Below are 144,179 nucleotides of genomic sequence, written 5' to 3'. Positions count from 1 at the left end.
AGTATCCCACAAACACAACACAAACACACAAACATAAAGTTGGACTCCTGACGTTTAAGTGTGCCTGCCTGACTGACAGAAACACAACACACAGGCTGAGTGTAGTGAATTCAAGGCTGAAAGCCTGGACCAACCTGACAAGGAGGGTGACTAATCCAAGAGCCTTTGACGCCCTTGTGAAACCTTAAAGGCCCCAGGTTCACCAGGGGAGGCACTGCGTCATCACCTGATAGTGAAGCCCTTTATTGTGGAGGGGCCCTGTGTAGAAATCTAGTTTTAAAGGCTAAATTATTTCCGTTGATATTACACTGAAATGATCCATATTAATGAATAACGTTTCATGTTTTAAATCGTATTACCACAAACTAACTTTTGGTAAAGACAACTGAGTCACCCGTTGCTCAGGTAGGCCTCAGATTTCACAGAGTGGAGGGTGGAGAGAAGACACACACATAGAAATGACTGATGTAAGACTTGATGTAAATGTACTTTGACAGAAGATCATGTTTCTCCTTGTGAAACCAGTCAGTTGAGTTCAGTGCAAGTGATACACACTTCAGTACAAATAACACTCCTGACTAACAGACAAGCACAGCATGGTCCATTAAATCTGTCTTAAGTGTTTGTTTCATTAAACAGGTGATTTAAAGTGATGTGTAGAGACAAGACAAGAGAAGTGATCGTCTTGTTGATATCATACATGACCCCTGACCTCTAATATCTCTGTTCCACTTCAATGAGTCACACAATGGACTGTAAATAAATTAACTTGTCAGTCCATGAGATCAGTGGTGGATGCTGTGTATGGAGTCTGGAATGTGCCACAAAAATAATCCTAAACCTTTTCATTGTTGAATTATAATCAATTAATACATTTCTAAAAGCTGTTATCAATTGATGATATCAATCTGCAGTTATCATTTCATGATCCCTGTAGTTACAAGACATGTGTAAGCAACACAGAGAGCAGCAGGAGCTCTGATTGGCCAGCTGTAAATTGAGACAGATTAATGTGATATGTAATATGAGTGGAATAACAATTAAATGTAAAGATATATTTTCAAAGTTGAAGTTGAATTATTAATTCATAATTTATAAACAGAATACAGAAGTAGAATAATTACCAAATTGATTTTTTTTTCTTATATTTTTTATTATTTTAATTATTTTGAGTTTTTAAATGAATGAATTAAATTCAATGTCATTAATCTATTTGTATTTGGTTTATTAATTGATCACAGTTAAACACTGAAAAAGTCTATAATTATTCTGGTGGCACACCCCAGACTCCATACAGGTCTACACTACACTAAACACACTGTGCCCTCTACAGTATGTTACATTTAGTACATAATATTTACCACACTCTTGTAATTATGGAGTTAATTATTTGTTGAGTTTTTTGTTTCTGCAGGTATCGGAGCATCATACTGTCTGCAGATTGAGTGTGACCTCTGACTGGGCTCTGCTTTTCAGCTGAACAGAATCTGAAGTTGATGAGCCTTGATGTGTGTAATTAACCACCAACAATAGCACACCCATTCCCCCTTCAGAGTTTCTCAACACTGGAAGGATGCACAGTTGGAATGTGACAGTTTCAACATTGTCAGGCAGTCAGCGTGCAAAAGCTGGATCCCTCTGTTAGTGAATGTGCAGTGCAGATGTCATGTTATTGATATGTAGCACTACGTGCAGTGCATCCCCTGGGGCTGTAAAACCAGGAAGCAACGAATGAACCTACATCCTGAACAATTGTCCTTAGTCTGCTTCAGTTAGACCGACTTCTTTCTGCAGCCACTCAAAACAGGTCAGCCTAAATGTCACTGACCTGTTTAACCACTGAACAGAACAGAGTGTGTATTGTAAGTGAGAAAAAGATCATTTCCTTTGGCAATATTCTAAAACCCAAGTGCTATGACTGTTTCTTACATATTTGAATTCACACCAAGTAACATTCATCCTACCATAGCTTCCACTGGAGGACACAGTTTCCATTGGTGCAACTGAGTTAAATACTCCCTCTACCTAGTCATCTATCAAGTCTTGAGTTAATCAAGTGGTATAGTATCAGTTTGAGTGGATTATCTTAATTTCACCAAATAGTATTCAACTTGCTAAAATGAGATCACATTGAACACAGCTGGCTGTCTAAAAAACTCATAAACAATCAATCAACCACTGACTGAACTAGCCAATCAGTCATCACTGATAAGAAAAGCTGAGTCATTGTCTCAGTTTGTGAAGGTGACTTCAAATCAGCTTTGATGAATTCCATACATAACGACACAAAAATATTATGATAACAAAAACATGAGAGGAAAATGCCTTGTGTAATAATTAAGTTAAGTTAAGTTAATATTATCATCAAATTCCTCATTTTAAAAAAAATGAATGATACAATATCATTAAAAGATAAGGTTGGCAATATTCTATATATTTCTTATAGTCATCAAATCTCATGTGTAGAGTAAAACCAACAATGAACTGATCTACTAACATGTATTGTGTGTGTATCCAAAGCCTGATATATCTCATTTCTCTATTTCTCACACGTCAGCGAGCCACACTGCTGCACTGGACGACATTTCCTTTGCCACAAAGAGTTCAATCACAATAGTTTGTTTAAAAACGACTCCAAAGACTATTGTTCTTGTTTTTTGGAAAGTCCTAAACCAACAACACTAACTTTCTGTGTGACATACTTATCCCCAAAACCACTGGTTCCTATTGAATTATAAGTCTTTTAAAAAAAAACAGATCACAAATACAGTGTATAGTTTCATTTCCTTTCTTAGAAGGCTAATTTCATAAAACAGCTGGTCACAGCTGTGTTTTTTTGTAGCAAACCTCACTCAAACAGAAGGAAATTGTGTATTGTGTATTTTTACTTTATGCTTTAATCATTTCTACTGATTCAAAGGTTGTGTATTGACCAGCTGATTTTAGCCCACAATGTCCTACATTAGTTTGTGTTTATTTGGAGCTTGTGTCATGTATAAAAATCATGTCACCTGAGTTCAGGAGGGATTTTGGAGATTTATATAAAAGCGATGTCAGTTTAAAATCCTGATCACTGAAGTGACTGAGTGTAGTGCAGTGCTGGTAAACAGAGACGGGCTAAGACAGGTTAACACAGAAATAGAGTGTCCAACACAGTTCCCTGAGAGTTCATCACTAAGGCTTGAAATACCAACAGGACAAAATGAAATGACCATTACACTACCCCACCCACCCACCCACACACACACACACACACACACACACACACACACAACACAACACAACACAAGACTCCAAAATCCAAATGATTCTTCAGTTGAATTTTGTTAAAGATGAAATGTGGTAACAGCTGCATTCACAATTTATGAAAAAAACAAGACTTTCAGAAGTAATGAAATGTTAGTATGTAAACATGTATAAAATATTTCTGAAGAGGTGATTTACAAGTTGATAGAGATGTAACAGCTTGATGATTTCTTGATTTATATTTCCCTGAAACTGATAAAAACATTCAGTGAGGAGAGATCCAGTCAATCAACCTTCTATTTACAGACATTTTCCTTTAAAGGTGAACAGTGTGAATTTTCTCAAACTCAAGTTTGACATTTATGAGAGGCAGGCCTTTCCTTATTGTCGACAGAAAATTGCTGGAATTAAATTCATCTCACAGTAAAAATGTCCTTTTCATTTCTTTAACTTCTTCCTGAATGGTTAAAGACAGAGGGCAGCCTGCTGTTGGTGTTGGAAAACAAAATATTCAACACTGCCCTCAAGTGGTGGAATATCAACACTACAGTACATTACTTTACGGTGGTCCAGGCTCCAAGCAACCAAATATAGATGTATTTAAAACTACAAAACAAAACAGAAAAATAACACATTGTCAAGTAAATACATTCAGAGCATCTGTGTTTGGTATTGCTTGTGGGAATTAGGAAGGTTTAAGGATCTAAGGAGGTCAAATTATACTGAATAGGCTTTGCCGATTTTAAAATACACTTCAACATAGTTTATAGTTTAGTTTATTTATTTGCACGATTAAAAAAACACAAAAACACATAAAAGGAGTAAAAAGGATTTATAAAAATCCAAAGGAGCTTATGGCATATCATCAAAAAAGGGAATATAAAGCTAATAATATTTAATATTGTAGTTAATCAAAGAAAAAAAAAGTTTTTCTTTATATGCGTGCTTCTTTATTTATTTTGTCTGTGTAATGACAAAAACACACTTTGTATTCTCTACACCATTTTAGACTCATATTAAACTCATATTGTATAACCTTGAACATGTAACCATTTAGTTTATGCTCATCTTTGGTTTTGTTGACTGGATCCAAATAGGGAGTAGTTTTGTCTTGGACATGCAAATGTCATTTTTGAAGTGTTTGACAGCTTTGATGAGATCCAGCATTGGACCACACACACATCCTGATACTGTTTCCCACACTCCTTGCCTATAAAAGTATGTACACTTTGTAACTGACATCAGACTGCAATTACACTCTGTTGTGACTGTATGCTGATCCCTTGCAAGGTTTTTCATTAAAGACAGAAAGACAACTTGGTATTTGTCGGCTTTTTGTTTTCAGATTTCCACATCTGTATACACACAGACAAACATACAGGAGAAAATAGAAAAAAGATGCCAATTTTGAATTAAATAAAATAACCAATAATGACATGTGCCAACAATAAAATAAATACATATGTATCGCTAATGACACACATACTATACAACTGATAGACAATATACTAGGAGAACGAAAGGATTCCACAACATTAAATATAGTAGTTTGGCTCATCAAATAAGCCATACGCCTAAATTTAAAGTTGGTCAGAGAGGAAGATTGTGCTGCAATATGTTGGCACTTATTGTTGCCATCAGGGACTTTGGAACGACCTGCCTGAGGAGATGAGGCTCGCAGAATCAGTAACTTCTTTTAAATCACTTCTTAAAACCCATTTCTACAGACCTGCTTTAATGTAATGTTGTCTTTCGATCATCTTTCTATTGTCTTTTAATCTTTTCATCATCTCTTTATTGTTTTTCTTTGTCTTTCTTTGTCAGACCTGTTATTGTTTTCTGTGTCGTGTCTTTGCTTTGTATTGTACTGCTTTTGCTTTGTCTGTCAAAGCACTTTGTAAACTCTGTTTTTAAAGGTGCTACATGAATAAAGATATTATTATTATTATTATTCCACCGCTGAGCTCCCCACAGCCTGTATCTGATAGAGAATTGACAGAGAGCTGTTGAGTTGAGCTCATAGGACTTGGTTTTACAATCCCATATTATAATCTGCAATCATTCCTTGAGTGGGGTTAGGGGTAAACTCCTCACTGGGGTCATCAGGTGGGCACCCTCATTTTTAGGTGTTTCATTGATGGGCCCATAACACTTCCAGAGGGCTCAACAGTGACACCTGGCGTCCCAGGTGCACCCCCCTCTGCTTTTACCCCACATGCCTGCTGATGGTCATCTTGCTGTCCAGTTCTTGTCTTATAATTATTATATATGTAATATTAGTGAATATTATCATCAAATTCCTAAATATTTATTGGATTTTTAAATTAATGATACAATATCATTAAAAGATAAGGTTGGTGATATTCTATATGTTTCTTATTGTCAACAAATCTCATGTGCAGAGCAAAAGAAATAATCATTCTCATCCTACTAACAAGTATTATATGTGTATCAAAGCCTGATATATCTTATTCCTCTGTGCCGTAGAACTCCGTTGTCCAAAACTATTAAGAACACGTCAGTGACTGGTGATTTGAACTCCCTCTGTTCAAACTCTCCTATCTTTGTTGCAGCAAAACCCTTTGACATTTTAGCATATCATAGCAGGAAAAGCACAAGTGTAGTTAATAATCTGAATCATGGCTACATTCCATTTAGGTGTGCAGGCTTTATGGCCCTCATATTGTAATGCTGGTTCACTGGCTTGACTTAATGGGACACCTAAATGGAACAGGATCATCATTAATATTATTAGTTACACTTGTACTTTTCATGCTTTGACAAGTCACATGTCTGCTGTGGAAAAGGTCTATCAGAGGACTATAGGGCTTCCATTACTTAAAGGTAGAATATGTAATTATTCCACATTAAAATGTCTAAAAACAACTAGACCTATGTTATATATTTTGCTGAGTTGTGTACTTATATTATCCCAAATGTTTCCAACAATTTTCAAACCCAGAGAAATCTGTAATTTAACCAAAGTAACAGACCGTTTCATTTGGTCGCATGTCAATGGCGTCATACCTCCTCTACCAAAGAGTAAACACGCACAAGATGCGTCAGCACTGTGTTTGTCCACTACAATGGCGTCTACCAAAGAGTAACTTACAAACATACAAGATAATACATCGGCGTTGTGGTTGTTTCACATAAACTGTTATAAATGTACTTTTATTCAGTTTTAGGCCACATTTTGATGATAAATTTAGGTCACTTTTAATTATATGTTTTAGCCGGAAGAAGGATTTTAGTCACTGGACGTCTGAATCTTAAGTTATCAGAGAAATAAACTGGGCAAACGTTAGCAGCAGCTCGGCTAACAGCCCCTCCAGGAAGTCCGGTGGTCGCCGAACATCGTCGGAGAAATATTGATTTTTTGGGGGGTGAAACAGCTTTGATTAGTATTTTTAACGATTTTAATCTGCATGTATGTTTGTTTTTGGAGAGGATGAGACCTCTGCGGATAATATGATTCCCGGGAGAAACCGGCCGAACGTCTGGATCTTACATTGTAAGAGAAATAAACTGAACATGTGTTAGCAACAGCTCGGCTAACAGCCCGTACCGGACGTCCGGTGGTCACCGTACATCGTTGGAGAAACACTGATTTTTTTAGGTGAAACTGCTTTATTCAGTGTTTTTACCTGTAATCGCCGGGTCCGTTTATTCTGGAGAGGAGAAGACGTCTGCGGGTAATTCGACTCCCGGTAAAAACATCTCGAATGATTAACACTTGAGTAATCTTATCCCGGTGAAGCTGGTTATTTAACAATGAAGACAACAACTCCCATGATCCCTTGGTACTTCACACCGTCATCACACTCCGTCTTTTTTTATTGTTTTGATTGAGACCCCTAGCGGCTGAAATTACATATTATGCGTTTAACAGTTCATTTGATGAGGATGTAAACTTCTACAAATTGATGCTGAGCGTCAGAATTTAACCACACTGAAATACAGAGACAACAATATGTATCACACAAAATGAACTCATATTTCCTTGCTTAACTGTATGTTCTCACCACATTTTGCATTGTTAATACAGTGAGGATTCCAAAGTGAGCACAGGCCACTCAAACAGTAAAGCGTTTGCATTAACCTTTGGATTTAATGTGTCTTGTGCTATCATTTACGGTTAAACTCACATTAAAGTACAATATGTTACTCAGTAAGGGAAAGAGTGCTTGTGTAAAGAATACAGTGCATTACCACAAGTGAATTTTAGAAAGTTGCTCACCAGGGTACCACTAGGTGGAGACAAATACCCATCCTGGTTTCTGCCAGTTTTGCTGTAGGTATGAACTTCACTCACATTATGTCATGTATTTGACCTTACAGGTAGACACACACATGCAAACATACACATACAGGGACATCTGTCTACTAGCAGTCAAGCAGCTTCTTCATTGGACCTGAATGAAATCTGCTGTAAATATTGTTGATATTAACACTGAATGAAATCATGTGGTTATATATAAGAGGTTACTCTGCTGTCCTGAGCTTTTTGTTTTCTTTAAATCAGCGTTCATGTATATTTTGTAGCAGGCAGCAGAACAAGCTGTAAACACAACTTGGACATGTTATCACCTTGCATTTACACATCCAGCAGACACAGTGAAAAACTGGTATTCATTTTGAGTCGTGTTACTAGCCACCTGATAAGTCCAATATTCACTAAATGCTCACTAGCCAGACACTAACTTTATCTGCCAGCTGAGGGTTGAAGGTTGAAGGTTGATGAGAGCAGTGAGAGTCAACCAAAACAATAAAGTTGCGAGTCGTAAAATGAAAACAATGAGCTGAAAAAAAGGCTAGTCATAAAACTATTGATTGGTGCAGCTTTACTCTCATTGTATCAGAGCTGATGAACTAACATGTTGACTATAAGACATGTATAAGCCCTGATATGTGGTGAGTGTGTATCTGTCAACTTCTTTTAATGTTTTTCTGCCCTCTAGTGTTCAAAAGTCATTTATCGCATCTTTAAGTCATTTAGGCCTATTAGGTCCAACTGGAGATTTTGTTAGAGATTATGTTAAACAAAGAAAAGCAAGAAAAAGAAAAAATAAGTTAAAGAAATAAAGGCACAAAGATGTTGTGAATCAACAGAGGAAAGATCAAACAGGTTCTTCATTTGTTCAACCACCCCAAATTACAACGTGCCCACAACTGTCGGCTAACTAAGCATATTGCAGGTAAAAAGTGTCCAGGGCACTATGTGGCAGTGGAAAAGATTCTCTGCAGGAATGTGGAGATAGGCCTGGGAGTTTTCATTCTTCTCCTGTAACTATTTACTTTGCAGTCCACTGCCTGTGACATCAGAACCCAGACTATATAAATGAATGGAGGTAGACAGCTTTAATAAATACATCTACACTCTCCTCTAGAGGAGGAGAAAAAGAAGAAGAGAAGGAGACTAGAAGAAAAAAAGAGCAAAGAGGACAGAGGTGATGAAGATGGACAGAAGAGACGTCCAGCTGGTTTGCTCCGTGCTGCTGTGTATCATCACCCAGGTGAGACAAAATGAATCTGTAAAATTATTTATGTTAATATTAAGAATAGTTATTCTGTCAGTTGCATCAGTAAGATATTATCATTGAATCTTTAAAGTGATGTGATGAACTGTGGTGAACGTGATATGTGCCTGCTTTTTGTACTTATCTTGATGATGGCTGGGTTGGGTCATATATGATATTAAGATTATTGGAGGCAGCAATACAAAGACTTTAATCATCACACCATGAGGGAAATCACAAGTAATAATCTATTAGAGAGGATAGGATTTCTAGCCTAGTTGTCCTAAACTATGCATATTCTTATAGATACCAAGGCATCTATGTTGATGAATCATACACATCATCAATCGTGAATATGTGAATCAGTGCTAAACAGTGCTGTTAGAGATTTTCTAGTTGTGCACAAATAGGCACCAAAGTTAGCTTTACTGGGAACCATGTGAGGTTATAGCTTATGGAACCAGCTTCTTAATATGGAAGACAGCTGCCTGCTGCTGCTGAACAGGTTTTTTATTTGGGAGAAATAAATCAAGCAGCCCTGGTCAAAAGAAGCGAGCACTTTGTTTTACAAGTATTGGTTTTGTGAGTTTTGGGTTGTTGGGTTTACAATTAAAAGATTAATATTCGTCAGGCAAGAGAAGTTGTGTTTTCTGTTAACTGAGACTGTACATTTAGGATAATAAAAACATTAAAATGATACAGAGAATCATGTTGTGTGTAATTGATATTAGAAGCATAGATCTTTATGTGCCCAGTTGAGATCTCAGTGTGGAAACTGGACAGTTTGTCAGTCTGGAAGAAGAAAAAGCAGATTTCTACAACGTGCCATTTTAATAATATAGAAAATGTGTTTCATTTTGTTTTCCATTGTCTTTTTTACTGGGGAACTGTATTTTGTTTATTTTATTATTTTTAGAGGGAGTAAAACTTTGAGATAAGAAAAAAACCTTTATCAGGATAAAGTGTAGACTTACAGCATGTCTTTTCTCTTTTCTTTGCGATTTGGCACCCAATGACTTTGAAATGTTGCAAGTATATATAATGTTATAGTTGATGTTTTTCTTTTGCATTTTTGATTTGTAACTTCATGCTTGACATACAGCATAACATCGTCTTGTAATCTCACACGCGTTAGGCACTGTTGTTGCTGTACAGGTAAATCCAGTCAGACAGAATAATCCCCTAAAGTACATTCCACAAAGCATATTTGTGAACATGTCAGAGATGTGAATCATCTTTTCTCTGTAATGAGTGATGAATAAAAGCTCACTTCCCATACAAAGAACAATAGAAGTTCATCAGATCATATCCAAACCTTTGTGGTTGGAAATTTGAAATACTGGAAGTGTGATGAGGGGCAGCCCCTTGAAAACATTATGAGACCTGCCTCTCACTTATGTTATAATGTGATACTAGTAGCAGACTTTTTTAAATTTTTCTCTGTTTTTGCGTGTGTTTGCTTGTTTTGTCGTGTTGCTTGTTTGACTACAGCTCTCAAATGCTGCAGCACAGTTTATGAAAGGGAAAAACTTGAAAGTATACAGTATAGTAGACTTTGCTCTATTACTATTAACACAGTATTAGTCAAAACACTAATACATGTGAGTGAATATGACACCATTTCTGCCTTATATTTGGTCATTTTTTAGTTATTTTATGATTTTACAAACTCTCAAATTCTCTTTCTTTTTTGGAATCATGTGACAACAACCGACACTACTGTCAAATGTATAAAAAATTGTGATTGTGATCGTGAAAAAGTGGTGTACCACATCTTCACTGCATGTGTGAAACAGCTTTACCTGTAGTCAAGACAACAGGGCCTCTTCCTGTGGGTCCCATTTGTGTTGAAGAGTGCAAAGAGCAGATAGCAGGCAGTTTCAACAGTACAAAAATATCTTACCGTAATACTTGAGGTAGAGATAAGAAAAACAAAAACAAGTTGACTTACACTGACATCTGCCATCCGGTGTAAAAAAAAGCCCTGGAACATGCAGAGCATTGGAGATGTATAGTATTTCAGTTGTTTCTTGTGTTTGCTGCATTTAAAGAGCCAGTTCACCCTAATCACAATGAAACAATACTGTCACAAGTAGTTTGGCCAAGCAGACAGTCTCAGTGTTACATGCTGAGGTTTTAAGAATATCAAACTCTTAAAGCTTCCCCTGTACAATGGATGTGAGTTGAAAAGTGTGTGTGCTGCTCAAAGCATTTAAAAAAAAGTCAACAGCATCATGTTTTCCAGAAACAATTACATGGTTAGTCAATGTAATTCACAGACCTTGTTGTGAACAGTTTTCTTCAGTAGAGAGTAGTTCCAGTGAAGATTGTTCACACTGAGGAGTGTGGATTATTTTTACATAATATCTCCTAGTGCCAAATCCACTCTAATTTACAACCTCGTTATAATACCAGAGGAGCTAGATAACTAGCTAATCAAACAGAAAACACAACTATGTAACAGTATAAACAGCTGCAGTTATTTTGTAACTTTTACTTTAGGTGTGGTGTCAACTGTGCGCTGGACCATGTCAGTGTGCACACACCGTGCCACGCTGCCCTGCCGGGGTTCCTCTGACATTAGACAGCTGTGGGTGCTGCCGTGTGTGTGCCAGACAAGAGGGCGATGCCTGCACCGACCGGCTGCCCTGTGACACCCAACGAGGGCTGCAGTGTGACTACAGCGCCAGCTACCCTGGAGGGCCGGGACAGTGTGTCGGTGCGAACAGAATACAATTCTGTTTTTCAAATCCAAAACAGATTAGTTTGGATTAGAGCTGCAAATACTTGGGGAGTATTTTATATCTTTAGTTTTTCAGAAATTGGGGCAAATGAAAAATTTCAGGAAAATGTCAATGCAAGGCATTTATTTAAACACTGAAATCATGTGAATACTGATACAGTTGCCACTGTTAATTTTGCACCTGCTATACTACCTTTTGTGAAGTTTTTAGGCACATCTCTAAACTCTTTATCCAAGTATGGAGCTTGTTCTGTTTCATCACGTGATCTAAGTATGGAAGTTTCATAGAATAAATGCTGTGGCCCAAATTCTTTCATACCACTGCCGACTAAACACTGTCTATCTTTGGCTTGTAAAGATACAGTTAACAGTTTGCAGAAATAACTGCAAACTGGCAGCAGCTAACATTGAGGTTTGTGGTAGATCTGTTTGGCAAACATCCCATTTTGAGGCTCATTGCACAGAATGATGGTTACGTTGTGTGAAAGAGGATGAGTTTGTCAAGGTGTTGATGCATACACTGGATATGAAGTGTGGAGGTTACAGGGGTGACAAGGGTGAAAGTAAAGTTGAATAGCTAAATGCTATTATAATCCTAAATCTCCATGGCAACTACGCAAAACTCATCCATTGATGAAGACCACAAAAAGAGCTTGAAAGTGAACGTTGAGTCGTTGAGTCAAATTTTATACAATTCCAGCAAGGAGATGTATCAAATCCCATAACCATCTTTGTTGGGACTATGAAATTAAATCTCAACGTGGTAAACTGATTAAGATTTTTTTTTTGTTGCTGTGCTGCAGATGGAAAAAAGATTCAAATATATTCTGTCTGAAATCCTTTTACATCAATCTTCTAGATTTTTGTAGGGAGTAATTTTTCAGAAAAACATATTCTTAGCGCTGTGACTGAAATGTAATGATGAAATATGAAAGCCACAACCCATTGCTCCTACTACTATTAATACTACAACCACTGCTCATCACGACTACTGTATATTATTATGCTGCAAATACTATGACGGCTGCCTCAGCTACTACCATCATGCTACTGTGCTACCAGTCCACCACTGATACAAGTAGTGATGCTGCCTACTAATATGCAACTACTACAGCTACCACTGCTATCACAATTTTATTGCTACTGCCACTACCACTGTTACTAATATTGATATTGTCATTCACCATGATGAGAATAAGAGGCATGTCTTCTCTACGTAATACCTTCAGGCACACACACATAATCAGTCCCACTGTATCCTGTTCACCATTTCAGAAGTGAACATTACTGAGCAGCAGTTTTTTTGCTAAAATCCTAGTGCTGGCTGGTAAAGACATCTCTGATTTCAGTGTTTTGATAAAACAGAACAATGACTACATTCACAACTTTACCGTTGATTGTTATACATTGGAATTTCTTGCTGATGCTTCTCATTTTTCCGGGAAGTTATTTGTTCCCACATGTTTCATATGACTCACCTCGTAATTGGCAGAGCAGTGTTATAGTGAGCCTATGATTTTTACCCTCTTTAACACTCCCTCCTCTCCCCCTTTTCCTCTCTATGCTACAATCAGATCGGAACGAGCTGGGCTGTGAGCTGAATGGCAGGCGTCTAGAGGAGGGGCAGGTATTTCAACCTTCCTGTGCCCAACTGTGCTACTGCCTGGGAGGAGGGGTGACCTGCGTGCCTCTGTGCAGTGATGACCTGCAGAGGCCTGCTGATAAGTGCCCCAACCCTCAGCTGGTCCGACTGCCAGGGCGCTGCTGCAAAGAGTGGGTGTGTGACGGCCTGGACAACAGTATTTCCTCAAATCCATCAGCAGGTAATGGGGTTGATGAACTGAAAGACCAAACAAAGATGGCTGGAAACACATTTCAACACATTAGTCTGTGGTTGAAGTATCTGAGTAATAACTGCAACAAGTCAGGTCAAAAGAAAGAGTAGAAGGATCAAATATTGCTACTTTGAAGGAAGCAGAGGCACTTTTGTCTACACTACGCATTTGGATGATGTTAAGCTACTCCCGGTATGGCATTAAAAGCTGCTGTTAACCCTCCTGTTGTCTTCCCATCGACCATGCAACTTTTGTCCTCCCGGGTCAATTTTGACTCCAGAGGACAAAAGTCCACAGATGCTATAAATTTTAATAAAACACCTAAAATTCAATGAACGTAGTGATTACTTTTACATGCAAAGTGTGTGGTATGGAATCATCCATGTGATTTTGAGGCAATTAGATGAAAGAAATCCATATTTGTAAAAACATTTGGAAATGGGTCAAATTTGACCCCAGGACAACAGGAGGGTTAAAGTCAGGTCAGCAGTCAACAACCAGAATGGTCTAAGTCGCTTTTGGCTTGTGAGGAGTAAACAGATTTCAAAGCAGAAGGGGTGTCAGGGGGATAAGACATCTGCGTTAAACATCTGTGAGTTCTATTCTTAGCAAATTGACCTCTCCCAGGCAGCCGTTTACAACATCTCAGACTGCATATGTGCTACTTGTTCTGCCTCATCAGCTCTCATCAAAGCCACCCACTTCAAACAACTCTCAGCCTTATGCATGCAGAAAATATTTTCCTCTCTGGTATTCCTTTCCAGCAGAGCAGGCACGTCAGGACTACGGGGGTGGGCTCTCTGTCCCGTCGCTTGGCCCCATCCCAAACTGCATCGAGTGGAGCACAGACTGGAGCCCCTGCTCCCACAGCTGTGGCCCAGGTGTCTCCTCCCGCAGCTCAAACAGGAACTGGGCTTGTCGGATGCAGACTGAGACCAGGCTGTGCCAGGTCAGGCCATGCCAGAATCTGCTGCCGGGGCTCCGAAGACTGCAGCCGGTCAGTGCACAGATGAGTCTGTCAATCAATATGCATTTATCAGTTCCAGTCACAGTCTCATTGATCCAACATATAAAAATATGAATACCACTTTTTGTACAAAATTATCGTACATATACGATAATTATCATACATTGCTGAATGCATACTTTTCTCTTGTGTTGTCCATGCCAGCATTTGGTTTTATTACGTGCAGCTAAAGCTACGCCACCTTCAGATCTTATACATATGATACAAAAGTTCAAAAACATGTTTTTCAATATTATTTAACTCTCTCCTGCTCAGGACAAGAGGGTAATATACCATAACTTTGAAAGGTGCTAAAGGAAGTAAACTATCTTGCAAACCTGAGGTCCCCAAGCATGAGGTCCGCAGTTAAACCTGCATGTTGATTGGCTTAAGAGTGAGGAAGGGTGAGACTTGGTACAGCGTCACAAAAAGTGACATAATGAAATATAGAGTTCTTACCAAAACATAATATTTATTTTTGCAAATGTAGTGCCATAATTCATGATAAGAATGGATCCATTTCAGATGATAAAAAATATACCAACCCACAAATGGTGACTACGGAGGCAACAAAAGTAAATACTTCATAACAATACATAATAATTTGCCTGTCAATGTATATTTCAGGGGTCTGGGATGTGCGAGAGCAGCTACAGTTCACCTCTGTCCATTCAGCTTGAACACCAGGGCTGCTGGAGCACCAGGGCCTACCGTCCCAAGTTTTGTGCCTCAACCTGTCCGGAGGGACGCTGCTGCAGCCCCTCCCACACCAGGACGATGTGGATGGTTTTCCGCTGCCCCCAGGGCAAGATCACCCAGCAGAAGGTGATGATGATCGAGTCCTGCTCCTGCAGCATCTCCAACTGCCACCAGTACCCAGCCACAGCAGCCCGGAGCCCCCTGCCCTGGCTGTGAGGTGTGACCCCACTTGTGAGATAGATGGGCAGGTCCCATCTGTGAGGAAAACGGAGGATGAAAATTACCACATGTACACACACAAGAATGTGTCAGTGTAGAAAGTTGAGCCAGTGTTTCAAAATTATGGAAATACTATAATCAGGATGTGAAACTTGACTTTCGACCAAAGCTCTTGAGATTTGAGATTGTGTATTGTGTATAAATTTGCACTCATATTTGAAAATATGTACTAAGAGTTGTGCAGTAATCTGTATCCAGATTTTAAAACAACAACTTATTCACATTTCATATTAATATTTCAATGTTCCTACAAATTCTAATGTCACCATATCCAACCATAGGAATCCTGTCCACCTTTTGACAAACTCAGATTTATATGGAGATTTTAAAGGGGGCGTATCATGCACATTTCCAGCTCTCTTTTTATTCCAGGGCTTTACTTAAATGTCTTTGTGTGATTTACAGTTTAAAAAAATCCTATATATCTTATACTGTCCCCCTTACACAGCTCCTCAGTTCAGCCTCTGTCTGAAATGCGCCGTTTTAGCTCCTGTCACTGTCAGGCCCCCCGCTTCTTTCTGGCAGTTCCAGAGGCTATGTAAACAAACAATAGTAGTAGAATTTCACTCCTGTCTCTCATTCATTCTCAAATTGGAACCCTCTCAAATACATTTGTATAAGTTCGAGCCCAAATGCTGGACAATGTGGACAACACATGAAACAACCTTAGCAACAACCTTAGCAACAAAGGTTATGGAACGGATGGCTGTTTGTGGGCATGCGCAAAACAATCTGATGTCATCACAAGGAGGAAGCAGGGGTAACATTGCAAATGAGGCATTCAGAGCAGGCTGAAGCCCTGGGTTTTGACTTGCACAAAACAGTTTTACATACGTTTACCCCCAATTTTGGAACTTGGATTTGGATTATGTTTAACATAGACATCCAACATCATAACACTATAAAAATAACATAAAATCACATAAAGCATGATATATCCTCTTTAAAATATGGCTGGTGTCCACCCCTGGACTGGGGGGACACCAATAGTGCCAGTCATAGAAAAATATGGCCTCAGTGACTATGACAATACCCATAGGTTCCTGAATAAACGTTCTGGAGTCTGGAAGTAAATATGTTTGCCTGTCAATCCAGGCAAAAATACATATTTACCTCTCTTTAAAGCTGCGCTAATAAATATTTTCTTACTAACAATGGATCAAATATTTGTGTAGTGTGGAACGGGTCGCTTGTAGTGACAATCACAGAGAATCGTCACTAAATCTGAAGTTCCCAGAAGCTCTACAGAGAGTTTTAGTGTCTTCCAGCTCATTGCTTTGCTTTCATGGTCGCAAATTTACACTTTTGGTTCTGTCTCACCACTCCCATCAACCTTGTTTCCAGCAGCAGCGAGCAGCTGTTTTCAGTCAAAAGGCTTTGATAAATCCACTGTACACCACCTGCCCAGCACAAAACAACAGACAGAAGTCAGCAACTAGCTGATGAACATAGTGGAGCATTTAGCAGCTAGAGAGACAGATATTTTTATCAGGAGTTGGTGGAGACCAAAAGAGAGGTACTGTAAAAGGACAGTGAATAGTGGACTTACATTCATCCACCTGAAGCATGACTCCAAATTAATGCTAATATTGCTGTGTCTGCTGAATGCGTAAATAATTGTTTACTATCATGTTAGCCTCATCAACCTGTATAAGATGATAACTCAATGGTGTTAAATTAAAGTCTAACTGATATTAAATTGCATGTTTTGTTCTGCTACAGCATGCATGTTCTTTGTAAATTAGAGTGGAGAAATGTATATTTTATCATTTTTGGTTTTGTGACAGCAACGCTCAGTCTGTGCAATAAACAGATAGAATGCTGGTGTTTTCCTGTCTACATATACTGAAAAATAGTTTTCACATAGCAAATCAAAACATTTCATTTTACTTGCATAAAGCAGTAAAGTGTCAAAAAGAGCCCCCACCTACCTTATGTCTCCTTATCTACAAGTATAGTAACAAAAAGAGGGACTTTTTGGCACTAAAAAGACCGTAATGTTGAAAGATATCTACCTGATTTGACTCATTTGGATGCTGAGGCCTCATATTAGTTTCAGATAACCTTTTTAAAACATTTTTGCACAGAAGGAGGACTGTGGATTTTGTCCTCCATCACTTACATTGTAAGTACATTATGAAGGGATCTTCTAATGGTCAGTATGAACAGGAGGAATGATTACAGCAAGAAAAACCTGTTCATTTGGCCTCCTGACTGTTGTTTTAAGACAGACTTGAAAAAATGTGAACCTGTCCTTTAACTTAACTGTAGCTTTCAGCTGTGGTGGTTGCTGCTGGGTGTCACTGTGCTCCCGTGCAAATGCTTGGATAGTGGAGAGCATCCATGCGAAACCACAACCACTACTTTCCAAGAGAAAAGTCTCAACTGGTAGCGTATAGACTCACAGCGCCACATCCCAGATTCCAGTGCGAGTTGGAGTTTGCCAAAGACTAGACAAAATCTTTTAAACATCTGAACACTGCTTTGAGAGACATTGAAACTGAGTCATATGGAACTTATCACACAATTTATACAAAAAATATGACTTTTTCTATTATACAAATTCAAAAATCTTGAATTTGTGCACTTTTTCAAATATCTGTGTGAATTAGCCTTCTCAGTATTCCTTTACAAATGTTAGCATGCATGGTAACATGCATTTTTTTTTACTCATCATCAGATGCAAACATTTAAATGTTGTAGGACCCAATGCTCTTAAGGTCAAATTTACAAACTATAGGGTAAAACATTTTCTTATCATCATATTTGTAATCATTAAGTAATGATTTGCAAATGAGTATTGCAACATGACCTTAATTGAGTGGACGTAAGTAAGTAAGTCAGTAAGTAATGATGGTCTTATGTGTGAAGAAATGATTAGGCTAATTCATGATGAACACTTTGTGTGTCTTACTTACAGTCAGTTTACTGGATCCTTTTGTTAAACTTCCCCTCCAGACATGTTTTAAATACTCTGCTATGAATAATCATTTGTGTCTAATATGGTTTTCATATGAACAAAAGTGACTTTGTTAAGATGTTCAAAATGACATCCCTCATGAAAAAATCCACAATCTATGTATATGCAAATGTTTTTCATTTCAAAGGTTTAACTGCTGAACATGAAATGTTTCCTACTTCACTATAAAGTTCATCCACAGTGTATGTGCTGGCTTCAAGTTTCCGTCATCACGCATGTGTACGTTGCGTACTGGACCACGATTGGCTCCAAACTAGTTGTGATGTCACAAATCACTATGAGCCTTAAACTCAGATATAAGTTGAGCACAGAGAAACTTTTCGGGGGATTTGAATGTGAAAAAAAAGAGAACAACATCCAAGTCAAGCAAGCAAAACACATTTTTTTAGTGATAAGGGACTTTTTACATATCTGTTCATTCTCCCCTGATCTGTCTACTACACACTGAGCTCCTCTCTCCTCTCCCCCATCTGTATGAATACTTTAACCATTAATGCATGTTACTAACTTGACTTCTTCCCCGGAGTTCTTTGTGCTTTCTCATCCGCAGGAGACCATGCTGACTTGTTGACGTCCCTCCTCTGCCCTTCACCAGCTATTCCTGCTGTGGTTGCTGTTTGTTGCTGCTAGTCATGTATGTTGTTGTTGTTGTTGTTGTTGTTGTTGTTGTTGTTGTTGTTGTTGTTGTTGATGCTGCTGCTGCTGCTGCTGCTGCTGCTGCTGCTGCTGTTCTGCTTCTCTGTGCCCCACTCTCTTCTCTCTCTCTCTCAACCCAACGTGTCAGGGCAGATGGCCGTCCACCAAGAGCCGGGTTCTGCTTGAGGTTTCTTCCCTTTAAAGGGGAGTTTTTCCTTACCGCTGTCGCCAAATACTTGCTCATGGGGGAATAGTTGGGTTTCTCTCTCTGTAAATTGAAGAGTACAGTCTAGACCTGCTCTATCTGAAAAGTGCCCTGAGATGACTTCTGTTGTGATTTGGCGCTATATAAATAAAATTGAATTGAATTGAATTGAACCAAACACTCGCCAGATGTTTTTGGCTTGGTGCACAGTTCTCTTACTACTTCTTTCAACAACACCTAATATGGCAAAATGATAATATGAATAATATGCATGGCATTTGGTTATCAGCATTTTGTTTAAATGTAACACAATCCACCCTGTTGAAAGAAGTTATTACATAACTCAATGTGACAGGGAGTGTGTGACTGTTTCAACATGCACGGCCAAATCCCGTCCTTTTATTGTCTTCATTTAAATAGCTTGCTACACCAACTTTCAGTTTTAAAGTAGTTTGTACAGCGGTTTGCTGTGCGCGCAACGTGTCTCGTCAGGTAGGAAAGGCGTAGCCTAAAGTATTTCACAGGAATAAATCCGTTGATTTGTAAATGTCTGGTGGCGGTTGATTTATTATTCATGCTTTCGATGTTCAAGCTTGTCTGCATAGCTCTTCACATGAACCCCATCAACCTCAAAGGCTGGGAAGTGGGCGGGCATTTTCTTGGTTTCAAATTCACTTCAGCATTACTTTCACGACGCACAAGTGTTTCCCAGAGGAGATGTTTGGTCTGAGCGAGCGGGCCACTGGCTGCTGTTTTATTTTCCAGGAAAAAAATCAATCTGAACGAAAAAATAGTTTTAAACACAAGGGAACCCTAAGAGATGTCTGGAAATATCACACACGGAGCCAACGACACCGACTGCGGCACCATCAACCTGAATTTTACGCACGCCTTTCTGCCGCCTGTGTTCATCACTGTGTTTGTGGTCGGGATGATATCCAACATCTGTGGGCTTAGAAGCGTGTGCACCAGCTGGAAAAACATCGGGAGCATCAACATCTTCATGCTCAACCTCGGGGTGGCGGACTTACTGTACCTGTTCACCTTGCCGTTCCTCGTGTACTATTACTCGAGCAACAGCCACTGGCAGTTCGGCCAGCCTTTCTGCAAGGTGACCCGCTTCTGCTTCAACCTCAACCTTTACGGCAGCATCGGCTTCCTCACCTGCATCAGCATCTACAGGTACCTAGGCATCGTGCACCCCATGAGAGTAATGGGAAAAATCACCAGCCGCCACTCCCTGGCCATAAGCGTCCTGGTCTGGCTTTTGGTCATTATTCAGATCATCCCTGACATGTTCTTTGAAAAGAATGATCTAAATTTACCATACTCGTGTTTTGACACAACCTCCAACGACCGGATCAGAGATTACTTGCCTTACAGCATTGGCTGGAGCGTCACAGGGTTTGCCATACCATTGGTTATCATTCTGCTCTGTTATGGACATGTTATTTTTGTTCTTGCCACAAAAGCCAACATTAACCCAGTGCTGAAGCAGCGGTGTTTGAAACTGGTCGTGATTCTGGTGATACTGTTCTCCATCTGTTTCATCCCCTACCATGTGTTTAGAAATCTTAATTTGAAAACCAGGATTTCGAAACAAGATGGGATTTGCCACGCTGGCTTCCGCAATATCTATATTGCGCATCAGGTTGGCAGATGCCTCGCGTGTCTGAACAGCGCAATAAACCCGCTGATTTATATCGTTGGAAATGACGATTTCCTCATGAAGCTTCATGATCTCAGTAAGCGTACCCGCAAGTCTCTGGCCGGCTTGACAGGCACAGTACTTTATCGCAAACCAATTGAAGTGCATTCACCGACAGACACTTGCGTCAACTCCGATCTGATTAAATACTAATGTAAGGAGTACAACCTGTTCACCCGAAATACACTTCCGTGAGACCGGGTCCCTGCATATCATGCACTACCAGAACTTCCACATTTCCGGAAATAAAGTACTGTAATGACCGGTGACCGCTAAGTGTGTCCGGTGGTGTCATAATTTATCAGATCACCCAGATGTCAGCGCAGAGAGCTCTGATCGCATGTACTGTACTGCTGAGGATTTTCTCTGAATCTCTGCTGAACATTCATACAAAAGTCAACAAAGACTGACATGACTGAAGATATATCATTTCATCTGCTGCACTGATTCATGGCTTCAGGTAATTTGTACCAAGCTGCTGTTAATATTTTGCACTTTCTGTGTATTGTTGTAGTTGTGTGCTTCAAAGCTGATGCTTTAGCAATGCCAGGCCCTTGTTGTTATGATTTGTGATATACTGCACTACCTTTGCACTGTTACAGGCGAAGTATTTGACATACTTGGTGAATGGTTTGTATTTTCCATGAAGTATGTCGGCCTAGGTCACAATAAATCTTCCAATTATTTGGAACAGTGGCATTTATCTTAACTTATCTGTTAGGCCATATACGTGTTGTTGCCATTCCACAACCCTTATATTTCAAGTGTGTTTAGAGAAAATACATATGGATTAATAAGTGGATACTGGAATATGTAGTCTGAAGTGGTGGTGGTGGAAGAATTCAAAACTACACTGATAAAATACTTCAAGTAAAAGACCTTGATCAAAACTTTTACTGTAATAAAAGAAGTATTGATGGCAAAATGTACTTACGTATAACAAATGAATGTGCTCATTATGCAGAATACTTTCTTTCAGTGTGTACGCTCTTTCAGTGTATATACACTACGTATTGTGTATTTTGATTTCAAACACTGTATCATAAGCCTTACTGTCCCATGCAGGCCACAGCTACTTGCATTTATGTGACTCAAAGTATGTTATTAGTTTCAAATATGGATGCATTGCACTCTTTTTTTTTTTTAAATGAAGGCATATTTTATGTGAATAATTGCACTCAAGCTTTTTGAATATATATATATATAAACATATATATGTACATGTGTCTCTGGAAAATGTCTCTTACAAAATGCATTTATTAGAATTCTGAATGTGACTGTCACTGCCAGCAACTATGGGTTTACAACCAATAGTTATAACCAATAAATAACAAAAAAAAGTACAACAACAATCACTTAAAGTAGCCTTTTTACTGGAGTCAAACCATAACACTTACCTTTCTGAATTCAAGGGGGTCAAAGGTCAAAATCTAGACTATTAATAGTTTACAAAGGCATCATAAGACAGGCGAGTGTTCAGTTAATTCTTTACAGTCTCTTCCACCATTAAGGAGACTGAGACACCACCACACTTTGATGCTCACATGTCAGTTGGACCACTTTAACAACACATAAGGAAGGGTTACAACCAAGCATGTTCACACATTTTGCTCATATGGACCAGAACTATTGACTGCCAAAAAACCTATCTTAAACAGTGAGGATCATACATTTTGTGTATAAAGTCTTAATCTGCAAAGTAACTACAACTCATTTACATGTAATGGAGGAAAAAGCACAACATTTTTCTCTGAAATGTAGTGAAGTAGAAGTGTAAAGTAGCGTGAAATGAAAATACTCAAGTAAAGTACAAGTACCTCATAGTTGTACACGAGTGCAGTGCTGGAGTGAATATGTTAGACCTACTGTCCACCACTGGTGTAAAAACAATGAATATGGAGAACTACACTCATAAACAAACACATAAATCCAAGCAGAGCATTACAGATGTAATCTGTGATCCGTCTGATGTAGAAAAAATGGTAAAAACATCCCACACTGCTGTTTCTACTGTATGACTGTCCCTTGTGGTATTAAAACAATGTAACCAGTAGGTATGACAACATCTATCCCACTGCAAAACAAAACCATTTGTCATTTATGAAATACTGATCACTATCATATATGTGATGACTAATTTCTAAAGGAAAGTACCGTAACTGAGCATTGGGAAAATCTCTTATGAATAAATGATCTGAAGTTCAGTTGCACTTGTGGTCCAGTGATTTGCAGTTTTGCTTTCAATATATGCTCTGATACTTTCGTGTTTACGTCACAGATAACTGCAAGAATTCCAGGAAGCTGAAGCTTTCCTTTTGTACCCGTCTTCATGAACAATCTCTGTACTTCTGGTTTCATTTTGGCACTGATTCCATGTTCAAAGATGCGATGATATTCTGCCGTTTTAGTGAGAAGTTCAGATACGTGTCATACGCATGGCCTCCGGAAGGGTGTGCTTACCACAAACACGCTGACAGAGATCTACAGTTAAACCATCTCATTTCTCTGTAACTGTAACAGGCCGATACCTTCAGAATGGTATTTTAGAACAACCATCAAAACTTTACAACTTGCAAGGAAAATCATCTGTTATAACCAAATGAAAAATAATCCAGACCATGATATGGAGGCAGTCCTGTGCCCCACTGTGAATGAAAGTTGAAATGAGGACTGTTTTGATATGCTGTGTCATTACCGCAAATGACCCGAGCTATCGTCCACTGTAATGATTCTTTGGAACTGTGACAATGAAGACAAGCATCCTGTCCTCCCAACTTCAAAATAAGCAGCACAATGAAGCAGGAAGTTCATGGATTTTGCTAGAATCTTAGGGAGCATTCAACTAAATAACTAATTAAATCTTTGACCCGCTCTGTCCCGGCAGCAAATCTGTGATTTCCAGGTTTGTTAGGAGTAATGTGTCATGTCACTTGCAACACGGCTTCCTCTGGCCTGCAAATAAGACAAGGATCATGTTATAAACAGGAACATACAACACAATAAGGACACACTTTCTGAGTCCAACATTCCTGTGGCCCATTGATATAAACAAAAGCTAGAAGTTGTTGTAGTTGGACCGACGGCAAAGGGGTAATGAATCATGAACTATATCTTGATTCTGCACAGAGAAATGACATGTATAGTCCTGTTCCCACCGGAGCAAACTATTGTGTAAACAGTACTAGTCTGTAGTGAGTGATGTAATGATGTCAGGCAAAATGTCAGCAATTTTGTTGTTGTAGAAGTCTAGTAAGTAATTGGTTGAAAAAAGTTCTCACTCCCTCATACTGCATCATTAAAACTTAATATTCCAGTCTTATACAACAGGAGCCAGTTGCAGCACCTAAGTTCAAACGTAGCCCAGTTATAACCTAAGTGTTTACAGAGTGCAGATTTACGCATCACTAAATTAAAACCACACAAACTAATCCTCCAGATTAAACTCCAAATAGGTGGTTTGACCATGTGACTCCAGGACGAACAACATAGGAGTGCGCCCCTATCGGCAGTAATCAGCAGGACAACATCATTTGTCTGTGCTTTCCAAAACCGTTACACATCACTAGTAAAAAAATAATGATGTTTTATGACGTGACAATGTTGTGGTTAAGGTCTGGTTAAGTTTAAGCACAAATACCACTTGGTTAGGTTTAGGGAAAGATGATGGTTTGGGTTAAAATGGTCACTTTGTTAAGGTTAGAGAAACATGTGGTGTGAGTTAAAAGTTACTGCTTCCTTAATTTAGGCCACCTAAGTCGTCATGGCAACAATAATAACCACCCCGTAATCATAAGAGAGATCACTCCATCTGTGTCCTTTGGTGTCTCAGCAGGATTTCAACACAAACAAAGGTTGTCTGTGCAGATAAATATTAACATCTCACTGATTTTCTTCCCCACTCTTTCTCTGATTCTCTAAACACAGTTTGGCAAGAAACAAAAACTAAAAGTTTGATGAATGAGTACAAGCACTTAGGAAGGAAATACCAGCACTGGGTTGCACCAGCTATGTGTAAGTTCTCTCCTAAGTTAAGGTGTAAAGTCGACACAAGTTTTTTAGTTTGTAACTAAATCAGCTACAAATATTGGGTGCACCATGATTATTTGGGGAATAACCTAACTTGTTTGGACATCATAGCTAAGGCAAGTGGCCAATCCGTGATCAAAGATAGAGTTCCATCGTCATGGTTACCATGGATTAGCTTGGCATGAGCCACTTGGCATCGTAGCCCATGGTAGTAAGCCATATCAATATTGAAATATCACATCAATAAATTAGGTCTCTACTGGATTACTGTGTTGCAAAATGACATGCAATTAAAGAAAAAATGATGCTGTGTGGCAGAAAAACTGCTGTTTCATCATTAGTGAGTATAATTCTGTGACATCACACTTACCCTAGGGGCATGTATGTAAATATTTAGTTCTTACTCAGAGTTATGTTGTAACTTATCCACACAACACACCACAACTTAGTAATAATTTATGTTATAACTAGGCTAAGTTTGAACCACACACAGCTGGTGCAACAGGCTGCAGGACCAGCAGCAGCCAGGAACCATGCAGTTATCCCAGTCTGTCAAGGAAAACAGAAGATCGGACACATGTGTACTTTGAACTCCATTCACTGCACACTTCAAATTATCAGAACATTGTTGCCACAACAACATTTAACGGCTGAATTGCCCCTAATCAGAAAAGAGTGATGTATCCATCCTACCTGAGTCATTTTAAGTTAACCAAGCTGCGTTAGTGATTGCTAGAAACAGTTTAGTTTCACAATGGTCAAAATAATATATCAATTTAAGAGTTATTTCAGTGAATTCACAACTTGTAAAGTACAGCTGCATCAATCTCATCCACATTTGTTGCCATTTTCAATTTATGCAACTAGGTAGCTAGCTAGCAACATATCAAGATGATGTGCCCATCTAGGGTTAGAGTTAGGGTTAGGATGGATATTATGAGTCATTTTGTTGATTTGAATTGTTTAGTTTAGTCCAGTTCAAAGACTCATATAGTCACTAACGCCCCCTCCACTCAAAAATATGTTTTTCATCTTGTTCCAATAGTTGGATGTTTGAGCTTCACTGTGAAAAATGATGTGTGAGCAGAGTTTGACACTAGAAGATCATTTTAACATTCATCAGCTGAAAGTGGAAAGTTTCTCTGTGCTCATTGAAATTCCGATTTTAAAGAGCAGGTTGGCAACCCCAGCGAACTAATGTGTGGCGAAATGATATAGAACGGGATTTTCAAAAAAATATATATATATAGAAATAAATGTAGAAATAAAAGGCTTAATTATCAAATAAATGTGCAGGTTAATTTGAAAATAAATAAATATGCATAGAAATATTAAAATAAATAAATAATATTTATTTATTTGAAAAATGACTTATTTTTGTATTCACTTATTTTCATAATTAGTTATTTCCTAACTTATTCTTTTCTGTTTATATTTATTTCCCTATTTATTTATTCCTGTATTTATTTATTCCTGTATTTGTTTATTCCTGTATTTGTTTATTCCTGTATTTCTTCACCCATATGATAATGAAGGGTGTGTGTCTTGACTATTCAGGCATTAGCCATCAAACCCACACATCACAGTACAGTACAGTCATGTGTGACTTCAATAAAAATAAAGCTTGTCCGTTGCATTCAATTTTTTTTTTTTACATTGTTGTCCTTAACACATACAGAACTTACTAAATTTATGAAAATCACGTCTGATTATGGCATGAAAAAATTATGCAGTTGACTGTCACATGAAAAGTCTTCAAACATAAGTGTAAGAAATAGGCCCGTAACTACATAAGAATAGACAATGCAACAGACAGAATATGAGGACTGTGATGTCCACCCACACACAATCACACACAATCAGCGCAAAAAAAAAAAAAAAAGCGGGAATAATAATTATGGCTATGCAAGCCAATATCAATAAAATATTTATTGTAAGGATATTAAATGACTACCATCACATGCAACTGAGCTTATTAACATTAACTTATTAAAAGTATAATAAAGAGACATCCAAATAAACTATCCGTAACTAAAGTAATGAGGAAATCTAAGTTAAGGTTAATTAATTTGCTTCAAATTGTTTATTAGATATGTATTAAATAAACATTACGCTGATTCACAGTAGCTAGCATTGCAAATTACCACAATTATATATTTAAGAAATGATGAAGCATTTTAATCTTGTGTGGTATAATCTCAATAACATAAATCATTATTTCAAGTTTTGTTGTATAGTCTCAGGTTAATTTACCTCAACTAGCGTAAGCTGCAACGGTACCAAGCAGGAGCAGGAAGACCACAAGGTTAGTCACATAACCTAGCTTGTTAGCCTCGCTTGTTAGCCTTAGCTAGTTTGGCAGGTTCAAGCTAGGTGGGCGTGTTTCATGAACCAGGCTTCATTCGGCCTGCCTCATCTCCACCTCCTTGCCCATTTTGGATTAGTCAGGAGTTAGCATAGATGTATTATAAGACTTCTTATAATACATCCATGGGAATTAGACAGAGTCAGGCATTGCCAAGATGGCAACAACCAGAGCTACCCAACTTCAAAACCACTCTTCAAGTACAATCGATCTGTGAACTCTCATATGGATTGACCAATGGTTTATAAATGACACCATCAAGGTACACCCTCTCATCAACTTATGGGTGAAGAAATACAGGAATAAATAAATACAGAAGGAAAGAAACAGGAAAATAAATAAATAGGAAAATAAATAAAAACAAATAAATGTAAACAGAAAAGAATAAATTAGGAAATAATTAATTATGAAAATAAATAAATAAAAAAATAAGTAATTTGTCAAATAAAGAAAGAAATTTTATTTATTTATTGTTATTTTTCTGTGCACATTTATTTATTTTCAAATTAACCTGCACGTTTATTTGATAATTGAGCCTTTTATTTCTACATTTCTTTCTTTATTATTTCATTTATTTATTTAATGAGTCATTTATTTATTTATTTATTATCTTTGATTTTGGCAATTTCAGTCCCCCACAGTTGGGACACACAAAACATTTCTGAGGAAATAAACCATTCAGACCTGTCTATTCAGTTTGTTTTGGAATGTGAAGGGTTAAATGAAAGACGCCCCTTTTGTCAGCCTATCAGAATTTTGTGCCTCCACAGTCACTGGAAGGAAAATGCTGCTTTCAGTTCTGTGATTGGTGGTCAAGCAGAGGGCTAAGTAATTCAAATGACAGTAAAATTGACCAATCATAACCATATCTTCTTTCTAAATGGGCGGCTTTGTTATTGCTACTTCATGAGAAGTTCAGCCCGCTGTGCACTGTGAATGGGTCTGCACCGTGTAGGCAGAATCTGCACGCCATTTTACAGTTATTCTATATGGAAAGCCAAAGGTATCTCAGGATTTAAAAGCGCCACCAGGCATTTAATAAACTCCACCAGGCGTCACACATGTTTTAAATGCATGGTGGCTATCAGAAGGGTGTTTAACAAACACCTGGTGGCATATTAAATGCCAGGGAAATTGAGACGAAATATGATACCTTTGGCTCTCCATAATTGTAGCCTGCAGATACGCCAGATTCACTGCCAAATATCAGCAGCTAGAGCAGCGTTTATGTAACCATGACCACATAGCCCATACAAACACAAACAAGTCAAAGGAGATTGATAAAACAGAGAACTGATTAGTATCATTCAGGCTTGCATAACATATTGTGAACATTACTGTCCATGATGGCAATTATTTGTCAGCTAGGAAAGCTATCATGGGTTTTGCCCCGTAGGTCGACATTGTTGTTTATTTTCTCAGCTGACAATTATGTGGTTACTGCTGCTGTTTGACAGATTACACAGATTACAGGCAGAATACACTCCATTTAAACTCATAGTTTAAACAGTTTTCCCGGCCTTTGCTCTTATGTGTTGAGGGGTGCACTGGCGCACTGAAATGGAGCAGACCCAATCACAAACTAGTGGGAAAAAAACAGATAAACAAGCCAGGAGTAACCATGGCTAGTGAGGATTATCCATACCTTTTCAAGATGAACTTTTAATGAAAAATTGGAGTTAATCTGCAAAGGAAGAGCTTCACCAGAGCTAATTTGGTGCAGAAAACCAAGGCTTTTTTCAGCTTCAGGATTTTGTTTTCAAGTAACTTTCGTTAATGCGATCATCAAAGGGTAAGGTAATAAGGAAACAAATCTAAGGGAGAGCAGTCAAGATAGGTCCAGTTTAACAACAAGAAATCTGGATCTCAGCACTAGTTTTGACACAGCTGAGGTTGAAAATATTCATATGAGCATGACTCATATGAGTATGACAAACTACAAACGCATATTTTTTTATCTTGCATAGTGTCCAAAGGATCAGAAACAAGTTAGGTCAGTTTTATGTTGCAGTTTCCAATTAAACTCCTCATTACATTTATGGTGCTACCACACAGCAGAGAGAGATATACACATATCTCTCTATATATAAAGAGATAAAGAGAGAGATATGTTTTTAATCTAAGTTTTTAATAGAGCAACAGAGGACATTACAAAGGGTTTCAGTAGCCTCATTTAAGTGACAATTAACAAAAGTTATCAAAGTATTTAGATGTATTAAAATGTTTTATGCAGTTAAGAACAGCTTCATAATTATCAATTAGATGCTGCATTACTGGCCTGCAGCTAATACTAATAAAAACCTATATAAATCAAAACTATTAGTGCTAATATTCTCCAACTGCATTAAGTAAACTAAAGCACATTATGTAATACAGATATAAACAACGTTTATTCCCACCACTAAAAATCAAAACACTAAGTTAGAAGTTACTCTCACCATCAAGTGTTTTAACACATAGAGTAGCAGCATGTAACCACTAACCTATAAAACACTGGTATGAAATATACTATTTTTATATATATATCTATTTATGACTAGAATCGGGTAAAACATACATACAAACATACTGAATGTAAGTTTTTAAATGATGTATCTCAAACATATGTGGTCAAAAGAAAAATACCAATTTACCCTTTAAAACAACTAGAAAGCACAGAGTGGATACAACAAAGCTGCACAATGCTTAATGAGTTATTTCAAAATGTTTCAATCTGCGTCTGACTCTACATCAAAAAACACACACACAGATAGACAATCATGGGACAGTTTTTTTTTTTTAATTTAATAGCCATGAGTAAATAGTCAAAATGTTCAAAACTACCCCATCACTCAATCATTGGCCCATGATCTATTTTTTTCCCCAAATTTCATATAAATCTTTTACCGGATTTCAAATATTAATAGATAAACATAAAATAGTTGAGTCAGTCTGAAACTAAAATGTAACCTCATGGTAAATATGAGTATGAACTGTAGAATTCATCTGACTTGTAACAATGTCAAACTGCAAACGCATAGCCACGACATCCGTGCATGTCATGTCAGACACACATCATTGTTCCAAGTAGAGTATTTTTATATTCTAAAAATACTCTGAATACATGTCTGGAGGGGATCTTTAAACTAAGCAATAGCATCACCATTCAAATGCACTCCAGACAAAAAAAAAAACAAAAAAGACGACACATCTTTATCCCACATATAAAACAAACAGTTCATCCTCAATATCTTATCTGATCAACTTAAATCAAGTACGTAAAATGTAAATGCACATAAACATACATCATACAAATGACTTTGACTACAATTTATCTCTAGCAGGTGCACTCATCTTTTATCCTTCACCAACTGAAACCTCAACAATGCCATCAGGGCCTTTAGATTCTGGTCACTTTATCATCATGTCCCAGGTGTCATTATGATCCACCTAGTCTACATCCTAAAACAAAACAACACAAAACAAAACTCAAACTAGGTTTAAATTTAACGTCCACATTTTTTTATGTACTCATTGCTTGGAATACCTCTCCCCATGTGATTTCAAACTGAGTTCATTTCTTCTTTTCAATCACTATTGTCTTTTCCATTTTTGAATAATAAGACATTTCTTTTTCCAGAATATTAGTGTAGGAGGATATGTGTATGTCCAGTGTTTGAGTATATGTTTCTTGAATACAACTGATGAAAACAGAATGATCCAACTCTGTGAAAACCTAACTGTAATAACTATAATACATTTTTTTGTCTTGTTTTGCTTTGCTGTTAGAATTGTAGGTTTCTGTTTTGTTGATGAGGGAGGTGTAGATTGTATATATTTGGGAATTCTAAATAAAATCTTTAAAAAAAAAAAACATAAAAACTGAATGCACTTCAGAACCTACTGTACAACAGTAAGTGAATGCATCACTGTTCATTCCACTGTGATGTTTCGCCCTGATTCTGTCCTCAGTTCAGTACATTGCTACAATGCATTTTCTCACCTGGTTGCATCTGACACTGTAATATTACCTGCTATAATTACTTTTCCCTGCTGTTTCCATACCACATAACAATGGTAAAAATAAACCATTTCCAAGGTGTGTTTACTAATGCCTAAATAATTTAACTTTCCAAGCAGATACAATGTCTGCTTGGCTTTCTTATTTATTTATTTATTTGTTTGTTTGCCCTTTAATGTTTTTTTAATAAAAGGCTTAATAATATGATATGCACACAAAGATATTCACATACACTACCGGTCAAAAGTTTTAGAACACCCCCATCTTTCCAGTTTCTATTGAAATTTAAGCAGTTCAAGTCTAGTGAATTACCTTAAATGGTACAAAGGTAAGTGATAGAGGTTGAAAAAAAATGATGTAAAAAAAGCTTTTTTTCAGGGATCAAGTGGGTTAACAACTCACAGATTCTCTGCAGCAATGGCAGTAATTTAAGCCTTGAAAGTTGATGCAAACAATTCCTACAGCTGTCCCAGCTTTAGCTGATTACTTCCAAACCCTCTGTCTGTGTAAAAGCATGGAGGAGGAAGCGTGATGGTTTGGGGCTCTTTGGCTGGATCCAGACTTTGTGACTTGTACAGAGTGACTGGCACAAGGGACCAAAAGGGCCACCACAGCATTCTGTAGTGCTGTGCAGTCCCCTCTGGTCTACACCTAGCTGGTCAGAGGTTTATCCTACAGCAAGATAATGACTCAAAACATACACCCAGACTGTCAAAACTACCTTAGAAGAAAAGAACAAGATAGTAAGCTTCAAGTCATGGAACCAGCACAGTCATCAGGCTGGTTTGGGGTGAACTGGACAGAAGGGTGGAAAGCAAAGCAACCTGACAGTGCAACACATGACACTGCAATAGTGTTGAGAAGAACTTTCCAAATAATATATGATTTCCATTGTAGAAAAAAATGCAACAAGTGTGTTTGCCTGTTATATCTGCAAAAAGTGGCTATTTTGATGAGTCAAAAACTTTTAAATTTTGTAAAAAAAATATTCTATGATATCTTTTTTAATCTCCAGCTGTTTATGTATTACCTGAGTCCAGACCTTGAATCCTTCCCCTCCACCAAGATTTTTCAATTTTCAATATTTTATGTTTCTAGCTTCTAGCTGTGAGATTTTTTTTTTCTTTTCATTGTATAATTTTAAATTGAATATTTTGGGTTTTGTTGTGTTCGTAGGACAAACAAGGCATCTGATGACACCGTATCATCAAACTATTATTCAAAAAAAAAAAATCGTCATCTTTATCGAAAACAGTCATTAGTTGCCCACCTAAAGTTTATTCACTCTTCATCCTTATTTGGGCAGCCCGATTAGTTTCATCCTGCTCAGAAAGTAAACAATGTACCCGCCGTTCACTGTCGTCTTTGTGCACGCGGCACTGAGAGAGAGAGCGTGTATGTTTGTGCTCAACACTGGCGTAACGGACAAACTGCACCTGCTGCACTGCAGTGTTTGATTTTCAAACTCAGGACACAGATATGGTTTTGTCTTCATCACAGGGTAACTTTGTTCCGTTATTTTATTACTGTTTGCACAAGTTATTGTTTGTCTTGCTGTTTGAATTATAGAAGTGCATTGTTAGCTTAACGTTAATTTTATTGAGTTGTGCAAACATTGGCCATAAGTTAGCTTACAAGAAGGCCAATTCATGCTTTAGTGGTTCAGAAATAAAAGTTTCATAATGTTAAGTTACATGATAGTCGCGGTCACTTGATAGCTGATGCTGAGTAACATTAGTTTGATAAAGTTCTATGTTAAAAGTGTAACTGTTAGCTTGCTAGCTAATATGCCCATGCCTTTCAAGAGCCACTAGGCTAGTGTACTTTTTTTCGAATTCATCATTGTAGGAATTCCTGATCTGGATAAAGAGCTTAGTATTGAGTAGTTTAATATGGTATGTCTGTTTGTCTGAAAATGTTTGAAAAATCCAGTTTTACTATCTCTCATTGCTTTTTTTTTCCATGCAACTCTACAGTCAATGTCACAGGATCACTACCATTAATCACAATCTACCATTCTTCTTCTTCGCTGAACTTGACAAATATACACCTCAACTGCTCTACAAAAAGAGGAAGACTGGAAGTTTTGGTAAGGGGAAGTTTTGACGGCATATGAGGAACAGATAAAAATATTTTTAATGCATTACGTCATTGTTGAATGTGAACAATGGACCCTAACATCCCTGAATGGATACCTTGTCTTTGTTTGTGCAACAAGACAAGAACATCAGCGCAGCTAGAACAGCAGTCTTAGCCGCCCTACCGCTGTAGGATTTATCAGAGGTCTCCAAAACTTGCAAGGCATGTTTGTGTTCTCCTTTTCCCATATCCATAGCTCAATACCTCACTGATGAATATAAAAATTGCCTTCTACATTCTACTGTGTACCCTGTTGACTGCCTTTAGAGCACTTCTGTACGTTACTTAAGTTTTGCTGTGTAGTTGGTGTCACATTATCTGGCCTTGAAAATGTTGTATTCTCCCTTGCTTAACTGAATGTTGACTGTTAAATGTTGTTATATTGTTTTATTAATTGCAAGACTGGTGTGGAGAAGGTGCTTGTCTTTATTCATTAAGGCTGAGATGGGACAAAGGAAGGAATTAAATAGTTTGAGGTTTATATTGTGATGTAGCCCTCTAGTTGTATTGAGGGTAGTGTTAGTTCTTTTTCTTTAAGGCTGGTCGCTATTGTTCATCAAAACTATGTAATTTACAGTCAGGCAGAGATACACTCCTTCTATTTACTTTGCATTGTTGTATCAAATGTTACCAAGTTATAAAACTACATTACAAATGAAGAGATACTCATTGAATAAATTACATTAAATTATATGTAAGAGCAAGTTACACCAAAATTAATGAAGAATTCTACCAAACAAAGAACAACTACAGTGATACTCAAGGACAACCACATCAGTACTTCTTGAGAGCACAACAAGAACAATATCAATATGTCTTATAATATCTAGTTGTTCATCATCATTAAGTCTGATCATATGTTTTTATCCTCCTGTTACATGCTATCTTTTGATATCTAAAGGATATTAAAGACTAGTGCCTGTGGTGGGGAAAAAATAATTCCATTGCAACATAGATATTCATTAACTAAGAAATGAAGAAATCTCTGTTAATATGTAACAATATTTTCTCAGGTACTCAAAATGCCATGTAAAAATGTTTTACAAAAGACAATAATTTTCAAAAAAATCAGGTAATTCATTGTAGGCTGTAAAAATCCATTACAGTACAATTTATTGTTCAGTCACCGACTTGCATGTTTTCAAGTCTATCTTACTGCATTTACTCACATATCCATATGTCCTAAGAAAGAGTTGTTGGTGTCTGTAATCATTCTTCATGGCAGTCACTTGTAGTTTTGTCATCAGTGTTTTGTCCAGACAATAAACCTATACGTGACTAGAAGGACAAGAAATTTTGTATTAAAAAGACAAACTTTGGAAGATATCCAGTTGATTAGTGTAACTCAGACTGCTGAAGCCTCAGATTTACTTTGGCTGAACTTTAGAAGTCAATTTCACACAGAACGAGGACTGGATTTAGTTCTAGTTGTGTTATAAAGGGAACTCTTCACAGCCAGTATGAACAGAATGATCATACATAGGGATGCACAATATTGGATTTTTTGCCAATATCCGATATGCCGATATTTCCAACTCATTGTGGCCAATTGCCGATGCCAATACCGATATATGCACATATTTTTTTCCAGCTGGCTGAGGAGACTATTATGCATGCAAGCATAGCTTGTACTAAGTATGATCAAGAAAGACAATATATGGAGGAAGAATTTTGGAAGACTAGAATTAGAATCAGAATTAAAACTTTAATGAATTTGCCAAGTGGGAGGAGCAGTAGAGTTTTCTTTGAGTTTATTAGGCAGACAGGATTAATGTGTAGGATTTAATCTTTCGTCCACACTCCGGAGCAGAAGGTGGCGATAATGCACCCAATACACTGGTTGCCGACTGCTGTTATAAACCAAAAAGAAGAGGATGAAGTTTTTTTATTTTTCAAACAGAGTGGTACATCCTGTCAGCCGAGGGATTTCTTATCTGTGCAGCCGAATACCACCGCACCTCGATGGACTGTTTCACCCTGACGGTCCCAGTGCTTCCTCCGCAGGCTCCACTTCACTCAGCTGCCCGACAGGCCTGCTGCTTCTCCCCACTTTAACCTGAATAACAAATCGGGGGTTGGTGGTCCAGTTTGATCCACATGGAGAGCCGGGGCTAACGTTAGCTGGGAGGCTAGCGGAGCGTTAGCGACCGGAGGAGCCAGCTAGGCTTCGCTAGCCTCCCGACTAACGTTAACCCCGGCTCTCTATGTGGAGCACCGAGCCCCAGTTTGTTATTCGGGTTAAAGTGGGAAGAAGCAGCGGGTCTGATGGGCAGCTTGAGTGAAGTGGAGCCTGCAGAGGAAGCACCGGGACCATCAGGGTGACACAGTCCATCAAGGGAAGCGCAGTCAGACGGCGGAGGAGATGGCAACATATCAGCCTCTCATGATCGGCAGAATTCGCCAATGCCGATATTTCATTTTATTGGCCGATACCAATGACTTGCCAATAATATCGTGCATCCCTTATTATACACACCAAAAATATTTACATGGACATATGGCCAGTGAGTCTTGTATTAGGGTTGGTTAAGATTTTTTCAAGGCTATCCTTTAAGCTTACACATTGCTTTGATTTGCATGTGAAAATCTGGAGGCAATGGCATTATGATGTTTTCTTTTTCATCACTAGCCTTTTTATAAACTTGATCATTTGAACAATAACAGTCACATACACTGAACATGTATTCCCTTTTCAGGATGAGTTGGTCTACTTAACTTTTAAGTTTCAACTTTAAAAGGGTGTTTTTTCTGAAAACTTTGTTAATAGGTTCAAGAAAAACAAAAGTAAGTGGAGAGGAGTAAACTACCTTTCGAGAGCTGTGAACACTGAAATGTTATGTGTTTAGTCATGAGTGTTCGGCATTCAGCTAAAGAAATTGTTTAAGTTGTGTCAGACATGTGTGTTTATATTGTGCTATTCCAACTAAAAAGGTTTAAGGCAATCGGTTTCCTCAAGTGAACTGAGTAGCTACAAAGTTGTCACAACTAGAATATAATAATTTGCTTTAGTGAAAGAAAACTGAGTAAAGGAAACTTAAGTGATAACATTTGTGTAAAGAAGATCTTACTTTATTCAGTTAAATTCTACTAAAAGTAGACTTCTACTAAAGTCTAAAATACTTCTTAGTTTTAATTCAATCAACTCAATGAAATTGGTACTATTAACTTTATTTACCAAAATTACCTTCACAATAAATACTTTAGTTACTTGTATGCAAATGATATCATTTTTCATGCTTAAATTGTTTGAGTTCATAAACTTAAATGGTTCAAGGCCATTGATTTCCTCAAACAGTTTGAGTTGAACCAAGTCATCAGGTTTTACAGTACTGACATTTCAACAGGAGATTGGTGATTGTCAAAGGCTTCAGTTCATTGAGAGTGTCTTGTTTGTTGCTGAATTAAATAAACTCTTAAGTTTTGCCTACATTTATGTGAAGCACACTAAAACTAAACTAAATACAGTCTCTTTCAGTTTCCACCTCACACACAAGGCCAACAAGTACCAACAAGTACCATATCATCATGAGCTAATCTGCATCATCGGGACTATGTTAGCCATGGTTGGTGTAAGATTTGAGATTGAGTGACGTTGTAAGCAAACAACCCAGCAACTTTATAACAAACAAATATATATAAACCAACATTATTCTAACCTTGGTTACAATAATAATAAGAGAAAAGAATCTTACCCTAAAGTTCCATTTAGTAGCTGTTCTGGAGCTTACCATCATATCACATGATCTTCATCAGCAGATAGAGTTTGTAGTGTCATGGAGTTGTAGATGTTTCAATTTCCTGAGAATTTGAAGGACTTTGTCTATTATCATGCATTTTAATGTAGCTGATCATCCCTGCAACCTGTATTTGTTTATTTTGTCAGACAAACTTTGTGCTGTAGATTAAATGGTTGTTTGTTCATAGATGTGTTGGCACTATAAACTTAAGAGGGTAAAAGGTGCTGCTGGCCTCAGGTATGTACTGTATGGTTGAGTATAGTACTGCTAAATATACTTGTGCTACTTTTTTTCTTTTTGGTTGTATATTCATTGTACTTTGAAAGGAACAGCAGTACAGAGTCCAAGACAAATTTCCTAACAGGGACACTAAAGTATATTCTATTCTATCTTCAAATCGTGATTTCATAATCATCTCAGTGCAACAGTACAGTTACTGTTCTCCTGCTTAACAGATAGTATTTATGAGCTGCAATCAAATCATTATTTTATCTATGTTTAATTGTATCCCTGTTCCTTGTTCAGAGAAACTGAAAAATATGAAAATATAAAATATATTTAATTTATTTCTATTTATATTTCATATATTCATAACTAAATCATGAGTTTAGCTCTATCAAAACACAGTACAGGTGATCACAGAGAGCAGGAGCAGATGGAACAGGTTCTGTTGTTTGCTGACCAAAATAAGACAAAGAACAAGAGATGTAGCAGTTACTTTTTGGACGTGACAGTGTGGATTGAGGTCAGAGGATCTTTTCATGATTTCCTTGGTTAGCCGTGTTTGACTTGAGTAAAGGATGCCTGAATGCATCAGGTCATATCTGAAACGAATTAGACAATTTATCTGATCTAATCCAATCAGTAGTGCTTCTGTCTGTCCTGATTAAGCTGGTAATTTAGAGGAAGGAAGTTAAACGTCTCCCAAGTAACAAAAATATTAGATGGAAATGAAACACAAGATGATGATCAAGAACAAAATCCTCAAAGGAATCAAAATTTCAATCAAAAAAGTTTCTCTTGTGGTAGCCTAGATTGAAATCCCAGTATCCAGTGGATGTTGGACCTTACTAATGTATTTGTATAGATGATTTCTGCCTATAGGTTCCATAAAAGGTGACTGTGCAGTGTACAAACAATTCTTCATTTCTCAACTTCATTGTCCTCCAGTAAATGTTTTTTTTTCCTAAAAGCACCTTTATTGAGAATAAAACAGGTCAAATATATTCCCCATAGTAAATATACACAGGCTGGGAATTCTCTTCATATTCAAAAAGCTCTCATTTGAAAACACTCACGGTCTTCAGGATGATAGTGTCAGTCCACAGTCCATAGACCAAGTTGACAGTATCAACTCTTTTGACAGAGAACTGATAGTACCTGTCAGGGGTCAGGTTGTTGAAGTGTATACTGTATGACTGACATGTAGATTTAATAAACTGGTCCTGGTCAGCAGTTGGGTGAAGGTTCTTCATGTGGATCTCAAACTCTTGGCAGGGCTCCTTAGACTGCTGACTGGCGACTCCCCAACACAGGTGTGCAGCGTTGGATGTCACACGCGACTCACACCGGTCAAACATCACCGGCATCTTGATGGCCAGAGACGCGCTGAGCTGCGGCATCGGGTACTGACCTGTGTTCAGGATGAGCTGGTTCTGCAGGTCCAGCGGGCCGAGATTTCGAGTCAGCCTGCTCTCAAAGTCGTTCAGGTACTGGTGGGTTCGCTGGAGCTTCTCCTGCGTGGAAGCTGCCATGTCACTGTCCACCAAACCCTGGTCGTACTTAATGATGAAGACCTCAAGTTCCCGACAGCCACTGATTATCTCCTCGTAGAGCATTCCCAGCAGAGTGAGTAGGAGCTTCACCTGGGTGTTAGCCAGGGTCATGGCACGCCTCAGCTTCCGCTGGTCAATAAGAGACAACACTGTACTGTCAGACAAATTTAAAGTCTGCTGCTGCTGGTCTGCAGTTGGGAGCGAATCATCGTGCTGGATTTCCAAGTAGTAAGAGCTTCTTTGCATGAGTTGCAGCTTTTCCTGTATCACCTTGGAAACACATCACATGAACTTATGAATCTACAGGTGCTGTCCTCATAAATACATGCCTTAGACACAGAGGTGGAAAGTAACAAAGTACATTTACCTAAATAATGTACCTATGTACAATTCTTAGGTACTTTTGCCACATGATACTTCCATTCCACTACATTTCAGAGGGAAATACCGTACTTCCTACTCCACTGCATTTATTTTACAGCTTTAGTTACTTGTTACTTTTGAGATTAAGACCTCTTACAAAAAAGCAGTGTCTGGTTGTGTCTCCTTGTCATATTTCAGATGTCTATGAGTTGTTACTTCTCAGATGGTTCCATTTAAATAACTGTTTGAGGCCCAGAGAATCCTATTTTGTGTATCAAACTGTTGCTTTTTTCTTCTTATACCTGAATAAACAACCCCTAAGTTGAGAAACTAGCTAACTGTATATAAAGTAGTTCAAACTAGCTCGACCTCCAGCATCATCAACTGTAACATGCTGCTTACACACTGATGATTATCACTGTGATAACTTCAGTAGAGCTGAAACAATTAGTTGATTAATCAACTAATAGTTAAGCATCTATTTTGATAATCAATTAACTGTTTAAAGCAAAAATGCCAGACATTAGCTAGGTTCAGTTTCTTAAATGTGAGAAATTGCTACTTTTCTTTGTCTTGTGTGATAGTAAACTGAAATAACAGGGTTTTGGACTACTGATTGGACAAAATAAACAATTTGAAGATATTATCTTAGACTCTGATCATCTGATATAATTGGTTATGAAAATAATCATTAGTTGCAGCCCTTTATGTCAGAGTTGTAAAAGCTTGTGTCATAGTATTATAAACCACAGTGCAGTGTTTTGGCATCTAATAAGCCCTCAAACTTTATCTTAGTTTATTGATCAAACTAGTCTATCTGTGGCAGCGTGTCCACAGTGGTTCCCAACCTTTAGCCCCTTGCGTTTTTGAATGCAGTGCCATTTTCAGTCAACATTTTAGTGATGGCCTTGAATGTACACATTCTGTATTCTAATCACTTGGACAAATGAGCAGAAATGGCACTGCAGAACAATGACAGACTGCCTCATATTTTAAAAAACGTAGCTTCCATGCCTGTCATCTTCTCTTTGTTCATTCAGATGTAATTACAATGTTATACAAGCCTAATAACATATGATAACAAATAAATGGTATTGCATTATTACATAGCTTTACACAGCTTTACATTATGGTTTACTGACCATGATGGAGTTCTCACTAAGTCTGGTGCAGAACAGATGTGCGATCTGGTTGTGGAGGTCGAGCAGGGTGTCTTTTTGACTGCTGGCCTCCTGGGCACCACACTCATTTGAGCTTGTACAGGCCAACTTGACTTCGTCCATGGTAACTGTAACATACATTCACAGCTGTAAGCATGATCATGTGCAGTATGTGGCTTATAGGTCACATGCAGACTATTTTGTGTCTATGTTGGCTTTGCATTACATCTGCAAATGTATTCTGTGGACATTTTCGAAGCTTATTGTGAATGACAAACAACTAATTGACTAGGGATTTATAATCAGGCCTCCATATACCAATACTCTCATAAGCATAAATAACTAATGGATAATTGGTACAAAACTCTAAAGAACCAAGGTTGTTTGCTCATAGCAGCATAACATTTGCTCATATTTTGGCGTCTTTATGAGTAAGACAAAACAAAATGCTGCGGGTGTTTATGTCTAAAAAGTTAGTTTATGTTTTCAAGTATGAGCAAGCAAGCAACATGGATCACTGGCTTTTCAAATTCCAAAAGTATTTCAGAAAAGTCTGCGACATGCCACGTACCACATGAAGTGAAACTGACTGAAAATTAGCACACTAACTTTGCACTATTGCACGGTGTGACATGAAATATTATAAATGTTATATATTTCTATTTCACATTATACAGTAAATTAACAATAAAGGCAATGCATGATTAATTTTCTAGTATTGCACAATGCATATCAAAATCCCACTTCTTGAATGTTGACCAGCTGTGACAAATACCAACCAATAAAATCATCACAGATTGTCAGTGTGTCTAGAGTCCAGCTGCTATCCTGACCACAACCACTCCAAAGTCCAAACACATTCCTGAACCCAATCACCCAATCAGATCAGTAATCTGTCAGCACACCTGCCCTTGCAACTACCGCACTTTGAAGAGATCCATCCTTGCATTTTGTCTCTCCACGTTTTCTTACAGGAGGAAATACAACAAGCTCAACCAGACTGAACTGTCTGCAACTGTAGGTTACTGACAGTCAAATCTTGCTCTGCTGTGAAAATTTGATAAACATCTTACACATCCTAAGTTCTTTATTTGTCTTCTGTGGGAGTTTCAAAGGTACTTGTCTATTTAAAATCTCTTAAAACATTAAAAGCCAAAAGCTGCTTGCTCTGTATGAGCCTGCATAGGACTATTATGTATTACATGTATGTTTTAGTTGTTTCATACCATTTAATTCATTTTGGGAAAAGTTTGCATTGTGAAATTAATCATAGAAAGGTCATTGTAAATACACCAGAATTAGTTACACACTCTTGAGAGAGTCTGTAAATAACTGTATCTTACTGGAAACTTATTTTATTCACTCTAAAGAAGCACTTGTAGGCTACAAGTGTGCTATGCTAACAAACACATAATCCATCAAACATGGCTTGGCAAATGTTTTATGAAGAACATAAAACATTTGCATAAAACATCAGCAAAGCAAATTTTAGCTAGCTTGCTAACATTTAAATGATTCTTAGTCAATGTAAATGGCATTAATAGAATTATGATCAATAAAATACTCAATTGACCTAGTTAGCAAGCTAGCTAGCATTTAAATGTTAGCAAGTTAGCTAGCTTGCTAACATTTAAATGGTTCTTAGTCATTAATCAGGGCAATGTAGATGGTATTAATAGAATTATGATCAATAAAATACTCACTTGACCTTATAAACATTGTGCTGTATGTTATGAGTCAAAGGATATTGTTACATGAATTCCTGAAGTGAACACCTCAGGGTAAGTTTGATAGCTAGCTAACACTGGATGTTACCCATAAAATTGCCTATTAAACAAACACAAATCAGAAATAAGCAGGAACAAGCAGAATACTCAGCATTTAACTTATACACCTATAGCCTACCTATTTTCTTTTGTTTTTAAGTCCTGTTGTGTAGTTTTATGGCAACTCCTGTTTATAGTTCAATGGGTTTGTCTGCATGGTTACAGTTTAACTTCCATGGTTACAGAATGACAGAAGCAGCCTGCACTAACTTCAGGTTCCACTGTCAATATCACAGATAGTTATTTTTTGTTTGTTTGTTTGTTTTTTCCTTTTTTTATTGGTGCAAAGTGTATAAACACAGAACATAGGTAGAGACATCACACAATCTCACAAGTGAGAAAATATAGACGATAATCAACAAAACCTAACCTAACCTAAAATAAAAACAAACAAAAATATTTTTATTTATACTGTTGTTTTTTGTGAATATGAGAAGAGCCAGGGTATTAATGGTGAAGTTTCAGAATAGCTGTCCTTCACTGTAAAGTTAATCAACCACCAGAGATGTCCGTTTGGCCTTCTGTCTACTGTGCTTGAGGATGGATATAGTAGCTACTTTCCACTGTTAATTTATCTATCTGGGGAACTGGTCATTGATGCCGACTGTTGTTCCTTTCAGTTCATGTCCTTTGTTCTTAACAAGTTCTTTCTGCTGGAAATGTTTGAAATGTTTGGCTTGTTTTCCATGCAGGGTCCGAGTTAGTGCATGCAGTGGAATGTTATTTTGTTGGCGGTTTCTGACAGGAGTTTCAGAGCAGTGTGCAAGTTTTTGACCATGGTTTCTGGACAGTCAGTTGTGCTTTCAGGGATTCCAGAAAAAAATTGATTGTTGCATATTGTGATGTGAATTGGCGAAGATACCTTGATTGGACTGACAAGTGATGGACTAATGAGTGTCAGGTGTGGCTGATTGCGCAGCTGTGGGACTCTGAAAAGGGGGAAGGGGAGAGCGGGCATTCGTGTGTGTGGAGGTCGGGAGAGCGTGCTGTCCTGCGGTGTGGCTGCGTTCATTCCGGGAGCGGGAGGGTGTCGTTCGCTGCCGTTTAGGGCTGCCGGCGACGAAGACAGGTACGATAGGGGGTTAGTGAGTTCCTGTGTTAGGAGGGGAGGTCTGTTGCCTCCTTTAGTTAGTTAGGGCTGGGGCTTTAGGAGCGCAAGCCGCCGCCGCTGCTCTTCAACCTCGCTGCTGCCTCCGGCACGCCGCCGTTCCCTGCTGCGCCGTCCGACGGAGCCGTGGTTCCCCGGGGAGTTGGACGGTGCCACAAGCTCAGACCCCGGGGGGGGGTCTCGTCGACCACGCAAGTTTAGTATATATTTTAACTTGTATGTATTGTGTATTTGTTGTTGTATTTTATTGCCGTGGGGACAGGAGAGAAGCTGGGTGGGATTGAGTTGGGTTCCGGGTGGGGGGAGGTCTTGTATTGGCTCCACCCTCTTTCTTAAAGTAGACGTGCGACTCCACTGTGTGCATTGTGGTGTGCTCCCAGGTATTTCCTGAAGTTGTGGTGATGTGCTCTTATTCTTGTAGTGTCTTGCATCTTTGGATGGTGGTGTGAAATTTTATAGTGTGGCCAGCCCTGACTCCCCCTCAAGTGGCATAACTATCCTATTTAGTGAAACTCCGAAGCCCCTTCTTTTTATTGGTGTTTACTTAATAAAGATTTCTATTTTTCTTGATACTCTGATGGTCTGGTGTCGATTATTCTGAGGTCTCTGTCATTTATCCCATATAAGTTCTGGTTTCTGTCTGAACTCAGATTTATTACACTGGTGGCAGCGGTGGGATCAATCATTTAAAAATGTCAGAGCCTGAGAATAACGCACCTCAACCTGTTGAGTTAGCCATCAACCAAGATGTCCCTCCTCCTTCAAGTGCTAATGTTGCAACTCCCCGCCCAGTTTTTATGCCAGAGACTTTTACTGGTGCTGGACGAGAATGGTCAGACTGGGCCGAGCAATTTGAGATGGCCGCTGATGTAAACAATTGGGATGAATCATTAAGATTAAAATTTATGAGTCTCTTATTGTCTGGCCGAGCCCGTGAGGTTTACAGTGGGTTATCAGCAGCAGCTAAAACTAATTATACCTTGTTGAAAGATGCTATGGGGAGGTGTCTGGATCCCTGTGATAGTGATGATTGGAACAGGGCTAGCTTCTCCTCACGAAGGAGGCTTCATAATGAGATTGTCCGTGAATTTGGTATCGCTTTGCGCCGGCTGGTCGCTAGAGCCTACCCCTCTGCAGACCTCAATACTCAAGACTTATTGGCAAGGGACCATTTTATCACTCATGTGGGCAGTGGAGATTTGCATATTGGCCTTCGCAGTGCCAAACCTGTAACATTAGAGGCTGCAATAAATTTGGCTTCCGAACTTGAGCTCATTAGAGGCCTGGAAAATAGCCATTTAGCTCAAGATGCTAAGGTTCGGGGGATTTCAGAACAGAAGTCTAAAGGTGATGAGCAGATAGAAACTTTGCTTGGGGTGGTGGAAGGGTTAAGGCAGGAGGTCAAGTCTTTGCAGGCTACTGTACAGGTTTTAAAATCAAACCCTGTACGTCCTGCCCCAGTTACATCAACCCCTTTACCCCAGCCAGCTAACACATATGGCAATACTACAGCTAAACGAGAGACTATGGAGCTGGGAGGGAGATGTTGGGAGTGTGGATGTAACCGGCACATACGTCGCAACTGTCCTTATTTGCAGGGAAACTAGAGGGGGCGTGCACAGAGGGCCCAATGCCCGCCCCCTCTTCATCGGTATCTACTAGGGCCCTTGAGGAGGCTACAGGAGGCTCTGGCTATCTTGCAGCCAAGATCGGTGGGTCCAGTCGTCATGTGTTGGTTGATACTGGAGCCACACGCTCTGTTATACCTAAGCAGATTTGGCTTTCTATTACTAAGGGAGGATCTGACTTACAAAAATATGTTGGGGATGCAAGAGCAGCAAATGGTGGGGCGATGGAGGTTCTTGGGGGCTGGCAGACAGTATGTCAATTTGATTCTTTGGCCTTGGTTGCTGATTTTTTGGTGTCTGACGTACCATCTGAAGAAATTCTTCTTGGCTTTGACTTTCTGTCCAGATATGGTGCCGTGGTTGACCTTGGTGAGAAAACTTGCCGGATAATGGGGAAGACATTCCCCCTTGTAGATCTTAACCCAACATCACAGCCCCAAACTGTTGTTGTTCAGAATGATACAGTAGTACCACCACGGAGTGAGGCCATAATTTCAGGTATGGTCCAAAGTGCATGGGGGGATTATGCAGAGGGGATGTTGGAACCCACCTCAGCCCTGTCTAAACACTGTGATCTATTGGTAGCCCGTGTGGTTTGTAAGGTGGAGAAGGGGACACTGCCAGTACGGGTTATTAATGTGACTAGTGATGCTTTACCACTGAAAAAGGGCATGAAAGTGGGTACGCTCTTTACTGACATAGAGGTTGATGAGGTGGGAGGATGTACCGGGGAAGGGGGTGACGCCTTACAATCCTGGACAGTCGACAGCCTCATGAGTCAATTTGGGGTGGGGGATAAGGGTCTCTCCGTTGAACAAACCGAGGCAGTAAAACAGTTATTGCACCGGAATCTCTCTGTCTTTAGCCGGGGTGAAACCGATTTGGGCAGAACTCATTTGACAATGCATGAAATTGATACAGGTGAAGCCAAGCCTATCAAGTTGCCTCCACGAAGGGTCCCGCTCCATTTGCAGCAGGAGGTAGCAGATGGTCTGAAACAAATGCTTGACAGCGGCATCATTCGGCCATCTTGTAGTCCCTGGGCAGCCCCTGTAGTTCTGGTGCGGAAGAAAGGGGGTGGGCTCCGTTTTTGTGTTGACTACAGAAAACTTAATGATGTCACTAGTAAGGATGCATATCCTCTTCCCAGGATAGATGATGCTCTCGACAGCTTAAGCCATGCCTGCTGGTTTTCCACTCTCGATCTAGCTAGTGGTTACTGGCAGGTGGAAGTTGACCCTAAGGATCGCTATAAAACTGCTTTCATAACACGTCAGGGGTTGTTTGAATTCAATGTTTTGAGTTTTGGCCTCTGCAATGCGCCAAGTACATTTCAAAGACTAATGGATTTAATCCTTGCAGACTTGCAGTGGACAACTTGTCTAGTGTATTTGGATGACATTATTGTGTTTGGGCGCACATTTCAAGAACATCTGGCTCGTCTTGATGAGGTGCTTGTAAAACTTCAGCAGGCCAACTTGAAAATTAAACCCTCTAAATGTAATCTGTTCTCTACTCAGGTTCATTATTTAGGGCATGTCATCTCTGCTGAAGGGGTGATGGCGGACCCTGCTAAGGTAGCTGCAGTGAGGGAGTGGCCCGTTCCAAGAAACCAGACGGAGGTCCAGAGTTTTGTAGGGCTAGCCTCCTACTATAGGCGTTTTGTGAAGGGTTTTGCTGATATCGCTCGTCCTTTACATCAGCTGGCGGAGAAAGGAAAGCGTTTTCAATGGACTGAAGATTGTCAACGAGCATTTGATCAGCTAAAAGCCAGCCTTATTACTGCGCCTGTGTTGGCGTATCCAGACCCAAACAAAACATTCATCTTAGACACTGATGCCAGTGATGTGGGAATTGGCGCAGTGCTATCTCAAGAATGGGGGGGGGCATGAACGAGTTGTTGCATATGCCAGCAGGGCGCTTACTAAGCAAGAGCGTAAATATGCTACCACAAAAAAAAGAGCTTTTGAGCATGGTCATGTTTACTAAACATTTCAAACATTACCTGTTAGGTAAGGAGTTTGTGTTACGTACTGACCATAATTCCTTGCGGTGGTTACATAATTTCCAGGGGCTGGAGGGGCAGCTAGCTCGCTGGGTGGAACAACTTGCTAATTTCCAATATAAGATCATACATCGGCCAGGCAAACTTCATGCAAATGCTGATGCTCTTTCAAGGTTGCCTGCCTTCGGTGATGGGGGAGGACAGGGTCAGGAGTTGCCAGCCAGTAAAGAGACAAGCAAGGAGATCTCGAAAGTGTGTGCTGTACAGGAAATCCCTCACGGTCCCCCTAGCGAAGCGAGGGAGATAGATGAGCTAGCCCAAGCCCAAATGGATGACAGAGAGCTACGGCAGATTATAGACTGTAAAAAGCAGGCAGATGAGTGTCATATGCCAGATGACCCTGAATTACATAAGTATGCTCCTGTTTGGAGTCAACTGCATGTGCAAGGATCTAGGTTGGTGCGGATCCCCCCTGCCCATTCTGACGCTGCTTCCCAAACACAGGTGGTCCTCCCTTGTTCTTTGATACCTAAGGTTTTGGCACAGCTACACAATGACGCCACAGGGGGTCATTTGGGGGTGCATAAGTTACAAGGGAAGGTAAAGGACCGTTTTTATTGGCCAGGATGGTTTGGGGATGTTAAGAGATGGGTGAAAGAGTGTGTAGATTGTTCCTCCCGCAAGACCCAGGGTAAGCTTCCATGTGCTCCGTTGCAGCCATCAGTTACATCAAGACCTTTTGAACGGGTGGCACTGGATATCCTTGGCCCTCTTCCAGAAACCCCTTGTAAGAATAAGTATATCCTAGTGATAGGGGACTATTTTTCAAAGTGGACTGAGGCCTTTCCTCTTCCTAATCAGGAAGCTAGCACTATTGCTAAAGTGCTGACAGAGGAGTGGGTGTGTCGTTTTGGGGTTCCCCACAGTATCCATTCAGATCAAGGCAGAAATTTTGAGTCTACTTTGTTCAGGGAGGTGTGTAGGCTTTTGCATATTCACAAGTCTCGTACATCCCCTTATCATGCCCAGTCAGATGGCCTCATAGAGCGCTTTAACCGTACCCTGTTGTCCATGCTGTCGTTGTTTGTAGAGGACAACCAGTTAAACTGGGACACTCTGTTGCCTTATGTGATGTTGGCATATCGGAGTAGTGTTCATGCCAGTACTGCATTCACTCCTTATAAAGTCTTGTTTGGGCAAGAAATTGTTCTGCCTATTGACATCATGTTAAACCTAGACACCCAGGAACATTTTTCTTCTGTTAATGACTATGTGTCCAGGATGAGAGAGACACTTTCGACAGTTGTAGAGGCAGTAAGAAGACATCAGTCCAGGGCCTCAGAGAAACAGAAAAATTCTTATGATTTCAGGGCCAATTTTCAGTATTACTCTGAGGGAGAGTTAGTCTGGGTGCAGAACAAGGCTAGGAAGAGAGGGCTGTGTCCCAAGTTACAGAGGAGGTATAAAGGCCCTTTTAGGGTGGTCGAAAGAGTGACAGATGTGCTCTATAGACTAATGTCAGTGGAGGGAGGCCCTGAGTGTGTTGTGCATTTCAACCGGCTTAAGCCCTATAATTCTTCTTTGGCAGTGACCAGTGATCCAGTGTCCAGGAGGGCTGAGGGACTCGACAGACCCGACATTCAGCTGACCAGACCTAGACGACAGCGTTCAGAGGTCCGGTTTGGTGCGGGCTGGGTCCATCATCGCCGCCCAGCTGACCTGGGGACATCGGAAGGAGAGAGGTTGCCACTAAGGGATCATGCGGCTCAAGGCTCCGTGTCTTCTGGAGCGGGAGGAACACAGAGGATCCCTCTAAAAAACTGCTCTGATTCCCCCGCATCTGTGGGCCCTTCCCCTGAGGATGCACCTGCAGCCTGCTCCAGTCAAGAGGAGAGGCCAGAGTCCAACGGTCAGGGGAGTTCCGGTGGTCGCCCCCTACGTCACCGGAGGCCACCTGTTTGGTCGCAAGATTACCAGATGATAGTGCAGTGACTCGGGGACGAGTCTTTTTCATTAGGAGAGGGGAAAGTGTGATGTGAATTGGCGAAGATACCTTGATTGGACTGACAAGTGATGGACTAATAAGTGTCAGGTGTGGCTGATTGCGCAGCTGTGGGACTCTGAAAAGGGGGAAGGGGAGAGCGGGCATTCGTGTGTGTGGAGGTCGGGAGAGCGTGCTGTCCTGCGGTGTGGCTGCGTTCATTCCGGGAGCGGGAGGGTGTCGTTCGCTGCCGTTTAGGGCTGCCGGCGACGAAGACAGGTACGATAGGGGGTTAGTGAGTTCCTGTGTTAGGAGGGGAGGTCTGTTGCCTCCTTTAGTTAGTTAGGGCTGGGGCTTTAGGAGCGCAAGCCGCCGCCGCTGCTCTTCAACCTCGCTGCTGCCTCCGGCACGCCGCCGTTCCCTGCTGCGCCGTCCGACGGAGCCGTGGTTCCCCGGGGAGTTGGACGGTGCCACAAGCTCAGACCCCGGGGGGGGGTCTCGTCGACCACGCAAGTTTAGTATATATTTTAACTTGTATGTATTGTGTATTTGTTGTTGTATTTTATTGCCGTGGGGACAGGAGAGAAGCTGGGTGGGATTGAGTTGGGTTCCGGGTGGGGGGAGGTCTTGTATTGGCTCCACCCTCTTTCTTAAAGTAGACGTGCGACTCCACTGTGTGCATTGTGGTGTGCTCCCAGGTATTTCCTGAAGTTGTGGTGATGTGCTCTTATTCTTGTAGTGTCTTGCATCTTTGGATGGTGGTGTGAAATTTTATAGTGTGGCCAGCCCTGACTCCCCCTCAAGTGGCATAACTATCCTATTTAGTGAAACTCCGAAGCCCCTTCTTTTTATTGGTGTTTACTTAATAAAGATTTCTATTTTTCTTGATACTCTGATGGTCTGGTGTCGATTATTCTGAGGTCTCTGTCATTTATCCCATATAAGTTCTGGTTTCTGTCTGAACTCAGATTTATTACAATATTAATGTGCAGCATTTTTAAAGGAGTTTCCATCCTCCAAATCCAATCAAAAACCATTATAACTTTTACACTGATACCTTAAAATACAACATAGGATCAACAGAGTCTTTAAAGCACAGAGTAACATTGACAAGTTTTCTGTTTCATTCACATCACATTCCATTTTAAACAGTGTTGTGCAACAGCCATCAATTTAGAATTAATGATGAAACTCACAAAATACTTTTCATCATAGACTGTATTGGATCTACACTTTTCACCTACTTTTCAATAGTCTAATCTGTTTGAATATACCTGTGATTCATGTGTTCAAAAGGAATTCATTGTGCTTTTAAGCCCTTAAACATAAATGTTATAAAATCTATAACAGCAGACATGTGGTGTCTGGTGAGTCTGCTTGAATGTGTTCATCATGCCACTCTGCCTATGAAAATCTCTAAATAATACACCTTCTGTTCTGAGACTACATGGTTGTTTCTTAAGGTAAACAATTCTTTTATGTCTTCACCATAGCACAGAGCTATTCATCTGATAACAGTGCAATCAAATTTCAAGAGAAACCAAAAGCTGAGCTCAGGAAGAAAAAGTGAAAGATGGTGCATGTACCTCTGCACGTATTAGCCCTTTCTTAGAAATAAGAGCAATTATTACAGATGCATCTCACAGCGGATATGACAGGCTTATCAGCCACCATCAAATAAGTGTTCTGCATATTGCTTTGTGTGTGTGTGTGTGTGTGTGTACCAGGTATTTGTCATGTTATGGGGACTTACATTGGTTAACATAGTCACATGTGGGGACAATAAAAAGTCCCTATAATGTAAATCATTAATTTTAGGGTGAAGACTTGCTTTAAAGTTAAGGTAAGGTTAGGTTAAGGTTAGCTTTTCAAATTGCATTCATAGTTGTCATTATTTTTATGTCTTTTATTTTGAAGTGCCTGAGGACATGCTGGGTCAACCTTTACACTCACTTTTTGCCCATTCAACTTGGCAGCATAGTATCTATGGAGCTTTTTGTTATTGTGCAATAACAGAAAAGTGCCATGGTGAGGACATAAGCTGACAACCTATCACTATAATTGCAGTTCTATGTTGTTCTTGGCTTTACAAACTGTCTTGGGTGTATTCTGTTTTCCCTGCGGCTAGAGACTGTACATGACTGCTACAACATTGTTTTTTTCACATCTCAATTGCAAGTTGAAAAGACAGAAAACTATCCTGCAGACTATGAGTTATTTTTATTACTTCCCTGACTACCATCTCTGGCACTGCTGTCTTAGTCACAGCTGCTCCATAGCTGTTGTAATGAATCGTAAAATAATAAATGGCACTATTACCAAAGGGTGATATGCATCTATGAACCTCGCTGTCCTTCAAGCATTCACCTGTGGCCTCTGTTTATTTGTGAGTCATCGTTAATTGCTTTTAGTCTATTATTGCTGACTCTAAGTCTGCATAATATAACATGGCTTCCTGTCTGACTGTTAGACAGTGCTGTCAGTTTGTCTGATGTTTGTTTAGTAGTTCTGTGGATGATAGCATCATTCAGACACATCCTGAACTCTCCTCTTATTGAATATGAATCAGAGCCATAACACAAAAATAAAACCTGCATTTATTCCAGTAGAGTATAATTTTCCAATAAAGTTTCCATATGCAACACATTGCATAATGTGAATGAACAAGTATTCCAAAACACAGAGTAATACTAGACAGCAATTAAATGCAGGTTTATGACATCTGATAGAGTAAAATGTTTGTTGGCAAAAACTTTGATGGTGATTTGTCTCCACCTAGAGGTTGAATTGGATTTACTAGACAGCCTAGTGACTAACTGCTCCACTTTCACTTGATGTACTTTGTCTGCACAAGTGCTTTATTCAAATTGAACTAATCCAGTCTGATTTAGACATGTACAACTATGTCTGGCTTAACAGCAAACAATAACAAAGGCCACGTCCAAACCAAAGGTCTCATGCAGGGCAGGAGAGAATTGAATTACTTGAGACTTTAGACTTGAAAGCAAAAGTTTGGTCAGTTTTGTTCTGGTAAGATCCTAGAATTGTAGAAAATAGATAAGGAGGTGAGGCACTTGGTACTACTTAAAACATTTTTTGATGTGAGCCCTCCTCATCATCTCTGTATGAACAAAGGTGATTAAATCAGTGTTTGAGTATCAGGCATAGTGTGTAAACAGATAACAAGACTATTCCAAAGATCAGTGAAATAGTGTGATAGTGTGCGTACTTGTGCACTTGCATGACAACAAGCAAAACATGGACCCAAACATAAAAACATTGCTCCATAGCACCACTAGTGGTCAAAAACATCACAAGGTACCTTTAAGTTGCATTAAAATGGACTGAAGATACTAAGGCCTTTAAGTCTATTTATCAAACTACCTAAAGTGAAGTTTTGGGCATAGATAAGATTAACTCTACTCACAAATTTAGGAATAAAAGTTATTTATTAAATTTCTTTTGACCTAAAAGTACTCCAGAAGTCTCTTAAGTTAGTTAATAATAAATCCTACATCACACACAACTTCTGAGACATGCTTTGATATGATTGTACAAATAGCAATAATTCAGAAAAGAGTAGTTTAGATTCACTCTTTGCATTTGATTTGAACTTTTGATAGGATGTTAAACCTATTTTCCTTATCTTTTCTTTTTGTATTTATCAGGAGTGAAAACAACAAGAACACTGGCTTTTTTTTTTGCTATCACTTTCCATACATCTTCATTGTCTGCACTTGTCAATGTAGTAATATTTTTCCCTTATTATATGATTTCTCTGATTTATTTGTTTCCATTTCAGCCAATTTGTTATTACTTCATGTCTATTTATTGATCCCTATTTATGTATAATAAATACATTAGATTATTGTTAATTTCACATGTTAATTGATATTGAGGATACTAAGGATTTCACTGAATTTTTTTAAAGATTTAAATCACATATGTTTTCTATCCTTGTCTCTGATTGGCTGTTCCTGCTCAGGGCATATTGCATTATATGACCAGTAACTCCCCAACCTTTTACTGTAAAGTTAGTTGGTAAATGTGTCTTATTCTTCTCTTTCAGTGAAAAACTTGTTTTGCCCTAAGTTAAGTCTCTTTGAGTATTATTCTGAAGTGTAATTCTTTATCATTACTGGCCCTGGTCTCGGCTACATATAACATAGGAGGGAAAATCTTCCACTGGAGTCAATGTAATGGGTGAATGCAAACAATATTAATGAGGTTCTGGCCACTGCAACATTCATGCTGCATTCTCTCAATGAAAACAGCTTCTAATTATGACAAGACTGTTCTTTCAGTGACAGACTCTGTTAAGTTGGTTTATGATTGGTACCATTTTTTATTCTGAAGAGAAATTGTATAATTTATTTGGTGCCTTTCAAGGTGGCTGCTTAATATAATATAATACTCTCAGATTCAACGATAAGTTAGATCAAACTGTACCTCAGGTCCTGTGTTCATACATTGACATGACAGCTAACATTCAATTTAACTGTATGTTCACCGTTATGCTGTGGAATAAAGTGTAGATAGGTAGAAAGCAGCCCATCTCTGTCACTTTTCAGTTTAACAAAGTCAACTTCTGCACATCTGTCCACCAAAGACAGACCACCAGTGTTTTCACCTGGCTCTGAAAATAGCTGCTGCAGTGACTTAGCAAGAAGTGTGTAGACGTAAATGACTCATTTCGTCTAAAATACACTCAAACATCTGCTGATACAATAACAACAGCTCACTGGGCGAGACGGTAACCATGAGCTCCCTCTTTCTCACCACAGGTCACTTCAAATAAGATATCTCTCATGCTGGCTTTTTCACACACGCACCAAACCTGTGAAACCTGGCAGAATGTTTATACTTGTCTATATTTTGATTTAAAATTCTGCCTTCAGCTTGCCACAGCATGTTTATATGAATTTATGGATCAAGCATTGAAATTTTAAAATCTTTAAGAGGCTCATGGGAAAGGACATGCAGTAAGGTACTGTAGCCATCTGGCTGCCTACAGAGAGGGCCCATATTTGTAATTTCAGCCTCCTTCTCAGACAAACACATAACTTCACATTTATTATGATGAAGCTGTGTTTGTTTGGTTTCATTTTTATTTGTTTTAGGTATGTCAGAATTCAGACATTAGAGTCAAAAAAATAATAATAATAAATGATTAGACTCTTCATTAGACTCTTCTGTCTGGCCAAAGACTGATTTTCTTCTATTTCAAACTGTTACAGCAGAATGACATTCAATACTGCCATGAACAAGACAAAGTGTCCCAAACACCCCAGGTTCAATTTGTGTCAATTGGTTGTGCTTTGTACCTTTTTTTTTTATTTTATTAATTGTAAATGTAATTAAGTTTAGAACTAAAGTACAATGTCAGCTAGGACAGGTTCTATATTATTACACAAAGGCTCTGGCTTGTCAAAATCTAGTTATATAGGACGGGTTGACAATTTTTCAAGTTTTTCTTATAGCAACAGTCAGGAGACCAAATGAACATTGAAACAGGTTTTTCTTCCTGTAATCATTCCTCCTGTTCATACTGACCATTAGAAGATCCCTTCATAATGCACTTACACTGGAAGTGAAGGGGGGCAAAATCCACAGTCCTCCTTCTGTGCAAAAATGTATTTAAAAGTTTATTTGAAGCTGATATGAAGCTTCAGCATCCAAATGAGTCAAATCAAGTAGATATCTTTCAACGTTACAGTCTTTTTAGTGCCTCTTTTTGTTACTATACTTCCACTACAGCTCAACAGAGAAACACAAAGAGGGAATTTGATGCTAAAAAGACTGTAAATGTGTCAGATATCCACTTGATATGACTAACTCAGACTGCTGAGTGACTCCATCACTTACATTGAAAACACATTTGAAGGGCATCTTTTAATAGCCAGTATAAACAAGAGAGGAATGATTACAGCAAGGATAACCTCTTTCAGTGTTACATATTCTTGGGCAGCTTTTTATTAAAACATACGTTTTATGCAATTTGAAATTGAGTTTTTTGCCTGCATGTTCACAGATTTTTGATATATGTATATGTTTGGATAGAGGAGAGTGTGAGTGTTTTGGGTATATAAGAACCAAGTCGGTAGCTATCAGTATCAGTGCTGTCAAAAACTGCACTGATACTGATAGCTAATATTAATGGATTTTGTCACTCCTAACATGCTCTAAGTTTTGGTACTGCAGTCTCCATCGTGTATGGGATAATGCATATAGGAGGTGTAATGTTACCATAAAGTCAGTGAGTTAGCTGTGTGATCCACCTAAGCCCAGTTTTTTTTTGTTAACCTGTGTTCTTTTCTATTTTGTTGAATCTGCTCTTAAAAGACCTAGTGCTTTAGCTAATAGTAGTTCCTGCTTGTACTATAACTGTGGATGTGCAGACAATGGATGAAGAACTGTCTAAACATAATGTCATAACATCTGAGGTTACAAGGAGCATGAAGAGAACAGTAGATCTGAGTGCCTGAGCAAATCATAAATCTGCTATGTGTAGTCTGCTGTGTGTACAGGACTTGAAAGAGACAGTATAGATAGAATGCACAGTGTGTGCAAGCTGATGCTGCTGCTGCTGCTGCTGGTGATGAGGTCAACAACAAGTCTTTGCCCAGGTGCACACTAACAGGTTAATCATGGTCATACATCCCCATTACAAGAAAAGTTATTGTCAACTGCATGTCATAATTTCAGCTAATGTCATAGGGTCATATTGTTTAGTGTTATGTTGAATGTCTTGTGCTTCTTTACGTTTCTTTTAACATCTTGGAACCATGTTGGAAATAAGAGTTTTCATTTTAATATGTCATCCCTTGGATTTTGATTTGTGTCTGTAATCCATAAATAAATCATATATCAGTATTTTACAAATGCACTGTGTAATATACTGACTAGTCAACAATGTATGGATGTTCTCCTGCCTGTTTTATGACTTTACCATCATCAACCATGTTAGTGAGATCACTGAATATATATAATCTACATTTCTGTTCAGTCAGCCTATCATTTTCTTTGTGCATTGGCAGAAACTACAACCTGAAGACTTTACTGTCAGGCAGAGAGGAGATCTGTGTCAGATCTCAGCGAGTTGATGCTCCTTATGAAACTCCTCCATCTGCTGACAGAAAGCAAGAATGACTGCAGGGAAACAATTAGATCTCAAGTTCAATTTTTTCTGTTAGTGTGTTAGTGATTATCTCTTTGGTTAAACAATGATCCAGTTAGTGTGGTTTACCTCTAACATGACAGATAAGATGCAATTTGATCGATCCCATAATTAAACTTTATAACAACGACTACCAAAATCACCGTATGCAATTTACACAAATATACACATTCTTACTTACACTGCTTATATCTACTACTTAAAACAACATAATAACAAACAAAAATTCAATCTGTTAGTAATTCCATGAGGATAACATACCACCAAAATGGTCATGCGGTATAACACAAATTCACAGATTTACATATTTGTATTTATTTACAAAGTTAATATTAAAACAAAATAACAAATAAAACATTGGTTGTCTATCTGTAAATCATGATATGGGGATAATTACAAGAAACACCAAAGATTATGTTATGGCATTTACACAAGCATACAAATTCACACATTCATACCCACACAGTTTACATTTGATCATAATAAAACACTGAATAGCCTACCTGAATAGGCTTCTTGTCTGCAAATCATTCTATGAGGATTCTACACATTCTTACATAGTTTATGACTCTACTCAAAACAACAAAATGATCATTGAAACTCATAAGATAAGAATAATTTCCACTAATTCTAGAACTTGATTGAGAAATTAAGCAATCTTACCACATGGTAAGCTTTCATTGGTCGATGTTGGTATTGTATGGCTTTACCCTGATCATTTTATTAAATTTAAAGTCCCCCTCCACTCAAAAATATCTTTTTCTTCTTGTTACTACAGTTGGATGTTTGATCTTCATGTGCAGAGTTAGCTTGAGTTTACTGAGAGGTAGGTCCCTGGTCGGAGTTTTACTAACACCAAGAGGCCACATGAGAGTGCTGTTCTCCAGATCACTGATGAGTGGATGAACGTTCCCATCATGCTCCACTCTCCCATTCAGTTTCAGGAGCATTTTGTTTTCTTTGGTCCAAAGGTAACCAACCTACATGCACTGAGGTGTTTCTTTGATTTAGCAACTGCTGTATACATGTTTACTCAGGTCCTTGCATGACCAACGACTGTATATAAATACATATAATAATCTTTATATATAGTCAGTGTGAGTGACAGACATAAGCTGGCAAGTGAGCTATTTCTTATCTGATAAAGCCAAATTAAAAGCATGAACATCAGGAAAGTAATTCTTTAAAAAATACTTCAGTTCTGATATACTAACCCATTCTCCACATAGCTCAGTACAGTCACACTGCACTAAGCTTGATATGAAAGCATATCATTTTCCCTCTAAAATCCTACATAAAAGTCAGCATACTTAGACTTGGGCAAAGGAACATATTCACTGACAGTGACATTGTGGCAAATGCAGTATTCACCACACTGACACTGGACACTGACATAGCCCATCATCAAACAATCATAACAGAAAAACAATTCAAAATCAATTAAAAAATACATTTTAAAAAACAAAGAAAAGAATATGTAACTAATTAGACAGACAGAAGAGGAACATAAAAAGATAAGAGAACAGGAAAAATAATCTACATGGATTTTTGAATGGGATTTTCACCATTTCATGACATTTTGACATTTTAAAGACTAAAATGATTCATCATAAAAATAATTGATAATAATCAATAATGCTGGCCTAATTTATTAAGGCTAGCCTACATGCAGTGGTGGAAAGTAACTAAGTACATTTACTCAACTATTTTACTGTACAGTTTATGTACTTGTACTTTACTTCAGTATTTCCATTTATGCTACTTTATACCAACCACTCCACTACATTTCAGATGGAAACATTGTACTTTCTACTCCACTACATTTATTTGACAGTTTTAGTTTAGAAGATTTGACACAATGGATAATATAACAAGCTTTTAAAATACAACACATTGTTAAAGATGAAACCAGTGGTTTCCAACCTTTTGGGCTTTTGACGTCTTACAAAAAGCAGTGTGTAGTCGGGGTCACATTTCACATGTCTATGAGTTGTTAACAGCTCCACCAAATAGTGATTTTTCCCTCTAAACTTCTCACATGCTTCCATTTCAATAAATGTTCAAATGATAAATAAATGATGATAGAGAAAAAGTCCAAAAACTGAAAACAGATTTGTGTATCAGAACTTAGTTTTTCTTCTTTCCTCTCCGATGTATCATCTCACCGCCCCTAAGATTGATCTGGTGACCCTTTGGAGGGGCCCGACCCCTAGGTCACTGGACTAAACTAGCTGGCTGTATATAAAGTAGTTGAAACTAGCTCCACCTCCAGCAGCTAAAATCAGAAACAGGGTTAAATACTAAATAGGTTTAAACATACAAGGAATTTGGTGCTGTGGTGCATAACAATTCAAGAAGAGAAAACACAAGAACATAAATGTAAAAATTACAAATAATTGCATTAATGTAACGCATCATTGTTCATTGTGACAACAGTAACATGCCGCTTACACACTGATGCTACACTATTAATAATCTAATCATGTCATAGCCCATATAATAATATATCAGTCAGCGGGATGAAACAAGTAGCCTACTTTTACCTTGATACTTTAAGTACATTTTGCTGATGATACTTATGTGCTTAAGTAGGATTTTTCAAGCAGGACTTTTACTTGTAATTCAGTATTACATTGCTATCTTGGTACTTTTACTGAAGTAAAGGATCTGAATATTTCTTCCGCCACTGCCTACATGTACATACATATTACAGTGTATTTATTGTTAAATGTTATTAATAAGTACTCTGATTATTTAATGAGAAAGGTCAGTCTTGGCTTTATTGTCGTGGCGCATATTTGGGTCAATGCACAGTTCATAAGTAGTCAACGCCGTAATGACGTAATTCAGCATGACATGACGCGCGCACAGACGCACTGAACGGAAAAAACATAACTGTATCACACAAGCCAACCAAAGAGCATTTGTAGTATTAAGGCTTCACATTGCACATTGTGCTGTGTTAACTGTTCCTCTTCCGTCCTGCCTACAGCTGCCTGACAATTAAACACTTAAGTTTCCTGGTTTAGTGTTTGAAATCCGCCCTGGAGGGTCAGAGGACAGGGAGCGGGAGGAAGAACACGGATTTACCGACTGTCCGCTCCTGGACTCAAACTTGACAGACATGGGAGCTGTTCTGGGGGCCTTTTCCTTCGCAAGCTGGGTAAGTTTTGATATTGCGAATATGAACTGTCTTATTTACAGCCACCTTGTTTTAAATTGATGTAAGATAGGGTGACGTCATGAAGGGTAATAAGCAACAGGTAATGTCTTTACAATACAGTATACTGCTCCCCTGTATAGAGACCGAAACGCCAAACTCCATCCAAATATCTGCTGCTTGTCCTCCTGTTCTCGCTTTTGGGCCGAGATATAACATAGAGTAACTTAGTGGCTTTATTGGTAAAAGCAGCACTCATTTTGGTTAAATTTCTGCCATCTGCAGTCGTTTCATTCTGTTCTCATCCGCCTTGTGTTTTTGTGGGATGAACTGAGAACCAAATCACCTTTTATTTTAATCGCGCTTTGCTCTTTTCCCAAGCTTTTTCATTGAAACGTTCAAACGTTGTTTACTTCCGACCACCAATAACAACAACGTAACTTACGGTGATAGAAAGTCATATCAGCCGAACCTCTCGTAATGGTTAAAATATTATTGAATAAGATGCGTAGGAGATATGTCGAAGTCTCTGTTGACACCTCACAAAGACATTTCAGATAAATGCCAACAAGCACATGGGCTAATTAAAATGCGCTTATTTCCATGAAGAGAACTGACATGTTATTCGTGGTGTCTTCCGGACTGAGTCACAGTAATATATTACAGTGTTACCTATAGTTAACCTGCTCAATGTCGGTGAAGATGATAAAATACTGCTAACACGAGGGACTATAGACAGAACTAGCAAAGGGTTAATCATAACAGTTGGTCATCTGCTTACACGTGATTAATTGGATTAACTCTGCTTTGTTGCCTTGTTGTAAGAGCACAACAAGCTTAATTTTCACAAATGCTGCCAACATAGCCTAATGGATGCAGATGGTGGCAACAGCGTGTATTTATGTGACATAAGAGCAAAGAACAGCATGTAATAACAGGCAGGGACAGGATTTCAGATAAATGATCAGGATTAGGACAAATACTACAAGAACATCTTGTATAAGGATGAAAGGCTTAAGGTGCCAGGTAACACAAATGTTTAATAATTATTTTATCTATTTATCTATTAATTTTATTCTTTCACTATTTCAAAATGTCAAAAAAAAGACAAACATTTATCACAATTTGTCCAATTATCAAATAACACAGGTGTTGACTTTACAGTGATTTTGAAAGAGAGAAGCACCAAATTCTCACATTCCTCAGCAAATATTTGGGATACATACTTGATTATAGATTAAACGATTAGTAAATTATAAAAATTGTCATCAATTTGACAAATATATGAATCAACTAATCATTTCGGCAGTAAGTTTCTCTTGTCTGTCAAAGCTCCTGTGAAGTTCAAGCAGAATAAAGACCTTGCTTCTGGCAATTCTACGCTTATAAACAAATTTCCAGGGTGTATTTTGGTTCTGGTCAGGACAGAGCGTGGCTTGCTTGGTCATGTGCTAGCTGTGTGTTATCTGGCACACATTTGCATGGCCTAGTCTGTGGCTGTGGTAAGCTGACCTTGTCTGGCCGCAGGGGTATTAACTTGTTGACAATCTTCCGGGCCTCCATATCTGGACTCCTCTCAGTGGTTAGTGTAGGAGATAGACAGACATTTAAAGCAGTGTAATCAGTGGTTGATTGTAAATGAATACACAGATGTTAATGTAGGTCAATGAGCCTGTTATTCATGAAGTGAAACTTACTGAATGTAGGCCACTAATAGCCTCAGATATAGCCCTCACTTTTACTGTTCATGTGTTATGTAGTTTAAAGGCCTGTTCCACAATCAGAATCAGTAGTTGTTGCACTTAAAAGGAAAATTCAATTTCTTTCCATTTGTGTCAGTTTTGGCCAACCCCCACTATAGAAACAGGGAACACAATCACAGTGGTGTAAGCAGCTTTACAACAGGGTCCAAAGAAACAGAGGAAATACAAGCCTCAAGCAGCCTTTGAAGGACATAACAAGGACATAATATTTTTGTTATCGACCTTTTATAAGTCCAAAACCAACATTGATCCCACTAACAAGCATTGTGTGTGTATCTGCACCCTGATATATCTTATTCCTGTGTGCCGTAGAGCTCCATTGTTGTCCAAAACATATTAAAAACACATTAATGAGTCACACTGTTGCACTGGGTGACATGTTTCCTCATTACCATGAACACACACACTGTAGTTTATCTTAACTCAATCCCACACACACCACCCTGCTGCTAGAAAAAAAGAATGTATCATGCCTCATATTGCACTCTAATTTAACAATTTAGTTTTGAATATTTTATATATTATAAGATTTTATTTGAACATTGGACATCTTAAATGTTGTTTTCATTTAAGACCATGGGCAAAAGTTCCCCTGTTTAAGTGTTTTACATAATAAGTGGAAAGCAAAGTTTTATTTGCCCCCCCCCCCCCCCCCCCCCCCCCCTTTTTTTTTTTTTTTTTTTTTTTGCTGATCCAAAAAAATGATCCAATCTGTGACTCAAAACCATGTTATGATCCGTTGCACCCCTATGGACGATGGTTTTGTTTCAGCAACTAAGAAAATGGTTCATTATTTATTTATTATGAATGTAAATATTCCACACATGGATGCCGGTGTAATTAGACGATAAAGTTGTTACATTGACATTACAAATAACCGTAACTGTAATCGGTGTCTCAATGTCTGTCTCTAGACTGATTTATACAACACGTTCTCCACCATAGCTTCATAATGGGAAGAATTTAATGCAATTTATTGCCATTGTTGGGCACTATAACAAAATATGTATCTTTAATTTCCACCTTCCCTTTTTAGGGTTTTGACAAATTATTATTTTCATCATCTATTAATCATTTGGTCTAAAAAATGTTGGAAAACTATGAAAAATGTTGTCTTCACATTGTTTTTTCCAACCAACAATCTAGAACTCAAACACATTCACTTTACTGTCATAAAAGACAAAGAATAGCAGCAAATATTCACATTTGAGGAGCTGAAATCAGTGAATTTTGGCCATTTTTGCTTACAAAGTGACATAAATGTATGCTTTCACATTTAGTTTATATTGCCAAAACATATGTGTAAATGCTGTTTCTATTTCGTTATTATTATTTTTTTAACAGTGTTTCCATCATTTATTTGTTGTAACCCAGATGACTGGAATAAATGCTTATTGGACTATGCATGGAAATAAGTTATTTATGTTAGGCGCAGTTCTTTTAAAATAAAAATAAATACTATAATAGTTTAGTTTTTCACAGCGTATTTCTGTCAATTTACACTCCACTAAAGATTGAACAAGCAGTTTCAAGATTTATCACAAGTGAAAGACAAAACTGGCAGAACAATTTGTCCTCAGGTAGTACATGTCGTCCTACCCATCCACAGTCCTCTGAACATTTCATTCTCTGACCATGACTCCTACAGCTGACATGCAAGGTCAGTCTTCACTGAGATACTCCTTTCTGTGAGAGTCTCCCCCCTACTACTGGAAAAATTATCCTTGCATTCCATGGTCAAGGTCTGCAAACTGACAATACACTGTTGGTAGATAAGTTCAGGAGTTGAACGGGGGCCTTTAGTTCAGCCAAAGGCCAGTGATCAGGTCAGTGATCATCAGATGATACTGTCTTGGCAGATGACTTTCAGATGATGCTTTAACAATGTCCTTTCTCTTGTGTCCAATCTGATATACCATTATTAACAGTCTGTGAAAAGCCATTGACTTTAGCCTCCTGCTAACCAAAAATACAACATGTTTTTTTATGCCCTGATATCTCTCTCACTGTTCAACCAAGAAAGAATCTTTCTGACCTTCTCCTCCTTTCAGATGCTGAATGTCTGCTTTTGTTTGTCCCCAGGTGCCATGCCTGTGCAGCGGTGCTACATGTCTGATGTGCAGCTGCTGTCCGAACAGCAGGAACTCCACGGTGACTAGGATCATCTACGCCTCCATCTTGCTGCTGGGGACCATTGTTGCCTGCATCATGCTGTCGCCGGGTGTGGATCAGCAGCTTAAAAGGGTATGACAGGATCCTGGAAATACAGCAAATGAATAGAGAGAACGAACAGCTCTATTCACTCTGGATGAAGTAACGCTCAGGATGAAGAAGCCATATGTGTGATGAATGACACTGATACACAGATGTTAAAGTAGCTAATGTCAGCTAATATATACACAGCTTTAATACTGCTGTAGCTGCTATATTGCTTCTTATTGTTCTCACTTAACAGCCAGTGCAAATAAATGAGCCAGAGAGAGGGCAGATGTGTTAGATGTAGCTTTCAAAAATATCCATCACAACAGGATCTGAGGCAGATAATGATGTCATTACTTTAGAGTTTCAAAAATCTGATGACATATTGTACATAAACACATAACATACGTAAACATTTTTTGATAACAATCCCTTAAATTTGTTTTTTGTGGACATACTAGTGGCATGACCACTTTGGTCCAGAGGATGAATCCTAATCACTATGGTGATCCTCTGTCTTTTCGTCTAGCACCACCATGAAGTTGACATATGTGGTTCAGAGAGAAATATCCCGATACCTATGAGATGGATAGCCATGAAATTTACAATAGATATTCAAGGTCCATAGAGGATAAATTCCTACCACTGTGGTCATCCTCTGACTGAGATTGAATTTATAGTTCTTTATTGAAATATCGTTACAGCTCGTCGATTGATTGCTTTGAAATTTGGTTCACACAGTCATGGTCTCCAGAGGATGAATTGACATCATCAGGTCAAAATTTGTCCAATACAAACCAGTGCACACCTTCAAGACTCATGACATTCCCATCAGCCTCAGCTGTACTTTGCGTTTAGTGAACATGGTAAACATTATATGTACAAAGCATTAAAATGCTAGCATTTTCATGGTGAGCATGTGTACATGGTGATTTGAGCATTTAGCTTAAGTACAGCCTCACAGAGCTGCTACTCTGTCTTGTGTTTTATGTACTGAGAAGGACATTTTACAGTGTAAAAATCAACTTGTCACTGCTCTTCTGGACAAACTACACAGTGGCCACACTGTCTCTAAATGATGTCTAACACATCTATAGCATTTCTGTCCTGCAATTTCTTGTTACTTATCTGCCAACATAAATCCTGATAGTCAATTATTTGTAATAGGTCTAGCTGAAAACAGTGTGCTCCAGCAGAGTAGCTGGCTGTGAACAGGATAAGATACCTATCTTGCCATTTCATCTCTGAGTTAAATCATAAAATGCTGGAGAGGATGTTAGCTAAGAGTGTTATATATTATTAGGTCACATTAGAATCTCACGTATCATCTCATGGGTAAAAGAATCAACCTGCACAAATACAAAATTGATTTAAACCCATCAGTGGTTCTACTCTAAAGACAATTAGTTGTGATCCATATCATGAGTAATTGTCAGTTCTCCCTCTATTCAATAAATGAAAATAAATCTTTTCAATATACCTGTGCATTAGATTCTCCCAGTAGACTTCACAGCGGACCTCTTCTTAACACTTTTTACTGAATAGTAAACAGAAAATCATGGATTATGTTACTGAGTAACATATATTTAACATACGCAGTAGTTAAGAAAGTACTCAGAATTTGTTTACTAAAAACGGAAATCGGGGCTCCAACTAACAATCACTTTCATTATTGCTTAATCTCTGTATTATTTTCTTGATTTGTGGATTTATCATTTAGAAAAAAGAACATTGTGAAAAATGCCCATTACAAGTTCACCTTTTTTTGCCCAACAAACTGACCAAAGCTGAAAGATATTCATTGTACCATCATAAAGGACTAAGAAAACCAGAAAAAAAGCATTTGCATTTGCTGGGATCAGTGAATTTCTGCTACTTTTGCTTGAAGGGATTGTAAATGAGACGTTTTAGAGCAATTACTGACGTTAACCCGCTGCTTCATCTAACAGTGTCCATATCAAGTATACTTTTATGTCATTATGTTCTTATGCTCTCAACATGTTGTGTGACACAGTTGTGCAGGTGTTTGAACATGTTGTTTATGTTTCCTCGCAATGCCACAGCTATTTTCTGACAGCATTTACTTTTGGCTTTGTTCTGTTCTGTAACATTTTTACTGACACAAAAATGTGCCCACATGACCACATGCATCTTTTTTCTGTGTCAAATTAAGTTTCACTACCAGTTACTTTTGGTTAGATGTGACTTTTTATTTTAACTGAGTACAGACTTGACTTAAATTGGGTCAGTTAGAGATCTATAATGTTGAGTTCATAGATGTTTTGTAAAGTTCAAATGTGATTTCCTGTGATTTGCTGTAGATTCCAGGCTTCTGTGAAGACGGGGCAGACTCTTCTATCCCCGACTTTCAGGCTGATGTCAACTGTGAAATGTTTGTGGGCTACAAGGCAGTGTACCGTGTCTGCTTTGGCATGAGTATGTGGTTCCTGGGCTTTTCCATTCTTACGATTAACATCAAGAACAGCAGAGACCACCGTGCCGCCATCCATAATGGGTAAGTAACACCAGCAATGAATTACTTTCTTTCTTTGAAAACTATCAGCCTCCAGATTCACATTTTTGAAGTTTCAAGTAAGGAAAGTACAGAGACAAAAAGCAACCATACATCAATTGCATTTAAAGCAGCTTTTTAAGTGTTAATGAGCTGAAACAGAGGACAAAACACCCTTTAGAGCCCTGACTGACTCCTTTATTCTGACCTGACACAGTCAATCCTCACCGAAACAAAAAGAACTCTCCACTTGTGCGCTTTGACACTAGGTCAGAGGTGTTATGATAAGTTATATAATATGTTGTTTAGCAGGTGGCCTTTGTCCTGCACTTACCTTTGAAGTCTTGAGATTCTTTAGTGCGATTGCAACATTTATTTTCAGTATCAATCTACCGTACATCACTAGTCCATTGATTCTTTTATTATTTGATTACTCATTTAGTTCATGTAGTTATAAAAAATATAACAAATACCCATCACATTACCAGAGCTCAAAGTGAGGTTCTTTAGTTTCTCACTTGGTGACCAGCAGCCACAAAGGTATTTACATTACGATAATGTAAAACTATGATACAAGTAAACAGATTCTGAGTCAGCAAAAGTTTGGTGTTTTTGCTTGATAAGATTCAGATGCAGATTTTTTTATTTGCACACATATTCAACAAAAAATAGAAATAAAACATGTGACAGGAGAGGTCAAGAAGCCACAGGCTTTAACAACAGACCTCTCAATTTAAGAAAAAAAAGGGAAAAAACTAATAAATGGAACATGATTTAGCAAAATACAAAGAAAATAAATGACAATAAGAAACACATAAAATGAACAAGAGTTCACCAATCAGCAGACAGTAATCATATCAAAGGAAAAGAAATAAAATAAAATAAAGAATTAGAAATCATGATTTAAATGTGATGACAATTTAGTTTTTACATTTTTCAAAAGAATAGCAAGTTTTTGATAATGTGTGCTTTGGCATTTTATATGTGTGCAGCAGGATATTTGGCCATGCATCGATTTGTAAAAAGGAAGATGAAGATCAACCTCTCTGCTATTATGAGTGTTAATTTGAGAATTACATTTGAAGAAGTTGCTAAAAGAACAAGAGCAAGAACATACAGTATATTCTTAAATAAACCCATATATGTGATGAATATTCATGACATATACTGAAAGAATGTTTAGTTTTCTGAACAGGGGGACAGAGACCTACTTAGAGTTTGAGAAAGTCATCAATCTTAAAAAAAATCTTTTCTGCAGCAGATGAGGGTCATGGAGATTAAAGGAGCATGTATTAGGCCAAACAATATTATCTATATCAATCCAATAAGGACAAATCATGGAATAATATAAAGTTAATAAACAAGACACACTGAAGTGAAGTACAAGCTAAATAATTAGCCAGTTATCAAGACTGTAATTATTTTAGTTTCAACACCTGATATACTGATATTTCTTTTTTTTTTTTTTACAAAAAGTCTCAGACCTGTTCCTTAAATAATACAACAGTAATGAACAATTCCAGCGTGATTTAAATGTTTATTCTTCATTGTTGCTTTTTTTTGTTTGTTTGTTTTTTACATTTTCAATCCTTTTATGTTCATTATTTTAATGCCCTTGATGACGTATCTTTAATGTTGATTTCTATGTGCATACACCATGACTGAATCATTTTAGTTTAGTGAGTTTTAGTACCAGTGAACATACAGGCCTTTATAGAAACTCTCCTTCTTTATAAGTGTAGTGCAGTGTGCAGGTGCTAGAGCGCCAAAACTGATAAATGATATTATTTAATGACATTAAACATCCCATTTAATTCCAAAGACAACATGTCTACTAATTCAGCTGGACCATCAGTGTGAATCAGAAGCCATCAGACACATCTTGCAAAGCTGCACCAGAATGCAGAATGAACCATCATTTCAGCGATCTGTAGAACAGTGAGACCAGACCAGACACAAAGCAGCGCTTCATATAAAGTTTGATCAGGATCATGTTTTTCTCTCCAATAAAACCTTCAACAGCAAAGATTCTGTGCGGTTATATTAAGACCTGTCTTCTGTTAGTCAGACTCCATCCAAGTCAACAGACAAACCACAAGAAGATGTTTCCTCAACAAAAGTGAAATGAAACAGAAATGAAAAGCAGATTTTACACAGATTGCTTTACTGCTGTGTTCTTGTCTGGGATTCTGTGTTTGGTTTACATCCTTCCTCTGCTGCCCACTGCTCTAACAGTTTGTCACACTTTAAACCTTGCAGTGTGTGATTCTGTTGTTTTTACTATATGACAGTCAAATTACCTTCTGAGTGTTACACTTAGAAGAAATGTTTTGACTATGAGGGTCACTGATTAAATATGCTCTTGTTACAACACTAAAAATAGAAAATATGTTATAATTGTGTGATTGAAGCTGTTTTTTATGACATGTTTGTTTATGTGTGTTCTACTGTGTAATCAGCCAGTAACTATTTGTTTCCAGATTTTGGTTCTTTAAGTTTGCTGCCTTGGTGGCAATTACAGTCGGTGCCTTTTACATTCCAGATGGGCCTTTTACCTACAGTAAGAACTCAGATCATGATATCCAACATACACAGAGTTTTGATAATATAGAGTATGATAGTGAGATGAGTCGTTAAATGACCCGTGTGCCTCTGTTGTTGCAGCGTGGTTTATCGTGGGCTGCGGTGGAGCTTTCTTTTTCATTCTGATCCAGCTGGTGCTGCTGGTGGACTTTGCCCACTCCTGGAACGAGTCCTGGGTGGACAGAATGGAGACCGGCAACTCCAGGGGCTGGTATGCAGGTCAGTGACTCAAGCTGTGGCCCAGTTACATGCTGTATACAACTTCTAACTCTAACTTTTAAATAACAAAATGAAATGCATTTTAAAATGACGACACGCACACTAAAATAGCTTGATTTTTGAATGTAGTTTACAGTGTCATGATTAAAAAAAGAGGAACGACTGACAGCTGAAATAAGTGTAAAACAAACATTTCAAATCTGTGGAAACAGGGTGAACACTTAAGATTTGAAATATATAGATTTCTTTTATGCCTATTGATAATTTTTTGTGTATTTTTGTATCAGATATTTACCTGTTCCACCTTTTGCTTTCAGCTTTGCTGGGGGTCACAATCCTCAGCTACATGCTGTCATTTACTGCCGTGGTGCTGTTCTTCGTCTTCTACACCAAGCCTGATGGATGCTTCATTAACAAGTTCTTCATCAGCTTCAACATGTTGTTCTGCATCGTGGCCTCTGTTGTCTCTGTGCTGCCTAAAGTACAGGTACAGGACAGAGAGCAGTGCTTTAGTGCCGAACATTCAGTGAAGGATAAGCAGTCATTTGATGCAGCAATGCAGAAACATGAGATATAGGAGGTGGACGCATTATGTGGAACACCTGTAAAGTCTAGTTTTATTTAGTAGGGAACACAACACAGTATAATAGTATTATGGTACATACGCTCTCAAAAATGAGTCACCTCTCTGACACAGTGTTAAAGCATCACAGGGGTTCACAAAGGAAGGATATGGTGCATGGTGATTGTCCAAGTGTTCGTGTTATTACATCCACCCTCCCACTATATCACTCAGGCTCCATTTATTCTCTTTACTTTGACTTTTATTCCTACCATTACTGTTTTTATGTGTGCTTTACCTGTGTGTTTGACTTACAGGCATCTTATTTTCGTTTTTATGTTAATCACTTTAACCCTCCCAATGTGTTAGAAAAGGGTTTACATCTTTAGTGTTCATGGGTCAAATTTGACCCATCTTTGAATTCATTAACAAGTGCTGAAAAAAACACTAATTATCATCCAGTAAAATATTTTACCTGCTAAGTGACTTATTATTCATCAATAACCATAATTTATATATACTTACTTTGGTATTTTCTGTACCTTAGACCACATTTAAACTTCCAATATACAAATCGTTTTTAGTTTAGAATAGGCACAATTTATCTGTTTTATTGCTTATGATGAACAGAACAGTCAAATAAGACCATGAGATGATCTGATAAACAAAATAATTCCCAAAATAACTTGTTTATATTTTCTTGCACGTTAAGAATGTGCATGCTGTGCCAGGTGTGCAGTGAGATGTGAGGGAAAAAAAGCCCCAGCCCATATACTGCTATACAGCTGGGGAACAGGAGATGTGTGTCTGTGTCTGTGTGTGCGTGCGTGTGTGTGTGTCTATCTTAGGCTTCTTTTGGGGACAAATTTCAGACTAAAGACCAGTTAACTGCTGTATCCCCAAATGGGGGAAAAGCTGATTTTTGGGTAAGTGTTTAAGGTTATGGTTAGGGTTAGGGTAAGTCTCCAGGAAATGAATGTAAGTCTCTAGAAAAATGATAAAAATTTGTTTTATTGTATTCATTGTAGAGGATGAAATGAAGGCTTGTTTTAAAAATTAAATTTCACACATCTAAACTTGAAAATGGGTCAAATTTGACCCTTACACAATTGGAGGGTTAAATCCCAAAATATATTGCAATTATCATTTCAATGTTACATTGTTGGAATATCTTCTTTTGGACCAAAGATCTTCTCAAATGACCGTCTGCATTTCTGAACTTCACTCATGAGCTCACACTCACTCATTTTCAAATAGAGTGTTTGAAAAGGAAAATAAAGTAAACTAACAACATATGGACACTGTTGGTTATCTCAAGCCATCAGAGTAAAGTTGAGAAACTTCAGAGGATTTTTTTCAAAAATTAAACAATAAATTAAACATAATAACCTTCACTCAAGGTCCACTTACTGGCTTTTTCCCTACTGTCAACCACATCTTGCAATCTTCATCTGTGGAGATTGTTCAGTTGCCATGGAGTATTTCTATTTCCAAAATCTTTAATCATTGTTTTTCATGCTTCTTTTTGAGATAATACATATACATGACACCAGTTTAACATGCATGCACAAGTGTAGAGTGTTATTATAATGAATTTATAGATTTATGACTATCTTATCTGTGTGTGTGTGTCCCAGGAGTCTCAGCCACGTTCAGGTCTTCTGCAGTCCTCTATCATCACCCTGTACACCATGTTTCTGACCTGGTCTGCCATGAGCAATGAGCCTGGTGAGAATGTTTGTTGTTTGCTTGAAATGTTCCAGTAATGATAATAATGATGCAGTGATGGGCTCCAGAAATAACTGCAGCTATTACCCTCAGACAAGAAACAGGAAGATGTCTCAGTCTCTAGCATTTGTTTTTGTGCAATGTTGCTCTCATTTTAAAGAAATTGCAGCCTTTTTTATGTCATTTTACTGTGATTTATCGCTTTAGCTAGTTATGCTTTTGGTTGTTCTGTTCAAAATGCATGGTGCATGTTACGCTTTAAGCAGCATAACATGCTGTAGTTAATTGATTTCTTTGCAAAAGTATCTACACAAAGACTATAGCTATTGATTTGTAATGGTTTAAGTGTAATTTTCATGTAAGTTTCATGGATCTCATGTCCTATGCTTGCAATCATTTTTCCCAAGAACAGAACAAGAACTATGAAGGCATGTGAAAGTCAGGAACATGCCTGCACATGAGATATATTTTCTATCAGGATGAGTCTCTGTACATCCAAAATATTTTCCTGTATTTTTCAGACCGAGAATGTAACCCCAGCCTGCTGAGTATCTTCCAGCAGATCGCAGCCCCCACACCGGCCCCTTTGGAGATGGAGAACCAGACAGCTGTGGTGATCATCACGACAAAGGAACCCGTCCTGACGTCCCCGTACCTGCAGTGGTGGGACGCCCAGAGCATTGTGGGGCTTGTTATATTTGTCCTGTGCATCCTCTACTCCAGGTAGGATTACTCCCCCTGGGTAAGATAGGAAACATTGGTATTCATGTTCAAAATTTCCTGTCAACTGCAAAGTTTTCACATGAAAATAATTTCAGGGAATGGTCCTGGTTCAGTTGTGGTTTTGCAATGTGCACGCATTGATAGGTGGAAACAGAGAATTTTTAACTGATTATTGATGGGCCTCTCACAGCTAACAGCCTTGTTGTTGCTCAGTCAGTGTGTTTCTCACTGAGCGAAGAAAGACATATTTCCTGATATACTTTGTAGAAAAATATGAACACAGTCCTTTCAATTCAGATCATAAAATCAGTATGGGCTCTCTAAAGGAAAAATGTTTTTGAACTCATGGGAGTCACAGGACCTGCACTTCACAGCTCAGCTCAGCACTGTTCCTGGAGGCTCAATTACATCACATGCAAGCCCTCTTCACTGTAATAACACATAAAATATATTATGTAATGACCGTTGTTAGTATTTACTGTAAGTAAAACAGAAGTAAATTCAGTGTCCATTTAGTATCAGTTTGATTTCATTATTGATAAATCTGACAATTATTTTCTCAATTAGTCATTTGGTCCATAAAATGTCAGAAAATGGTGAAGAATGTTGATCAATTTTTCCCAAAGTCCAAGATGAAGTCCTCAAATGTCTTCTTTTGTCCACAACCCAAAGATATTCAGTTTAATGGTTTATTGTCAAAGAGGACTAAAGAAACAAGAAAATACTCACATTTGAGAAGCTGGAATCAGAGAATTTGGACATTGCTTTCTTAAAAAATTAGTCAAAATAATTAATTGATCATCAAAATAGTTGCCAGTTAATTTAATAGTTGGCAAGTAAACAATTAATCGACTAATCATCTTCACTTGTCCACTGCTCCACACTCCAAGTTCAAAAATGAACTTTGAAACTCAACTTTTAAGCCAACAACATGGACAAGAAGTCCTTAAAGTCCTCAGAAAAAAAATAAAATTTGAATATCTTCTAATCCATTGAACTGGATCATCTGCTAACAAAGATGATGTGATATGATCAAAAGTTCCAGAACAGCAACTAAATGGACCTTAAGGTGGAATTGTTTTGTCAGCCATACAAGTACAGTTCAGTTTATTAGAAGTAAAACAATTGCACCTTAGCCTACTCCTGTAGGTATGTGAAAGTGGTAGCATCCAATCAGAGCTAAGAATGAGATACGTGGATTTCAGTATGAGATGTGTAGATGCCTTTTCTGTTTGGTCAGTTTGTTTGTTTCACAGCATCCGTTTATCTGTGTTCTGCCCTCAGCATTAGTACGTCCAGCACCAGCCAGGTGAACAAGCTCACCATGGCCTCCAAAGACTCAGCCATCCTGGCTGAGGACAGCAGCAGCCCTGACCTATCAGAGGAGGTGACTGGGCCCAGGCGGGTGCAGGACAATGAGCGGGACATGGTCCAGTACAGCTACTCCTTCTTCCACTTCATGCTCTTCCTGGCCTCACTCTACATCATGATGACCCTCACCAACTGGTACAGGTCAGTACCCCCCCCCAACACAGTATGTCCTGTACATTTCCATCCAGCTGAATAAAACCCACCAGAATCTGGTGTTTGCACCGATTGGGTTGAAGAAAATATGTGTGATGCCTAAAAAGAAGGAAACAGTAAACAGCACAACACTGCAACAGAAAATGTACTATTGTATGTAATGTTGCACTGCATATCATCCACATGACATGCTGCTGCACCTAGCATCACATACAGCACTCACTGCAGACTGCTCTATTATTTTGCCAGCTTTCAATCAGAAAACTCTTTTAAATGACACCATTGATTATCACAACCCTTGTTAACATTTGTACATTCTATTGTGTATTGTATTTGTACATGTACATTTTTTTTTGGTTTTGCTTTGCAGGGCGGTCAAGGCAGATGTTATTTTACAGATGTGTAACCTCATTTAACATTTCATGTCTACAGCAAGCTTTTAAAGAATTAAGCTGGTGTTATTCTTTATTTTGCTTACTGTTACTGCTTACCATGAAAAGACCAAAACCAACAATGTGTTAGTCCATCTCTCAATATTTCTGAATTCTCAAACCTGTCTGTGACTCTCAGCCCCAAGCATATTGGTTCGTACTGAGATATTGACATAATTTCCTAAGACAGCCACTGTAGTTTTTAGCAAACAACACTCAAACAGAAGGAAACTGCATTTTTCATTTGTTATTTGTTGGTCATGCTTGATACACAACTCAAAACAACATATCGGGACAAGCAAAGCTTTGCAAATCATTTTCAGTTTTACATAAATAATTTCAGCACTTGTCCCTGAGTCCAGCCGAAAGTAAATAGAAAAGTAGCCGTCTGGATTAGCCATTGCTGCTTACAGCTCAGGGATCTATTTAAAGGACAATCAGCCAGCTGAATGACCAAAATTATGAGAATGACCCAGGCTGAAAATTACCAGAATTTCACTTTAATGATTTGTCTTGCTGATTATACACCGTCAAGTGTACAAAGAGACTGTTCGTACTGTCTGGCACCATATTTTAATGTAGATTAAATATGTTTTTTCCACCTTTAAATGTGACAAGTGAAGGATAATGACTGAAAGACCTTTTGTTTGCGTTGTCCTCCTGACAGCCCTGATGCAGACTACACCATAACCAGCAAGTGGCCGGCAGTGTGGGTGAAGATCACCTCCAGCTGGGTGTGTTTGGCCATGTACATCTGGACCCTGGTGGCCCCCATGATCCTCACCAACCGAGACTTCAGCTGATCAGCATCTCCATCTCTGACTCCACTTTGTCCTCCACAAACCTCCTTGTTTTTTGTGTAAACTCCAACCATATTGCCTACTTGTCTTACTGTCAAATTTAAAGTAGACTCACATTTTGTACATTTAGCTGGAGTTTCATTTCATTATTTCGTTGTATTTTCTTTCTATTAATGAACTGATTCAGAGGTGCCATAACAGCTGCTTCAGTTACAGGTATTAACTGTAGTGATTTCATACCAGTCAGTAGCAGTTGCTTGGGCATTCAAAGACAATCACACATTTTCTATTGAAGCACAATAACACTCTAAGATGAAAAGCATTCCATTTGATGTTTTTGTGAATAGTGAATCAACTACAAGGTCCAAAATCAAACAGTCTTGCATTTTGAGATGATGTGCTTGAAACTGGCTATTTTCTGCTGTTTCAACAACAAATATCTTTCAGATTAAACCAAACAATTCCTTCTTAATTCTTTGTATTACTTAAAAAATATGAATGTTTTAGAAATGTCAGTATTACAATCATCCCCATTGCAGCACTGAGGGCTGGTTTGTGACCTGCATACAGCAGTTAGTAGTAAGCTGATATAGTATGCTGCTATCTATGCCTTTTTATGCCTTATATGTTATAAGATATTTGAATATAGTATATATAGAATATGGTTGTAAACTGCTCATAAACATGACACATTACTGCAATATGACTTAAAGTCAATTTAAGTTTCTGCCAAATATTTATGGACCAGGTTATTCAATATAAAGGTGTCTTTGAGATGTGATAGTTTCAGGTTGTAAAATAAAATTCACAGAAGTGACATGATGACACAGATACAATCAAAATATTTGTTTAAAGCTGAACTGGGTGATGATTTTATTTTCTGTGCATCACTTTGACTCCATATAGTAGCTTTAATATTTAATATGATTTTACTTGTAAAGAATGTTGTCTTTTTTTAATCCTCAATACATTTATGTTTTGTAAGAAATGTCAGCATTATTTGAATGGCAAAATATGTTTAAGAATCAAACCAGATTTATGTGAGACACCAACACTGACCAAATGCCTTTACTGTAGTTACTATGTGGCATACTATGTGTGTGTGACTATAAGCAGACTGTGAGTTCTTGTAGTGCTTCCACGGTTTCTGTTTAAGTGTTCGGACTGATTCATAGTCTTTATGTTTGCTTTTGTCACAGCAGAGATGAATGTACAGAACAAACTGGACTCACTTTGAGCTCAGAAGTTCATACAGCTTACAAAATAAAAGTAATACATTATTTTTACCAGTGCATCACCATTCTCATTTAAATGTATTAATTGTTTATTTTTTCCTTATTGTTTCCTCATGTTGAAAAATTGTTTTGAAAAAGATTTGAAACTTACACCAGTAAGTATTAATATGTAACATGACAGTTTGTATGAGCTGATTTGGTGATCTGTATTGATAAGCACTTCCACATATGCTGATATGAAGAGACTGTGTTCTGAAAACTGGGCAGGGGATTTAGGGGTTTTGCACTTTTTTAATGTGGTCCCTGATGTGTTAAATATTCAAATTTATCAAAGTAGTCTGGCTCTTCACAGCAAATTCGGTGTTGTGAGTTAAAGCAACAGTGAAATTCTGGGAGAGAATAAAGGCGAGTTTGACACCAAAAGTCAATAATTAATCCAGTAGCACAGTCCACATGATTTGGCCCACCGTGCCTGTATGCAGACCAGCAGAACACTTATAGGTCCTGTTACATGACAAGCAACATCTGTTGGTATCTGTCCAGTAAAACTTGTGCTCTTTAGAGGTGCACATAAACTCGTTATTTAAAGTCAATAAATACCAACTCCTGCTATTTAAGTTAACCAACATCAGCTAAATATCAGATAGATAAACTCTCAGCACACCTGGTTTAGTTGGTGGGACACTGAAACTAACCTAATTCGACCTCATTACAGTCTAAGAAATAGTAGAAACATTTGATGATACATACTAAAGTCTTGCTATAAAGAAGTGTATTGAAAAATCTGTAATCAGACAAACACAGCAGTGTTCACACTGAATCTCACAGCTTCCCAATAGCCAGTGCTAGGAGTAACAGATGATTTACTCACATTGTGTGGTTTAAAAAATAGTTAAATGTTGAAATTATATATCACAAAGGACTTGAGAACTCATGAGAACACACACTGAGCAGAGATGGTTTGAAAATGTTCAATATCTGCGCAAATAAAAGGTTCAGGAACGACACCAAAATGAGACTTTTTCAAAGCGCACTTTGCACAAGATTAAGACATTTTTCTACAATTTTTTTTGATCTAAGAAAATAAAGCACAAAAACATAAAAACTGGAAACACTTTATTTTATGGGTCCAGAATTTGTTTTGTAATTTTTCTAATAAGAAAACAAAAGAATGACAACTACCTCTAGCAGATTTTATCAACAGTAACTAGCTAGTTAAGTTAATGTTAGTTCCATGAGTTAGGTAAAAACTTTTTAATATTTCCAGGTGACTTGTTTTAAAATGACAATCTTGTAAAGAGGTCTTACATAGGCACTTGATGGCTATGTAATGCCAAACGACATGGAAATTAAGAAACGAGGCTTTCTTTTTTTTATTGTTTGTTAGGCTTTATTGTTGTTGCAAAGCTGTTCTGTCATTGTTTGTTTTTGCTTTGTTGAACCATAAATTGCTCTGATTTTATTGCTGCCCACGTCTGTGTTCTGTTACTGTAATTGACATGCCTTACATCAAAATTATTGTTCACACCTCATTCACACCTGGCCAGTACAGATGAAAACTAGCCTCTTGGCTAATGCTGACATATTTACAGTAATGATTATTCATATGCACTGTCCCTGAGAAATAAACAGAATAAATAAAAGTAAAAAGTATTACCAATATAATCCGATTTGACATTTTTCTTCATTTCATTCTGACATAGCCTTATATTTGCTGCTAGCTTACATATTGAAATTATGCTTTATTGTTTGTATTTTCAAACAGTATGTTTAATGTTACAAAGGAAAAGGCTTTTAAGATGAGGATTAATGTTTTTGATAAACCTATGTCAGTAAAGAGTTTGGCTGAGTTGCTGGACTGTAAACCTCCCCAAATCTAATAAAGAGCAGACAGAACTGCTAACGTTAGCATACAGCTTGATACAGTAGCCTTTGGGTCCTCTACACAGTGGATGTGCTATCATTCACAGCGTTTTTTAATATCACCTGTAATCCCACTAAATGTAGTTTGCTAACAATATTCTTCTTGACCTTGGATGAAATCTTCAGTTACAACTGTAAGCTAATTAGCTGAGCGTGTTTTGTGTCTAGCTACACCAGACACACACACTTTTTTACACTTTTGCTTTTGGTTTTCGAAAGGCAAAGTAAAAAAACACCATCCTCCAAACACCTCAGATGCCGACTATCTCTCTCACTAAAGTGCTATGGCATTTTTGGGAATCACGTCCCGGTCAAGTGTTTTTGGGCCTGTGTGACCTTTTGTTTTTTGGGGTCCCATGTAGTTAAAATTCCCTGAAGTGGCATAGTTAAAAAAAAAAATTAAAATCCCCCCCGCCCCCGCTCTTGCCACATTAACATGCAAAAACATGAAATTTGTCTCCAAGTTTTCATAATAAATGAATAATGGATGAATGTTCACTGAGGTTTAAATGGAGTAGCTTTTAAATGAAATTCCTATTTTTTCCTATAATTAGTACCAAATGACATAGTTATTTCCAGAAAACTTCCAAGGAGGCTATTTGGACATTGGGAGGAAATTGTGGATCCATTAAGTAAGACAGTACCCAAAAAGTTTCTCTGAATAAAATACAAGTTTTACAAAATGATGATTTAAATCTGTAAATATAAGATCAAAAAGAAGGTTTTTTTTTTACAGTTTTTGATACTTGGTGCTACGGAAGCAGTTAGTTTAAAACTATTGCGGATCCATACAGAGAAAAAAGAGTCACTCATCATGTCCATCATATCAGAGCTGGACAGCAATGACTGGACCAGATATGATTTTACTGAAAGGGCCCATCATCATCAGTCCCGTTTTAACGCCACTGATCGGCATTTCAACTTTCACCAGTCAAACTGTTGTAGATTTACATCAGCAGCTGTCTGTCAGGTGCAGGTTTGGCAGTATGAAGACTCTCTCCTCAGGCTCCCTCTGAGCACTGTGGACCACCCGGCACTTGAACTTGGAGTCTCGGTTGTCCATGTTGGGAGTAAGTTTGAGAAAACTGAACATGGAGTAGAGGCCGTTGATGTTGAGGCTGGGGGGAGTGTTGAAGATGCCAGAGAGAACTGTCTCTCCATCTTTAGTCCAAGTCACTGTCACGTCTTCAGGACAGAAATCTTTGATGCACAGGTGCAGCGTACACTCTTCATTCAACAGAGGGCAAAACGGTTCACAGTCGATGAACATCACATTGGGAGGAGTTCCTGTTTCAACAAATATCAGATACATATTTATGTGGAAGGTAAAAAAATCTCTTTCAGCGTGTTTATTCTCTTCAGAGAGTGGAATGGGATGAAGCTTATGGGAAATGTGGTTTTTATTTTGATCTCACTCCGATTCTAAACACTTCCATAAAATTACATATCATCTCTGAAAATGATGTTGAAGATGTCATTATTTCTAAGAACACCCCTGCAATGTTCCTAGAAATCATAACATGTGGGCTGTAACAACATGAGTAAATGTTTTTTCATAAAACACTTTGATACAGAAGAAGAGCCCTGCAAAAGTAGTGTTTAAATCATACAAGAATGTCATGTTGGAGAGTGTTATAAATGTTTTAAAATATTAGTGTTAAAGTTCATTCTTGACTTTGGAAAGAGTAGTTTGACAAAAACAAATTAGCTCAATGTCAATTTACCAGCTTTTTCCTGAGCTTTCAACCTCATCTCAACATCCTCCTCAGAACATGGAGTTGCCCTGGAGATAGTGCAGTTGTCACCCCCTGTTATCATGTGACCAAAGTTTCATACTTGATGACAACTGAGCTATCTCAATGACAACTTGAGCATTTGCCGAAGACAACTGTGAGACGTGGTTGAAAATTCTGGGAAAAAGTAGTAAGTAAACCTTGGGATAAGATTTTCTTTTTCTTTTTTTTTTCATCAAACTAATGTTTTAAATGTTATAAGAATGTTCAAATGTTCAGTAGTTACATCAGCCACATTTTAGTTTTTAATGTCTTTTCTCTCTTTTTGATGTTATTATTATTATTATTATTATTATTATTCATTCAGTTTATTCAGTCATTTTCTTTATCCTCCCCTGGTTGAACTACTCCTCTGCAAGTATGCAAATTAATTCTAAAAATTACTTACTAAAAAACTTCAGCTAAGTTTCAGGATATTCTATGTTGTTGTGCTGTTACATCTTTTCATATTGTTTAATATGTACCCTATTATGGGGCCCCAGTGCCAAAAAATTGCTGTTGGGCCCCTATTTAGTTAGTTTGTAGTAATTTAATTTAACATAACTTTGTTAAGGAATATGCACCATGTGAGCACAATGTAAATTAAAATAATTCAGGTATCAAAACTACATTTTGTCACAGGTCCCTTCTACAAGACAGGGCCACAGTATGCATTATGTAATCATGCAGGACCCACTTCAGTTGATACTGAACTTGTTTTTGGATCCAAAATTTGCTCGTTTTGGAGAAACACTACCACAAACAGTGATGTTTGTTTCAAGGCTACAACGTGTTTTTACAATGGTCTCATGACATTTGGGAGACATCTATCTATCTAGTTACTTGTAGGAATCATTTCAGACTGCTACCTTGAGTGTTGATGTGGTACAGGATGTCTTTGTAGCCCGGAGAAGGGAAGCTGGAGTGATAAACACGGCAGGTGTAGACCATCTTCTCATCCTCTCTGGCCATGACCAGCTGGATCTCACTCCACACGCTGTAAAGGCGGTTGTGGTCGGAGAAAGGTCCAAAGTGTGTGACGTTGTGGACCTGCTCTCCGTCATTCCTGGACCACTCCAGGTGGATGTCCTGTGGGTAAAAGTTCTCCACCCGACAGCAGAGAACCAGCAGGCTCTCCACCTTGGGGATCTGAGGGATGCTGGAGATCTGAAGGAAGGACGGCTCCACTGGATGTATGTGAGTGTGTGTGTTGAGAGGAGAGAGCAGTGGTGTTAAGTAATGTAAGAGTAGTTCACAGGAGATAATAATAATACAGAACATGTTCCTCTTTGTGTACCATCTGCTGAAAATACTGTTATTGAATTATTTGAGGTTGAAGTCTTCCCAGTCATAATTAGTGTAATGTTGATCAATATAAAGCCATAGAAAATGCAACTGATCTTAATATTCATAGAGTTTTGCCAGAATGTGGAGCTAAAACTGTAATGTTTGTTCTATGGGTTGTGTTAAATGGTCACTAAAAAACATGAGGATTCATCCTCTGAGGATCATGAATATCCACAGTAAATTTAATGGAAATCTGGACAAAGTCTTGAGACACCTTAAGACTGTGCATCAACAACGATGATGTAAGTTTATTGCATGTCACACTTTGCAAGATGGGTCTAATAAAATCTCGGTTGCAATCTGTGTCAGACTGTACGATATCAGTTTGAGGTCAGATTGTGAGATGAATGTGTGGTGAATGTGGTGTGAATAGAAAAAAGTGTATGAGAGCAGATGCACATCATCAGTTCTTATCATCCATCTGCAAATGCAGCAAAGAAGGTTTTCTCCTTTGCCAGAGTCACACAAACTTGGTCATATTCTGATTGGTTGGTTTGTAGATGTTGTAGCGGCAGACACATTGTGAGAATTTGGTCTTACGTTTCTGACGCAGAGTATTGCCACAGACTATCTTTGGTTGCCAAAGCTTCAAATCGGCTGTTTGTGGACGTCTCACAGTGAGATCTTGGAGCACCATTTGACTTAACAACCAAAGATTTCACCACGCATCTCTCATGATTGTCAACATATTTCTCAGAGAGAATCGTACAGTGTAAAGGGGCCTATAGTTCGAAGGGAAATGTTGACCTGATGGTGACAATAGATGAAAGATCATGGTCATCTTCTGGGGACCATGAATATCCATAACACATTTAACATCAATCTGGCCTGCAGTTGTCAAATATCAGCTGCCAACGGACAGACTAACATCAAGTGATCTCTTTTAATCTAGAACACTCACCTTTGACCCTGACTGTGGTCTCTCTGCTGAAGGTCTTGCCTCTACACAGTACAACACAATGGTATTTGGTCTGGTCTTCAGTAACATTCAAACACACAGTCAGGACAGATGTATGGTGTCTGCCATTTGATGAGAAACAAGCCTTTTCGCTCAGATCCTCACTGAGCAACGGAGAAACAGACTCTGACTTGACCAGACTATCTGAGTCCGCACCACTTCTCAGTTTAAACCATTTCACTTTGAGCTCTCGCTGTCTAGCTCCTTGGATGGTACATATTAGATCGGTCGGCACCTCAGCATATATGATGTTGGGTTTGATGATTTCAGAAACACTTGGTGGAACTGCAGAGAGGGATAGGAATGGATGTTGTTTCACAGTTAAGACAGTAACAATCAAGCATTTTCTCTTCATTCTGATCATGAGTCAATTTTAAATGATACATTACAAAGATGAGAAATTCAAGACAAACTTAAATGAGTGGGAAAACATCAAGAATGCTTCCATACTGAGGGCCCCCAAACTGCTTTAAAGGGTAGGAAAATGATGTGAATTGTATGCTATGGTCTTCACAGTCACCAGATCTCAACTGTGCTCAGTATATTTTCTATATTTTTCTTACTGTCAACAAATCTCATGTGCAGAGCCAAACCAGCAATGAACTCATCCTACTACCAACTATTGTGTGTGTATCAAAGTCTGATATATCTTACTCATCTGTGTTGTAGACCTCTGTTGTTGTCCAAAAACTATTAAAAACACGTCAGTGAGCCAGACCACTGCACTGGGTGACATGTTCCTTTGTCCCCGAAGACAGTGGTTACTTTACTTTGTTTAGAAATGGCTCCAAAGAGTAATAACATGATTTGGAAGTACCACCAACAACCACTAGATGCTCCAATTGACTCCCATTCAATACTAAGTCAATCATTTTTGTTTCAATGAGTCATCACGGTCTCCATCGCTAAATTCAGGCCCTCTAATAAGTGCACTGGTGGTCATTTTGGAAATTATTGCTCCATTGATAAGATTTGAAGACTTATAGTAGCTTTGATGTCTGTCGTGTGGGTGTTGATTGACAGCTGTGATTGACAGTTGGCTCACCTGCTGCTCTCCCCGGCTCCAGGACTCGCACTGAGTCAGACTATTGTCACAATATTTCACTAAGTGTTCATTTAATGTTACTTGATTATATCTGCCTTGTTAACACAGTTTAGCTAAAGTAGCTAATGTTAGCCCAAGTGTGTGAAATGTTAGCCCAAGTGAAAAGCGACACCCTGCATTCCTTATTTGGAAGCTCCTGTCTCCAAACAGAAAAGACGGTGTCAACCCTAAGCTGCAACTTATGCAAAAACGTGAAATTATTATTCAAAGTGGATTATTTTATATACATCGTAGAACATGTCTGGAGGGGATCTTTAAATAAAACATGCACTTTGATCAAGGTGAGACGTACCTTTGCAGAAATACCTGTAGAGAAGCAAAGTTCCTCCAATAACAGAGGTGACCAGCAGCAAACTGATGACACTGGTGACAGCTATCAGTGTGACAGCACTGTAAGGGGGTTGTGATGGAGCTAAAGAGACCCATATTACAGTAAGTCTATTATTCAGCATCGGTAATTATTTAAATATTTAAGAGTGAAAGAAAGAAATCCCACCTTGAACAGTCACTGTAACAGATCTGTTGTATGGCCGACTATTGGTCTGGTGCTCCACCTGGCAGATGATGTGTATCTCTCCACCTGTCACTGCTGAGGAGTGCAGTGTGATGCCACTGCGAATACTGTAGGTGCCGTCTGGATTGTGAACGGCCATTTCAGTGCAGACACGGAAAAGATGGTTTTCACCCGCATGAACCATGTGGGAGCCATTTTTGATGTGCCATGTCACGGACAGTTTCTCTGGGTAGAAACCTGTGATGTCGCACTGTATGGTTTTCTCTTCCCCTTCTGTCACTGCTGCTTTTTCTGGTAGTGACACCGAAGGCCGAGCTAGGGGGGAGAGGCCAAACACAAGATATGTTTTTTGGGTAGGGTGATACTCCCTGATGAATTCTGCAGCATGGCTGAACACACAAATCTCAGTTGAAAACTGCCTTAGATGTGACAAACTCAAAATTTCAAACCTAAGAACATCTTTTATAAATGTCTGCAGTTGAGCTCCTTGGCCTTGTGTCTTTCAGTCAGTTGTAATTGAGTTGACTTGCTTTCAGTGGGCTGGGCTTAGAATAAAGAATAAAATACATTGTGTCTATCACTAGAGTATGGAGTCTAAAATGTGCCAATGGAATAATATTCTATATATCATTTTATAGTGTATTTTTGTTTCATTAGAATCAATTAATAAATGTATACAAAAAAAGCAATTATAAATTGAGTGAATTGATTAAATTGGCATTTTAATCATCCATTAGAAGTTAATAAATCAATTTTAAAATTGACTCACAAAATAAATATTAAATAAAATAATAAATAAAATATTAAAAACATTTACTAATGTGTTTGCCCATCATTCCTCATCTCACAATTTCCATCTTGCTTTATCATTTAGTTTGTATTTTGTGATCATTTTCAGTGACAGACGGCTCTCTATAAAGCTGCACTAATCAATATACTTATGTTAACGATGCATCAAATGACAATGTGTAAGGTGAGAGGAGTCACTCTGGTGATGAACCCAGAGTTATCACCCAACTCTGGAGTTCTCCTCAGTTCTATAAACTGTTTAGTGTCTTTAAAGCTCATTGTTTTGGTTTTCTAGCCCACACCTTTACTGTTTTGGTTCAATCTCATCACCTTCATTTCCAGGCAGCTGTTTTCAATGAAAAAGCTCAGATAAATTCACTGTTTGCTACCTGCCCAGCACCAAACAGCTTACAGACAAAATTAGCAACTAGCTAACCTTGGTGAACATAATAGAGCTTCCATCAGTTCAAGAACCAGACATTCATAAAAAGGAAAGTGAATATTGGACTTACATTCATGAGCTGTGAAGTTAATTTAAAGATATGAAAGCAGTGTGCAAATTAAAATTAAATTAAATTAAATATACCGTTGGCGCATTTCAGCCCCCATATCAGAAATCTGAAATGCATCTAAAATGACTGAGTACAAAGGGAAAAACAACAATCAAATAAATCCAGACTGATGTTACACAGATTCCAGTAGAAACAAACAAGTCAATACCTTGTACTTCCAGGGAGGTGGACTGTGTGTAGACTACAGGTGTTATGATTCTGCAGGTGTAGAGCCCTTCATCTCCCACAGTCACATTACGAAGCTGCAGAGATGCATCGCTCTGTGGCAGCCCCATTCTATTCACCGCAAACTTTCCTCTGCTCACATGAGCTCTCCCATCCTCAAAAGTGTACACAATGCTCTTCCCTGCATGTTTATCCACCATGTTCCACTCAACGGTGAGAGTGCTCCACTCTTCCGGCCTGGACAGGCAGCTGAGAGTCACATCCGTACCAACCAAGACACTGAGCTTTTTTGCAGTGTCAGCCGAGGAACCTGAAAACACAAGACAGGATCATCTGACAATAAACAGCGCAATCGACAAACACAAAGCTTTCCTTTAAAACTCAATACTAAAATAATGGAAATCAAAGCTTGACAATTACCTCTACAGTGAAAAACAATGACCATAACATAAATCATCATTTTCATATTCCATCGGTGCTCCATTGGGATTCAGGCGTCACGTTGTCAGTACTTGCTAAAGTGATTATGAAAGAAACTTGTGACGCACCAGTTTTGAGTTTGTTCGCACAGTTCAAACAGATTCCTTGGACTGAAGGTCAAGTGGTGGTTGTGTCACTGAATACCTAAAGCAGGGATTGGCTGGTAAACATTCACCTGGCTGTTCACTGTTAATCATGTTGTATGTTGTATGCCAACTGCACTCTTGGATTTTGACCTGTAGCTGCAACCTCCTGCATGCCACCTTGCAGAAAGATGTGGTATATAGGTCAGGGGCATTACTAGAGATGTATGGTTAGGGCGGCTGAGCCTTTACCAAGGAGGACTGGGGGGAGAAATTTTTATGTTTTTTAAATGGCCCCAAAATGTCTGTTTGTCATGAATTTTTAGAGTAACAATAGGTGTAAAATCAACACAATAGATCTGTCTCTTCATAGTTTGTATTAGGCACAGATCAAATATGACTTAATGCTTTCCACCCACTTACAACAGGCACAGATCAAACAAAGGTAATGAAGTCAAGGAATGTTATCTCCTCTCTCTTAGATAAGTTGCAGCTTAAACAACTCCCACTCGCTTTCTTTTTGATTACTAACCTCCATCATACCTGCTCCTTCATCCCTGTCAGTCTCCTTCATCTTCCTCCTCTCCCTCTCCTCGCCTGTTTTCAGTAACATGTTATTTTATTAAACTCAGATTTACAAGAACTCAAGGCTTAATGAGTGATCAACCAGTTTAAATTTGTATTTGTCTGAACTGGCAAAATCCTCTCACCTGACTGGCCTTCAGCGGAGCTGAATGTGACCTTTTCACTGACATTAACTAATTATAAAGAATAATCTATAACTACTTATCTGATTGTTTCGAAATACTTAAGAGGCACATAAGAGCAAAGTATGTAAAGAGATGTCAATAACATTATTTGTATCTCATTCACTCGTTCACACTTTGGCTGGCTGGCTCGTCAGCTAGTTAGTACAGTGGAAACCACTTATAATGCATATACGTCTGTCTGGGTCAAATTAATCACTATAAGCGGATAATTATTATAACCGATATTTTTATTTTTCTTTAAGTCTCATGCAGATAACTATATAATTGACATTTGTATATTTATTACATGATTTAAAAAGTAATGAAATGGCCAGCTTCGCTATATACTGTAGCTGTTTCAAAATACAGTACAGCTGTTTTAAAGACTTGTTCCCCTCCTGACTCATTTTAAGATGAGAGAGCGAGAAGCAGTGGTCAAGCGAGCTAGAGAGTTGATAAGGAGAGCGAGCAGCGGTAGCGTGAAAGCCAGTGAACGGGAGGAAGAAAACGTTATTTTCTGATTGTTTCACGTTGGTTACAAATAAACACCTCCGCACCCTTGATAATGGTGCCGCAGCCGCTAATTACTATCGTATGTGTATCATGGGAGTAAGGTAAAAAATAAAAATAGTTACCGTAATTTTATTTTCCCCTCATGTTTTCACGTATGAAAAGACCCAAAATGAACACTGTAAGCGGACTATTGATTACTATAAGCAAATTATTTAAACAGCATTTGTATAGGACTGATTCTGTACTGAGCTTTTTGATCCATATAAGCGGTTTCCACTGTATAATGTTAGTGTTATATAGCCTATCCTCTGGTCTTTTCCTCATTTATACCTAGAGTTAGCGAACATTAAGCAGGTAAAAAAACGAGTAACAGCTTGATAGCTCGCTACATTGACCATCATTTGCCAGTACTGTGGGCTCTGAGTGGGCAGCACAGCCAATGGAAACACTGGATTAGAACAGCAGCAGCCTCTCCCAAGTCCTAGTGCCCGGCATTTTAGGTACATTGTGAATTTGGAGACGCCATGGCACAGTTCGATCAACTCTAATGAAAAATGAATGAGAAAAAACTATTGATGATTTAAACTAATAATGTACATTTATTTTGGGGGGCTAAAGAAGATTTTACGGGGGGGTAAAGCCTAAACTGACAGTATAGGTCGTAAATTCAGTCACCAAAAACGACTTATAGTTACGTTTGAGCGACAGACGCCATCTAGCGGTCGTAGTAATTATGATCCGCAGAAGTGACTCAGTTCAGATGACGACTGTATACGGTGACAAATTTCCATATTCGGAGGTGCATCTTCAATATTTCATCTTGGTACCATAACTGTACCACTAAACACAAAATCAAACTCTCGCACATTATCAATCAGGTCAGTAAAATAATTGGATCAACTCAAACACTGAGCTTTACACCTGCAGTGCAGCGTCTGGGGACCAACACTGCCTTGGTCATGGGTACTAACAGGAGTATTAACCTAACATACATGTCTTTGATCTATAAAATAAATCACACTAGGCACATACAGATACTGTATATTCACACCTGAATTGTCTTTAACAGTATTGATGTTAGCATTCATGACTTATTTTACTGTTTTACTTTGATTTTACTGTATTACTGTTTCTACTTCATTATTGTTACATTTGTCTACCTTTGTCATTGATTGAGCTGTGTCAAAGAGGAATTTCTGTCACTATATGACACACAATTAAGTTTCTTGAATTGAATAAACTGATCCAAACTACAATGTTACAATAATTCCAAGGGCAACTCTCAGTCAAAGTTGATACTTTGAACAAAGTTAATGCATCCAATTACTGTTTTTAAGATGATTGTGTTCTTTACTGCAATTAAGAGGATATCAAAACATATTTAAATATGTGTTATAACTGACTGGCATTGAACAACATTGTGTCCAAAAGACGAAGCCTATTTTTATTATTATTATTATTATTATTATTAAAATATCTGTCCATTAGAGCAAAAAAAGACATCTGTTTTATTACAAAATGTTTTATTTTTTTTTGATGTTACTTTGCATTCAACAGTCTTTTCTGCACAATAACAGCTTTATAATTTTAACATGTTTTCAGAAACATTTCCACAGAAGCTTGTCCCAGTACACAGCAGTTTGTCTCATCCCACCATGGACCTCTTCCTCCCTCTCAACCGAACCTCGTCAAGCTTTTTAATGACAGCTGATGACTTCTTGGATGCCGCTGCATAGCTCTTCAACAGCTTCTCAAACAGCGCCTCTGTGTTGGGGTGTGTACTGAGGAAAGCCTTCTCCAGCACATATAAGTCTACTCCCTTATCCTCCGGCAGAGCCGAGATGTAACTCAGGCCAAAGTCGATGAGAATGAGGTCAGACTCTCCATCCTCTGGGCTGCGCCTCAGCAGCATGTTGGAGGTGGTCAGATCTCCGTGGATGACGTCCTCGTCATGCATTTTGGCCAGGATCTGACCCACCCTCTGAGCCAGGCGCTCCAGCTCCAGCTCAGGACAGGAATCAGACTTCTGGGTGGAAATGATGTGGTCACGCACAGTCAAGGAACCCATGATTTCCTCCAGGAAAATACAATGGGAGGTGTAGTCTACAAAGTAGACTACAGGGGCAGATATGCCTGAGAGGAAGAGAGGTGGAAGGAGAGTCTGATTTGACAAACTGTATGGCTGTGATGCTGTGTAACTCATTAATGCTATAAATATGTGTTTCATCAGGTCTCAGTTTACAGGATAAGGCTGGAATTATTCTGTGTTTTCCTTATTGTCAATATATCCCATGAAAAGACCGTATGTTAATTCATTCCTCAATACTTTATGACTTCTCTATTTGGTCTGTGGCTCTCAGCTCCGAGTTCATTCCTAGTGAAAACGTAAAACAGCTCAAAAATATATAGTTTGGTTTAGAAATAAGCACAGTAATTTCCTAAAACAGCTGGTCATTGTAGTTTTTAGCAAACATTACTGACAGGAAGAAATTGTGCATTTGTTGGGGACAATTTGAAGCAGCGAATGAAAACACATTTGATGCTTTAGTGAGCAGCAGGACGCTGTGTGTGACAGATAAACTACTGTGTGTGTGTGTTCTTGGTAATGAAGGAACATGTCACTCAGTGCAACAGTGTGACTCAGTGATGTATTTTTAATAGTTTTTGGACGATGGAGTTCTGTGGCACAGAGGAACTAGATACATCAGGCTTTGATGCACACACAATACTTGTTAGTAGGTCAGTTAATTGTTGGTGTTGGTCTTTTCATGTGATATGTACTTATTCTCTAAAGATAAAGAGATACAGAAGGTGGAGGGTGTGCAGTTTTCTGGGCAAGTCAATGAGGGTGTGTATGTAGGAGTAACCAAATACCCGAACACAGTGTTAGGGTGTCCTGCCCTCTAGTGGCCTTACACATGCAAAACAGTTATTAGGAACAAAACTCCAAACTCAGAAAAACATTCATTTACAGGCCCCTAATTCTTAAAAAAAAAAAAAAAAAAAACATTCAAACATTTAACACTGTATTCTGTGACCTGATTTAGGATTTCATTTTCCCACTTATTACCAAGTTTTCACCATGGTGACACTGCATTTCATGAGCTGTTACTCATACAGTGGGTGACTACCTGGTACAAAGAGTATTAAGCCACATTCTGATAGCTGTGATAGCAGGAACAGTGTGTTGTCACACTTTTATGAATTAAATATAAACAATCTAAAATGATTTACCTTATTTGTATGTCGACTACTGCTGAAACGATTAATCGATGTATGAAAATGGATTCATCAATTAGTTGATTAATTGCCAACAATTTTTGACATTTCCAGCTTCTCAGATGTGGGTTTGCTGCTTCTCTCTGTCTTCTATCATTGTAAACTGAATATCTCTGGTTTTAGGACTGCTGATCTGACAAAATAAGCAATATGAAGACGTCATCGCGGTCTCTGGGACTTTTTGTTGGGCGTTTTTTCACTATTTTCTCACATCTAATAATCGAAACGATGAATCACTCGATAAACTATCGACAGAATAATCAATACTGAAAATTATGTAAGTTGCAACCTTAGTGGCGATAGCTGGGCTGAGGTGAACATATGTAACCTAATGCATAGGAGAAATGTTTGTTTTTATAACTAGAGCCACACTGCCATGAGGGTGTTATTTTTTTTTACATTCTACAGTAGAGCAACACCACCGCACCTGCTCAACCAATCAGCCTCTAATGTCACAGAATGTCACAGGTCACAGATTTGGTTGTAACACCGGTCCGCAGCGTTACATTCTCGGGTTCAGGCTGGGTAGGGAGCTAAGTCCACGTAGCTACCTTCATTTAACCGTATTAATTTGTTATATCTAGCAGTTGCTTCCACTCATTGCTCTAAAGAAGGATATAAGGAGCTCCAGCCCGGGCTGTTAACTTGCCTGCTCTCCGGCAGCGCAGAATGGAGCGGACCTCCTGCACCGTCCTGCGATGTGTCAGCTTTTCGTCCAACACCGGATGTCTGTAGTGTTTCTGGAACCTTTCTTTCACAATAGTCGGCTTACCCAGAAACTCTGCCCGGTATACCCGGGCTTCTGCTCCTTGCTTTAATAACTCTGCTTTACCGAGGAACTCCGGGAGCGCCATGCTGCTCTCTTTGGCCATGTTTACTTCCGGTCCCTTGTACAGTCTGATCTACTGCTGCTTCCTCTGCTGTTTCCACATGCTGCCACCCAGTGGCCACCACAATAACTACACAGAGAAATATCACCGACATGGCCACAGGAATTAAAGTTTTACTAGTTATAAAATAAATCTTTAGCTTTTCACCTACAGTCCATTATTGGTAACTAAATAAACTAAACATTTCAACTATCCCTAAATCAACTTATACACACATTTATATGGACTAAGGCTCCCATAAATTGCTTAATTTTACGCCTTAAAGATCCCCTCCAGACATGTATGAGGACATATAAAAAATACTCTGCTTGGAACTTTATGTGTGCCTGATATGGTTTTTCCAAGAAAAATCAATTAGTTAGTAATTCTTAAAATTATATGTAAATATATTTCATTTCAGAAGTTTAACTGCTGGACACAAGATGTCTCCTACTTCACTGTAAAGTCCATTCTCAGTGTTTCGAGATTCCACATCACACTTGTGTAAGATGAATATTGGACCAGGATTGGCTTCAAACTAGTTGTGATGTCACAAATCATGCTCGTAGGTTCAAACTTTAATCTCAGATTTTCGGTGAGCACAGAGAAGCTTTCCTCTATAGTAGATACATGTGAAAACAGATTTCTATTGTCAAACCCTGCACATACATCATTCTAGACAATGATGCTCAAACATCAACATAACATAAGTAAGCTCAACATAAGTGAAATACATTTTTGAGTGGAGATAGGCTTTAAACAATACTGAGAGGTTTGGGTGCAAAATGTAGAAAGTGAAAGAGGCTTGCCTAAAACAAGCCCATATTTTCAACTTGAAACACACACTGTTACCTTTTCTGTAACTGAAACTCTTCAGTCACATGTGATTATAATCATGTGGTGGAAAAATAATCTAGTTAACTGATCCTTTAAGGGCGCTCATGCTGAGCTGTACGCGGCGAGTTAGGAATTTCCTTCCCGCGAAAGTTGGACGATTGTCGGCCTCTGGCGTCAAAACTCCGCCAAGAAGTTTCTCCTCTTGAAACTTGACACGGCTGCCACGTAGCTCAAACTTCCTGAAGAGCCAGCAGTTTTCCAGGAGCATCTCTGTATCATCCCCTCTCCTGCTTATGGTGAGTGCATTTTTCTTCCCTGGAAGTGTCCCATGTAAAGAGTTTCATAGTTAAAGTGGCTTCAGAGTTCACAACAGAGTCACACACAGCTGCATCTGTCTGTCCTGTTTAATAACAGCTTCCGACATTCCAGGACGGAAAACTGATAACGGGTCTGTGCTTGTGCTCAACAGGAACTGTTTGTTGCAGCTACAGACAGAGCTGTATAGAAGACTGTTACTGGTCAGCCCGAGAGTTTGCTCTTCTATTAAACTAAAGAAGAAAACTGGTGAGATAAAACCAGTGGTGGAATGAAACTGAAGACACGAGAAACGTGTACTTTACGTGACGCTATTTCTATTTTATTCTTATTATTCCACTGCAGTTCAGAGGGAAATATACGTTTGCTTCTCGTAATGTATCTGATTCTATTCGCAGATTGAGATTTTACATACAAAACCAGCGATGATCTTATAAATAATGATGCATACCTATAGATTAAACAACCCGACAGTATATAAAGTAGTTCAGTAGCTCGCCCTTGACCTACCATAATGCATCAATTATAATGATCCGACGATATAATGCATCAAAAATAAGATGTATCAGGCGTTGGATACACACACTACTTGTAAGTAGATCAAGTCATTGTTGGTTTGGCTCCAAACATGAGATTTGTTGACAATAAGAAAAATATAGAAAATCGTTGGAGTGTTATATAAAAATATAACTAGGCACAAGGTCCAGCAGAGCTTTAAAGTGATCACTTAAATTGTTAATGTAATCAGATGCCACTGTAGGGATGCAGCGATTAGTAAAATCTAATTATGTTTCTGTGTTCAGGGTAAAATTCTAGCAGCTGGATTTTGGACTATGAAGCTGAAATATTCCAAAGTTGTTTGGTTCCCAGTTATTTAAAGCCACTGCAGGCATCAGGTCAAGCGTGAAGGAGACACTTATAGTCCTTTTTGAATCTTTAAAGCCTCATAAATCAGTGACTAGAACAGAGGATGGTTTTGTTTAATTCACACACACTCTGCACAAAACCTGCAATTCAAGTGGACCAAAGAACCATGCTACGCACAGAACATGAACTACACTGAATGCCCCTCTAAGGTGATGCATTCTGATTGGACAGAAAAAACAGAAAACATAAAGAGCCATTTACATAAAATTATGCTTAAACTGCTGACACATATTGATACATATGGAAATACTCTGCTTGGGACAATAATGTGTGTCTGATATGTTTTTTCAACAAAAAAGTATAATTATCATTTTAATATCCTTAAAATTACATCTACTCCTCCTTCATTAAAATTCCGGAATCAATGAAAATGCAGGTATTGTTCATTTCTAAAGTTTAACTGTTGGACACAAGATGTCTCTTACTTCACTGTAAAGTCCATTCTCAGTGTTTGTGCACTGGAGGCTTCAAGTTTTCACACTTGTGTAAGTTGAATATTGAACCAGGATTGGCTCCAAACTAGTTGTGATGTGACAAATCCTGCTCATAGGCCCGCAACTTAAAATCATTTTCAGTGAGCTCAGAGAAACTTTCTGCTTTCAGCAGATCAATGTGAAAACAAACTCTGCACATACATCATTCTGCACAGTGAAGAAACATCCAACTGAAGGAACAAGAAGAAACACCTATTTTTGAGTGGAGTGGGACATTAAGTTCTTAAAGGGGCATGCTCATAATTTCCTAAGGGTGTTTTTTTAACAGAAAGCTCAGAAGAATCCTTTACATTGTGTCCATATAGGCTATTGTATTGAGTTTTAAATACCAAAAATCCACTGTGATCTCCAGTCATTCCCAAAACAGAATATTGAATAAACGAGGAATGTCCTCTGTAATTTCCCAGCATGCTTCAAGTATTCACAGTTAATTTCTGTAGAGCAACGATTCTGTTGAAATCAGAGCTATGGAGGTGCTTTTTATCACAGTGGTGTAGATTCATCTTATTATTTCAGAGGCACACACCAAATTCCCCACCGCTCTGTCACTGGCAGCTGATGGGATCTTCTGTTTTACTATAAGACTAAACAAGCTAACTGATTTTTACACAGCCGTGCATTTTGTTGAGCCCATCTCAAGTGGACTACCTAATGAAATCATGGCAATCAACAAGAGGGTTGTCATGGCGACAGGGCTGCAACAGGCTCTTGTGGGCTCCCTTGTCTTTTCCATGAGCAGGACACAGGACTGCCTGTGGGTGCCAGACCAGAAGAGCGCTGCAGGAACTGGAAATTGTCCTTGTGTGTGTGTGTTTTTAATGTTTTGTTCATGTTTCACAGAGGATGTCCTCTAAGAAACGAATCTGGACCTGCACGACATGACTGAACTGTTCATATAACAGGACAGAAACAATGGGTAAGTTATTTGTATTTGTAAATTTGCTGTTTAGTTAGGAATGTTACTTTGCAATGTTTTTTGGGGTTTTTTTTGCTTTTTTATACAATACATTTGTGTTCACCTGTTAAAAATCAATGCAGATCACAGTACTTTTGTGTTAAAGCTACATATAGCCAGCATTGTGTGCTAGAGCGACACTGAATGAATAAGAACGTTAAATTGCATGTTAGTTTAATTTTGCCACATAAAAAGGGAGAAGACGTTAAAATTAATAAGCACTGAGTTTCATTAGGCTTCATTTGGATTTCAGTTTGTTGAATTTGCATTGCTTTCAATAGATTGTGCACATCAAAGAGTCACAGGTTGATGTGAGGAGCAGCTGCAGAGCAGTCACAGTGACGAATGTGTGTCATTCATTTATAAACCTACAAAAAATATTATAGAAAACCATCAATAAACTGAGAAAAAAAACCTTTGAGATGGGAGATAATACACAAAAAATGATTTATCATGTCAGTGTGAACTTTGACAAGACATTAAAATACAAAAGAAATCTAAAGACAATAAATTAGACAATAGTTTATAGACAATAATTTGCAAAGGCCTGTGTACAATATCAAACACAAATGCTGCCGTTTTATGCTCTGTGCTACTTTTACATTTTCACCTCAGGACTAAATTGATTAACCTTGTGTTGTATATATGAATAAAATGTTCTTGCTTCTGACAGATGGAGATAGCATAAATTTTCTTTCAACATTATCTTAGTAGACTAAGTCTTTAATGTTTTGTCCCTTCTTCAACATGCTGGCTACTTACAAGGAATGTCCCAGCCGAGTGAACTCAGCTGTGCGCGAGAAGCTACGACTTCCTTAAACCAAGCAAAAAGCTCTGAAATGTGCTTCTCTTTAAGCCATGATGAAACTTTTTTTTTAATATCACCAAGAAGTAAAATCTGCTATTTAGATCATAATGTCTTGGAAAAATATGAGTGATTGATTTTTTTTATCTTAATAGCGCAGTTGGCGTTTTCTGAATACAACTCAATGGAATTGTGGTTGTGAATGGTACTGCATCTTAATGCAGTTCTGCCCTGGCTGAAGCCCTGACATAAAAATTCATAAATTCACCACCTACATGATTGCAGTATGTAAACTTTTGTCTTTTGGTAAGAGTGCACTTCCTCTAAAGGTAAATGTTTCCTTCCTCCTAGGTTGCTCCATCCTCCTGTTGGCCAGTGTGGTGTCCACTCTGGGCGGTCTGGTCTTTGGTTATGAGCTGGGCATCATCTCAGGTGCCTTGTTGCAGCTCAAGGCCGAGTTCAGGCTCTCGTGCATGCAGCAGGAGGCTCTGGTCAGCTCTTTGTTGATTGGAGCCCTGCTGGCCTCTGTGGTGGGCGGCAGCTTCATCGACCGTCATGGCCGCCGAAATTCCATCCTCCTCAGTAATGTCCTGATCCTGATTGGCAGCCTGGTTCTGCTCATCAGCTCCTACCCAGCACTGGTGGTTGGCAGGATCACAGTGGGCTTCGCAATGTGTTTATCCTCCATGTCCTGCTGCATCTTTGTCTCTGAGATGGTCACCCCCGACCGCAGGGGCTTCCTGGTAACACTGTATGAAGCTGGGATCACTGTGGGCATCCTGGCAGCCTATGCCATGAACTACATCCTGTCTGACTCCAAGAGAGGGTGGAGGCAGATGTTTGGATTAGCTGTAGTACCAACACTGATTCAGCTTTTCTCTATATGGTTTCTTCCATCCAGCACTGAGGACTCTTTAAGCCATGACTGCTCTCAGGCCGAAAGAGACCTCATGTGCACCATTGAAAACCAAGAAGCAAATGACTCAAAAGTCAGCTCCAGCAAGGAACACAAGAAGGTGCAATACAACAGCATGTACCTTTTCCAGCATAAAGACAACATGAGGACTCGGACTGTCATTGGTCTGGGACTGGTGCTCTTTCAGCAGTTCACAGGCCAGCCGAGTCTTCTCTTCTACGCCTCCACCATCTTTCACTCAGTGGGGTTTCAGAGCAACGCCTCGGCAGTGCTGGCGTCTGTGGGCTTAGGGTTGGTCAAAGTGATCGCTACTCTGACCTCCATGGTGTTTTCAGACAGAGTGGGTAGGAGGCCTTTGCTAATCAGCGGATGCTCCGTCATGGCACTGTGTCTGATAACCATTGGACTTCTCAGTGGACATTCGTTGATGAATGCTAAGAGGCCTTGTAATTCTGAGGATGTTGTCACTAACAGAACAGCTCTCCCTCATTTAAATGTTGCTAATCTGTCAGTTCTTGATGCACCTCTTGTTGAGAACCACAGACTCCTCAGTAACAGCACACAAGAGGGAGGTGAAGTTCTTGATATAGTTAGACAGAAGCCACTGGAACCTGCTCTGGGATCATCTCCAAACGACCATGCAACATTTGTGAACTGGATCATTCTCATGTGTATGATGGCTGTTGTGAGCGCATACTCCGTTGGATTTGGACCAAGTTTGTATATTCACTCAAAATGTGCTCTTATTCAGAGTTCAGACTAGGCAAGATTTTGAAAATACAACCATATTATCATCTTAAATTAACAAGCATTTTGAAGCTGCTACCACTCCATAATATGCAATAAAATATCATTATCCAACCCATAACCTCACCTTTTCTTGTAGGTTACTAAAGCTTGGAAATGAAGCTCTTTTTTCTTTGTTTTACCAGTGACCTGGCTTCTCCTCAGTGAGATATTTCCAGCTGCTGTCAGGGGAAGGGCATTCGCCTTCACCAACTGCTTCAACTGGGCTGCCAACCTTTTGGTCACATTCACTTTCTTGAATGTTATCGGTAAGGTCCCATACAACACATACAACATGCAACCTTTTCATGGTGGACCTTTTGACTGGTCACAGAAAGAAAAGCGCAGGTGTAAGTGATGACATTAATGATGGTTCTGTTCCATTTACATTTCCCAGTAAGTAATGCCAGTGAGTCACTAATACTAATAATACGGGGGCCATGGAAGCGTAAAGCCTAATGGAGCACAGCCAAAGTAAATAATTACGCCTGTGCTTTTCATTGTCTGACAACTCAAAATGTCTGCTGTTTAAAAGGCCTATTGAACCTGTCTGATTACCTACTTCAACAGTTATGTTAGTCTTGTCTTTCAGATCAAAATATTCTGATCAATTGCCCAGGAAAAAAACAAAACTCTGAACAAGTCAAATGGCGGCCAGCAAAGAGTGAACCGTGTTTTTCATCAACAGATGCAATTGGTCTGTCAGGGACATTTCTTTTGTATGGGATGGCTGCCGTGGCAGCTGGAGTTTTCTTCTACTTCATGCTACCAGAGACCAAAGGCAAGACTCTGGAGGAGATTGACAAAGAGCTGCGTTTAAACAGGTAGGAAATATTTTTCTAATTTTTCCTCTGATGACATAAACATCATCACATCAGACACCACACTGAAACACTGATGTGTGTGTCTTCGGGTCTTGTTTTGTAGGTTTTACCACAGTGTGGAGTGCTGTGGTGTCATCAGCCGGAGAAACACTTCCCCTCAGTACCAGAGAGTGCACTGTCAGGTTAGCACTTCAGGGTGATCACTGTAATTATACCACACTGACCGAAGAAGAAACTGACTGACTTGAAAATGATGATAGCCTGACTTAAGGTAGACTTTATTGATGCACTTGATATTTAAATATGCGGTGTGAAACATGTTAATAAAGTGTGTTTTTTATATTTTGTGATGTGTTGTGATCATAGCAGCAAAGTGACACTCCTTTTGGCATTGAAACATTTTTTACAACATGGGTTTTAATTTCATAGTCATGGCCAATACGTGTTACATTTATTTGGCAACATTGCTCAACACAGCTTTATACTGCAAGTCCAGGGCCGTCCTAATGAGCCTACATGCTCTGGCGTCTTGTCACTCTCATGTGTCAACAATCACATACATAATTAACAGAAAAATAATCCTAAAAAATTATTACTAAAATGAGGTAAATGTGCATATATGTGATTTCGCAGACCTCACTGTTACAACTTTACTTTTTTAGGGTATCTGCAGGTCTTGAAAGGTCATTATCAGTTTCCTCAAAAAAGACCTTAAAAAGTTTTAAATTTAGTTTGCATACATCTAAAATATTTCCTCTTTCCTGCCGAAGTCAGTAATTTCAGTTATAAAATGTTTTGCATGTGATCGCGGGCTTCCAGTAGACATTATACACCTATATACTAGAAGTAGGAGTGGTGCAACAGTCGATTGTGTGTCCTACGAGGCTGTTCAATCCTTCTTAGTGGAGTTGCAGTCAGCACCATCAGACCTGCAGCAAACAATGTCACTACTGCAGCTACAGTAGCTCGGACGCTCATCCACTCACAATGAGTAACTTGCAGATTTAGAAAAAAAGACAATTCATATTTTTTAATTGTGCTATCTATCCATCTTATACCGCTTATCTGGCCCATGTTGCATTGATTAATTATATCATTATGTAGTGTATAGTATGATATATATAGTATTAAATTGCATTCTATGTGGTATTATAAAGGTCTTAAATAGTCTTGAATTAAACTTGGTGAACCTGCAGAACCACAGTAGTTACTGTAGTTTGACAGTTACATTCATTTCCCTTTCAAATCATTTAGTTAATATATAACAGTTTATGTGTGTATTTGTTTAGTCTGTTATCATTTGAGCACTCATGATGCTTGACAACTAAATGAGGGCATCATATTACAGGTCATGGTCACAAGGAGTACTGCTGTGAAAACAGTTGTATGAAGTAAAAGCTGATGATATCTCAGTTTGAGCTTGGAGGCAGCAAATTTATAACAGCCAGCCTGTGTTACAAACTGGGGCGTGTGCATTTAGCAGGCAGGGAGGGTATGATGAAAAGATACTGGGAGGACAAAGTGTTTAATCCAGTGTTTCTGGAATATACCAGTAACAAGAGTCAAGATGTCTCTGCCTCTGCTGATACACTTTTTTTCTTGTGAATCCCAACTTTTTCAAAGAGCAATAATTAATTGCTGGAGTACTGAGTAATCCAATGTTGCTTCTTCACAAGACTGAGATGTGGTTGAAAGGTTTTCATCAAACTATATAAAAGTTTTGTACATCTAGCTATAAAAATGTTCACTCTACTAAAAATGACTGATATTTTTGTCATAGCAAGAATAATACGTGCATGTACATCTTTTGGTTTTCAAATAGCAATGTAACTTCACTTTAGAAAAGCCATAATTTGCACATTGCAAGGTGTTGATGCAAGATAAGCAAGTGTGAGAAGAAGAGTGGTCTGTATGAAGATGACATAAAGCAGTCAGATGTACCTGATAAATAAAACACGTGTTTATTTACACAAATATTTTCAAATACTAGTCTTCTACATAAGGACATAAAAATATATACAGTGATGTAGGGACTCAAACTGCTCCGTTCTCAGGTCAATGTATACATGTTCTGATTTATTTGCATTTTCAGGTTTTGAAATGAAAAAAAAAAAAAAAAAAAAAAAAGATGCATATGTACAGCAGGGTCTAAAACTTACACTTTCAAACTCTGGCACTAAAACACTGGGGAATATTCTACCCTTCAAGTGCTATTCAACATTATAACTTCAAAACTTCCCTCAACATGTTGGTGAAAGCCAATAATCTGGATTACTCGTCACAAAGCTTACCCATGTCACTACACTTCACGGAACTGAACTTTCCTCCAAAACTAACAGCACTTCAGTCACCTGCAGAGAATTATTATATCACGTGATCGTATTCACTAGAACCCACATTGTCAACCTGCGTTACAGCAGCTCCATGAGTAACTCCCGTTAAAACAAAACTCGGTTTGGTCAGTCTCTTCTTCCAACCGACTGAGTAAACTTTGGTTATGTCTTGAAGTAATTCAAGAAAAGCCACTTGAAGTAATTCAAGGAACTGGAAAGCAGCACGTTTGAGAAACCATGTCTTTGAGAACCTGAATGAACCTTACCTGGCTTCTTAAGAGATTATAGTACAACACTAGAGTCGATCAAACCACTTGATGGTGAATGAACCTTATCCAGCAGTCCAGAACATTTCAGTACAAAACAAATAAATGGTAGGTGACGTGACGGGGGGGGGGGGGTCGCATATCAAAAGAAGACTGGTGATCTGGTTTGGTAAGAAAGGCAAGACAAAACTACTCAGGCAGAGAAAGTGTTGAAGTGTCATTGTGTTCACATACACCTGGAGCACAGAACAGCACCAAACACTTCCAAAATGCTGTGATCTGGAGGGTGTTTAGACTCAATCTGAGGGAAACTGATTTGTTTTTGACAATGCTGCAGTAGTAAACTATACAGGATCTGCTCCTTTTGGTCCTGATGGCCAACAGCTCTTTCTTTTGTCTTCTGCTGATGTACTTATTGACCAGTGCCTTCACAATCCAAACTAAAACACTAATTAGCCGTGCACACTCGCTCTCAGACTCGCCACACACAAACACGCACCCCTTTTGTATTCACTACGGCTTTTTGTGGGAGAACGATAGGGAATACCTGTATATTTCAATTACACAGAACATTCATTTCAGATGTCAGGTTAACACGTTCATTCGAGGAGGAAAAAGGAAAGAATGGAAAGAACAGAAAGAACATCTTTCTTTTCTTAGACAACGGCATCCTCCAGCCAGGAGGGTGGTGAGGCGCGGTCACACTGAGTTAGGTTGGATGTGGAGAGGGCTGGCAGAGTGGCACCTGTCTAGTTTTCTCCCCCCCAGTGGTTGTGGTTGTGGGAGAGATTGGGGAGAGAGGGGGGGCTGAGAGTGGATTTGGGTGGGGGTGGGGGTTGGGGTTGGGGGGGTGTCACTGCGGGGCGCCAGCAGCAGCGGGCACCGGGGTGCTCAGGACATTGGTGGCAGCAGACAGGACTGGCGAGCCAGTGAGCGGGCCCAGGGCAGTGGAGGCTGGCAAGGCAGAGATACCTGGAGGAGTGGAGCCACACACGCTGTTAGACAACTAACACAAACCACATGTGCAAAGAGGAGGCAGTGAGCTTCATTATTCTCTAAGAGGAACATTTCATTTGAATTTTACAGCATGTTTTTGCGTGACTGCTGAGCTCTGAGAATGAGGCTGAACTGTTTGTGAACCATGACAAACCAAGCTGTCAGAATTTGTCCACTGCATTGTGTAGGGGTGAAGTTCAATCAAGAGGCAGCACTGATACACATTTACAACAGACAATTTGGATTGCATCTCAATGCTGGCCTTTGTTCTCGCTTCCAAACCAGTGGCTCAGATAATGTGGTTGAACTGTAGAGATACCTAAAACCTGTCTGATCACTCGTGCGTGTACTGTTTTACAGCTCTGCTCCAAGATCTCAGCGAGCTGCTGAGAAAATGATGTCAAAGGTAGTAGTAATAACAATAGTGATAAAATCCTTTTATGCACCATTTGCAGCAACAGAGACATACTGGATTAAAAGTGATCTTGCCATAAATGTTTTATTTAGAACGTGGGTCAGTAGAATGACTTTATGGTATGACTGTGAATGCGTGCGTGCATGTTCTCACCAGTGATCATGCTGGCTGTGCTAACAGCTGTGTTCCCACTGGGCAGGTTAGCTGAACCGGCCACACGAGACTGATCCTTCACGATGGGAACTGTAGGAGCAACAAAAATACATACGCTAAATTCTCATGTAAAAGCTGACATTCACATAGTGGAAGTCTCAAATAATAGCTGGGGGCAGGGCCAGTATGAGTAAAGACATGCTGGGTTAAAAAAAAAATCCAACTAAGGGGCTGGAATCACCTTCTGCAACAGCTCACATGGTAAAAACATATAAAAACACTAGTTCCATCAGTACACCAACAGTCATATTATACTCACTCTGCTCTCTCATTTCCCCTTCTTAAAACACTTGTTTCATCCACATATTCATTACAGTTTTTCCACATTTCCATTTTTCCCCAATCGATGTTCCATCAATAAAACAGAATACTTCCTGTAGATTTTCCACATTAAAAACCTACCAGTAACGGGCAGGATGGAAGACTTTTAATGTGAAAGATCTGCTAGAAGTGTTGAGTTGCCTTCACAGCAGCTTTATATCAGTCAGGAAAAAACAGAAAAGTGAAAGGAATGGAATTAACGGGTGAATGAAAACCATATTTCTATTAGAGAAGAGAAAGTGAGAACAGCAGAGTAACTGTTTCATTAATGGAATTAAGTGCTGTGGAACAACAACAGGGCAACATGGAGGTTGTGACTTTACATTAAATGGTGAACAGGGGAAATGAGTAATAAAAGCCTGTCTCTAGCATAAGCCTGTTCCAAATAAAGGCCCGGCTCTCTTCTGATTTTATTCTTAAAAAAAAAAAAAAAAAAAAAAACTCTTGCTGTCTGTGAGGGCTTACAGAAGTAAGGGTGATCCATGGCCTCACGGGCAGTCAGCCGGGCCTGGTGATCGTAGCGCAGCAGCTTGTCCAGGAAATCCAGAGCCTCCGGGCTGACCAGGTGCTGGTTCTCACTGTGGACGAAGCGCTCCCACCTCTTACGAGAATGCCTGCAGGAAAATAACACAACACTCAGCTCTGACATCGACTGACACTACTGTGATGATCACAACTGCATCAATTAGTCAATCCACAGAAAATCAAACAACTATTTTGATAATTAATGAATCGTTTCAATAATCTTTCAAGTAAAAATGCTAAACGTTTGATGGTTCCGGGTTTTCAAATGTAAGAATTTGCTGCTTTTCTTTCATAAGAGTAAACTGAAGATCTTTTTTGTCTGACTGTTGGGTCAGACAAAAAGACATTTCAAGAGGTAACCTTGGGCTTTGAGAAATTGTGATGTTTTCCTGCTTCATAGAGAAAACAATTAATTGAGAAAATAATAATTAGTTGCAGCCCTAATCATGACCACAGAGCAGCATGTGATAAACATAATGATGCTCTGACCTACTAGTGCAGCGCCTATTGCTTGGCCTCTAGCTGCTGCTTCAACACATAGAAAAATGAGTACTGTTGGTGTGAGGTGTGAATGAGTGTACACACCAATGACATGAAAGAAACTAACATTCTATTATACACAGATGTTATAAATAATAAGTACTCTAATAGTAAATAAATGTATGAGGGCTGCATTTAAAAATAAAATACATAACAGAGAGCTTTTGATAAAATGTGCATCCTAAAATAAAGTGGATCGATCATATTGGATCGTATCGTTTATTTTCTGTGCCTTCAGTTCAGATTTGAGTTTGTATGTTTGCTCAAAAGATTTGTGCTTTGCATGTAAAACATTATGATGTTGCTGTTTCTGTATAGAAACAATAGAGATCTGTTAAATGCCTTCTTTTAATATCTTTAACATTTCTCATCCAAACAACTTCACAGTCGACACTGCACGTCCTTGGGTGCCCAGCAATACACCCACCGAGTGTAAAGTGCATTGGATGATTCGTTCTCGAGATATGCAAAGGACATATATACTGACAGAGAGTCCTTGCTTTATAGTTAGAGTTTAGATTCAGTGTTAATAGTGGTTAGTTCTTCTTTTCAAACGGAAGTGCTAAAGAAACCACAAAAGCGTAAGACAGCAGCCGATTTCAGTAGCAGCTCTCACCTTCCCAGAATGTCGTTGAAGCGAGGTTCCAGCTCAATGTTGTATTTGTCGATGTAGTCGTAGAGGTCTTCTGTCCCCAGAACCTTGGCTATTCTCACCAACTACAGGAGAAAAAAACCAGGAACAGTTTGTCAGCTGTGTTGTGTGCAGTTTAAACAATATAGACTCAAGAGTCATGGGATAAAAATGGCCTTGAAGGAAAACAAGTTATAGCTTTCCGTTAATGTAGCTGCTTGTCACAGTCACAGCCTTCCAACGAAGAAACGTGTGTGTGTAGCTGTGACTGTAAAGCTGCTGACGAAAGTCCATCCGTCAGCTATCAGCTGTTTGAACAGTGGCCACTAGGGAAATGTTATCCTGCCAACCCTGCTTTGTTTACCTGGTCATAGTTGTCATGGCCATGGAAGAAGGGCTCCTTCCTGAAGATCATGCTTGCCAGCATACAGCCCAAGCTCCACATGTCAAGACTGTAGTCATACATCTGAAACACACAGTCAAAGTCTCAAAGGGAGCACAGACAGGATGGGAGCATAATAATCTCATTATGAAATCTTAAAATCAAATCATAAAGCTTAGTAGGGTTGCCGTGGTGGTCGATGTTACACAGTGTTGGGAGCTACACCGATTACATTACTTGTCCACCGCCAATACCATAGTTTTACTTTTTTCTATAGAAAAACCCATTTTATTTCATTTTCGCGTATCAGTGCCCATGTTCATCAAATAAAAAAAACTCCAATTTGTAAAGTATCAAGCGTTTTATCAAAACTTAGTTGGACGACAGACGCTACAATTGTAACCTGACAGAGTCTGCTCCGGGAGCGTCTGCAGCAGCAGCAGCAGAGTCACAGCAAAAAGTAGCAGAGTGAGACGTCTGTTCTCCGTCCTGCTGCTGTAAACGCTAGCTGTTAGCGAGGAGCTGCCTTCAGGTCTCCCCGGGTGTAAGTGCTTGTTTTCAGCAGCAACTCTCCTGCTCTTTGGCTGCTTAGCCTGCTCTCGGTGCATCTCTCCGGATGGCGAGCGAGTTGCTCCGGTTCTGGTTCTAAGCGGCGGGCGTCCTCTGGCTCACCCCCGCGTCTGTGTGCACCACAGCCCGGCTGTACACAGAGGACGACCCGCTGGCAGCAGCCTGAAGCCTGCCGTCACTAACTCTTAAATAAGGGGAAGATCTAAACCACAAATCTACCGTTGAAGATCAATGTAAACGCTCTACAGATGAGCGTCATTGACGAATGTCTTTTTTTTTGGTAAAATGTCCGGTGTAACCAGTAATACCGGTGTTGTCATGAGTTAGTCGGTGGGAAAATTTCCTCACCATGGCAACCCTAAAGCTTAAGTCATATGGAGAACCAGGGGGACTGTTACAAGTATAGTTAAAATAATTCAATGTTTTGAGATGTACCAGCTGCATCACCCTAGTCCCCTCTGAAACACTGAATCTGATAGGAGGGTCTGAGATTTGTGTATGATGGATAAATCAAGAGGAATGAAAAGCAAAGGGCTTTCCTGAAAGACTCTATTCACAAACTAGCAGCACTTCAAACATGCCAAATCCACCAAAAGCATAGCAGTCCTACCTGATAGTCCACCAGCAGCTCTGGTCCTTTAAAGTAGCGGGAGGCCACTCTGACGTTGTACTCCTGTCCTGGGTGGTAAAACTCTGCCAGACCCCAGTCAATAAGGCGTAACTACAGACAGAGACATTATGCTGTTAGCAACCACAAATAGACCATGCATGTATTATTTCTGATTATATAATAATATATATAGACATGTACTTATTTGTCATGTTATTGTACGAATACGAGTCCAAGCATAGAATGACGTAATAACAGCAATAATGATCCAACTTGAACTTTGAACTAGTTACATTTCATAATTCTAATATCTCCAGGTTAGGGTCAAGGTTGTGGATATGGTGATTGTGTTCTTCACTCACCTTGCGGTGTTCATGATCAATCATCACGTTATGAGGCTTCACATCTCTATGCATGATTCCCATGCTGTGGCAGTAGTCTAGAGCCTACAAAAAAAAAAAAAAAAAAAGACAAGTGACCTTGTGATCCAATCCTCAAACTTTTTTCCACAATAATCAAAAACAGCAACAGATTACAAAAAGATTCTGCCTATCAGACAGCACACACAAACATGTTGATGGCCAAAACAGAGGCCTGTACCCAAGCATCTACACAAACCAAGAAACACAAGGACTTCTTTCAGAGGCATAAACTGTTGTGTTTAAGGACTAAATGCTCCAGCACCCTCAGGACGAGTAGAGGTTATAGGTTATGAGCTGAGAGGCATGTGTGAGACAGATGAACTCACCTTGAGGATTTCGTACATGTAGAATCGGATGTCATAGTCTGTCAGGGTCTGGTACAGTTGCTGGAGACCAAAACAAAGTCATTAATATGTTAATGTCCTACATTAAACAGACAGCACACGTTCATGGAGCAGTCACACATCAACCAGAGGGGATGTGCCAGTGATTGAGGATAGAACCAGAAGACGGTTGACTTTCTGGCACCGAAGACATAGCACTGGACTTTCATATTCCTCCATCACATACACACACGTGTACGGGAAAACAGCGAGTATGCCAAGAAAGGAGGGTTTTCATAATCTGACATGACATTTTATAGAGTAAATAAAAAGTTCCGTTCGTACCTTGAAGTCTGTGTTGTTAACATGTTCAAAGACCAAGGCGGGTGTCCGAGACTGAAAAAGACAAAAGTTTTGTATTTATTTTGCTGCTGTATCAACCTACAATACTAAGACCCAGTCAAACAGCAACACTGGCATAAGCTATGTCACTAATGCAAAGTCCATACTAACTAACCAGGCAGCCACACTGTGAGCAACACTTAAGGCAAAGTCCCCACATGTCCATTCATTTCCTGTAGAGATGAGTGAGCGTGGAAACTCTGCCTTGATCTGTGGACGGTCAACGAGCCACAGCTGTCAACAGCCACTCAAATTTCAACAATTCCACTTTCTCTTCTCTTCATCTCAAGCCTGCCAGCTTCACCACTGATGTGGTAGCATTCAGAGCTTCTATACTTGCTGCAGGGCTACAACTAATGATCATTTTTTTTTATTATCGATTAATCTGCTGATTAATCATTTGGTTTATAAAATGCCAGAAAACAGTGAAAAATTACAGTCACAGTTTCCTAAAGCCCATGGTGATGTCACCAAATTGCCTGTTTTGTTCAACCAACAGTCCAGTATCAAAACATGTTGAATTTACCATCACATTAGACTAAGACTGGTAGTAAATCTTTAAAAAAAAAAAAAAAAAAATCACAGGCTGCAGATGGGGAATGTTTGGCGCTTTTTTTCCTTTTCTTAAAAAAAAAAAAAAAAAAAAAAAAAAAAACCATAACATTTTGTAAAAACAATTATTTTTCTGTATATTGACTAACTGATTAATTGATTAAGCTCTTACTAAAAAGGAATGGTTGCATCTATTGTTGGGTTGGTGTAAACATTAAGTCAATTTTTGTTTTTTCCCCCTGCCATTAATTTCCATTTAATGCTCTATGAGTAACACTGTCTAGTTAACTACTTTATTTGAAACTTGTAAATAATAATCAACCCTTGAAAAATACTTGAATAGTCTGTTGAAAACTTCATTGCCGTCAATGATTCATGAGTCATGATCACTTGTTGCTTACAGTGTGAACTAAGGATGCAACTAATGATAATGTTCACTAATGATTAATCAATCGATTATATTTTCTGTTAAATAGTTTTAAGTTACTAGAGCCAAAATCATGTCTTAAAATTGCTTTGTTTCACTAAACATTAGAGACGCTAGAAACAGAAGCTGTTTCTTAATTTTTTATTTTATAAATAACTTAATTCATTTCTCAATTATCAGCTTGGTGAGCAATTAATTTGATGTCAACATGATTGACTCATCATTTTATCACTAATTTAAACTCCTGATAAGGGATGCTTACTAACACAACAGGGCTCTCCCCCGGATTGGGATGCACCGATTCCGAGAGTGATATTAAATATGGGTCCAATACTGACTCAAATAGTTCAATCAGGTATTGTAAAAATGGGGCCAATCTATTCAATTCAAGTCTATGTTTATGTCTACGTGTGTGCACTACATCATGCATCAGCAGCGCGCTGGTAGACCTGGCCATTTTGCTTGAAGGAAAAAGGAGGAAGCTAACAAAAATCGTGTTTTACAAAGTTAGGAAAGCATTGTTTAAGTCAAGCCTGATGTTACCTTAAATCCTGTCCTAACAGCAAGCGAGCATCCGACTATCGTGTCTCATCACGTAACATCGGATGCTCTCTGTCCACACTGATCCCATTAAATATGCACTACTACGTCCAAGTGGGTAGTTCCAGGTCTGAAAAGTGAAGCCAATGTGGAAGTGCCTAAAACCTGCCTTAGCCGTCGCTAAGGCTAAGCCTTAGCCCACACTTTCATACATCCCCAGCTGAATTTTGCCGATATCAGATATGCCAATATTTCTAACTCCATTTTTTTCCAGCTCGCTGAGGAGACTATTATGCATGCAAGCCTAGATTGTACTAAGTATGATCAAGAAAGACAATATATGAAGGAAGAACTTTGACGAGTTCAGGAGCTCAGCATTCAAACTTTAGTGAACCTGCTAAGTGGGTCAAGCAGTAACGTTAGAGTCTTCCTTGAGTTTATTAGACAGACAGGATTAATGTGTAGGATTTCATCTCTAGTCCACACTGCAGAGCAGAAGGTGGCGGTAACGCACTTAATGCACTGGTTGCCAACTGCTGTTATAAACCAAAAAGAAGATTTTTTTCCCTAAACAGAGTGGTACATCCTGTCAGCCGAAGTGTTTCTTATCTGTGCAGCCGAACATAGCAGCTCCTCGACAGACCGTTTCACCCTGGTGGTTCTGGTGCTTCCTCCGCAGGCTCCACTTCACTCAGCTACCGGGGGGACCCGCTGCTTCTTCCCACTTTAACCTGAATAACAAACTGGGGCTCAGTGCTCCGGTTGGATCCTCATGGAGAGCTGGGACTAACGTTAGCTGAGAGGCTAAAGTTAAGTCAGGTTAAAATGGGAAGAAGCAGCGGGTCTGACAAAACAGTCCGTCGAGGGAAGCACAGTCGGGCGGCGACGGAGAGGGAAGAATATATCGGCCTCTCATAATCGGCAGAATTCGCTGATACCGATGTTTCATTTTAGAGCATTTTTCGGCCAATACTGATGACATGCCGATAATATCATGCATCCCTACCTGGAATGATTGAAAAACAATTTTTGTCCAGCAAATCTGTAATGCTACCCAGCCTGGTAACTCAGGAGCTGCTGCTGGTTCAGAGGACAGTGATGCTGTTGATGAGGTCGGAGTCAGTGTGGACTGAATGTGTGGACGCATCACTCTTGTTTATGGTGTGGATTCCTGGTAATTGTCATTATGAACAATGAAGGAAAAACGCCACACTGAATGTGTGAATGGATTTCTGCATTGTTTTTGTTTTTCAATGATTATGATGGCACTGCCATGTTATTATAATGGCACAGCACTGTTGTTCCATTCTTTAGAGAGAGCCCTGACACAAAATAGGAATACAAGACTGTATAGCTTTCTAGAAGCATCTATTTAACTTAAAGCCATAGCTGGCTGAGTACTTACAGACACATATTTCCCAAGCCCAAGAGAAACCGATAAGCTTACGCAGGTGGTGGGCTCACCACGCTAATGATACAGTAATGAGATTTCAGAACCCCAACGCACACTTGTGTGAAATGTAAATCATGTCAGCATGAAAACACAATTTCTACACAATCTATAATTTAAACATGGTCTCTGTTGTACTCACAAAGACTCAAGTACTCTTGCACATCAATATACTATACTTACTACAGGGTCTTTCACAATATCAATGAGGGAGATGATGTTAGGACCTCCACGTAGATTCTCCAAAATCTTGATCTCACGCTTGATTTTCTTTTTCTTCACGGGCTGATGGGAAAGGGATGAGATCAGAGTTAGTCAGATGGGACTGAAGCTAGAATGACATAAAGTAGGCCTGTGCCACTGTGAAGATTTACCTTCAGTATCTTCACCACCACCTTCTCATTATTGGTGATGTTGATAGCCTCAAAGACTTCACTGTACTTGCCACGGCCCAGCTTCCGCACCAACTGAAAATCATCCTGGTTTCTGTGAAGGCAAAGTGACAACCAAACATCAGCTGGGTTGCAGAGCTAAAAAAGCAACATGCTGCAAATGTTGTACGAGGGTCAACAAGGTATTTACCCCCATTCCACCACGTGGGACTCATAGTCCCAGTACTCCCTTGGCCGGTGAGTGTTGACCTCGGTGTACACTCGGGCCCGGCTCGGCACGGGTCCTGACATGTCCGACAGCTTGGCAGAGATGGTGGGGAGACCTTACTGCAGCAGAGGGCGGTTGGAATATGGGGAGGATGGGTGGGAAGGAGGGAGGAAGAGGAGGGAAGGTAGGGGGTGAGGGGGGTTGATCCCAACAGGGCAAGGGGTTTGGGGGGGGGGGGACTTAATCTGAGGATGGGGGGAGGGGCCACCAGGGGCACGGTGGGATAGCTAAAAAAAAAAAAAAGAAAGAAAGAAAGAAAAACTGGTGTGAGAGAAGGTGAAAGATTACACAAATCTGATCCCTGGTTTATCCATGTTGCAGTGGCTACATAACAGGTGGAGGGTGAGGGCTATACTGCAGCTTATAATATTTATATTGTGTGACATCTTAAGGCTTCAATTTAGAATATGAAATGAAGAACAGCCACAAATCCTCACACTTGAGAAACTGAGCCAGCAAAATGTCCCTTGAAAAATGATAAAATAATCCAATCGTATTTTCTGCTGATTAATTGTTTAATAGCCTTGTAGTTTCCGCACTGATCTACTCCACAATTTCTGCTGGTAAAGACAATACTGAGCGGGCTGTTGAAAGGCTAGCTAAAGCTAACAAACTCTCTAATTGCAACTATTTTTAGCTTATACAGTCAAACAATGTTAGCATGAATGCTTTAAATATAGCATGAGTGACCCTGAGACACTAAAGTATCTTAAGTTCTTGTTTATAGGGGAGGGTAAGAAGAGATCAGTAGGTGGATTGCTGGACAATCCACAGCTCTGTGGCACTGTACCAAACTGCCACGTTGAAGGGGGAGCTGCACCTGTGGGTAAGGCTCACAATCTGCGCTCAGACCGAAAACAGCCCTGCGTTAAAAAAACGCAACAGGCTGTGTTGCTTCAGTTACCAGTGAGACATGAAATATGATCCAAACAGAATTTTACAACTCTGGAAAATTATCACAGTGGCAGTCATTTTATTTACAAAGTTAGAGCTATCCACTAGGAATGTGCGCTTACATGTATTTGACTGACCAGTGCGACGCCTTGCTGGACAACATTGCGTTGCAGTCTATCAAAGGTTGAACCAGGTTCAACTCTTTTGTGTGACACAAATGAGGCCACTCCATTGACACAGTGGGGGTCCTGATGCGATGACTCAAAAACCCCCCCCAAAAAAACGCAGGGTCGCCTAGCAAAAAGTTTAACCTGGTTCAATGTTTGCAGGACTGCAAACTGACGTCATCCAGCAACACACTGCGTAGACCAAATACCTGCAAGTCATATTTTTTGTAGATTGCTTTCTAATGAGAATAGCATATTTGTACTGTTTACCTGCAATTGTTGAAATGAAAGATAAAAAAACGGCAGCTGTGATACCTTCATAGAATATTAAGTTCTTGTCTTTGTGCCTTTGTGTTTGGGCTATTATGGACCCAAATAAATATAATAAATAGATGGAATTAATTAATACATGACAATGCCATTTAATACCAAGACAGGTACCAGTGCAGAGCTTACATCAAACTATAACAAAACCTCAGTGCAGACCCATAAATCAAAACAAATTAACTATTCCACATTAAATGATCCACAATTTACCAGCATTTGGGCTTGTGTTGAGCATGAAGCTTCAATTGATGATTATTTTTACTGATTAACCTTGATTACTTATTGATTAATTATGTCTACAGACGTCCTTGTTTTGTAAATTAGCAAAACTGTGCGTAATTCATTTTCTATCGATTGACTGGATCAAGATGAGTATTCATTTTACACAGTTTTAAACATCACCGTTGACTCTCAAACGTATTGATAGCCTGTTGAATTACTAGGGCAGGGAGGGATTACTGGTCTCATTCAAATAGCTAAATCCATTCTTTAACTGTCACACTGCTGACAGAACCATCAGAGCAACTTAACACTTTAAACCCTTCCCAACCAGGTCAAGTATCATGCAGTATCTGGTCTGCCTTATGACAAATACAAACTATACCATATTTACCCTGCATTACTAGGGATAACAAATTAATCAATTGTTATTGTCCTGACTGTCCCGGTATGTGAGGCAAGTTTCAGTGTGAAGTACTGCTGCTTGACAAATACAGGAATTTCCGCTATAATGTTGGCAATATAGATCTTCAGTAGAATGCTGCTTCCTTTCATTTGTCTTATACACTGAATTATTTCACAAGCAGTTACATTAGCTTAAACAATAATCTGCAGCTTGGCTAACACGACTGAAATTTCATAAGACAATGCAGCACCACACTGAAGTTAGCTTCCAATTCAGGGTTAAGGGGAAAGCTGAGGAGAAAGTTAAAGGTGCAGTGTGTAGAATTTTGTAGCATCTAGCAAAACGGACTTCGCAGAAATGGAATATAACATTTTTAAGTATGCTTTAATTAGTGTATAATCACTTGAAAATAAGAATCGTTGTGTTTTCTTTAGCTTAGAATGAGCCCTTTATATGTAAATAGGGAGCAGGTCCCCTTCCACAGAACCCGCCATGTTGCATCGCCATGTTTCTACAGTAGCCCAGAATGGACAAACCAAACACTCGCTCTAGAGACAGCCTTTTGCATTTTTTGCAGCCATCGTAGGTTCTCCTACATGCTTGGAAGGGGAGGGGTATTCAGTTGGTTGCAATCTGCAACCTCACCACTAGATGTCACTAAATCTTACACACTGGTCCTTTAAGGGAAATATAAATAATGATATTTGGTGGCTTATTCTCCATTTTTTACCGCTTACACTTATGAAAAAGAGTGTTAGACATAGTAGCAAAAGCCTTAACACTGTTTAAACCCACTTTCAGATTTGCGAAACCTTTATTTTGCTAACGAAAACTGGAAAAAAAAGGGTGACTGCCAATTGATTGCACTTCTTCTCGATTCCCAGTTTTGATTCCAATACGGTAAAAAAAAAAAAAGTGGTCAAATATTAAGATAACAAAAATATCTTTATTCTTTTAAGCATTTACTCTGACTTTTGTTTCATTAAAAAAAGCACATTCAAAGTCTTTAACTGAACATTCTGCTTTTGTTTTGAATAATTTCTGTCTCATCTTTCCCTCAATAACAGCGTGCTGTCACTGTAAAGGCCAATTCATGGACATGCACGCAGTTCCATTCACCCTTTTTTCTGAGGTCTGCGGACACAGACATGTCACATGTACGCAAAGGGAAACAGGGTTACAGCATGATAACTGTCTCACAAGCACTTTACACAGCATATAAACACAGCCTCTTGTATTGTTTTACACAGTGCTGTTTTCAGTCTGAATGCAGCTGAGGAGTTCCTTTATTGAGCTGTACAACAAGAAAAAGTTGGAAAAGAAAGCAACACCTTAATGACGACAGGAAGCAGTAACTAACATACATACACAGTGTGTCACTGCTTGGTAGCCCTGACTCTACTAGAGGTGCTAGCGAGGTGCTTTCACAGGCTGATGACACGCTCGGGCTAGGAGACCGACGCCGTGCTGCCTTAAATGTTTGATCAGATTTGATGTGTAACCTGATTTATAGCTAATTAGCTTCTCACATGCCTTGCACTTTGCCTTGTCGTTTTCTTTAATAAAGTGACGCCACATTTTAGAGCGTTTTACTGCAGTCAATCTTTCTCTCAGCACTGTCGTGATGTTAGCGACGCATGCTCGTATGTAAACAAACTGACACGCCGTTGCATTGATGCATGACGGAGACAGGTCCTGGAGTTTACAGTGAAACTCTATCAGGTTTAACCAATACATAAACACATTGTCATCTCACCCTACCCGAAGATAGATCATAGTGAGAAAATACCCTGACATCTGTGCCAATCACATCTATGTCAGTAGAAAATGGATGCCACAATGATAGCAACCAGTTACTCATTTAAAGTATTTATGGTGAATACTAAATAATATGCCATACGTATGCCTAGTTAATGTTCCATGACGTGGAGTTTTATATGATGAAATGTTACAATCTGCTAATAACTTAAACATGCCAAAAATAATGTAAGTACTATTTGGTTGGTTGGCTCTAAATTTCTGTTACTGATTAGTCAGACTGGCTATGGTGGATAGCCATGTTAGCTAAGGATAGCTCCAATTTTAGCTTTGGGTACATTGTCAGGGGTATATGAAATTACTGTTATTTCAAAAGAATCGCACATATCCAACAGAATGGACGGGAGAAACTTATACATTCCTTTATTTTCAGCGTTATGTTGTGCTATACTGTCAATAAAGACAGAAAAATATATAATTTTTACACATCAGGGGGCGGTACTGGTGTGACAGTTTGATAGTGACCTGCCATTAGGAAACAGTATGTGCCAGTAAAACACGAGCAGCATACCATTCTAGGGATTGGCATATGCAGGTGTTCTGTCAAAATGTGCTACCTATCGAGATGTGCTACTTCTGCGCATTTACATGACCCACAATGTTGGGCTCTGTTTCTGCTCCCATTAATCTATGCTGTCAGGCATGCTATCCAGACATCAGCTGATGGTGAGCAATAAATACAGATATTTTAATAGAGTATTTCAACATGATCTCCATGTTCTTACAGTATACATGGAGTGAGTAGTGGTGTAATATGAAATGATTCCGTAGTGGGAGCATTACTTTATAGAGGATATCGGTCTGTCAAAATACGCTATGCGTGGAATCTTAAATCATGATATTATGATAGAATATCAAAATATGCTCCCCATATCATATACTTACAGTACACTTACCCCTGTTTGTAATCAAAATACAAATAAAGAGGTCATAATATTGTGACAGTTATACTTTTATGTGATATACACAACTGGAAACGTAAAACACATAAGGTAGCATTTTTCGATAGGTATCGATTCGCGCAACGGTAGCATAAATCGTCAGAACAACGGCATATGCAGCTGAACCACTAGTGGCATACCATCAGCCACTTCTCGATCTCGGCGTCAAGTAGCAAGATTCGCCAGTTAAGTTACAACTCCATGTGGCTCTATGACTGTGTCATATAATGAAAAATTCGCTATATGCTAACTAGAGTTATACAGCCAGGTTAGCAGCTTCATAGCCATCTTGTATAATTTAACGTGAAGCTCCGCGCTACGTGCGCATTGTTTGCAGGTCATTGGGTCGCTTGCGCAGTCGCTGTTAACAGCTGACTCACACTGTAGCTAATTTAATTGATTCAATATAATTAGCTATAATAAGTCCTTCACACAACCGGGGATAATAGCAGAGCAGTTTGCTACTTAACATTATAGAGTGAAATCTTTGGCTAGCCAACGTTGGCTAACGTGATAACATGATGCCGTAAATGAGCGTAAATCAACGGATCATACAGAGTGCTTCGTTGTCTTTCTCTTCCTTTTCTTTCTCTTCCGAAACGTCAGGGCGAAGTTATTCACAAGTCTCCATTGACATTAATAACTCGATGATTTATTGCTTTTAATCCGCAGACACACCGTCATACAACAACCTTTTCCGGATCGACCGGATTCATCCAGGTTGGCTAACAGCTAACTTAGCGAGACCATTCAGCACTAAATAAAATCAGATTATAACTTATACAAAACGCTCCAACAGTAATCTGTCACTGAGAAGCTCAGTGATGGGTGTATAAATTTAGTGGACCAGTGTGAGTGTAACGTTAAAACTTACTAAGTTAGTAAATTAGGTACAATTTATAGCTGTTTCCGTTATCAGATATTCCGTCGACAATTCGCTTAATAACTGAAGATTTACAAGACGTTGACAAATAACTTTCAGGCAGTGGTTAACTATTTTAGCTGTAATTTAATGTAACGAAAGCCCCAGCCTCAATTAGCTGGAGCACCTGGCTGGAAGGCTGTCGGTGAGCAGGTGTTGCTAACTTCTCGGCCTGCTAAGCTAAGCTAACGTGGCTAACAGAAGCACCACAGAGACGATGAGTCGGTTTTATCAACAATAGCAACACGTTGGGTTACATATTTACCCCCTTTGATCAATTCGACGACCGAAATGCTTTCCAATAAGCTCAGTTTGGTCAACCCAGCGGTCCTCGCCTCCCTCCGTCGCCGGTGTGTGATTTCTGCTGTATCAGAGACAATATGGCTGACCGCCGCCACCTCCTCCGTCCCCGAGTACTGCAACGGAGCCCGCGGAGGGACACGCTTCTGCAAGGTCGCGGACCAACCAAAAAAAGTGAGAACAAACTTGTCACTGTCACGTTTGTTTTGACTCTGTACTCACTTACTTTAGTACACTGAATGTCTTTTGTGGCCAAACAGCGACATATTCTTAACTGGCCAAGTCAAGCTCTAAAGCCTGAAGAGCAGTCTGAAGGCGAGAGGCCCCAAAACTCGCAATAAGTGAAGATAATACATTTTAATGATAATAACGTTACGTTTAATTAGTACCGCACTTTTCTTTCATAGTGAAACTCAAAGTACTACAGTATTAATAACATAGAACGTACAGCATAAAGAAAATAAGCATAATAAGAGTTAAGATGAAGAAGCCTGCCTGAATACAAAGGTCTTTAAGCCTTTTTTTTTTTTTTTTTTTTTAAAAAGAGAAAAAAAAAAGAGACTAGGGTCTATGCTGCCCAGATGGTTAGGAAGGCTGTTCTACAAGTGTGGACTGTATATAAAGTGTATGAGATGCCTGCAGACCTCCAAGTGACTACAGAGGAAACATTTCCAGTTACTTTACTTTGTTCTATTTGGGATACTATTAAAAAAAAATCCTGCAGTGATCAGCTGAGAATCACTTCTTTCATCTCAAAGTCACTGTTTCAATTAAAATACAACATGCTGGAGTGCAGAAACGATCACAGAAATGTGTCACTGTCCTAATGCTTTATGACTGCACTGTACCACAAAACAAGCAGCAACCACCACTATTGAACACTGAAGCCAGTGTTGGAGGGGAATTGAAGTGAACAGGAAAATTTGCAACCTCTCTCTGGGAATATAATGTCAATAGTTGTTCCATAGAATATTCAGCTCTCAGTAGCTCTTTTCATTTCTACATTTCTCCCCTCACAGTCAATATTACTAATTAATAAGTGAACATTTGAAAAACAGAAACCTTCACTTAAAAACTGAACTGACAGAGGTATACCAGGGGTGTGTTCCTCTTGATTGACAGGTATGTCCGGCTATCTCTCTCAGCTGTGGTGGTTACCACTTGTTCTTCTGGAAAGTTAAGGATGACATCACATCATAGACATCACACTGTATGTGCTTAGTTTTTACAGTCCATTGTGTAGGATGTTCTTCATGTCAAAACAGTACCTGGAGCCTTGGTAGGAGGGTCAGGACCCAGGTAAGTTGCCATAAGGTAATGTATGTAACACACCGTTAGGCAGGTTTTGGCCCATAGTTCAGAAAACACAGATTCAAAAAAATCAAAATCAAAAGACCCTTTAAATAAATGGTTTTATGTTGAGCAAACTCAGGGAAATGATACACTTTGTTACTGACTGGCACAAGGGATGGCTACATCATTCATAGGTGAGTGTATATTTACTGTTATAATAGTTTAACAAATCAAAATTGAGAATCAATATTTAGCTTTTTTTTTTTTTTTTTTTAAATCGGATGGAATCCCGGCTATGTCCAAAAGGGGGCGACTCTTTCTCTGCTCATCTTTCACACTGTACTAGAACACATCATCTTACAACACTGCAACAAAAAGGGAGAATATTTGTAAGAGGTGATCAGGCTTTGCCATCAGGTTTCTAAGACTTGTTAGACCTGCTTTAGGAGTTCAGTGTTCATGATCTTACTTAACTTATAGACTTACTTTGACATCATGATGTTTTATTGTCATTTACTTCCCTTGTACATTTCCATAGATTTTCAATGTCTCATCTGACTTGCTCTTGTTCATCAGTTTCATGTTTTTTCTCTTTTAAGAAGTACCTTGTAATCGTATTTTTAAAAATTCTAAACAAATACCATGACTTCTGTACTACGACTGTTATGAGATGTTTTTGTAGTTTTTGTCATCATTATTATTATTAAATATGCACATACATAGATAACTATGCACATGCAGTATATGTCCACATGTAGCCAAAATAAGGCTTTTTCTTTGAATAAAAAAGTATTTCCTCTTGCAGTATAAAACACCAGGGTGTGTTCAAGGCTGGATTAATAACTGAGAAATGTGAGCAACTGCCTTAGAGCACCAGACCCCCAGGGGCCCAAAAAGCCCCACATTACATTTTTTGTCAGTTGGTTTATATAAATTAATTAACTGCTAATTAGTTTTAAAAAAACATAAAAGTACAGTATGAACTAAGGTCCGGCATTAGTACATAATCTTGTGGCACTGTTTTGTAGAGGGGCCCTGTGTCAAATCTAGTTTTAAGATTTGAATTGTTGCAACTTTTATTGTGCTCACATAGTCCTTATTCCTAAATGATGTTATTTTATTTTTTACATTGCCCTTCCCCCTAGGAGGCGACAGGGTATTCCCACAGTGCACAGGGGGAGCAAGGGGGTCAAAAGAGGCCCATCAACAAATTTTTGCCCTTGGCTATCCCTACAGGTTAATCCGGCCATTGGTGTATAAATGTTTATAAAAACAGTAATTCCTCTCCCTTTTGTGCCAGTAACCATTAAGCCATAATCAGATGAGTGACATGTAGGAAATGGCACGAGTCTCATTTTGGCATTGCTCAACGAGAAACAAAGTTCAGATGTCACTGTGGTGTTGTGTTTAGAGCTAGAGCCGTCACACTCATTCTTCTTCACCACGCAGCAGGCAGGTCGAAGAGGTTGTTGGGGGCAGCAGGTTTCTGTCAGCGAGACTATTCATTGTGCTCTTTGGGGCCTTGATTGAGGATATCCTCTAAACAATTGCTCTGGGTGCTGAAACTGGTTCAAAGTTTTCAGGCGTATATTCTTCCTCCCATCCATCTCCTAGTTACAGAAGGCTCCCAGCAGCGAACAATTGCATTTATTGGCCCCAAGATCGTTTTTCATGTCTTGTTAAAATTCAGATCCACAAACTTCCTTACTCAAGGGAGTTTTTCCAATGCAGTGTCACAACTAAATTAATATATGTTGCTTTGTGTGGGGGGTTTTTGACAGAGGGGACAGCTATCGCCTAAAAATCTCTGCCAGATACAGGCTACCTGATTACTTGCAGTAAAGTCTAGGGTTGAAGGGAAGTGCACAGAGCAGTTTAAATATATGTTGGGGAAAAACACTGGATGTGGAATGTATTTGCCCTTTTCAGAACCAGCTTTATTGTTTGTAAAAGGGATTCAATTTGGTAGGTTGCTCATACAGCATGTGTGGAATGATATTAAAAGAATGTCAAAATAGGGAGCAGGTTTCGTTCAAAAGTAAAGTATGTCACTATGGCAAAGAAAAAATGGAGTTTCACACCCAAGAAAGCTTGGGATGATGGACATCGGCATGCTGCGGAAGTCTGCCTCTTTCCTCCTTCAGAGCAGTCTGTGCACACATAGTGTTGTATTATTTTAACGGGGAGAAATCGGGCCTCAGATTAGTCACCTTTCACCTCTTCATTAAGGACCACCGCCCTAAGACCGAGGCAGAGCGCAGGAGCAGGAGCCAAGGAGAGAGCAATCAGAGCCCTGCCCTGGTGGACTGATATTGTCTGTACTAATGTCTCAGGTCATTCCACCACTTCCTCCCACTGCATGTTGGGAGGGAAACAATAGTCCCGAGAGTGTCCGCTGCGGAGAGGAGAGTGTGTCAACACCATCGCCCATACAGAACACACGCCCACACACACTCATCTGCACTGTTAGACCGATATGTCTGTGTGGCGATACTGGCCTTTGATTTGAGTGTATCAGCAGGAAGGGTCCTTCACTTATGATATATGATAATGGACATTCCTCACTGACTGCAACTCGTAATGAAATGTTGCTTATTTTCCATATTATAAAGGTATTTTGTTGCTTTCAACTGCATCTGGACAAGTGTCAGCACATGATCTAAACGTTTTTAAATCTCACTGTGACTATAGGCCCATCTGAACTTGAACCCTTGTTCAACTATGACCTTGTTAAACTATGACTACGATGACATCTGCAGTTGCACCTGGAATTTTGCATAACACACTTTGGGCCCAGGGTGCGATCACCATAGTTCGATGCTGAGTTCAATGCTGAAGGTTCAAATCTGTCTTAAAACAGGTCTGGTGACTGTGTGAACATTGAAAAGCGTGTTTTTTGCTTACTGTACTCATTCTTCCTGTTTGTATTGGCTGTGAAGAAATCAATTCCTAATGCGCTCCCAATGTCAGAGATGAGGGTCAAAATCCACAGTCGTCATTTGGTGCAAAAATATATTCCAAAGTTTGTCCAAAGTTAATATGAGGCTTCAGTAGAGTTATTTTGTATTACTACCCCTCCTCTGCAGCTCAACAGAGAGGTCAGGGGAAACACTTGAACTAACAAGACTCTAACATTCGAAGATACTCACTTCATTTGCTGAAGCCTCATATTAACTTCAGATTATGTTTTTCATGGAACAAGGCAAGGCAAGTTTATTTGTATAGCACATTTCAACAACAAGGCAATTCAAAGTTCTTTACATAAAATATAAACGGCAGACAGAATGTAAAAGCAACAAAAGGCAACATAAAAATACATTTAAATACAATTAAAGTGTTAAACTGGAAATAAAAATAAACTAAAATAGAAAAAGACAGATAAAACGGGAGAGTAAAAGTTACAGTGCAGTGTAAGATATTAATGAAAAGCCTCAAGTCTGATGTAATAAAAGGCAGCAGCAAACAGAAAAGTCTTCAGCTGTGCTTTAAAAGAACTGAGAGTTGCAGCAGACCTGCAGTTTTCTGGGAATTTGTCCCAGATATGTGGAGCATAAAAACTGAATGCTGCTTCTCCATATTTAGTTTTTACTCTGGGGACAGAAAGCAGACCTGTCCCAGACAACCTGAGAGGTCTAGATGGTCCATAATGTAGCAGAGATGTATTTTGGTCCTAAACCATTCAGTGCTTTATAAACCAACAGTAGTATTTTAAAATCAGTTCTTTGACAGACAGGAAGCCAGCATAAAGATCTGAGAACTGGAGTGATGTGATCCACTTCCTTAGTCTTAGTGAGGACTCAAGTAGCAGCGTTCTGAATCAGCTGCAGCTGTCTGATTGATTTTTAAGGGAGACATGTGAAGACAGCATTACAGTAGTCAAGTCTACTGAGGATAAATGCATGGACAAGTTTTTCCAAATTCTGCTAAGACATAAGTCCTTTAATTCTTGATATATTCTTAAGATGATAGGAAGCTGACTTAGGACTGGAGATTTTGACCACAATCACTTACATTAGAGCCATGTTAGGAAGGGATCTTGAAATGGCCAGTATGGACAGGAGGAATAATTACTAATGACTCTTTCAGTGACTCTTGTTTAAAGACAGACTTTAAAACATTGGAACGTTTCCTACTGCTGCAGCTCTGCATCCACATTCGTCATAGGTTGTTGGTGTTTTGGATTTCAATTTTGAAATGGCCTCTAACAGAGTTTTGTTCTACGGTGCATCCATTTTTACAAACTTCTTTTAAAGAAATTCCCATAGCTATGTGTTAGTATCAGCCTTCAAATATTAATATCAGTCAAACCCAAAGACTCATTCACAAGTACACACAGACACACACACACTACTGTGTCTGGCCCAGTTAGTGCCTGTTTGGCTGCTGTAGAGGATTAGGTTGCTCCCTGCTCTCCCACTCCACCCATCAATGGAAAACAATCATAAAAATCGGAAGCAGCCTATCCAAGGCCGCTGTCCCATGAAAGGGCCCGCAGTGCGTGTCCGATGGCGATTATCTCCTCTGACAGGCCGGCTGGCCTGGGGAACTATGGGGTTGAACAAGAGGCAGTGAGTGGGCGGAAGGTGTCTGCCCTGTCAAGCAGTTGAGCTACAGCACCATAAGGGTCTGTTTAGGGCTAAGTGTGGTGGAGGGGAACTGTATCGCAATCTTAGCCCTTCCTATTTGCCCCATGGTATCCTCTACTAATGCTTACCAGATGGAGCTCTGGATGGAGAAGATCGGGAAAGCGCCGCTGAGGACTTTGACAGAATAATTTATGTTCAGATGGAACTTTATTCTGTCCTGTGCGGGGATATCTGTAACTTTAATGAGAAACCACAGCAGTCATAGGTGGTTGCTCAAACTTTTCTACATACCTCTTGTGTATATAAAGAATTCCAATAATATAGAGAAGATATGAACTTTTCTCCCTCTGTCTCACCACTGCATTTTACTATCCTAATTTGATTACTTTTTTGTCTTTTTTTTTTGTCAAAGGCACTTTTCTGCAGGTAGCACTCAGACCTATTATCACATAGTCACTTATGTTAGTACTTATGCCTATTTATGCAGTGATTTAGCCATTTCAGGTCATGTATACATGTTTCTTTTTCCACTCCATGGTGTCACAATTTTTGACATCCACACATTGTAATCAGTGAAATTATATATGTTATTTCTCATATTTTACTATACATATTTATTTACACTTACTTGTTACATGATAAAGAGATGTATTCCTTACATTTTCAATTGTTTTAGATTTTAATTTGTTTGTTTGTTGTTATCTTTAATGTAACCCACACACGCACATTCCCATTCAGTGAATTCTTTGTAAAACTGCTCAGTGACTCACACTGAGAGTTTTGTTCAGCCATGTTTTCCCACCCAGGAATTAAAATAAGCATCAGCTGAGCACGGTGGGCCATCTGGGTCCCGATTGATGTCAAAGCTGGCACTGACCCAGGGCCCTGGGCCCCAGAGGGAGGGCCTCAACAGGGTCGAGCACTCAGGCCTTTTCCTTCCTGTTCCTCTATGACATCTTCCTGCCTGGGGGGGCCTCTGGGAGCCATTGAGCGGTGCTCCACCAGGCCCTCGGAGCTGCAGGATAAGCTCACACAGCAGCTTCTAATTAGGCTTTAGCACTGACAGGTGGAGAGAAACTGAAGGGTTGGGATGCTTTATGCAAGCGTGCAGTTATTTGTGCTGCCCCGGAGGACTGCGAGTGCAATAACTTTCTTCCAGAGGGTGTACCTCCAAACATCACTTCAGGGCTGATTTAAAGGATTCAGTTTAGTCATAACCGTGTTGTCAAATGTTTAAAATGTGCTATAAATCTCATGGTTGGTTGTGATTAGGGTGTTGCACTGCACAGTAATGAGTAACTTTTGAGTGCTTATGACAGACATACATAGGCCCAAGGTATCGTAAAGTTTTGCAGTGTACACAGATATGCTATTCTCAACATAAACACATACACACACAGACGTATCACATGCACCAATGATGGATTTCTATGAAAGCACAGCTTCTATAGAAACATATGAACACTTCAAGTATAGTGAAAAAAATGGATTGATAGGAATGAATAATGCAGGAGATCTAAGCAGATCAACCATTACAGCTTCTACTTTGAACAAAACCCCTCTATGATTCAGTCCCTGACATACTGTAGATATTACACTATATTACATTATTAATGATCATATAGATTTTGCACTTTTTGTCCATTTGAAATAGCTTATCATTTTTGGTAATGCACTTATTTACTTTCTTAATAAAAGTTAGATGAGAAGATCGATAATGACTCATATTTGTATGATAAATATGAAGCTGCAGCTAGCAGCCAGTTAGTTTAGCTTAGCACAAAGACTGGAAACAGGGAGCCTTGAAAAAGCCCAGCACATAAACCAAAACTTGTCATTTTTATGTTTTGGCTTTTGTATGGGTTAAACAAACAAGATGTAACGTGTTAATCAGTGAGTTTTAGAGGAGCTAGTAGGTGGATTTTGTTATCTTTGGACAGAGCCAGGCTAGCTGTTTCTACCTGTTCTCAGTCTTTGTGCTAAGCTAAGCTAACCAGCTGTTGGCTCTAGCTCCATATTTACCGTATAGACTTTAGAATGGTATTGAACTACTGATCTAACAAGAAAGCGTATTTCCATAAAAGTTGAACAATTCCTTTAACACTGCTTTTTTTTTTTTTTTTTTTTTTTAGAAAAAATACATTTTTCAGTTCATTTCACTCTGAAATCAACTTGCAGAGACTTCAGACTTGCTTGAGTGAGGTAATCTATCACAGTGGACATCTTGTCTACTTTTATTTTAACCACATTATTTGATTGTTGCAAGGTAATTTGGTGCAGATTTTTCATATCAATCTGCTGGCATTCGAGTTTTAAGTACCTCTTTAAGTCCTCTGAGCACATCTAATTAAAAAGTTGGATTTCTATCTATTTCTCTGCGTGTACACAGATTCTCACACATCCCACAGTGCTGCTCTCCCGGTGTGATCTATAACATTAATTCATCAGCAGCTGTGTTTGTCTGGACACAGGGTGTTAGGTGATATTAGCTGTGACTGATCAACACCACATGTGGATCCCAACCCGGGAGATTTACTACCAGAGCACAGTCATGCCAAAGATCAGCCCTCAGATTTCTGTATTTTCCTAGATACTGGCTCCAAATATCCAAAATGAATGGAGAATTAGCTACCCCAGTTTCAGTTGGATTCAGGAGAACTAGGAAGTGCTTTTTCTGTTCCAAACATGAGAATGCACAGATTTATGAACTTACAAATATGTTTTGAAACACCAAGCTTTACACTCTGCTTCTTCCTTTCTGTGGTTGATCTTGTTGGCATGTGTCCAGCAATGTGCTACAGTCCCTGATGGTCCCCATGAGTAATCATCAGTCACCACAATAGATCCAACAAGAGTAATTTGTGTCTTTCCTGTTTTGCCTTTACCTTTTCCCAGAGTTGACTCTGATTCATGCCTTCCTAGCTGGCACTCTGCACCTACTACCACCCTGACAAGGCTCTGTACAGTCAGATACTGCTGGGATACAACAATTTTAGAGAGAACCCGCTGAGGAAAAGAATGATTACTTCCTCAGTTGAGATTCCGTGGCATTACTCAGACAGGGAAGGTAAACCTCTATTGGAATTCCCCGTAGGTTTCCTCTTCTGAACGGCTACAGGCAGAAGATTCCAACAACAGAAATAATATGAGGTGCGTATGGTTGCACAGATTGCTTTTTTCATCTTCACTTATCTACAAACTACAATCTAAAAACTGTTTTACTAGTTTGTATGTAGCCAAGCAGTTAGATTCAGTTTGATTTGCTCAGCTTTGAGATTTCTGCCTCCACCTAAATACAATCTATCACAAAACACATTGTCAAGATTTTTCATAGGGGCTCTTACTTTGTTAGGAAGTATTCCAGTGAAATTACACCTTCTCTGGGAAATGATGGTAATTTGTTGTTGTTGTTGTTGTTTTTTCAATGTAATTTTTCAATGCTGTGAGCAGCACAGACGAATCTTCCTCCCAAAACTCTCAGAGATGGATATCTAAAAACCCAGATGAATAAAACTATCTGCATGGTTAGATACCATGGCTCACAAAGCTTTATCCATTCAAACTAAAAAAGCACATCAACCTTTGAACAGCTTCAACACACAATACTTTTAGGAATATATTGACAACAAAATACTTGAAAACCATATGTATGTAAAAATAAATTTAATTTTAAAGTAGATTACAACATGTAATGAAAAATCAAAGTAGTGTCCCTTAAGCGGATGGAGCAGTCTTTTCCTCTCATATATTATTCCTGAAACTGCTCAGCTGTAGGAGTCTGTTTGTGAGCCAAGCTTCTCCAAAACATACTGGTTTAATCTTAAAGAACAACCCAAACATATGTGGCAGTTTGTTTCATCAGTATCTCGCCCAATACAGTATGTAATGAGGGGATAGGCACAAAAAGCATCTCTGTATCTCTAGTAGAGCCATCTGTCATGCTAATGTCTTAGCATGCAGTATTAGTAAGGTCCATTATTAGGCAATATAAATTAGCCTACTTGTAATTTCACATCACCTGTTAACTTGTTCCATATAAAAAAAAAAGTTTCAATCAATCTCAAAGTGATCATTGCTTCAACTTCTGTGTGTTGAATTTGGATCACAGATTGTGCCTTTAAGTAATCATAGGTGATAAGCCTGATCCAAAGTGCTGTATGATTATGAACCTTTTAGCAATCCAGACTTCATGTTGTTTTATGTTCAATGGCTTATAGATTTTGTACTGCTGTCAACAATTTTTTTAGCATTCATCAATAGGTAAGTGCATATAAACAATGCAAAGACATGTCTGACGTTACTTACTTCCTGTGTAAACAAGAACATTAGGCTAGGAGAGTTGGGGGGGGGGGGGGGGGGGGGAGGGTGTTCAGCTGCTAAAAGTTCATCCTTTGTGTAGAATGTGACTGTATATTTAAAATGTCTGTCAGGTTTGTCATTCCGATGAAAAGAACATCCAACCCTGTGGGTGCTTCAATCGCTACTTACTTGCTTTACAGTATCTCCTGATGATATTATAAAATAAAGCATTAGAATGCACTGTATCTGTATCTGCTGGTGAGACACGGCCTGTTTTGCTGCCATCATGTCTCATCTTGGGTGAAGTGACCAATGAGGCAAACTACCGAAAAACCTGAGTAGTCCTCTAAGACTGTTGCTGTGCAGAGATGTCTCTAGAGTCTATGGCTGCTGGAGGTTTCCCCCAAGCTCTGCTCTGAAGAGAAGTTCCAATCCTGCTCCAAGTCAGACAGTTTCATCTGCGACTTATTTGTCTCGCACCACCTCCGTGCATTTTCACACAATCTCGTCTGTCCTTCACCTGTGAACAAAGAAGGAAAATACTCTGTCAGTTCAAAGGCCACTTACCTATAGGAAATATCTTAGACCTTAACACAATTTCTAAGTTCAGATGTTTTGATGTACTTTCTTAAGAGCATATAAATAGGTTCTATGCAATTACATAGCTGCCTTGAATGATTAAAAACACTGTTTGTCCTTTAAAGGATATCTCCATGCACTGAATGATATGACACCTATAAATAAACTAAATCCCAACAGAGAGATGTGAACACCAAGATGGATCACGTCCATTTCACTGAGATCCATGCAGCTCATTCGAACTCCATAATGTCACATGACCTCCCTCTAAACTGCAATTCATTCAAACAGTTGATGTACAGATAAACTGATGAAAAAGTCCAGTCAAGCTATTACTGGGTTACATTTTTTAAACAGTATATCTGTAAAATATAAGACAATTTTCGTATGAAATTCATAGCTGTCATGTCTAAATTCTGAAATACAATAGCATACAAATATGACAGCAGATGTCACACCAGAATTTCTGTCTTCTGCTATCTTACAGTTCAGGTAGCCTGCACTACTTGAAACTAATGTTAATTCATATTTACATTTGTTTCCTAGTCTTCCTTTATTTTATATAACTGGTGATTTGAACACACTGACCAGACCTCATCCTTACACGAAGACAACAATTATAAATTTGCCATTTAAATGCTTCCTTGGTTATCAGGGCAGAAACACTGTAAAATATTCATGAACATGTATGGACTTCGACATGCTGAACCTCTATCGAATAGGTTTTGTCAAAATAATCCCACCGTAAATTTTGGAATTGGCAGCAGATTGATATGGAGCCTTAGTTGTGTATTGTGCAGGAGGGTGGTGCAGGAATAAGAGGTGAACTGTAGCCTTAAAAGTTGAAGCTGTGCTGTAATCATATCTACAACATTAAACGCTGAAAATTTAGAAAAAACTCTAAAATGTTGTATGTTTAATTTGAACGCTTGCCGATAAGAAATAAAGTTTTAAAATGTGTAATTTTGAGTGGGAGGTTTGCGTAAAATATGAGACAAGTGCCAGTGTGTTGTGCTGTGGGCGTTTAAGGGCCCGTGTACTTAATATTTTACCCCTTTCCGTTGGTTGCTGAGGCAGAATGTGCAGATAGTCCGGGGCTGTTTGCCGTCTCCACTGCCCTTCACCTCCTTGTACACGGCACTCAGGCACGGCTGACCGTCCTTCCTCCCGTCCCCGACCACCAGCACGTTGGCCAAGTGCGAAATATAGCTGGACGCCAGGCGCAGCGTTTCGATCTTGGAGAGTTTTCTGTCCACCGGTTCCGTTGGGATCAGTGTCCGCAGCGCCGTGAAGGCCGTGTTGACGTTCTGGGTCCGGTGTCTCTCCCTAGCGTTGGCGGCGTTCCGTTGCCGGACCACCACACCGCCGGACTCCCGCGGGTAACTCTCCACCGGAATACCGCAGCAGCCGTAGCCCTGGTCGGTGCTGCCGTCGCTCTCGCTGCGGTTCCCCTCCTCGTCGTCCGACACCAAGGTCAGGTCAGCGGGGTAAGAGAAGGGATGTGTCGACACCGGCCTCAGCATAGTGAAAGCCATCATGGGTAAGCAAGTGTTGCACAGGGGAAGACCAATCCCTTATTTTCAAGTAGAAAACAGCTGCATGTAGGCTAGATAAGAGCCGTGCGTAAAAGTAACTCCAAGGTTTAACCAGCCCTGCAGAAGTCCCCAGTTTGTTTTGACACTTCCCCATAGGATGGTCTAGTGTGATAGTCATCACGACAGGGAGGGTTCTTATAGCAGCAACAGTCACCCCTCAGCTGTAAGGGGGAGGGGTCGAGCACATGTAGGGGCTCCCATCCTCCCAAATGTTTTGGTCCTAAAAATCACAGACATGTGGGTATGACAAGGTGTAGACGCTTAGGCTATATCTTAACCCAGATGAGCCCTAATGTTAACCAATAGTTTTTATGAGTGGAGAGAAAAAAAAACATGCACTGTAGACATTTATTGCATTTTTTGAAACAGAGACATTCACTTTAAGCTGATTGTCCAGTGAAGAAACATAACAAATGCAGATGCTTCCATACAGATCTCAAAGGTTTATTATATGATTTGAAATATGAGTATGAAAAATGCTGTGAACAGTGGTGGAATGTAACCAAGTACATGTAGCCTACTCAAGTAGCCTAGTCATTTTTAGCAGGCTATTTGTACTTTACAGTATTTCCATTTCATTCTCCTTTACGCTTATAATATTGTCCTTCATACTACTGTTGCTGTAATTTGCAGATAAAGATTTTACAGACAAAAAAAAATACACTCAGTTGCCATTTTATAGGGCTCTGGCTAAGACTAATGCACAAAGGTGTTTCATATTAATGAGGCTAACTAAATATAAGAAGCATTTCCCTGTATAAAGCAATACAACTCAATTGTGGCACAAATTAAACTTCAGCCTCCAACATGACCGTAAAGTTGAATCAACGCCTCTCTAGAGCAGTTTAACAAAAACTATAACCTTCATGAAGGCAGGATTTCTTACAGGGCTGTTGCATTAGGGACTGAAAATTACTACGGTGGGGTCGGGGCTGAACCTTAAGGTGCACTTTGTAAAAAGGCCCTCCCTAGGAATATTAATATTTTCTTTGTATCCTTCCCTTGACTGAAGAGAAAATTGCATATAGTGTGGATCCTGTGTGCAGAATGTGCACTTATAATACTGCTAAGTTCTGTTTTTGTGTGCAGCCAATTTAGTTTAACACACCGCATAACATTTCTAATATCTGGCTGACTGAGGAAGAACAGCCGATGAAGTGTTTGTTCAGATTACTTTGGCCTGAAGAACTCCTGCTGCATTAATGGACTGATTAAGGTTCTGAACTGTAAATAGTCAACGTGTGTCATGTAAATTCACCCATTTGTAGAACAAATTGGCAAAGTGTGATGCTAAACCGTCATTACAAGTTAGTTTTATACACATTTAAATTTACTGTATGTCTGCTGCAGATATATTGAAGATGGGAGCTTTCTGCACTTTCTGGAGAGGAACTGTTCAATCACTAGTAACTACAAATAAATATTCATGTCTGTTCTTTTTCTCAAAACTGAACCTATTAGCTTGTGTTTTACCATGTTGAAGAAAATAAAACCCTTATGAAAAGACAAGATTGTTGTCTTTCACATTATGGTAAAATGCACCTTTATTACTTTTGGCCCACACAAAAGCTATTTCTTTGATGTAACAAGTTTTTAAACTTATTTCTTTCTTTCTACAATAAATCTCACAAGAAAAGAATGATATAGATTATAAATCTGTGATGAGAAAAAGTTAAAAGAGCCTCCAACTACCCGACCTTTAACAAAAAGAAAAAATGCACAACCTTCCTCCTTTTCATGCTCTTACTTGCTCATTTTTGCTTTGACCTGGCAACTGACTGTATGATCAGCATATAAATATATGATCCATTTTCTATATTAGGTTTTTGTTTTGTTTTCTAGATTAAGCTGATAGTGTATAAAAGTTGAAATAGTGTTAATGAAACAGTAATAATAATCCACTATCATAATATAACACTGACAGGGGTCATTCTGCCTGCATAAATGAGCACTTTAGCTCACAATATTTCTGTATGTCCACATGAGTAAAATTTTGAAGGGAGGACTTTTACTTGTACCAGAGTATTTCTACACTGTAGTATTGCTAGTTTTACTCGAGTAAAGGATCTGAATACCGGCTGTGAGCAACATGTTTGATAGCACTCTCCACCACCATTGTCAAAACACCAACAGAGAGAATACATTTTGGAACAATGATGTCCATCCCTCCACTGTTTGGAGGGTTCCTGAAATTGTCTGTAATATACATGTATATGGTACTGGATGTACTGGATGGCTTTAGTGACTTGTGGTCATGTAACTTGCAAACACTTCATGCAGGTCAGCACTTTGGAATTTCCTCTCAAATTTTGAACTTCCTTCGGAAATCTGTTTCAATTATGTTTCTCCACCGTCTCTGGTCACTTTTTAGGTCCCAAAAATGAGGACACAGTAATTAGAGAGCTGACAAGTTGTGAATGTGAATTTGAATATTGTAGTTTGTTCTCAAGAACATAGAGGGAGCTCCAAATTATAAAATATTTCATGTACTAATTAAATGTATATCAATGAAATATCAATACATCAGTCTCAATCTGCATATTAACTGACCCAACATGTGGAGTTTGTGCAGTACAAGCATGATGTTGTCTTGGAAATCACAGATTAAGGCACACATTAAAATGCTAACCGCCCTTTCACCATTTGTATTTCTAGATTATGGAAACACACTCAGCCCCTGCATTGGCTCCTGTCCTCAGATGGCCAATATGATCAGTGGCTCTGCAGTTGCCCTGTGTCAGTTTGTCTAATGGGTTAAGTGCTGTGGGTAAATAAACACTCAGCAGATGCTGGAGGTGATCAAGCCTGAACTCTCTCTGTGGAAACCGAGCAAATGGCTTCCAGATTGACTGGTGCTGTTGGAGGGAGGGTGGGACCGACTGCTGGAGAGCAGAGAGAGTGTCATCAAAGGGCCTGTTTTTACAAACACAACCCTTCGACACATCAAACCGGGGCACCAGTGGCCCCTGGCCTCTGGCTCAGCTGCACCAACAACAGCGACCTGTGCGGAACCTGGTTCCACTCATAAAGCAGGACACCATGGTGTTTTACCACGCTCTGCCAGCCAGCAACACGACCCTACTGCACTCTCTCTTCCCCAGCACCACCACTGCTTCACAGTTTGGAACCGTAAATACTTAACCCGCCGCCCCCCACACACCCCCAATCCCTCAGCCCTCTGCATCAACTTAGAGGAATGCCATTAAAAGCCTGTTGAGGTGATTAAAGTACTAATGAAGTGTGTGGTGGGTGGGATGTGTGTGTCAGGGAAGATGTGAGAATGGCAGTCAATAAAAATGTCTTATTATAAGGTTTGACTAAATGTAGGTTTTTGAAGCTGATACCAATATCATGAAGATGAAGCTGCAAACACATCTCTAATGGCCTAACTGTATGGGACACCAGGTCCTTAAGGGGGCAGGTCATCACTTGTTAATTGTTCAGTGTGTTCAGTGGATGACTCTTTTCTAAAGCATAGACCTGGAGAACTAAACCTTCAGTCAGTTATGGCACCGGGATGTAGTCAAGTCAAGTCCATTTTTATTTTCATATCCCAATATCACAAATCACAAATTTTCCTAATGCAAAATCTATGACTAATAAATGGCAGTCCTATGAGGTTAAAAGCTGTACTGGTCAATATTGTTTATATTAAAGATCCCCTCCAGACATGTTTTAAGATATACAGTATAAAAATATTTTGCTTTGTGAATGTAATAATTTGTGAAAGTTCAGTTACCTTATTAAAACTCATTAAAGAAAGAGCAAAATCTGATATACCCATGTATAATATTAACTCTTGAAATATAGGTATTTGTTTGCTAACATGTTAGCCAACTTTATATGGTTCTAATTTTTGGGCTGTGAGTTTTTGTACAGTTCTTCTGCTTCCAGGAGGTCAAAAAATCTATTAATACCACTTTAAATAGGCACTCATTTTTGTGATCATGTAATCATACCATGCATTCTTCTTTCTTGTCAAAAAAACCTGGTGCTTACATTACCCACAATGCAACTCAACTGCTGACAGCTGGATCAGATTCCAGTGTGTTCTGCTAGTAGCAGCAAATGTAGCCTCGGGCTACAAGCCTCAAGCAGACTTAAGTGACATCACTTGAGGCAATTTATCAGATTTCACACAGCTCCCTCTGGAGACACAAAAAGCTTTACACTCCTTTTTACACATATGCAGTAGTCCTCCCCAACACCTAGGAACAGGCCTGAACACTGAAGTTCACCTTCAAAACTGTCAAAATAAAGATAGTGCAGATTTTCACATCAGACATTATACCCCCTTCTGCTCCTCCTAACTGCCATACCCCCCACTGCAGTCTGGAGTAACAAGATGATGAGCGTATGGCCCGACAGCGTTAATGCTGCGTTGTCTCCTGTGAGGGAAGCTGCTGGGAAAGACTGCGGTCAGATAACTTGACTCATCGGAAACAGCTGCACTGGAGAGAAAAGAGACTCCTCCTAACAGCCAGCTGCAGTCTGCTGCAAAGGGCCTTTTATGATTTATCTTTCTGTGTTTGTGTGTTGCTGCTTCATTAGATGGAGCATAGCAGGGATTGACAGTAGTGACAGGAGAGAGGGGGTGGGTGGGGAAGATATGTAGTGGCAGTTTGAATAGTTTAAACTTCAGCATTAAAATCAGCTTCTACCAATATCTTTCTAAAGAACTACTGTAACTGGAATAACACCAAAACAATAAAAATGTGTAGTCTTCGGTGTTGTGATGTTGCTGCACTGAACTTCCCTGCACTTTGCCTGAAATCATCTGCCAAACGGGGCTGTGATATCCTCATCTTTAGCTTTTCTGTGCTTTGAGTTTCTGTAGTCTCTGTCGCTGTCTCTTCAATCATAGTGGATATCACCACTCATCCTACTGTATACATATATATCAATATATATATATAAACTTAACACAAAAAGTAAGGAAATTTGTGTTTGGTAGATTATTTCTTTGTTGTAACAATGCTTCTTGGCAATAAATCTTATACCGTTGGAAAGCCTGTTTATTTCCCTTAGAAATGGTGCCACATTTATAAGGAACATGCATTTATGAGATGAGCAGCAGAGCTGAGTATGTCGGTTGCGCTCATGAAAAATTTGCCAAATCTTCTCTGCCAATGCCAAACAGCTTATTCTGCCATTTACTCTTGTGTGGTGTTTGGTGGATTGGATGATTGAAGTTTGAAGAGACAAGACATATTGGCAATTTAACAATTTATTAATTTAACTAACAGGAGCCTCAGTAGCGTGTGGAAGAACCATACACAGCCACAACAGCCTGGCACCTCCTCCTCATTCTGGTCACCAGCCTGGTCACACACTGCTGTGGGATGGCATCCCATTCTCCAACCAGCATTTGTCGCAAGTCAACCAACATGGTTGTGTTGGTCACTGGCACGAACAGCACGCCCAAGCTGATCCCACAAGTGTTCAATGGGGTTGAGGTGAGGACTGCTGGCAGGCCATTCCATCCTCTCCACTCCCAAATTCTAGAGGTAGTCTCTGATAAACCCTGCTCTGTGAGGGCGAGCGTTGTCATCTTGGAGGATAGAGTTCAGTCCCAGACTGTGGAGATATGGGATTGCCACTGGTTGCAGAATCTCAACTCGATATCTCTCTGCATTGAGATTGCCTCCAATGATGACAAGCCTCGTTTTTCCAGCGAGGGAGATGCCGCCCCACACCATCACACTGCCTCCACCAAAAGATGTCACTCTATCAGTGCAGTAATCAGCATTGCGTTCTCTGCATCTTCTCCACACTTTGACCCTATGATCCAACTGCCGTAAGCAGAATCTGGAGTCATCGCTGAACATAACGTTCCTCCACATGTTCAGGTTCCAGTGCATGTGTTGCCGACACCAGCGCAAACAGGCCTGACGGTGAAGGGCAGTCATGGCAGGCCTCCTGGCAGCCCTATGAGTACCAGTAGGCGCGTTGCGGCCGTGGGTGTTATGGGTGTTGTGACACCCGCACAAGCATAATTCCACCCCCCACCCCCCCCCACCCCCACTTTTTCCTGAGGTAGTCATTGATGAAACGAAACTGAGTTTCCCGTACATGAAAAATCTATTGGTCAAGTTAGATTAATTGAATAGCCAGCTGTGGCAGTTAGCCTGTGAGAGCCAGTTGCTCACTCTCTGCACACACTAGCCTCAAATCAAATCACCTGCATGTAATATTCTCCTGTTAGCTTTGCGGTGGACTTCAGATGAAGAGGGACCGTTTCTTCCCTGTGGCTGTTGGAGAGGACAGCTGTTGATACAGAACCTCCTGGACAACTTAAGGTATTTAATTTCCCAATTAAAGACAATTAAAGGTCCCCTTTGGATTCCTACTAAAAGAGACACTTTTTTAAAAAAAATTGAAGACAGTTTATATTGTACCAGTCCATGGACTCAGAAATGACTCTTTACATTTTAAGGGCAGCATAATACAGTTTCAGGTTGAACCTGTAATTGTTAATGTTATTAAGCCAATTATTTGAAGATACTGATTTGTTACCAGGGTTCAATTTGTTATGCATCTATAACTATCCATTTCATTTTAATGGAAGTGTAAGTTTCCTTTAATTTCATGTCTATAAGGTATGTAAGGAAGTAGGATAAAGATACTCTGTGATTATCTTATGTATAATAAGGATAGCTATGCGCCAGTATAGCAATTCATACAAATAACTGGATGAAAGTAGTAAACTGCTACCAGACCCTAAATAAATTCTGCTGAGTTGTTACACTCATATGGTCAGCTGTGGTTACAACTACAGCAGTAGAAAAAATTGTTTAAATGCATGGCATTCATTTTGATTTGGCATGTTGAAATTGGAACAGGGCTTGAAGGCGAGGGGTTGCCGAGCTCATTAAAATTGCTGCTCCACCCCTGCCAGTAACACTCTGTTACTTGGACAGTTTGGGGGTTGACTTTGCCATCTTACCGGTAGTTTGATGGAGGGTTGATATCTGTTTGGTGTCCTTGTGTTCAGTGGACAGACTGGTTCACTACGTGCCAGCTTAGTGCGGGAGCTGGAGGTGAGAAGATGCGGTTAGCGGCCACCAAAAGAGGAGAAATGTGGGAAACGGCTACATCGCTACAAGAAGTCTGATGGGACAAGAAACCATGAGCAGACAGCAGCTAAATCTATTTCTTGATGAACATTTTGTCAGTCCCCATAGTATTGTTTCCCCCTACTTCTAGGCTTTATGCTAAGCTAAGCTAATTGCAGCTAGCTTGATATTTAGGGTACAGATATGAGAGTGGTATCCATCTTCTTGTCTAATTCTAGGAAAGAAAGCAAAAAACTGTATTCCCTGTGATGTTAACTATTAATGAAGCAAAGGAACTGTTGTATTTCAAATATTTTGCTGTCTTCATAAAGACCCCTAGTTATTTAGACCCCCAGTTCACCCAGAAGATGACTAAATGATGTATTCATCAGTGCAGACGTCTCCTGTGATAAATTAGTCACTGCATTTCATGCAGAGCAAAGCTACTATAAACCCCAGTATGGAAGCAACAGTATTATCTTTCATTTGACCCTACATGTGACCGCAAGATAAGACTCAGCCCTCATCTGCTCTTCCTCCTCCCATCCTGCCAGCCTCCTCCACCTTCACCCCCGAGTTTTCCCCTCTTTTTCCTCCTGATGACGCTGATCGTCTTTCACAGCTCCTGACAGTTTGAGCAACCAAGACAGGTGGGGCGTTGTGTCAGTAAAAGTTCAGCAAATGGCCACGGCCCCATCCGCCATCATTTTGAAGACGATATAAAACTCAACTTGACACACACTTCATTTGAAGATGCCAAGTTGTCTTTTCATTTGAAATGACATCACTGTCAGAGATTGGTCCCGAGTTCCATATTTGAAAATCATGGTTTTATGGGTGAATTTTTCTTGTATGACACTTAAGGTAACACCAGAGGTAAAATAAACACCCTGAAGCTACTTTATGGGGCTAATATCTAAAAGAGGCAGGTGTTTCTTGATCCTGGGGCTGATGAACAAGAGTGTCATAATCTCCCATGGGAACCCCAAAGGCCCCCCAAACAGGCAGAACATCAAGTCAACCCCCTGCGATACAGGAAGTTGACTCACACGCGATGATTCTTTTGGAGAAGCCCACCTTGGCCTTTAATGTCCACCAGGCCGGGGTCGACGCTCTTCCAGCCCACGTCTGTCGGCTTCCTCCAGAGTCACCTGGGACCTCTGAGCCAAGGCCTTCACGGGTCAACAAAGTTTATCGTACCAGAGAAATCTACAAGTTGGCTATAAAACTTTGTCTGACATGATGTAATAGACATGACTTGAGGTCTGATAAAGGAGGCTATAAAAAGACTCATCCGTTTTGGCCTTAAGGTCATTCTGCCTGTTCTAGACACGGCAGTCATATCCTCTGTGTTGATTGGCAAGCGGTGACCTGCAGTGGTGGTGCTCTGCTCCTTTGTTTGTGGTGGAAGTTTTATGTTTGCCGACATGTACAGTAGAGCATGATTGCTTGTTTTTATGACTGTATTCTTTTCAGGGTCTGGGAATATGGCACAAAGGGTTCAAGCGAGCCACATTTTTCATTTTGTTATGTTGTCCTACTATGGAAAGATGGAAGGATCTGTATTTATTTTAAAGCTGCTTATTTTTCTATTGTTGATTTAACTGTTGAATGATTTTTTTTATATTAAATAATTCAATGTTTAGTCTATAAAATGTCAGAAAATTTTAAAAGAGCCAGTCTCAACTTCTGAGAATCCAAAGTGATTCAAATTGCTTGTTTTGTCTGGCCAGTAGTCCAAAGATGTTCAAGTCGCAATGACATAAAACAGAGAAAGATTTTGTGGATTAAATTTCTTTAGGCTGTCAACTAATCCATGAATTGACTAATTGTTTCAGCAATACATTGTATTAAGCATTCATTTTTAACACCTGCATCAATTGATTTTTTAATATTTGCACGTGTTTAAAAACCAAATACAGGGCCTGTGGGTGTGGAGCCTTTGGAGGTGTTTAAAAGGAACCTTTGAATAAACTGAGCTGAGTAACAGAGTAATGTCATGAGTAATGTAACTAATTACTTTTTCTGATATATAATTAATAAAGTCATGTAAATACCTGTTCAGTGAATTTTGATGATTGATTATATTTTCAAGTAACTTGTCCAACATTTCTGCAAACTGAGTAAAATAAAAATGAGTTAAAGTTGAAGTTAAAAATGTTAAAGTCAGGGCCATAAAACCTAAACAATGAGCTGATAGATGCAAAAAAGTAGAGGGAAAAATGCAGTAACTAAAAGCGACTCCTTTCATTTACACATGGTCATTTGATCGATTGTTATTATGCAAATATTGTCTAGACTTGACTTGCAGCTTTACCTGATACCTGAATTTGGTTAAAAGTATACTTTTTTATTCCCATCTGGCCAAACTGATCCTGTTATCCCCTATAGAAGTGTATGTGTACGTGCACATGCGTACAAATATTAATATTTGTTTTCAGTGGTGGCCATTGTGTCTGAAAATAGCCATCTCCAGTCTGTGGTCTATTGAGACACATACTTGCATTTCCCATGAGGGGTCAGTGGCTGGGGGCCACCGTGGGCTCAGTCCTGTCTGGTCTGGACCAGCAGCCCAGTTCTCATGACACCTGACCCAGAGTACATCCTGTGGTCAGGCTGTAGTACTGTGCAGTAGAGGGCCTGGATCTGCTCCTAAGGAATCTCCAAACATGGCCGGGTGGGAGGAGAGGTCTGATGCTGGGTACCACTGACACAACCTGCTGTGGATTTTCAGTTTTCTTTCTAATGTGTGGCAGTTTTGACTGTCCAGTTTGACATGTCTGTAGTCCTGACTATTCCATTACTATGGAAGTCAGCCCTTTAGCCATATTAGTGTTTATGTTTGCCCCCTCTGCTGTTCAGGAGAAGCACTGCAGTTGATGGTAGTGCTGAAAAGTTCTTTTTCTTTCCACACATGCTGTGTTTCAATTCAGGGGCTGGGTCTTCTCTGGGACATGGCCCACAAAAGCCAGACTGAGCCATCCCATATGAGATGTCCTAACCCAGAGGCTCTCAACCTGGGGGTCAAGACCACCCAGAGGGGTCACAAGATGATCAGTGGGATATGGAAGAAGAAAAAAACACATTTGTGCCACACAAAATTTGGCTTACTTTTTCTGACTTTTCTCAGATTTTTGCTTTTTCATGAAATATTGGATAGTTGTACAGCTTGAGAGTACTAATCTAAAAGAACTAAAAGAGCACTAATCATACAAAAGAAACCACCTGAGAAGGTAAAATCACTCTCTGGTTAAACTGCCCGCAACTGATAGACTTATGCAATCTGTGAAAAGTGGTTGCAAGCTGACGTTGCTTTGTTTTATGAGGTTTTAAGCCAAAAAGGTTGCAAACCACTAGTCTAACATCATTTACATAAATACATTCCAGGTTCATCACCAGAAGTTGCCCTAAAATGGTCAAGAAAGTTCCACAAAACACTAAATGTACAGTCCAATCTGTGATGGACAACGAGCAAACCAGGTTCATGTTAAATATATGATTTTTTTTACTGTGTGCAACATATCTTTACCAGTGACCAATGATCAGCTGCATTACACTAAATTTCTTTTCAAAATGGCAGGCTGAGGTCTGAAAAAGTCACCTTACCCACCAAAATATTTTATACCATACATCTGAAGCTCTCTGCAAAAAGACTGGTAGTGGTTATATTCACCCCGATGATCAGGTAGCAGTAGAGAGCTAAAACAAGAAGAAGAGTTGTGTGAAAACATTTGTTGCCCATTAGGGTCCCCACTTTTTATTCACATTTTGGACTACCATTTGAACATGGGATGAAAATAAATATTGAATTTGTAATGATTTAACTTCAATATTCACCATATATAAGCGCATCAGGCTGTTTGTCTGACCCATTGTAGCCCTATTTCCCTGTTAGTAGATTTGGCTATTGTTCTCTTTGCTAACGAAAAATGGAAAATGAACTGGTGAGCCATCCTGGACAGATAATCATTAAACTAAATCATCTGTGAGGTAATGTGTGGAGGCATTTTGGATTTGACAGCATAGTTGGAAAAATTGCTAATAAAGGTAAGGCTGTTTAGGGACTTTGTAAAATGCAGCGGCCTCAAAATAACGTTAGCTTATTACTCATGTGAGGCAGTGGCAAGCAGATGAACAGAACAATGTTGATTCTACAAAGAAGTATAATTTTTAGTATAGCAAGTATAATTTTTGCATAGATTCACAGGCATGAGTAATGGGGAATTTCAGTAAGTATTCATTTTCATCATTTTTATTGTCATCACCAAATTGATCAGACAGAGAAATATAGCGCATCAGAATATATTTTGGCTTTTGTTCTCAACAAATCCAATTCATGGCTTTAATGAATCCATGTTAAATACATCAACCAATAATAAATAAATAATCTTTAAAATTGGCAAATAAATAGTTAAATAAATTAATAAATACACAAATACATTATTTATCGAATAAGAAAGGTTTGAGGTAAATTAAGAGCTAGTTGGCATATAAAATAATACTGACTACTAAATTATTGCAATTCAATTTATAAAAAACAATATAAAATATTTTCCATTTGTGATCAACACAGAGTTTTTTTTTTTTGTGACGTTATCTTCATACAGAATTCCTGAATAATTTAAAGTGAGATTATTGCTTATATCAAAAGGCAGGATTAAGAGGATGCATGCATGTGATAAGCCTCAGAAGTGGCAAGCTGTTCTCTGGCTTTGTTGTCTTTGTTGTATGAATTATTACAAATTGTATAAATAGAAATGACAAAGATGAAGATTTTCCAATCAGTCCTCTGAGCTGCAGTCATCCTCTGCTTGGTGCCCTTTGAAGCAGGCGGACTCGTAGTGCTTGTTCAGGTAGGACTTGAGTGCGAAGCTTTTGTGGCAGCGTTTGCAGGAGTAGTGCTTGAAGGCTGAATGTGTCTGCATGTGAGCACGCAGGTTGGAGCGGTCGGCGAAGGCTTTGCCGCAGTGGGCGCAGGCGAAGGGTTTCTCCCCAGTGTGGGACCTCATGTGGCCCTGCAGGAGCCAGGGCCGACTAAAGGCTTTACCACACACCGTGCACTCATGCTTCAGGTCATGGGTCAGCATGTGCATGGCCAGCGCCGGCATGGACACATACACCTTGTGGCAGGTGGGACACTTCCTGGCCTGCTGGCTGTCCAGGCTGCGATGAGTCTGCCTGTGTCTGCTCAGATTGGAGGACGTGGCGTAAGACTTGCCGCACTCTCCACACATATAGCGCCCTTTGGATTTCCCTTTGACCGGGCTGCAGTCTGCCGAGCCGATGCCCTCGCTGCTGTCCGATTGGCTGCCTCCCTTGCGGGGACACCTCTGGTTGGGCCTCCGGCGAGAGCGGCCGTCAGAGATGAGGAAGGCGTTGATAGTGCCCTCCTCCAACTCGGGGCCGCTACTGTCTGACTCAACTGTGGAGCTGGAAACCGGGCTGTCCGGATGCTCCATATCATGGTCGGAGAACTCCTCCCCACCGCTGCCACCTACACATCCTGGGGAGTACAGGGGCCCTGAGGAGAGCCCGGTCTGCTCACGACCTGGCTCCTTTGTGCTCTGCAATACTGAAGGGATGGTGTAATCATGGATGTAGCCTGGGAAAAGAAAAATACATTTAATAAAGAGAGGGAAAGACTTTTTTCTCTCTTTTTTCGTTTTCTTTTTACCTAATAATAAATGAATGGAGCATCTTCACAATCTCAGTAATCCCTGATGAAAAGTGCCCTCTTACCCAAATCTCTAATCAATATGAAACCTATACAGGAAGCTATTTGTAAGTGCCAGATTCAGCAAGCTTGGAGAATGAAACATTAATGAGTCTTTTGTGGACAGTTCTGCCTTGATCAATAGGCTCCCTCCTATGGCTCCAACAAGTGCTATCATAAAAAAAAAAAAAATTCGAAAGGCCTTTGTGGGTGAATATAAGTCAAACACAATGTGCTGACATTGACAAAACAGTCACAGTGCAATAGTTTGACTCTCGATCGATCCACCTGTCGCCGCCTCCCAGCAGCAGCAGCAGCAGCAGCGTCTAAATCTGTGACGGAAGGCGGAGGGCGGGGGTGTGTGATCAAAACAGAGCGTCTCAGCAGTGAAATCCCCTCAATCACTAAATCATTTTAATCAGATCATTCCCCATCTGTGGCGTTTTTGAGAGTGTTCATGAGTATGGTAATGGGGAGATTGAGTGACAGGTGGGGGCTGCGATTTGGCAAAGAGGGAAGGGGAGGGTGTGTGTGTGTGTGTGTGTGTGTCTGGGAGGGGGGTCTGATCTTGACAGCAGTCCATGGTACACTGAGCCCACTTGCCCCCCCCCCCCCCCCCCCCTCCAAACACACACACACACACTGCAACACAAAGGGAACCAGACAGCTGGCATCCTAAATCTGGAGGACAAATGATTCAACTCGAACACAAGATCTGTGATGCTGGTGGTAGAGAGTGATGGGGGGGGGGGGGTCTGCTCAAAGCACACATTTCTTTGGATGTTTCTGAAAGCCAAACACACACACACACCCCATATTGTTTGTATCGCACGGTTGTTCTCACATCCAGCCTCAGTAGAAATCCCATGAATGTAAACCTACTGTCTGCCAGTGTACTGCTCATGTTGCACTTTATTGAATTACCTGCAGCACTCTCTATTTTCCAGTCAATACCCATCCTCTAAAAACCCTGTTCCATCACCTCTCGCTGCTCCACATATGGATTGTGTTGCTGCAATCCTACTCCCTGTGGCTATCTAACATCCTGCAGGATCAGATGGAGAGAGATGGAGAGATGAAGTGGGGGGTGGAAGGGGGAGGAGGGTGATAAGAGGAGAGACTCAAGGGCAACTGCACCATCTAAGGACAACACAGTCCCATGTGGCTATCTGCTTTCTCCTGAGTTTTTTTTTTCCTTCTTTCTAGTTGGACCTGACAAAGGCTTGCATCAGATTTTGTGCCTAATGCCCACGTACACATATATCTCATCATTCATGTACACAATAGTATTAAAGCCAAAAGCTGCTGTGTGATCTGGTTTGAGTATTAAGCTGATTGAGCCAGCGTGACCTGAATACTATTTAGCATCCGCCGAGTTAGAAAACAAAAGTCCTGAGCTGTACGGAAGGGGGGCGAGCAATGCCTGTGGGGGGTTTTGGGGGTTTCCAAGAGCGATTAGACAGCGAAAACAACATCTCCTCTGTCTCTTTGGTTGAATCCATTGTTTTAGATCTTTCTCTTCTTTCAATTTTAGAGCCAAACCACGTGGATCATCTCTCCGAATGAAGAAATCTACAGCTACTACAGCAGAAATAAACATATTTTTAAAAATGGAAAACACAATTCAGAGAGACGTGAACTCACCATTTTCACTCAAACGGACCGCCAAGTTAGTGGCCGACTCTGTGATGGCATGTGTCACAGCGTAAGAGTCGTCCCAGTGCTGCTGGTGTTGATGGTAGTAGTTGGAAGACGAGAAATCGTGAACCTTCGGCTGCTTCACCAAAAAGGAGCGTGGCATTTTTTTTTTCCTTGATGAAAAACTGATGCTAGAGCCTCATAGAAAAGTGTGGAAAGACTGGTGATTTTTTTTTTTTAAAAAAAGAAGAAAAGAGCAGAAATGCACTAAGATTCCAGGCGGCCTTCTTGAGCAGGCCAAACAAACCACAGCGGAGGATTGAAAAAATATCTGTCCTGAATGAGGTTTGACGCCAGAGGGGAAAGAAAAAAAGAAAATGTAGTGAAAGCAGCAGAGAGAGAGAGAGAGAGAGAGAAGGCAGAGGACAGGGAGGATGGAGAGGAAGACAGAAAGTGGCGAGGGAGAGACAGAGGCAGAGAAAGAAGAGAGAGAGAGAGAGAGAGAGAGAGAGAGAGAGAGAGAGATGGCTGGACTAGCTGAGCTCAGCACTACTGCAGCCTTTTATATGTGGGGCACGAGCCCCAAAGATCAGGTGGTGCTTTGGAAGAGGGAGCTGCTTAGCATTAATCCATCAAACATCCCCGGGGACACACATCAAATTACCACGAGCCGTCTGTGCTTCTCCCCGCACACACACACGCACACACACACACACACACAGCAGTCAACTAACCCCACCACCACCACCATCTCCTCCTCCTCCTCCCACATCCTCCTCCTTTCACCCCTCCGTCTCTCCTCTCCTAGGGAAGGCAAGCAGACAATAGTGGTGCAGGAGCACGTGGGTGACACTACACACAACATCTTGTCCTCCATTGTCTTTCAATGAAGTAGCTAACACAATTTATGCTGACCCAAACACACACCGCCTTCCTGCCAACCACCACCACCACCTCTGATATTTCATCATCATCATCATCATCCGCAGATCATTGTTGGAATCTAAAAACTGCAGGAACACAGCCTCGGTATGTAAATCAGAAAGTGGATTTGGTTGTATGAATTTCAATCAAATTTAGGTCAGATCACTGTGAACTTACATGTGATGCATCTGCATTTAGATTCCTTCATATGTCCTAATCAGGGATGTGAACAGAGCCTCAGTACTTGTACAATAGCAGCCAGGAGTGTGTCAACAGCAGTCAGGATCAAAAACTGTCAAGTACTGAAAGCTGAGACCAAATGAATGCAACAAATTCATATTCATAACCTTGTTCTCTTCTTTT

At 39.4% G+C, this 144,179-nt stretch overlaps 9 protein-coding genes, 2 long non-coding RNA genes, 1 other non-coding gene and 1 gene segment (V, D, J or C); 6 read left to right on the top strand and 7 right to left on the bottom strand.

The window, feature by feature from the left end:
- The first annotated feature begins 8,661 nt into the window (after positions 1-8,661).
- Positions 8,662-16,055, top strand: LOC122980816 (CCN family member 5-like). The gene is made up of 5 exons (XM_044349184.1): positions 8,662-8,762; positions 11,268-11,484; positions 13,083-13,331; positions 14,108-14,340; positions 14,977-16,055. Exons 1-5 carry the CDS (start codon positions 8,700-8,702, stop codon positions 15,262-15,264), a joined length of 1,050 nt encoding a protein of 349 aa, XP_044205119.1. The 5' UTR covers positions 8,662-8,699; the 3' UTR covers positions 15,265-16,055.
- Positions 16,056-19,640: 3,585 nt separating this feature from the next.
- On the top strand, positions 19,641-22,575 carry LOC122980817 (P2Y purinoceptor 1-like). The gene has a single exon (XM_044349185.1). It carries the CDS (start codon positions 19,969-19,971, stop codon positions 21,007-21,009), a length of 1,041 nt encoding a protein of 346 aa, XP_044205120.1. The 5' UTR covers positions 19,641-19,968; the 3' UTR covers positions 21,010-22,575.
- Positions 22,576-30,042: 7,467 nt separating this feature from the next.
- On the top strand, positions 30,043-34,670 carry LOC122980826. The gene is made up of 2 exons (XR_006403088.1): positions 30,043-32,748; positions 33,224-34,670. It is a non-coding gene; the product is annotated as an uncharacterized LOC122980826 (long non-coding RNA).
- A 3,629-nt stretch (positions 34,671-38,299) lies between these two features.
- On the bottom strand, positions 38,300-42,449 carry LOC122980818 (fibronectin type III domain-containing protein 11-like). 3 transcript variants are annotated; one of them, XM_044349188.1, is made up of 3 exons: positions 42,327-42,449; positions 40,404-40,549; positions 38,300-39,168 (listed from the first exon to the last, which is right to left on the bottom strand). In XM_044349188.1, the coding sequence occupies exons 2-3, from the start codon at positions 40,542-40,544 to the stop codon at positions 38,404-38,406; spliced, it is 906 nt and encodes a 301-aa protein (XP_044205123.1). In that variant the 5' UTR covers positions 40,545-40,549; positions 42,327-42,449; the 3' UTR covers positions 38,300-38,403. The 3 variants fall into 3 exon arrangements, with proteins under 3 accessions (XP_044205123.1, XP_044205124.1, XP_044205121.1); XM_044349189.1 differs by lacking the exon at positions 42,327-42,449 and adding an exon at positions 42,125-42,300 and having other exon boundaries at positions 38,300-39,027; XM_044349186.1 differs by lacking the exon at positions 42,327-42,449 and adding an exon at positions 42,125-42,297.
- Positions 42,450-59,036: 16,587 nt separating this feature from the next.
- On the top strand, positions 59,037-75,636 carry si:ch73-267c23.10 (serine incorporator 3). The gene is made up of 10 exons (XM_044349175.1): positions 59,037-59,309; positions 63,152-63,313; positions 65,590-65,783; positions 68,261-68,340; positions 68,445-68,582; positions 68,900-69,069; positions 70,782-70,872; positions 71,394-71,595; positions 72,880-73,107; positions 74,218-75,636. Exons 1-10 carry the CDS (start codon positions 59,271-59,273, stop codon positions 74,351-74,353), a joined length of 1,440 nt encoding a protein of 479 aa, XP_044205110.1. The 5' UTR covers positions 59,037-59,270; the 3' UTR covers positions 74,354-75,636.
- A 1,048-nt stretch (positions 75,637-76,684) lies between these two features.
- LOC122980803 lies at positions 76,685-86,009 on the bottom strand. The segment is given in 7 exon segments: positions 76,685-78,795; positions 80,150-80,467; positions 81,529-81,870; positions 82,983-83,102; positions 83,187-83,519; positions 84,714-85,040; positions 85,826-86,009. Coding segments are annotated over 6 exon segments (1,665 nt in total).
- Positions 86,010-88,061: 2,052 nt separating this feature from the next.
- tp53rk (TP53 regulating kinase) lies at positions 88,062-90,741 on the bottom strand. Its single transcript, XM_044349190.1, has 2 exons — positions 90,484-90,741; positions 88,062-88,688 (listed from the first exon to the last, which is right to left on the bottom strand). The coding sequence occupies exons 1-2, from the start codon at positions 90,704-90,706 to the stop codon at positions 88,201-88,203; spliced, it is 711 nt and encodes a 236-aa protein (XP_044205125.1). The 5' UTR covers positions 90,707-90,741; the 3' UTR covers positions 88,062-88,200.
- A 510-nt stretch (positions 90,742-91,251) lies between these two features.
- slc2a10 (solute carrier family 2 member 10) lies at positions 91,252-97,907 on the top strand. Of its 2 annotated transcripts, none has more exons than XM_044349172.1 (6): positions 91,252-91,836; positions 94,117-94,192; positions 95,388-96,668; positions 96,885-97,007; positions 97,427-97,562; positions 97,666-97,907. In XM_044349172.1, the coding sequence occupies exons 2-6, from the start codon at positions 94,189-94,191 to the stop codon at positions 97,760-97,762; spliced, it is 1,641 nt and encodes a 546-aa protein (XP_044205107.1). In that variant the 5' UTR covers positions 91,252-91,836; positions 94,117-94,188; the 3' UTR covers positions 97,763-97,907. The 2 variants fall into 2 exon arrangements, with proteins under 2 accessions (XP_044205107.1, XP_044205108.1); XM_044349173.1 differs by lacking the exon at positions 91,252-91,836 and adding an exon at positions 91,859-92,104.
- A 1,745-nt stretch (positions 97,908-99,652) lies between these two features.
- LOC122980813 (casein kinase II subunit alpha) lies at positions 99,653-116,251 on the bottom strand. The gene is made up of 13 exons (XM_044349182.1): positions 116,100-116,251; positions 110,063-110,367; positions 109,855-109,966; positions 109,664-109,765; positions 106,455-106,505; positions 106,113-106,172; positions 105,727-105,810; positions 105,365-105,475; positions 104,167-104,268; positions 103,788-103,888; positions 102,572-102,720; positions 101,726-101,815; positions 99,653-101,133 (listed from the first exon to the last, which is right to left on the bottom strand). The coding sequence occupies exons 2-13, from the start codon at positions 110,161-110,163 to the stop codon at positions 101,015-101,017; spliced, it is 1,182 nt and encodes a 393-aa protein (XP_044205117.1). The 5' UTR covers positions 110,164-110,367; positions 116,100-116,251; the 3' UTR covers positions 99,653-101,014.
- Positions 106,263-106,399, bottom strand: LOC122981570. The gene has a single exon (XR_006403283.1). It is a non-coding gene; the product is annotated as a small nucleolar RNA SNORA57 (small nucleolar RNA).
- A 9,408-nt stretch (positions 116,252-125,659) lies between the features above and the next one.
- On the bottom strand, positions 125,660-128,742 carry LOC122981503 (transcription factor 15-like). Its single transcript, XM_044350249.1, has 2 exons — positions 127,944-128,742; positions 125,660-126,832 (listed from the first exon to the last, which is right to left on the bottom strand). Exons 1-2 carry the CDS (start codon positions 128,427-128,429, stop codon positions 126,767-126,769), a joined length of 552 nt encoding a protein of 183 aa, XP_044206184.1. The 5' UTR covers positions 128,430-128,742; the 3' UTR covers positions 125,660-126,766.
- LOC122981504 lies at positions 128,343-132,261 on the top strand. Its single transcript, XR_006403256.1, has 2 exons — positions 128,343-128,431; positions 131,142-132,261. It is a non-coding gene; the product is annotated as an uncharacterized LOC122981504 (long non-coding RNA).
- A 7,682-nt stretch (positions 132,262-139,943) lies between these two features.
- On the bottom strand, positions 139,944-143,309 carry LOC122981161 (transcriptional repressor scratch 1-like). Its single transcript, XM_044349742.1, has 2 exons — positions 142,899-143,309; positions 139,944-141,143 (listed from the first exon to the last, which is right to left on the bottom strand). The coding sequence occupies exons 1-2, from the start codon at positions 143,053-143,055 to the stop codon at positions 140,323-140,325; spliced, it is 978 nt and encodes a 325-aa protein (XP_044205677.1). The 5' UTR covers positions 143,056-143,309; the 3' UTR covers positions 139,944-140,322.
- Between the last annotated feature and the right edge of the window lie 870 nt (positions 143,310-144,179).

Source organism: Thunnus albacares, chromosome 4 (genome assembly GCF_914725855.1).
Source record: "Thunnus albacares chromosome 4, fThuAlb1.1, whole genome shotgun sequence".
Classification (NCBI taxonomy): domain Eukaryota; kingdom Metazoa; phylum Chordata; class Actinopteri; order Scombriformes; family Scombridae; genus Thunnus; species Thunnus albacares.
This window is presented reverse-complemented; position numbering and strand designations above follow the sequence as displayed.

Bases quoted from the DNA above. Each gene is read 5' to 3' on its own strand.
- LOC122980816 (XM_044349184.1), top strand. From the start codon at position 8,700: ATGAAGATGGACAGAAGAGACGTCCAGCTGGTTTGCTCCGTGCTGCTG. The intron at 8,763-11,267 runs GTGAGACAAAAT...CTTTTACTTTAG, and splicing joins TGCTGTGTATCATCACCCAG to GTGTGGTGTCAACTGTGCGC. The intron at 13,332-14,107 runs GTAATGGGGTTG...ATTCCTTTCCAG, and splicing joins TTCCTCAAATCCATCAGCAG to CAGAGCAGGCACGTCAGGAC.
- LOC122980817 (XM_044349185.1), top strand. From the start codon at position 19,969: ATGTCTGGAAATATCACACACGGAGCCAACGACACCGACTGCGGCACC.
- LOC122980818 (XM_044349186.1), bottom strand. The intron at 39,169-40,403 runs GTCAGTAAACCA...TGTGTTTCCAAG, and splicing joins TTAGTGAGAACTCCATCATG to GTGATACAGGAAAAGCTGCA.
- si:ch73-267c23.10 (XM_044349175.1), top strand. From the start codon at position 59,271: ATGGGAGCTGTTCTGGGGGCCTTTTCCTTCGCAAGCTGG. The intron at 65,784-68,260 runs GTAAGTAACACC...ATTTGTTTCCAG, and splicing joins CGTGCCGCCATCCATAATGG to ATTTTGGTTCTTTAAGTTTG. The intron at 69,070-70,781 runs GTACAGGACAGA...TGTGTGTCCCAG, and splicing joins CTGTGCTGCCTAAAGTACAG to GAGTCTCAGCCACGTTCAGG.
- tp53rk (XM_044349190.1), bottom strand. From the start codon at position 90,706: ATGGCCAAAGAGAGCAGCATGGCGCTCCCGGAGTTCCTCGGTAAAGCA. The intron at 88,689-90,483 runs GCAAGTTAACAG...TCTTCCTCTCAG, and splicing joins TCTGCGCTGCCGGAGAGCAG to GCATATCTGCCCCTGTAGTC.
- slc2a10 (XM_044349172.1), top strand. The intron at 96,669-96,884 runs GTTTGTATATTC...TTGTTTTACCAG, and splicing joins CTCCGTTGGATTTGGACCAA to TGACCTGGCTTCTCCTCAGT. The intron at 97,008-97,426 runs GTAAGGTCCCAT...TTTCATCAACAG, and splicing joins CACTTTCTTGAATGTTATCG to ATGCAATTGGTCTGTCAGGG.
- LOC122980813 (XM_044349182.1), bottom strand. From the start codon at position 110,163: ATGTCAGGACCCGTGCCGAGCCGGGCCCGAGTGTACACCGAGGTCAAC. The intron at 109,967-110,062 runs GTAAATACCTTG...TTGCCTTCACAG, and splicing joins TCCCACGTGGTGGAATGGGG to AAACCAGGATGATTTTCAGT. The intron at 105,811-106,112 runs GTGAGTTCATCT...TTTTTTTTGTAG, and splicing joins ACATGTACGAAATCCTCAAG to GCTCTAGACTACTGCCACAG.
- LOC122981503 (XM_044350249.1), bottom strand. From the start codon at position 128,429: ATGATGGCTTTCACTATGCTGAGGCCGGTGTCGACACATCCCTTCTCT. The intron at 126,833-127,943 runs GTAAAATATTAA...CTTTGTTCACAG, and splicing joins TCAGCAACCAACGGAAAGGG to GTGAAGGACAGACGAGATTG.
- LOC122981161 (XM_044349742.1), bottom strand. From the start codon at position 143,055: ATGCCACGCTCCTTTTTGGTGAAGCAGCCGAAGGTTCACGATTTCTCG. The intron at 141,144-142,898 runs GTGAGTTCACGT...TTCTTTTCCCAG, and splicing joins GGTCCGTTTGAGTGAAAATG to GCTACATCCATGATTACACC.